Source organism: Hyperoodon ampullatus (assembly GCF_949752795.1).
Source record: "Hyperoodon ampullatus genome assembly, chromosome: 5".
Classification (NCBI taxonomy): domain Eukaryota; kingdom Metazoa; phylum Chordata; class Mammalia; order Artiodactyla; family Ziphiidae; genus Hyperoodon; species Hyperoodon ampullatus.
Genome location: NC_136918.1, coordinates 58,095,927 through 58,240,105, shown reverse-complemented (window position 1 = coordinate 58,240,105; position 144,179 = coordinate 58,095,927). Strand labels below are relative to the sequence as shown.

Below are 144,179 nucleotides of genomic sequence, written 5' to 3'. Positions count from 1 at the left end.
TATTTAACAAGGATCTAGAAGAACTAAAGAGCAAAGAAACAGTGATGAACAACACAATTACTGAAATTAAAAATACTCTAGAAGGAATCAATAACAGAATAACTGAGGCAGAGGAACAGATAAGTGAGCTGGAAGATAAAATGGTGGAAATAACTGCCAGGGAGCAGAATAAAGAAAAAAGAATGAAAAGAATTGAGACAGACTCAGGGACCTCTGGAACAACGTTAAATGCACCAACATTCGAATTATATGGGTCCCAGAGGAAGAAGAGAAAAAGAAAGGATCTGAGAAAGTATCTGAAGAGATTACAGTCAAAAACTTCCCTAACATGAGAAAGGAAGTAATCAAGCCCAGGAAGCACAGAGAGTACCATACTGGATAAACCCAAAGAGAAACATGCTGAGATACATACTAATCAAATTATCAAAAATTAAATACAAAGAAAAACAATTGAAAGCAACAAGGGAAGAGCAACAAATAACATACAAGGGAAAACCCATAAGGTTAACAACTGATCTTTCAGCAGAAACTCTGCAAGCCAGAAGGGAGTGGCAGGACATATTTAAAGTGATGAAGGGAAAAACCTACAAACAAGATTACTCTACCCAGCAAGGATCTCATTCAGATGACAGAGAAATTAAAACCTTTACAGACAAGCAAAAGCTGAGAGAGTTCAGCACCACCAAACCAGCTTTACAACAAATGCTAAAGGAACTTCTCTAGGCAGGAAATAAAAGAGAAGGAAAAGACCTACTAAAACAAACCCAAAACAATTAAGAAAATGGTAATAGAAACATAAATATTGATAATTACCTTAAATGTAAATGGATTAAATGCTCCAACCAAAAGACATAGACTGGCTGAATGGATACAAAAACAAGACCCTTACATATGCTGTCTACAAGAGGCCCACTTCAGACCTAGGGACACATACAGACTGACAGTGAGGGGATGGAAAAAGATATTCCATGCACATGGAAATCAAAAGAAAGCTGGAGTAGTAATTCTCATATCAGACAAAATAGTCTTTATTTTATTTTATTATTATTTTTTTTTGCGGTACGCGGGCCTCTCACTGTTGTGGCCTCTCCCGTTGCGGAGCACAGACTCCGGACGCGCAGGCTCAGCAGCCATGGCTCACGGGCCCAGCCACTCCGTGGCATGTGGTATCCTCCTGGGCCGGGGCAGGAACCAGTGTCCCCTGCATCAGCAGGCAGACTCTCAACCACTGCACCACCAGGGAAGCCCCAAAACAGACTTTAAAATAAAGACTATTACAAGAGACAAAGAAGGACACTACATAATGATCAAGGGATCGATCCAAGAAGAAGATATAACAATTGTAAATATTTATGCACCCAACATAGGAGCACCTCAATACAAAAGGCAAATGCTAAGAGACATAAAAGGGGAAATCAACAGTAACACAATCATAGTAGGGGACTTTAACACCCCACTTTCACCAATGGACAGATCATCCAAAATGAAAATAAATAAGGAAACACAGCTTTAAATAACACATTAAACAAGATGGACTCAATTGATATTTATAGGACATTCCATCCAAAAACAACAGAACACACATTCTTCTCAAGTGCTCATGGAACATTCTCCAGGATAGATCATACCTTGGGTCACAAATCAAGCCTTGGTAAATTTAAGAAAACTGAAATCGTATCAAGTATCTTTTCCGACCACAATGCTATGAGACTAGATATCAATTACAGGAAAAAGTCTGTAAAAAATACAAATACATGGAGGCTAAACAATACACTACTTAATAACCAAAAGATCACTGTAGAAATCAAAGAGGAAATCAAAAAATACCTAGAAACAAATGACAATGAAAACACACTGACCCATACTTTTGTGATGCAGCAAAAGTAGTTCTAAGAGGGAAGTTTATAGCAATACAATCCTATCTCAAGAAACAAGAAAAATCTCAAATAAACAACCTAACCTTACATCTAAAGCAATTAGAGAAAGAAGAACAAAAAACCCCAAAAGTTAGCAGAAGGAAAGAAATCATAAAAATCAGATCAGAAATAAATGAAAAAGAAATGAAGGAAACAATAGCAAAGATCAATAAAACTAAAAGCTGGTTCTTTGAGAAGATAAACAAAATTCATAAACCATTAGCCAGACTCATCAAGAAAAAAAAGGGAGAAGACTCAAATCAATAGAATTAAAAATGAAAAAGGAGAAGTAAAAACTGACACTGCAGAAATACAAAGGATCATGAGAGATTACTACAAGCAACTCTATACCAATAAAGTGGACAACCTGGAAGAAATGGACAAATTCTTAGAAAAGCACAACCTTCTGAGACTGAACCAGGAAGAAATAGAAAATATAAACAGACCAATCACAAGCACTGAAATTGAAACTGTGATTAAAAAATCTTCCAACAAGCAAAAGACTAGGATCAGATGGCTTCACAGGAGAATTCTATCAAACATTTAGAGAAGAGCTAACACCTATGCTTCTCAAACTCTTTCAAAATGTAGCAGAGGGAGGAACAATCCCAAACTCATTCTACGAGGCCACCATCACCCTGATACAAAAACCAGACAAAGACGTCACAAAAAAAGAAAACTACAGGCCAATATCTCTGATGAACATAGATGTAAAAATCCTCAATAAAATACTAGCAAACAGAATCCAACAGCACATTAATAGGATCATACACCATGATCAAGTGGCATTTATTGCAGGAATGCAAGGACTCTTCAATATACACAAATCAATCAATGTGATACACAACATTAACAAACTAAAGGGTAAAAACCATATGATAATCTCAATAGATGCGGAAAAAGCTTTCGACAAAATTCAACACCCATGTATGATAAAAACTCTCCAGAAAGTAGGCATAGAGGGAACTTACCTCAACATAATAAAGGCCATATATGACAAACCCACAGCCAATATCGTTCTCAATGATGAAAAACTGAAAGCATTTCCTCTAAGATCACAAACCACACAAGGTTGCCCACTCTCACCAGTATTATTCAACATAGTTTTGGAAGTTTTAGCCACAGCAATCAGAGAAGAAAAAGAAATAAAAGGAATCCAAAACGGAAAAGAAGTAAAACTGTCACTGTTTGTAGATGACATGATACTATGCATAGAGAATCCTAAAGATGCTACCAGAAAACTACTAGAGCTAATCAATGAATTTCGTAGAGTAGCAGGATGCAAAATTAATGTGCAGAAATCTCTGGCATTCCTATACACTAATGATGAATAATCTGAAAGAGAAATTAAGGAAACACTCCCATTTACCACTGCAACAAAAAGAATAAAATACCTAGGAATAAACCTACCTAAGGAGACAAGAGACCTGTATATAGAAAACTAAAAGACACTGATGAAAGAAATTAAAGATGATACAAACAGATGGAAAGATACACTATGTTCCTGGATTGGAAGAATCAACATTGTGAAAATGACTCTACTACCCAAAGCAATCTACAGATTCAATGCAATCCCTATCAAACTGCCAATGGCATTTTTCACAGAACTAGAACAAAAAATTTCAAAATTTGTATGGAAACACAAAAGACCCCGAATAGCCAAAGCAATCTGGAGAAAGAAAAACGGAGCTGGAGGAATCAGGCTCCCTGACTTCAGACTATACTTCAAAGCTACATTAATCAAGACAGTATGGTACTGACACAAAAACAGAAATATAGATCAATGGAACAGGATAGAAAGCCCAGAGATAAACCCACGCAGATATGGTCACCTTTTCTTTGATAAAGGAGGCAAACGTATACAGTGGAGAAAAGACGGCCTCTTCAATAATTGGCGCTGGGAAAACTGGACAGCTACATGTAAAAGAATGAAATTAGAACACTTCCTAACACCATACACAAAAATAAACTCAAAATGGATTAAAGACCTAAATGTAAGGCCAGACACTATAAAACTCTTAGAGGAAAACATAGGCAGAACAGTCTATGACATAAATCACAGCAAGATCCTTTCTTTACCCACCTCCTAGAGAAATGGAAATAAAACAAAAATAAACAAATGGGACCTAATGAAACTTAAAAGCTTTTGCACAGAAAAGGAAACCATAAACAAGGCGAAAAGACAACCCTCAGAATGGGAGAAAATATTTGCAAACAAAGCAACTGACAAAGGATTAATCTCCAAAATATACAAGCAGCTCATGCAGCTCAATATCAAAAAAACAAATAACCCAATCCAAAAATGGGTAGAAGACCTAAATAGACATTTCTCCAAAGAAGATATACAGATTGCCAACAAACACATGAAAAGATGCTCAACATCACTAATCATTAGAGAAATGCAAATCAGAACTACAATGAGGTATCAACTTACATCAGTCAGAATGGCCATCATCGAAAAATCTACAAACAATAAATGCTGGAGAGGGTGTGAAGAAAAGGGAACCCTCTTGCACTGTTGGTGTGAACGTAAATTGATACAGCCACTATGGAGAACAGCTTGGAGGTTCGTTAAAAAACTAAAAATAGAACTACCATATGTCCCAGCTATCCCAATACTGGGCATATACCCTGAGAAAAGCATAATTCAAAAAGAGTCATGTACCACAATGTTCATTGCAGCACTATTTACAATAGCCAGGACATGGAAGCAACCTAAGTGTCCATCAACAGATGAATGGATAAAGAAGATGTGGCACATATATACAATGGAATATTACTCAGTCATAAAAAGAAACGAAATTGAGTTATTTGTAGTGAGGTGGATGGACCTACAGACTGTCATATACAGTGAAGTAAGTCAGAAAAAGGAATACAAATACCATATGCTAACACATATATATGGAATCTAAAAAAAATGGTTCTGATGAAACTAGGGGCAGGACAGGAGTAAAGACACAGACGTAGAGAATGGACTTGAGGACACAGGGAAGGGGAAGTGTAAGCTGGGATGAAGTGAGAAAGTAGCACTGACATACATACACTTCCAAATGTAAAACAGATAACTAGTGGGAAGCAGCTGCATGGCACAGGGAGATCAGCTTGGTGCTTTGTGACCACCTAGGGAGGTGGGATAAGGAGGGTGAGAGGGAGATGCAAGAGGGAGGGGTTATGGGGATATACGTATACGTATAGCTGATTCACTCTGTTATACAGCAGAAACTAACACAACACTGTAAAGCAATTATACTCCAATAAAGATGTTAAAAAAAAAGAAAGTTCTGTACTACAAAGGACACTATGAAGAAAATGAAAAGACAAACCACAGAATAAGAGAAAATACTTGCAAATGATATATCTGACAAGGAACTTCTATATAGAATATGTAAAGAGTTCTTATAACTTAGTAACAAAATGACAAACCAATAAAAAATGGGCAAAGGATCTGAGTAGACATTTCTCCAAAGTAATGCAAATGGCCAAAGAGCATGTGAAAATATTCTTTACCTCATTAGCCATCAGGACAATGTAAATGAAAACTCCAATGAGATGCTACTTCATACTAACTAGGATGACTATAATAAAAATATCAGATAATAAAAAATGTTGGTGAGGATATTGAACCCTCATACATAGTGATGGGAATGTAAAATGGTGCAGTCACTTTGAAAAACAGTCTGGCAGTTCCCCCAAAAGTGAAAGAGTTACCATATGACCCAGAAATTTCACTTCTAGGTATGAACCTAAGAGAAATGAAAACATGTCCACATCAAAACTTCTAGACAAATGTTTATAGCAGCCTTATTAATAATAACTAAAAGATGTATACAGATTCAATGCAATCCCTATCAAACTACCACTGGCATTTTTCACAGAACTAGAACAAAAAATTTCACAATTTGTATGGAAACACAAAAGACCCCGAATAGCCAAAGCAATCTTGAGAACGAAAAATGGAGCTGGAGGAATCAGGCTCCCTGACTTCAGACTATACTACAAAGCTACATTAATCAAGACAGGATGGTACTGGCACAAAAACAGAAAGATAGATCAATGGAACAGGATAGAAAGCCCAGAGATAAACCCACACACATACGGTCACCTTATCTTTGATAAAGGAGGCAGGAATGTACAGTGGAGAAAGGACAGTCTCTTCAATAAGTGGTGCTGGGAAAACTGGACAGGGACATGTAAAAGTATGAGATTAGATCACTCCCTAACACCATACACAGAAATAAACTCAAAATGGATTAAAGACCTAAATGTAAGGCCAGACACTATAAAACTCTTAGAGGAAAACATAGGCAGAACACTCTATGACATAAATCACAGCAAGATCCTTTTTGACCCACCTCCTAGAGAAATGGAAATAAAGACAAAAATAAACACATGGGACCTAATGAAACTTAAAAGCTTTTGCACAGCAAAGGAAACCATAAACAAGACCAAAAGACAACCCTCAGAATGGGAGAAAATATTTGAAAATGAAGCAACTGACAAAGGATTAATCTCCAAAATTTATAAGCAGCTCATGCAGCTCAATAACAAAAAAACAAACAACCCAATCCAAAAATGGGCAGAAGACCTAAATAGACACTTCTCCACAGAAGATATACAGACTGCCAACAAACACATGAACGGATGCTCAACATCTTTACTCATTAGAGAAATGCAAATCAAAAGTACAATGAGATATCATCTCACACCAGTCAGAATGGCCATCATCAAAAAATCTAGAAACAATAAATGCTGGAGAGGGTGTGGAAAAAAGGGAACACTCTTGCACTGCTGGTGGGAATGTGAATTGGTACAGTCGCTATGGAGAATGGTATGGAGGTTCCTTAAAAAACTACAAATAGAACTACCATAAGACACAGCAATCCCACTACTGGGCATATACCCTGAGAAAACCATAATTCAAAAAGAGTCATGTACCAAAATGTTCATAGCAGCCCTATTTACAATAGCCCGGAGATGGAAACAACCTAAGTGTCCATCATCGGATGAATGGATAAAGAAGATGTGGCACATATATACAATGGAATATTACTCAGCCATAAAAAGAAATGAAATTGAGCTCTTTGTAATGAGGTGGATGGACCTAGAGTTTGTCATACAGAGTGAAGTAAGTCAGAAAGAGAAAGACAAATACTGTATGCTGACACATATATATGGAATTTAAGGAAAAAAAAATGTCATGAAGAACATAGGGGTAAGACAGGAATAAAGACATAGACCTACTAGAGAATGGACTTGAGGATATGGGGAGGGGGAAGGGTAAGCTGTGACAAAGCGAAAGAGCGGCATGGACATATATACACTACCAAACGTAAGGTAGATAGCTAGTGGGAAGCAGCCGCCTAGCACAGGGAGATCAGCTCGGTGCTTTGTGACCGCCTGGAGGGGTGGGATAGGGAGGGTGGGAGGGAGACGCAAAAGGGAGGGGATATGGGAACATATGTATATGTATAACTGATTAAATTTGTTATAAAGCAGAAATATATATATATATACATATATATACAACTTGTTAATCAACTATACTTCAATAAAAAATAAATTTGAAAAAAAAAGATGTAAACAACCCAAATGTCCATCAACTGATGAATGGATGAACAAAATTTGGTATTTCTATCCAACGGAATATTATTCAGCCATAAAAATGAATTAAGTTCTGATACATGCTACAACATAATGAACCTTGAAAACACTATGCTAAAAAGAGTCAGTTATAAAAATCGCATATTATATGATTCCCTTTATATGAAATATCCAGAAAAGGCACATCTATCGATATAGAAAATAGACTAGTGGTGCCTACGAGTGAGGTGGGGGGGGCATGTTTGAGAGGTGATAGCTGAAAGATACAGGTTTTTGTTTGAGGTGATGGATGTATTCTAAAACTGACCACGGTGATATGCCCTAATTTATTTTTTAACATCTTTATTGGAGTATAATTGCTTTACAACGGTGTGTTAGTTTCTGCTTTATAACAAAGTGAATCAGTTATACATATACATATGTTCCCATATCTCCTCCCTCTTGTGTCTCCCTCCCACCCTCCCTATCCCATCTCTCTAGGTGGTCACAAAGCACCGAGCTGATCTCCCTGTGCTATGCGGCTGCTTCCCACTAGCTATATTTCATCACTCTCTACCTGTCATCAATCAATCCTTTAGTCATTCCCACTCAAACAACCTAGATGAGATTTTTCATGTGTTTTTTTACTGTTAACTAAGGTGATCTCATTGTCCGGCTGGGTAGCTCTTCTAACACCCTGACCTCTCAGTATCTTGACCTCTATTCCAATGCTTGTGAAATTCATGTTCACTCCACCTTAGTCACCCCTACTATGACTCATAGATATGGTATGAGTGATTTTCAGTTTTTTAAACTAAAAAGAAAAAAAGGGTCAAGAATCAAACCGATCATTAAGATTTTTGGAAATGGAATGGAGAAGGTCAGGAAGGTCAATGAAGCATTTTACCCTGGGCTGTAGTTAATGTTAATAGTAGCCTGATAGCGTGGGAGGGTGAGAGGAAGCACAGAACAGGTATGGGCTGCTTCAGCTGGCTCATTCCCTGAAACTTGTGGGGATGTGGGGTTTAACTCAGTCAGCTCTAAACACCTTGGGTGGGGGAGAGAGTCTGTTCCTTTCTCTCTACCCATTATTTAGACCTTATCCAGGTCACTTAATCTCTCAGTTCTCTGCTCCATAAAATGTGAACAAATAACAGCTACTCTGATCTGCCATGAGCAACTATTCTAAGATCCTACTTTGAAATGTTTGAAGCTCTTTGGAGAAGGGTGGACCTTTTAGTGGTCTTATATGGCCCTCTTGAAGGCTTACCTGGTCAGTAACTGGCATGCTCTGATGAAAAAAGGCCCTGAAGTGGTGAATGAAACAGCAACATAGTCAATGGAGACAATACACCCCATATCATCTGAGGGTCAAATTTTTTCCTGGCCCTGACTCCTTGCTATCAAGTACAAGAGATATATTTATTGAAAAAATTTAGGTTACTTGAGTCTGGTGCATGCTCTCTGGAATTTCCAAGCCCAAAGCTCTCATCCTGAAGTAATCCTGAATCTATTTCTGGTCCTAGGTACATGTTTTATATTTATACAGCCCTTTACAATTTTCAGGGCACTTTCACTGATTGACTTATGTATTCTTTACTACAAGTCCTACCTTCAACAGTAAAATTGGAAACTTGGCCTACGATGGATGTTCAATTGTTATTATGTCTTTTATTCCTCTAAATTTCTATCCCTAACTGTACAAATCTCCAGAGAGATGAAGCAAGGCAAAAAAATATTGATTGGTCTTGCTTGATGTTTACTGGTTTGGGTGCCATTGGGGAAGGGGATAAATTGGTGGTCCCTTGGCTTGTGTCTGTCTCAGGTTAGACACAGGTTGAGCACCCACCTGGGATGTTTGCAAGCACAGGAAGCTAATGTACATCTTCTAAGTAGCAGAGTTATCACACAAATAATCTCCACCAGAGACAGGTGTCCCATAGGAGGCTGTTAATGGTCCATAACATGCTTATCATAGCATAGAAATGAAGGGCCAAAAATTACAATAAATTGAAGTAGTTTGCTTCTGTGCTGAGGCTCTCAATCATGGTAACCAAATAAACTCAGATACAGTTCAATAATTTATTTCTCTGGTCTATGTTGGTGGGAAAACTCTCAAGGCTGAGGGACTTTGTTTTCCCCTCAGACTCTCAATGCTCATCTGTATTGCACTTTGGATGGTAATAGTTGCATTTGTGCTGAACAGTATTTTTTCTTCAATAAATAAAATATGGCGGGATAAATTTCTCTCTTTCTTTCTATTTTTGCTAATGAAACATGAACATTTGGTTCCCTGTTGTATTGCTATTATCCATGATCCATAATCTTTTATTTCATGTGTATCCATGTCTTCATGTGTGAAAAACTCGAGGGTCACAGACTAGCAGAAACAGAAAGAATATTTAACATTTAAACATTTCATGCAGTATAATGTCAGAGTTGTTATAATGGCCATTTTCTGTTTTCAACAAACATTGCATTTGTTGTAGCTTTCTCTGACCTATAAAAGCATCAGAGAGGATGCTTCTCCCTCCTATACCTCTTTTGACTTCTAAAAAGGGTTAGATATGTTACTAATATACATGTTATTTGCAAATACATTAAAAAAATTATATCAGGTGAAACAGATCCTACTACTTACAGCAATAGAAAGAAGAGTTGAGGTTGGCTTAAGTGAACAAAATAAAACCATGGCTTATTTGAGATTCAGGATCCTGAATACGATGGGCTTCTTTTTCGGGTGTTGTAAGTCTATTATGATTTTCCTTTTTTTAAAAAAATTATTTAATTATTTAATTATTTGTGGCTGTATTGGGTCTTCGTTTCTGTGCGAGGGCTTTCTCTAGTTGCGGCAAGTGGGGGCCACTCTTCATCGCGGTGCGCGGGCCTCTCACTATCACTGCCTCTCTTGTTGCGGAGCACAGGCTCCAGATGCGCAGGCTCAGTAATTGTGGCTCACGGGCCTAGTTACTCTGTGGCATGTGGGACCTTCCCAGACCAGGGCTCGAACCCGTGTCTCCTGCATTGGCAGGCAGATTCTCAACCACTGCGCCACCAGGGAAGCCCCCTATGATTTTCCTTTTTATGAATGGCATTTGACAACCATTTGACAATTCTTATAATAGAACCCAGTGTGAATATGAACACAAAAGTCTTTGGGATTCTTGCAAGTGCAGGAAAGTAATGTACATCTTCTAGGTAGCAGAGTTATCACACAAATAATCAGCTCATGAAAAAGACCAGAGCAAAACCAAATATCTACTTGGGAGAACAAGAAGTCTGAAAAAAAAGTATAACGGCCAATGTCTGTGGTAGGGAGCTTCCATGATGACCCCAATGATCCTGCCTCCCAGTATTTGTGCTGTGTATATAGATGGTCCCTGACTTATTTATGATGGTTTGACTTGAAATATTTTGACTTTACGATGGTGTGAAGGGATAAGCATTCGGTAGAAACCGTACTTCGAATTTCAAATTCTGATCTTTTCCCAGGCTAGGAATATGCAGTATGATACTCTCTGGTGATGCTGGGTAGTGGTGGCATGCCCATAGTTCCCAGTCCGTCCTGTGAGCACGAGGGTAAACAACTGGTACAATTATAACCATTGTGTACCCATACAACCATACAAAAGTTTTTCACTTTTGGTACAGTATTCAATAAATTACGTGAGATATTCAACACTTTATTATAAAATGCTCTGTGTTAGTTGATTTTGCCCAACTACAGGCTAATGTAAGTGTTCTGAGCACATTTAAGGAAAGCTAGGCTAAGCTATGATGTTTGGTAGGTTAGATGTATTAAATACATTTTCAATTTAACAATATTTTCATCTTACAATGGGTTTATTGGGGCATAACCCCATCGTAAGTCGAAAAGATCTGTAGTCTTCATCCACACTGAATAGGGCTGACTGGTGTAATCAATAGGATAGTGGTGTAATGATAGTTTGTGACTTCCAAGGCGAGGTCATAAAAGACGTTTTCGGGACTTCCCTGGTGGCGCAATGGTTAAGAGTCCACCTGCCAATGCAAGACACATGGGTTCGAGCCCTGGTCCAGGAAGATCCCACATGCCGCAGAGCTACTAAGCCCATACACCACAACTACTGAGCCTGTGCTCTAGAGCCCGGGAGCCACAACTACTGAAGCCCGTGTGCCACAACTACTGAAGCTCACACACCTAGAGCCCGTGCTCCACAACAAGAGAAGCCACCACAATAAGAAGCCCACGTACCACAACAAAGAGTGGCCCCCGCTCACTGCAACTAGAGAAAGCCCGCGCACAGCAACGAAGACACAACGCAGCCAAAAATAAATAAGTAAATTTATATATATATAAAAAAGGACATATGTTTTCTGCTTTGCTTTCTCTTGGATCACTCACTCTGGGAGAAGCCAGCTGCCATATTGTGAGACCACTGAAGCAGCCCTATGTTATGAGAATTTTCACCACAGCATGTTTCTGGTAGTGGGTAGCTGGAGGTAGCCTGGGTGTCAGTTTGTGGGAAAGTGATGGGTGAAATGTGATGATTGCATAACAGTAAGCTCCATGATTAAATGCAAGAGGTTGGACCTGCATACATCAACATACGTAGGTATTAAAAATACTGCTTCCCCAGAAATAATATTATTTATGCAAATAAAAATCTCTCAAACAACAATACACATTTTGCAAGAACACATTCAAGTAAAAAGATATACAAAAATACATTAAAATGCAGATCATGGCAAGGAGGAGAAAATGAATGGAATGTGTAGATAAAAATAAATAACAAATGAATTAAACAAGAGAGGGAGTCTTAATGGGCCTTGGGCTGAGGAATGTGATTTACTCAATCTTCTGTACTAGAAGTTGACAACTAGAATTAAAGAAAAAAAACTACTGGAAAAAAATCCAGACTTTCAAAAGGAAGGGCATGTGAAAAAGAGGAGTAGCATCCAGTGACACCTCAGAACAGTTTCAAAACAAAAAGACATCTGTGCTCCAGGGCTGGGTTGTTCTGGGCATAAAAGCAGGTAATTAACAGGGTGAGGGGAGGATGATTTAAGCTGCCAATCAAGGCCAGTTTTGCCTTCTACCTTAGGGTCCTTGTGTCTTTATCCAGGGAATGGACTGTAAAGTAAAGTTTCTTATGAATGAAGAACGGTTATGAAAAAGAGCCTCAGAAAATAATGCCTTTATTTTAAAAGACTTTAAAAAAATACTGCTCCTGTTTTTGTTGTTTCTCATAAATCACCAAGTGTTTGTGTACTGAGTTATCTGGTGCAATTCTAAACCTACCTGTTGACCTACTGTCTAGAAAGTGAATAGCCAAATATCATGAGAAAAGCTATTTAATTTTGTATTAACCCTTAAATGAGATTTTGACCTGATGTTTAAAGGTTCCATTATCACAGCTTGAATTATATTTTATATTTTAAAAAAGTGGTTGAGACTTTATTAATACTAAAGAAAAGTTTAAAAATCCACTTCTTACCCCACCACTCTAACACAAAAACAGCTCTTAATTCTTTGGGTTCTCATCCATGCTTTATAGATTGGCCTAATGAATCTCACATGTCATGAGCAAAGGAAGATTTTCAAGTCACTTTTCACATAACCTGAACAATACGCTATGCACTGTGACAAGCCCAATATGAAGTATGAAGAAAGAAGATCCTCATCTTTAAATTATATGCTTCTAAAGGGAACCCACCTGCACTGTTGGTGGGAATGTAAATTGATACAGCCACTGTGGAGAACTGTATGGAGGTTCCTTAAAAAACTAAAAATAGAACTACCATATGACCCAGCAATCCCACTACTGGGCATATACCCTGAGAAAACCACAATTCAAAAAGATACATGGAGGACTTCCGGGGAAAATGGCGGAAGAGTAAGACGCGGAGATCACCTTCCTCCCCACAGATACACCAGAAATACATCTACACGTGGAACAACTCCTACAGAACACCTGCTGAACGCTGGCAGAAGACCTCAGACCTCCCAAAAGGCAAGAAACTCCTCACGTACCTGGGTAGGGCAAAGCGGAGAGATTCCCGCACAGATGATCGGTGCCGACCGGCACTCACCAGCCCGAGAGGCTTGTCTGCTCAAACGCCGGGACGGGCGGGGGCTGGGAGCTGAGGCTCGGGCTTCGGTCGGAACGCAGGGTGAGGACTGGGGTTGGCGACGTGAACACAGCCTGAAGGGGGTTAGTGCACCACAGCTAGCCGGGAGGGAGTCCGAGGAAACGTCTGGACCTGCCGAAGAGGCAAGAGACTTTTTCTTCCCTCTTTGTTTCCTGGTGCGCGAGGAGAGGGGATTAAGAGCGCTGCTTAAAGGAGCTCTAGAGACGGGCCCGAGCCGCGGCTAAAAGCGCGCACCCCAGAGACGGGCGTGGGACGCTGGGGCTGCTGCTGCCGCCGCCAAGAGGCCAGTGTGCGAGCGCAGGTCACTGTCCACGCCCCCCTTCCGGGGAGCCTGTGCAGCCCGCCACTGCCGGGGTCCGGGAATCCAGGGATGGCTTCCCCGGTAGAACGCACGGCGCGCCTCAGGCTGGTGCAACGTCAGGCTGGCCTCTGCCGCCGCAGGCTCGCCCCGCCTCCGTACCCCTCCCTCCCCCGCGCCTGAGTGAGCCGGAGTCCCTTAAGCGGCTGCTCCTTTAACGCCGTCCTGTCTGAGAGAAGAACAGACGCCCTCCGGCGACCTACACGCAGAGGTGGGGCCAAATTCAAAGCTGAGACCCGGGAACTGTGAAAACAAAGAAGAGAAAGGGAAATCTCTCCCAGCAGCCTCAGAAGCAGCGGATTAAAGCTCCACAATCAACTTGATGTACCCTGCATCTGTGGAATACATGAATAGACAACGAATCATCCCAAATTGAGGAGGTGGACTTTGAGAGCAAGATTTATGATTTTTTCCCCTTTTTCTCTTTTTGTGAGTGTGTATGTGTATGGTTCTGTGTGAGATTTTGTCTGTATAGCTTTGCTTCCACCATTTGTCCCAGGGTTCTATCCGTCCGTTTTTTGTTTGTTTGTTTTTTCTTAATAATTATTTTTTAATTTAATAACTTTATTATATTTTATCATACTTTATTTTATTTTATCTTTTCTTTCTTTTTGTCCTTCCTTCCCTCTTTCCTTCCCTCCTTCCTCCCTCCCTCCCTCTTTTCTTTCTTTCTTTCTCTCTACTTCTACTAATTCTTTCTTTCTACTTTTTCTCCCTTTTATTCTGAGCCGTGTGGATGAAAGGCTCTTGGTGCTGCACCCAGGAGTCAGTGCTGTTCCTCTGGGGTGGGAGAGCCAACTTCAGGACACTGGTCCACAAGAGATCTCCCAGCTCCACATAATATCAAACGGCGAAAATCTCCCAGAGATCTCCATCTCAACACCAGCACCCAGCTTCACTCAACAACCAGCAAGCTACAGTGTTGGACACCCTATGACAAACAACTAGCAAGACAGGAACACAACCCCACCCATTAGCAGAGAGGCTGCCTAAAATCATAATAAGTCCACAGACACCCCAAAACCCACCACCAGATGTGGACCTGCCCACCAGAAAGACAATACCCAGCCTCATCCACCAGAACACAGGCACTAGTCGCCTCCACCAGGAAGCCTACACAACCCACTGAACCAAACTTAGCCACTGGGGACAGACACTAAAAACAATGGGAACTATGAACCTGCAGCGTGCAAAAAGGAGACCCCAAACACAGTAAGATAAGCAAAATGAGAAGACAGAAAAACACACAGCAGGTGAAGGAGCAAGATAAAAACCCACCAGACCTAACAAATGAAGAGGAAATAGGCAGTCTACCTGAAAAAGAATTCAGAATAATGATAGTAAAGATGATCCAAAATCTTGGAAATAGAATAGAGAAAATGCAAGAAACATTTAACAAGGACCTAGAAGAACTAAAGAGGAAACAAGCAACGATGAACAACACAATAAATGAAATCAAAAATACTCTAGATGGGATCAATAGCAGAATAACTGAGTCAGAAGAAAGGATAAGTAACGTGGAAGATAAAATAGTGGAAATAACTACTGCAGAGCAGAATAAAGAAAAAAGAATGAAAAGAACTGAGGACAGTCTCAGAGACCTCTGGGACAACATTAAACGCACCAACATTCGAATTATAGGGGTTCCAGAAGAAGAAGAGAAAAAGAAAGGGACTGAGAAAATATTTGAAGAGATTATAGTTGAAAACTTCCCTAATATGGGAAAGGAAATAGTTAATCAAGTCCAGGAGGCACAGAGAGTCCCATACAGAATAAATCCAAGGAGAAGTACGCCAAGACACATGTTAATCAAACCATCAAAAATTAAATACAAAGAAAACATATTAAAAGCAGCAAGGGAAAAACAACAAAAACACACAAGGGAATCCCCATAAGGTTAACAGCTGATCTTTCAGCAGAAACTCTGCAAGCCAGAAGGGAGTGGCAGGACATATTTAAAGTGATGAAGGAGAAAAACTGCAACCAAGATTACTCTACCCAGCAAGGATCTCATTCATATTTGATGGAGAAATTAAAACCTTTACAGACAAGCAAAAGCTGAGAGAGTTCAGCACCACCAAACCAGCTTTATAACAAATGCTAAAGGAACTTTTCTAGGCAAGAAACACAAGAGAAGGAAAAGACCTACAATAATGAACCCAAAACAATTAAGAAAATGGGAATAGGAACATACGTATCGATAATTACCTTAAATGTAAATGGACTAAATGCTCCCACCAAAAGACACAGACTGGCTGAATGGATACAAAAACAAGACCCATATATATGCTGTCTACAAGAGACCCACTTCAGACCTAGAGACACATACAGACTGAAAGTAAGGGGATGGAAAAAGATATTCCATGCAAATGGAGACCAAAAGAAAGCTGGAATAGCAATTCTCATATCACACAAAATAGACTTTAAAATAAAGACTATTACAAGAGACAAAGAAGGACACTACATAATGATTAAGGGATCGATCCAAGAAGAAGATATAAAAATTGTAAATATTTATGCACCCAACATAGGAGCACCTCAATACATAAGGCAAACACTAACAGCCATAAAAGGGGAAATCGACAGTAACACATTCATAGTAGGGGACTTTAACACCCCACTTTCACCAATGGACAGATCATCCAAAATGAAAATAAATAAGGAAACACAAGCTTTAAATGATACATTAAACAAGATGGACTTAATTGATATTTATAGGACATTCCATCCAGAAACAACAGAACACACATTTTTCTCAAGTGCTTATGGAACATTCTCCAGGATAGATCATATCTTGGGTCACAAATCAAGCCTTGGTAAATTTAAGAAAATTGAAATTGTATCAAGCATCTTTTCCGAGCACAACACTATGAGACTACATATCAATTACAGAAAAAGATCTGTAAAAAATACAAACACATGGAGGCTAAACAATACACTACTTAATAACAAAGTGATCACTGAAGAAATCAAAGAGGAAATCAAAAAATACCTAGAAACAAATGACAATGGAGACATGACGACCCAAAACCTATGGGATTCAGCAAAAGCACTTCTAAGAGGGAAGTTTATAGCAATACAATCCCACCTTAAGAAACAGGAAACATCTCGAATAAACAACCTGACCTTGCACCTAAAGCAATTAGAGAAAGAAGAACAAAAAAACCCCAAAAGTTAGCAGAAGGAAAGAAATCATAAAAATCAGATCAGAAATAAATGAAAAAGAAATGAAGGAAATGATAGCAAAGATCAATAAAACTAAAAGCTGGTTCTTTGAGAAGATAAACAAATTCATAAACCATTAGCCAGACTCATCAAGAAAAAAAGAGAGAAGACTCAAATCAATAGAATTAGAAATGAAAAAGGAGAAGTAACAACTGACACTGCAGAAATACAAAAGGTCATGAGAGATTACTACAAGCAACTCTATGCCAATAAAATGGACAACCCGGAAGAAATGGACAAATTCTTAGAAATGCACAACCTGCCAAGACTGAATCAGGAAGAAATAGAAAATAGGAACAGACCAATCACAAGCACTGAAATTGAAACTGTGATTAAAAATCTTCCACAAACAAAAGCCCAGGACCAGATGGCTTCACAGGAGAATTCTATCAAACATTTAGAGAAGAGCTAACACCTATCCTTCTCAAACTCTTCCAAAATATAGCAGAGGGAGGAACACTCCCAAACTCATTCTATGAGGCCACCATCACCTTGATACCAAAGCAAGACAAGGATGTCATAAAGAAAGAAAACTACAGGCCAATATCACTGATGAACATAGATGCAAAAATCCTCAACAAAATACTAGCAAACAGAATCCAACAGCACATGAAAAGGATCATACACCATGATCAAGTGGGGTTTATTCCAGGAATGCAAGGATTCTTCAATATACGCAAATCAATCAATGTGATACACCATATTAACAAGTTGAAGGAGAAAAACCATATGATCATCTCAATAGATGCAGAGAAAGCTTTCGACAAAATTCAACACCCATTTATGATAAAAACCCTGCGGAAAGTAGGCACAGAGGGAACTTTCCTCAACATAATAAAGGCCATATATGACAAACCCACAGCCAACATCGTCCTCAATGGTGAAAAACTGAAAGCATTTCCACTAAGATCAGGAACAGGACAAAGTTGCCCACTCTCACCACTCTTATTCCACACAGTTTTGGAAGTTTTAGCCACAGCAATCAGAGAAGAAAAGGAAATAAAAGGAATCCAAATCAGAAAAGAAGAAGTAAAGCTGTCACTGTTTGCAGATGACATGATACTATACATAGAGAATCCTAAAGATGCTACCGAAAAACTACTAGAGCTAATCAATGAATTTGGTAAAGTAGCAGGATACAAAATTAATGCACAGAAATCTCTGGCATTCCTGTACACTAATGATGAAAAATCTGAAAGTGAAATCAAGAAAACACTCCCATTTACCATTGCAACAAAGAGAAGAAAATATCTAGGAATAAACCTACCTAAGGAGACAAAAGACCTGTATGCAGAAAATTATAAGACACTGACGAAAGAAATTAAAGATGATACAAATAGATGGAGAGATATACCATGTTCCTGGATTGGAAGAATCAACATTGTGAAAATGACTCTACTACCCAAAGCAATCTACAGATTCAATGCAATCCCTATCAAACTACCACTGGCATTTTTCACAGAACTAGAACAAAAAATTTCACAATTTGTATGGAAACACAAAAGACCCCAAATAGCCAAAGCAATCTTGAGAACAAAAAACGGAGCTGGAGGAATCAGGCTCCCTGACTTCAGACTATACTACAAAGCTACATTAATCAAGACAGTATGGTACTGGCACAGAAACAGGAAGATATATCAATGAAACAGGATAGAAAGCCCAGAGATAAACCCACTCACATATGGTCACCTTATCTTTGATAAAGGAGGCGAGAATGTACAGTGGAGAAAGGACCGCCTCTTCAATAAGTGGTGCTGGGAAAACTGGACAGGGACATGTAAAAGTATGAGATTAGATCACTCCCTAACACCATACACAGAAATAAGCTCAAAATGGATTAAAGACCTAAATGTAAGGCCAGACACTATAAAACTCTTAGAGGAAAACATAGGCAGAACACTCTATGACATAAATCACAGCAAGATCCTTTTTGACCCACCTCCTAGAGAAATGGAAATAAAGACAAAAATAAACACATGGGACCTAATGAAACTTAAAAGCTTTTGCACAGCAAAGGAAACCATAAACAAGACCAAAAGACAACCCTCAGAATGGGAGAAAATATTTGCAAATGAAGCAACTGACAAAGGATTAATCTCCAAAATTTATAAGCAGCTCATGCAGCTCAATAACAAAAAAACAAACAACCCAATCCAAAAATGGGCAGAAGACCTAAATAGACATTTCTCCACAGAAGATATACAGACTGCCAACAAACACATGAAAGGATGCTCAACATCTTTACTAATTAGAGAAATGCAAATCAAAACTACAATGAGATATCATCTCACACCAGTCAGAATGGCCATCATCAAAAAATCTAGAAACAATAAATGCTGGAGAGGGTGTGGAAAAAAGGGAACACTCTTGCACTGCTGGTGGGAATGTGAATTGGTACAGCCACTATGGAGAACGGTATGGAGGTTCCTTAAAAAACTACAAATAGAACTACCATATGACCCTGCAATCCCACTACTGGGCATATACCCTGAGAAAACCATAATTCAAAAAGAGACATGTACCAAAATGTTCATAGCAGCCCTATTTACAATAGCCCGGAGATGGAAACAACCTAAGTGTCCATCATCGGATGAATGGGTAAAGAAGATGTGGCACATACATACAATGGAATATTACTCAGCCATAAAAAGAAATGAAATTGAACTATTTGTAATGAGGTGGATGGACCTAGAGTCTGTCATACAGAGTGAAGTAAGTCAGAAAGAGAAAGACAAATACTGTATGCTGACACATATATATGGAATTTAAGAAAAAAAAAGGTCATGAAGAACATAGGGGTAAGACAGGAATAAAGACACAGACCTACTAGAGAATGGACTTGAGGATATGGGGAGGGGGAAGGGTAAGCTGTGACAAAGTGAAAGAGCGGCATGGACATATATACACTACCAAACGTAAGGTAGATAGCTAGTGGGAAGCAGCCGCATAGCACAGGGAGATCAGCTCGGTGCTTTGTGACCGCCTGGAGGGGTGGGATAGGGAGGGTGGGAGGGAGACGCAAAAGGGAGGGGATATGGGAACATATGTATACATATAACTGATTAAATTTGTGATAAAGCAAAAAATAAAAAAAAAATAAAAAAAAAAAAAAAAAAAAAAAAGACACAGACCTACTTGAGAATGGACTTGAGGATATGGGGAGGGGGAAGGGTAAGCTGTGACAAAGTGAAAGAGAGGCATGGACATATATGCACTACTAAACATAAGGTAGATAGCTAGTTGGAAGCAGCCACATAGCACAGGGAGATCAGATTGGTGCTTTGTGACTGCCTGGAGGGGTGGGATAGGGAGGGTGGGAGGAAGGAAGACGCAGGAGGGAAGGGATATGGGAACATATGTATATGTATAACTGATTCACTTTGTTATAAAACAGAAACTAATACACCATTGTGAAGCAATTATACTCCAATAAAGTTGTAAAAAAAAAAAAAGATACATGTACCACAATGTTCACTGCAGCACTATTTACAATAGCCAGGAGATGGAAGCAACCTAAGTGTCCATTGACAGATGAATGGATAAAGAAGATGTGGCACATATGTACAGTGGAATATTACTCAGTCATAAAAAGGAACGAAACTGAGTTATTTGTAGTGAGGTGGATGGACCTAGAATCTGTCATAGAGTGAAGTAAGTCAAAAAGAGAAAAACAAATACCATATGCTAATGCATATATATGGAATTTTAAAAAGCGGTACTGATGAACCTAGTGGCAGGACAGGAATAAAGATACAGACGTAGAGAACAGACTTGAGGGCATGGGGGAAGGGGAAGCTGGGATGAAGTGAGAGAGTGGCATGGACATATATAAACCAGCATATGTAAAATAGATAGCTAGTGGGAAGCAGCTGCATAGCATAGGGAGATCAGCTCAGAGCTTTGTGACCACCTAGAGGGGTGGGAAAGGGAGGGTGGGAGGGAGACGCAAGAGGGAGGGGATATGGGGATATATGTGTATGTATAGCTGATTCACTTTGTTGTACAGCAGAAACTAACACAACATTGTAAAGCATTTATACTCCAATAAAAATGTAAAAAAAAAAAAAGAAAAAGCAAATTATATGCTTCTAGAATAAGAATTACTACATCATGAAAAAGAAAAATCACAGGCCCATTCTAGGGGGTGTTGTTGACGCCCCATTACACAGGCTGTCCACCCACCTCTGAGCTCAACTGTAGCTGCAGAGGGCAGTTCCCCAAGCTGCAGCTTTGCCCCTGATGGGCTTCTGTCTCTCCACTGGCTCTCTTGGACCCACAGCAGCTTGCTGAGTCCTTGGGTAAGGAAGTTCCAGAAGTGCCGGGGATTTGACTCCCCCAGGGCCAATATTTAACCGACGAGAAATGGAAATTTGTGGATAAAGATACCTTATTGCTGAAAAGAAGAGTGGCAAATTGGGAGTGATTCAGCTCGATAGTTAAGGAGGGGTGGGTCCATAAAGAGCCTTATAAAACCTTATGAGGACTTCACCCTGAAAACAAAAGCTCTTAAAGGGATTTAAGCTAGAAGAGAAATGATCAGATCTGCGGTTTAAAATTATCTCTAATTGTAGTGAATGGATTTGGGAGGGACCAGACCTGACTGTGAGACTAGTTAATCCACATGAGGTGATGGTGAACAAGGTCAAGTAGGAAGTAGCATTAGGAGGAGAAATAAGTGACAGGACCTGGGAGATGTTTAGTTGTGGAACTAGCAGACTTGGTGGCTGATTGGAAGTGGGGGAGGTGAGAGAAAGGGAGGAATCGAGGATGATGATTATTTCTCCAATTTGGATAATATTTGGTGGATAGTGGGGCTGTTCTCTAATATGGGGAACAACAGAAGGAGCATTGGGGGAGCATTTGAGAGTGCTGGTGATGGCTGCCATTTTGGACAGGATGTATTGTTGACTTTGAGGTGCATGTGGGAAAAGCAAGTAGAGATATCTATTGCTCAGACATCTAATGTGTCTGGAGCTTAGGAGAGAGACCTGGGCTGCAGGTGAGCACAGAGATGGCAGTGAAGCCATGGGAGTCGATGGGATCACCTGAGCATTGAGTAGAATGAGAAGAACAAGCCAGATCTTGAAGAAGTGAAATGGAGAGCTCACCAACGATTCTATAAACGTAAGCAGCCACCTGGAAGACAAAGAAAGCTTTAGAGATGCCTAGTTGAGATAAAGGCTGAGGATGCCCTTGTTAAAAAAGCCAGTGGGGGGCTTCCCTGGTGGCGCAGTGGTTGAGAGTCCGCCTGCCAATGCAGGGGACACGGGTTCGTGCCCCGGTTCCGGGAAGATCCCACATGACGCGGAGCGGCTAGGCCCGTGAGCCATGGCCGCTGAGCCTGCGCGTCCGGAGCCTGTGCTCTGCAACGGGAGAGGCCACAACAGTGAGAGGCCCGCGTACCGCAAAAAAAAAAAAAAAGCCAGTGGGGTACAAAAATAGGCAAAACTAATCTCTGTTTCAAGAACTGGGGAAAGTGATTGCCTTTCAGGGAATAGGTAGTGACTGGTGGAGGAGGGGGCAAAAGGGGACTTCTGTCTCTTTCTCTTTCTGGGTGCTGCTGAGATGTGTGCATGAAGTTTGTGAGAAGACTGGGGGCAGCAGGGGACGTTGGGGCTCTGACATCTGCTCCAAAGGCACAGGTTACTGTCTCGAGCTCAAACCTACAGTGCGCTGGCTGTAAAAACCCCATGCGCAGAATGAGGAATCTTTTCAAGTAGAGGGACACGGCCAATTGCACACTTATAATTGTTTAATTAATGAATATTTACATTAAAAAAAGCAGTTAAGGGACTTGGCATCAAAAGCATTGACTGTGAGGCAGAGAATGGATACACGTATCATTTCCAAGGCTTCACAGAAGGAAAATCCAGGGAGACTGTTTCTTGAGTTCACAATTGTCATTCTGAATACAAATCGTTAGGCCTATCTGTCCTACTTTAACACTTTAGTTACAAACATTATCAACCACGCTTCCATATGAGTGCTCAGCTGGGAGAAGATTGCTTTAGTTGACAAAAACTCTTTCAGAACAAAAACACATGTGATTTTTCATTCTTGAAAGGACTTGACCTTGTTAGAATAAATCTATTGTAGAATGCTGGGCTCTGGGATATGGAGAGTTGAAAACCTTGCTTATGGAAGAGATTAGAACTCACCCAAATCTGTTTGGTTGAGGTACCCTAATTGGACATTCTTTGCTCTCTCTAGAGGAAGGATCAGTAAACATTTCTTAAGGACGGCAAGTATTCTCAGATGTGCAGCATTTGGTCATGAGGCATGTAAACAAATGGACATGGCTACATTCAAATAAAACTTTACTTACAAAAACAGGAGGCCCAGCCTTAGTTTGCCAAAGCCTGCCATAAGGGTGAGGCTAGAGCCTGAGCTCTGTCCAGAATATCTGAATATTCTGAATGGATGGATGTTCACCAGCAAGTATCTGGTTTTTGCATCAGAGACACGTGCTCCAACTGCAATACTGTGATATGAATTTTTAGAATGGTTGAGGAGAATATCAGTACCTTTGACTCAGACAATTTTATGTGAAGAATCCAAGTGGAATATACATTAGGAGAGCATGATGCTGCATTTCCTAGTGCTGAGCAGAACTAGGACAACATTCACTTAAGTGCATTTATCTAGAATAAAGCAAACAATCATAGCTGCTAGAGAATAGGAAAGAGTAATTAAGTCTGCAGTTTGGTTGGATTGAAATCCCAGTCTCTGATTTTAAAACTTAAAAGTTTAAAATGATTAGTGTGATAAATTTCCATTTATCTTACTTTGATTACTTTTTGTTTTTAAGTTAAAATTTAATACTGGTATAAAGGAAAAAAGAAAATAACCTATAATAAATTAAGCCAAAGAATTTTTGTTTCCTTTAATGAATCCTTCCAATCTGCAGTGAAAGCCAATAATATATCACATGTGAATTAAATGCCACTAGGAATCCTATTATGGCATCTGCCTCCCCCTAAACATAATGCGAATCCATTGATTCTTCACCTGCAACTTTTTGATAGATGGCGATGAATTCCTTTTCCAGTGAATTTCTAGATTCAAGAATTTCTCAAGGCCTATGCCTGGTAAAACCCATTTTAAACCTCCAAGTTGCCAGTAGTGATTGACTTCAGAGGATCTTCCAAGGAAATAAAATTGTATTCCTAAGCACGCTGAAAATCCTTTAGTGTTTGCTCACTTTTCATACATGGGAGAATTGAGAGGGATGAGAAGACATGAAGGGCCCTCTTTAGCCCCTCTCCAGAGGGTGACAGGCATCTGAAAATGCTCAAGTGCCACATCAGATCAGAGATGTTAAAAAGAACCATTACCTCTGTTAAAAAGTGATAATATTTTGTCAATCACTTAAAAGTGTGAGTTAAACTGAAGATTTATTTTAGATGCCTAATGTTGTTTTTTCCCAGAAAGCTTTTTCTTGTCCTCTAAAATGGTTTCCATAATACGGAAGGGCTCTGGTTGGGGAAAGAGGTTGAAGGAATAAGGAATGAGGACGGGCAGAAAGACGTGCAGGATCTCCACGATGTATATAAAATCTGTTCTGCCCGTCATCTTGTATCTGCAAAAAGACTTCCTGGCTTACTGCCTTCGTCTGGAAGACTGTTAATTCACGACATGTTACAATTTCCCAAGTTATTACATAAGAGATTAACTGCTTCTGGTTTTGACTACCTAGAGACAAAACTTTCTTCCAAACATGCTATTAAAATAAAACCAATGTTTTGCTTTACAATATGTCACTCAATTATCTAATGACCAGCTCTCTGTGATGCATTACAGCTGAGAATGAAGCCCATCCCACTGGAGGGTGAGTCCCTGAGTGGACACTTGCTCCAGAGCAAATGCCTGAACCCGACCTGCTGTGTTTAGTAGCCTCCAACCACTAAGCTTGGTCAATCTGAATAGCTTTAATAGGCCGTGACCACTTTCTACCCTTCACTTCTTATAATCATAGAATTTTTCCTTCTAGAAAGCAAAAAATTATTACAGAGATTATCAGAGTGTCAGGTACAGCACTTATAGGCATTTCAAAAGATTATAGTCAATTTAAAATGTTGAACAGATTCGTAATAGCTTTTCAAGACTGAATCACTTGCATTTTGATGTTTATATCAGACATTGTGATGCTAAAGATAAATTATCTGAACTTCTATTAGGTAGTAATGGTGTCAGAGCATGATGGGTAATTAGGCCATATGGTATATCCTGTGTCCACGGCCCATGCAATTTTTGCAGAATGCTGCATTACGTAAACTGCTACTGCAAAGCAGGCAATTATGGCACTGAATTTTCCATAAAATCCACCCAAATAAATCTTGCAGTCCCTCTCTTTGCAGATGAGCATCTTGCCTTTAAGAGGATGCAGTAGAAAAGAAACTTGCTAACAGTTTCTTTAGCAACAGCAGGAAGATTTCTTGTCTGAGAGTCCATAAGTTTTTCATTTCATTAGCTCTCTCCTCCACCTCCTTTATTCATCCGACAGATACTGAGCACCTCCTATGAGCCAGGCACTGTTTCAGGCTTAGGGGATACACTATGAACAAAACACAGGAAAGTCCCTGCCCCATGGAGCTTACATTCTAGTAGGGGGAGACAGACAAGCACATAAATACATAATAACATGGGGTTCAAAATAGCTTAGAGACATCCTGTCTGAAATCTATTTACTGCATCTCCTCTTTTTGGGGCTGTGATGAGTGAAAGGAGAGGCCAGTAATGGACCAACAATGTCACTGGTCCTAATGGGTAAACTTCAGTGAGTCCTTCAACTAACCTGGTTCTCAGTTTCCTCAGCTATAAAATGGGCAGAGGTTGGATTAAGTGACTTTTTTTTTGAGAAAGGGCCCTTTCAAGAGCCAGTTTGTTGACTGTTCTACATTTTTTTAAAGTTTAAAAAGAAAACATGAAAAATCCTTAGGTATTCCACATACACTCAACACTTTAAATGCCAATCTAAACTTCATAAATAGCAAATGTCTTATTTACAACTGCTATAGAATGAAGTCATTTTACTATCTTCAGCCACCATAAAAGCATATTCATTCCCATTGTTGGTTACATAGTCCCACCTCATTTGTAAAACCCTCCTGGGTGTGACACTGTCTCTCTCCTACTAACCTAGTTCACAGACTTTGTGCTCCTGTTTAATCTTTTCCACTGGACTATCAGTTCTAGGAAAATAGGGATTGGGTCCTTACTCTTTTGGATGAGATTCTGTCCAGGTAATCCATAGAGGTGTAATCATTGCACCTACACCATGTTTTATGGCCTCAGGCCTGTTGGGAACCCACATTAGTTCTTTAGGTTGTAAGAACAGTTCTGCTTAATAAAATTAGAGCTATGGGGGGGCTTCCCTGGTGGCGCAGTGGTTGAGAGTCCGCCTGCCGATGCAGGGGACACGGGTTCGTGCCCCGGTCCGGGAAGATCCCACATGCCGCGGAGCGGCTGGGCCCGTGAGCCATGGCCGCTGGGCCTGTGCGTCCGGAGCCTGTGCTCCGCAACAGGAGAGGCCACAACAGTGAGAGGCCCGTGTACCACAAAAAAAAAAAAAAAAAAAAAAATTGGAGCTATGGGGTACCAAAGGGTATGTACACTAACATCCAAAAAGGAGAAATGGGTTTCCAGAACAATTCACAGACTAGGATAATGTGAATTAAAAAATAATCCTAACCTCTTTGGAACCCTGGTGGAATGTTAATGTATATTTAATAACGCAAGTGAAGTTGTATGCATCTTGCAAACAATTTTTCTTAAAGAAGGTAACATAGCTGGCGGGCTGAAAGTCAAATAAGGTTAGGCTCATACACATTAACTTGGCATGAGTTATGAAGCCCCTGAGTCTCCTGAAAGACAAGTTGTATTCACTGGTTTGACTTTGAAATGTAGAAACTCAAATTTCAATCAATCCAGCAGCTAAGGATGACAGGAAATTTTACAGGACTATAAGAAATCTTCTTTTCTTATCTGGATCAGATTCCCACCAAAAGGTTGAAGATTGCTGAAGGCTGCATGCTGTGTCTTTGAGTTTTATCGGTTGCTGTGTAATCAAATATCCTACATGTTTTCAAATCTGATAGGGTGGGCCCTATCAAAAGGACACATCTTGTCAATGCCTTTGGAGGCAAAGTGAAATCTCTGCCTTAATAACCGAATTTAATTCCTTTCTGTTGATCTGTGGTGTCAACATACATGCTGTCAATGTTGTCAGAAGTGCCTAACATGGGCTGCTGTGTAGACTAAGGTCTGTCCTGTCCTTTCAGTCACTGGAAAGGAATAAGGACCACATCCTTGGTTGGGTGCACACAACTACTCCGGGGCCAGAAGGGCAGGGGCAGGAGCAACCCAGGTAACCTTAAATAACCTTGAAGCAGCATCACAACATCTTCTAGCAATAGACAATACCTCAAACAGAGCCTGTATGGACTATGAGATGAAGGCAGGTTCAGCAGACATCAATTGCATAAGTGAGGGTCAGAGAAAAATAAGGAGGTTCAGACAACTTTTGGCAAAGTAGATCACAGTGACAGGTAAATTCTTGATAGCAAAGAAAATGCAGTTTGGTATCCATCATGGAATTTTAGTATGTGTTTAAGCTGTTGGGTATATGCTACCTAAGAATACAGTCCTTTTTTCACAGGGATAGGCAGGAGGAATTATAAAACCCTGCTGATTTTCACTGTCCTTATATCCATATGACTACAGCCCTTCCCAACCAACCCAAAGGGTCCAAGCGTTGGATACAAGAGTGCACTGGGTCCGGCTATGGCTGTTCGGTCTCCAGAAAGTCACTGTGTGACATGTACTCTTCAGGGTGGAAGTCTGAGTTGCAAACAAGTATGACTCTTAAGTCCAAACCTCGGTGGGCACCATGGCTTCTTTGGTTCCAACAGAAGGCAGTAGGTTTTCTTCAGACAGGAAATAAAAGGGGAATTGTACCAAGAACCCACGGATCTTTTTCAGTTCTTCCTCAGCTCTAATGGGATCTTCCTTTGCTAAGATGGGCTTGCTTATAAAGTCTCTCAGCTGAATTAAATTGTGTACTTCATCATTGGGAAGGCACCGGAACACCTGATTAAATAGGAAACTGAGTGATAGGTTTAAAAGCAAGCATATCCCCTTTACTGAAAATACTCATTCCAACGGACAAAACCTGTGTTTTATGAAACACATATTAATTGGTTTTATGTAACAGCGCAGACCTGATTGAAGGGTTGCTTCTTTTATTTGCTACAAAGAGAGTGCTAGATTTGCTTCCATCAAAAAAAAACAACAACAACACAGATCCTATATCTGATCTACATAAGTGATTGACCTCAGGATAAAGTCAAGCTAGTGGTAAGGAGTTTCATGGGTGATACCTTACTTTCTGGATAATAATCACCCTTGAATTTCACTGGAGGCTCTGGTCTAAAAGGAAAATTGTGATTATATTTTCTCTAACTTTTTAATTTTGAAAAATGTTTATATCTGTACCTGTACTTAAAGTTATCAATTGTGCATGTATTTTGCTAACTGAAAATAAGTTTCACACAACATAACACTTCACACGTCAATATTTCAGCATGTATTTCTTAAGAATAAGGACATGTGCCTATATAACCACAATATAATTCTCACACCTCAGAAAATCAATTCTGTGTTATTTAAGATATGGTCCATATTCAGATTTATCTGATTATTCCCAAAATGTCTTCTATAGCTGTTATTCCTCCCAATCCAGGATCCAAACTAGGCCGTGCCCTGCATTTTAAAAATTACATTTGAAAAGGCTCCATGCACACAACCTATTTGATCATGGTCTTGAGGCCTCAGTATGAAATAAGGCTATGTAGATAGTTGTCATGTTTCGTTAGAAATGATGAATTTTCTGTGCTGAGGGGACTCTGGAAGTCAGAAGAAGAATGCACTCTCACCCAGTTTATAATAGATGGTCAGTGGAACTCAGCTTGAATATTTTCTATGATGGAATGCTGGCTACTTCATGATGTAACCTGTTTCAGTGTCGGGTGACTCAACTCTTGTACACTCTTTATCATCATCAATGGACGGAACTTACCAGAAGATGCATTTAGCCTCCCTAACAAACGAAGTTGGTTTTAAAACACCTTTCCAAAATTAGAGCTGTCCAAATGAGGAAGTTTCTCATTATTAATAAGCTTCACCATTAGAATGGACACCATTTACTACATGTACTATGTGCTAAATACATTTAATAGACTGTTCTTTATCCTCACAACCACCTAGTGAATGTTCCTCCCAATTTATAGGAGAGGAAAGAAAGGAAGGCTCAGAACATCAAATTACTACACACATAGTTATATCACCAGCAACTGTGTGAGCTGGGCTGAACCCAAGTCTGACTCATTTTTTGATCCCATCTGCCTCTTTTCTCTTTGTCACTAGACATGTATAAAGGCTGGGTAACCACCTGCTAAGGATGCTTATGATGGGATTCTGGAATCTGAGACCAGAATGCCACTAAAGTCTCTTCTAAACAATAATCTATGGCTCTTTTTGACCCTGTTTTTTTAATGTCTACCAAGAATTATTTTATTACAACTTGGAGGTGTATTGGTTTTTTACACTCATTAAGAATACTCTGTACAATAATATGCAGAAATAATTATGTGCTTTTGTGACATGATTCAATTAAAAAAGGAGCAGGATTTGTGAACCTCACCTTATCATAAATTGTAGCATTTCGAGCTGCCGTTGAAACCCACACCTCCTTGAAGAATTTGTCACTCACTGGATCCTGAATGTCTTCACTAGGGCCAGAAAGATAGCCGAGGACAACCCTGAAATACAAGTGTCCTCCAAAATGAGTAACTGAGACAAAGCAGTTTGCTGCAGGCACTGTTTCTAATGGTACAGCAATTCAGACACTCAACCACAGAAGTACTCGTTTTTTAAGGAAGTCAAAGGAAGCCATTAAGACTAAGTGTGTGTCTGTGTGTCTATATATAAAAAAGGCAAGTTGCAAAACAAAACAAAACAGAAAAATCTAAGTTGTTATGATGTTTGAAAGTTTTAACTGTTGGACAGAGAAACACCTTCATTTTGCTCTAAGAGAGTTCTTGTAATTTGGCCTAAGAGGGTGAGAACCTTGGAAGATAGGATTAGTATTCAAAGCATGTGCCTTTCAACATGCTGAGCCTTTCCAAAAACGATCTCAGTAAATCCTCAACAGCCTTATGAAGAAGCAGCTATTTAAAAAAAAAAAGAAGAAAGTAAAAAAATAGTAAAAACAAAAGAAGCAAGTATTATTATTTTCCTTTTACTGAAAAGGGAACTAAGGGGACTTCCCTGGTGGCACAGTGGTTAAGACTCTGAGCTTCCAATGCAGGGGGCCTAGGTTCGATCCCTGGTCCGGGAACTAGATCCCATATGCATGCTGCAACTAAGAGTCCACATGCCACAACTAAGGAGCCCACGAGCCGCAACTAAGGAGCCCACCTGCTGCAACAAGACCCAGTGCAACCAAATAAATAAATAAATAAATAAATAGATCAACAGGTTAAAAAAAAAGAAAAGGGAACTAAGGCACAGAGAGGTCAAGTAACTCTTTCAAGGTCACACAGCTAGCAAATTGTATATCTGGGACTCCAACCAGGACCACCTGACTCCCAAAGCTGTCCTCTTAATGAAGACTTGACTTTTCTTCCTCCCTCCCCACCCCTTCCTCCCTCCCTTCCTTCCTTCCTTCCTTCCTTCCTTCCTTCTTCTTCCCTCCCTTGGGCCAAGAACTATGCTGAACTCTAGGGTACAGAAATGAACATGAAAGACACAGAGCCTCTCTGGGTGCAGTTATACTTGGTGGGTGAGATCAACAATGAATAAAGAATCACCCTCAAAAGGAATTAATTAAAATGTGCTAAATACCAGGTGTGCTTTAAGAGTGTGAGATGGGAGTAGTCGGGGAGGCTTTTCCTTCCCCTGTTTGCCTAACCTTACCTACCATCTTTCAGGATTCAGTACAAGGTCACCTCTATAAAAGTTTTTATGTCTCCCTTTCTCCTTTCTCCCATTTCTCCCCGTCAATCCTGAGAGATTTGAACTTTCTTCCTTTGTCGCCCTCACTGTGCTTCATCTGTGCTTTGTTTTTATCAGAGCACCTGCAATACTTCATGCCCTTTTTGCTTTAAATAGGCCCATCTCCCACTTCTAGCATGTAAATTCTTTAAGAGAACATGACCTGGCTATTCTCATATCCCCAGAGTACCTGGCATAAAAGAAGCCATTCAGTAGATTGTTTGAATTGATCAAATATAAACAGAGAACTAGAAATAATAAGAAATTCTCAAGCAAAGCAAGACAAGTTTTAGAGGTCATATGTGAAAATTATAAAAGCGCTGGTACTTACATAAAGCCTGAGTGTTAAAAAGAACTTCCATCTTAATCCTGGGAGGTAGATGGTACAGGATTCCCATTTTGCAAATGGGAAACAAAAGGTTGGAGGCATTCTATTAATAGAGCTACAATTGAAACTGAGTCCAAAGCTCTTTTCTCATATGCCTGGTAGGTTCAAGGAATACCAAAAAGGCTTGTGCTACATTGGAAATAAAAGTGGGGAGACTTCCCTGGTGGCGCAGTGGTTAAGAATCTGCCTGCCAATGCAGGGGACACGGGTTTGATCCCAGGTCTGGAAAGATCCTACATGTCGTGGAACAACTAAGGCCTTGCGCCACAAATACTGAGCCTGCGCTCTAGAGCCCGTGAGCCACAACTACTGAGCCCGCATGCCGCAACTACTGAAGCCCGCACGCCTAGAGCCCGCGCTCCACAACAAGAGAAGCCACTGCAATGAGAAGCCTGTGCACTGCAACGGAGAGTAGCCCCCGCTCGTTGCAACTAGAGAAAGCCCGTGCGCAGCAGCCAAGACCCAACGCAGGCAAAAATAACTAAATAACTAAATTTATTTAAAGAAAGAAAGAAAGAAAAGTGGGAAATGGGTCTCAGAAGGACTTTGGCTTTTACATTGCATGAAATTGGGACATACTGCTGACACTGGAGCAAGGAGTGACAGGATGTGACTTAAATACTAACAAACGGCTGCTGGATTGAGAATAGACCGTGCAGAGCAAGGATTGAAACAGGGAGGTCACTTAGGAGTCACTGCAGTGATCTCGGTGGGAGATGATGGTGGCTTGGGTGGTGGAGAGGAAGGTGGAGAGATCAGATTTCACTGATCCAGTGGACACAGGGTGTGAGAAAAAGTGAGGCATCAGGATGACTAAAAGGGCTTTGCCTTGAGCAAACAGAAGACTGTAGTTGCCATTAGCTGAGATGGGGAATTCTGTGGGTAGAGCCAGTTAGTGGGAGAAGACCAGGAATTCAGTTTTGAAACTGTTGGGACATCTATTAAATATACAAGTGGTGATGCTAAGTAGGCAGCTGGATAAAAGAATCTGGAGTTTGGGAGAGAAGGTTTGGCTGGAGATACACACGAGAATTGTCCACATATGTATACTCATAAAGCCATGTGACTTTAACTGACTTTACCAAAGTAGTGAGTATATAGAGAGAAGAGGACCAGTGCACCTCAACAGTAGGGAGAGAAGAAGCAGCCAGTGAGGCTGCAGAGAAGCCAGAGGATGGGTATCCTGGAACCACACGGAGTCAAATTCAGATGAGAGTTGACCATTGGATTTAACAGGGTGGAGGTCATAATATTGTTACCCTCTTTGTATTTAAATGTTTAGATTTACATCATCATTTTTAATGGCTGCAGAATTTCCCATTATGTGAAATTTTATTTAACCAGCTACTTTATTATGACCTTTTGGGTTGTTTCCAGTTTTCCATTATTATAAACAATGCTATAATGAACAAAATTTATTCATCATATATAATACATTGTGAATTTCTATGATTATTTCACTAGGAGAAATTTAAGAATTAAAATCCTGGGTCAAACAATTTGCAAAATGTACTTCAAGAAAGGCTGTTCTAACACACATGCTATTAACCATGTGTGTTCTCCCCAGTCAACTCCAATATTATCAACTCCTGAAAAGGCTCAGCCAGCTTATAGGGATAAAATGGCATCACATTTTAGTTTTAGTCTTCACTTTTTCTACTATATAAAAATTTTCTAAAATAAATGGATCTGGCACCTGGGCTCACTAGAATTCCTAGAGTTTTATAACCTCAAAATTCTATTTCCACTTCAAATAATGTCTCCCTCAGACTATATAGGAATAACTTTCAAAAAGGTTCTAAAGGATGATGTTTGCACCTAGATGCTGCCGCTCCTTAAGAACCAAAGCAAAATTTAACTGTGCCAAATTTGAAGGACAGTGCAAGTTTTAACAATAAGTCAATTATAGTAATGCCTTTGATTTGGGTGGCATCTAACCAACTGAAAACAGAGCTGAAAGAATATTTCTATGACTTTGCTTTTAAATGAGAACAGGAGGTGAGGTAATGTGTCTATCAAGTTATCAGTTAAGAGTTGTGTATAGAAAAGGTATTTAAGTAAGTCTATAACAGACAATTTTCAGTAATAAATTATTTTCCCTGTCAGTTTTTTAATTATAATAATTTATACAGTAAAAATAATACGAAGTACTCTGGATGTTCTTTAGAGGAGTAAGGTTTCAGAGAAAACAAATTTGATTTTATGTTGACGTGAACAATGTCAATTATTTAATGTTTAATTGTTTATGCATCAGTGGGACAGTAGGAAAACTGCAGAAAATTGTTTCTGTTCTTTCCATTCCTCATGTCTATCACTGTAAATGCTTCTGAGCTCCACATGTGTGGATAATGATTTCTGTTGAGTGATGGTTACATCTGTAAAGTTTGGATAATTTTCTAAGACTTAATGAACTGTTTGGCACGCAGTTGTGACATTTAGTGCAGTACCCTGATGGTTGATTCTATTTAGAATTGATTTCACATCGAAATGTGCCTCTCTATTTCTATTCAAAAATAGTCCAGATGGAAAATGGATTGAAGTTGCATTTTTTTAAGGGAGAAAATGGCTCTGCTCTAGGTCACATTTATCTTTGAGAATATTTCCTAATAAAAAGAGTTAAAATCAACACAAGGTTTTCATGGTGATTTTTAATGTATTATTTGTGTCTGCCATTGTGGCAAAGTGAAAATGCTTGTTCAAGAACAACTGCCTCTTCAAGACAGTTTGAAAGTTGCCAGGAAAAATAAAGCATCTAGGAATAAACTTAGCCTGAAATGCATAGGATCAGCATAAAACCAAAAGAACAGCAATAAAAAACTTCAATGATCACTGAAGAACAACTTCTGCTTCCAATAATGAAAACCCTAGAGCTTTATTGAAGAACAAAAAAATGTGAATAAATTGAAGTCCATACCTTGCTCTTCAATAGGATGGCTCGATATTATAAAGACATCAACTCTTTTTTATATTAATCTATAAATATACTGTAGTCCTGATCAAAAAACTAGTGAGAGAACTTGAATAAACAATTTTAAAGTTCGTGTGGAAGAATGAATAAGAGTAGCCAAGATTATTCTGGAAAAGAAAACTAATTTGGGGAAGTGGTATGGTAGGAAGTAGTGTTAAAGTGCACAGCTACGATAAGTAAACTGGTATCATAATGGCATGCAAGTCAACAGACTTTCAATAGGAAGTAGCAGAGAGTACAGATAGGTCAGGATGTGTGGCAATTCGGTGCACCATAAAGAGGCACTGCAGGTTAGAGAGGCAATGAGTACTGCAGTCATGCAGTTCTGGATCACTTGGTTTGCCTGGGAAAAAGAGTTAGAGTCCCTACCTCATTTCTTACATTAAAATAAGTTGCAGATGTTGGCTTCCCTGGTGGCGCAGTGGTTAAGAATCAGCCTGCCAATGCAGGGCACATGGGTTTGAGCCCTGGTCTGAGAAGACCCCACATACCGTGGAGCCTGTGCGCCACAACTACTGAGCCTGTGCTCTAGAGCCCACGAGCCACAACTACTGAAGCCCACGTGCCTAGAGCCCGTGCTCTGCAACAAGGGAAGCCACTGCAATGAGAAGCCCATGCACTGCAACGAAGAGTGGCCCCGCTTGCACACAGCAACGAAGACCCAGCACAGCCTAAATAAATAAATAGATAGATAGATAAATTTATTAAAAAATTAAAAAAAATAAATTGCAGATGTTAAAATGTAAAAGTAATATCAAGTGAGCACTAGAAGAAAATATAAGTAAATATTTTATCTTGGGGAAGCTATTCTAAGCATATTTTTAAAAAGGGGGGAAAAGAAAAAAACTGATAGATTTGATTAATAAGAATTGATGGTTCCCCCAAATACTCTAAATATGATTAAAAGGCAATTGGCAAATCAGCTTTGCAACAAATGGAAGAAAGAAATTAGGCTCTTATGTACTTAAATGACTGATAAATCATTAAAAGTGAAACATTCCAACAAAATGGGCAAAGGACATGAATAGTCTAGACAATTTGCAAAAGAACAATTACAAATGGCTAATGGATACATTTTTAAACCCTCAAATTGCAAACTAAAATAATGAAATTCCATTTGAAACCCAACAAATCGGCAAAGATAATAACAGAACTCAGAGGGCAAAGGAAATTCCACACTTCTTTTGGCTAGAAATCCTATAGTTAGGATTTAGTTAAGGAAACAACTAAGAAGGTAAGCAAGGTACTATCTACAACCATACCCACTTTTTTATATCAGCAAAAAATCTGCCCATCAATGAGGTTTTGGTTAAAGGAATTATGGCAGGCTCAAACAATGTAATACAATGCAGCCATTAAATGTTATAGAAGAACGCAATGACATGGAAAAGTATGTGTAACATTATTTAAATAATAAAGGACTTTGTAGAACTGCAAGATCCTAATTATGTTTAAAAAAAGAAATACAGTAGTGTATATTTATATATAGAAAAACAGTGGAATGATACACATCAAATGTTAAAATTGTTAGCACTGGGTGGTGGGATTACAGATAAATTTAATTTCCTTATTGCTTTTCTGTTTGCCAAATTTTCTACAATGAAAAATATGTTGCAATCAGAACCCTCTCCCTCTATAATTATTATACATTTGGAAAGTTATAAAGGAGGCTACACCTTTAAAGAGAATACTTAAGTTCTCATGGAACTGAAAAGGTGTGACATTTATTTCTAGCTTACAGGAGGAAATATTTGTTTCCTTATATGAGCTGCAGTAGGCAATCAATGGGTTGATTAACAGTGGGTTGCTAATCTTAAACTCTCCCCTGCTAAACAAAACAAATTAACATTAGAAGCCAATTAAAATCTCAATGGTCTAAAAAAAACCAAAAACCAAAACCTTACTGACAAAACAATTAGTAACAAAGGCGATAAATACAGCAATAAAAACTGTGAGAAGGTCTGACAGTCAAATTTTGAGGGATGGATTTGCTGAGCTCCTGGGGCAGAGGGAGCAGAAAGAACGTCTCCAGAACTGAAGCTTGGTCCTCAAAAGCCAGAGTCTGTATGACAGACTCTAGGTCCATCCACCTCATTACAAATAGCTCAATTTCATTTCTTTTTATGGCTGAGTAATATTCCATTGTATATATGTGCCACAAACATAGCCAAAAAAAAAAAAAAAAAAAAAAAGCCAGAGTCTGGAATGAGGTAGGAGGTAGGGCCGCCAGCATTTGCAGGAGGGAAGTGCTGGTTTTGTGCCCATTTGCAAGTGAGCCAGTTTTCAGAAGCGGCCATTAACACTGGAAGGGTTAAAACAACAGCACCACAACAGTATCTGTGCAGTGCCTTTCATCAAATAGCTTAAAATACCACCCTTAATCGGGGACACTTGGCTCTATCTCACCATAGCGGCCACACTGAAATCCCATCCTGGCCAATATAGTTCTAGAATCTTATAATTGTGGACTTCCTGCAAAAGCCTACAGGTGGGAGAGTGGTCAGGGTGTGTTCCACAGACAGTGGGGAGCTCAGTGTGTCTTCAGTGGGCTGGGGGAGAGGGACAGGAGATAGATAATAAGAAGCCATTTGAAAAAAAAAAAGAGATAAGAAGGCATTGAGGATTGGTTGAACAGAGGAGTGATAGGACCTGAGTTAGGTTCTCGAAGGATCACTCTGACTACTGAGACTGGACTACAGGGGCTGGGATGGGGCCAGTTAGAGCCCCGCCCAGGAAGTTCTCAGTAACACTTAACTGAATGAAGGACTTACTTAGGGATACACAATCCCTGCTACTTAGCACAGTGCTCTCTCTGTTGGACCACAGGTTTGTTTAAAATTCACATCTTCTTGCAGAAGATCAGGAATCTTCCATGTCTGGAGTCATCTTAAATCTGAGAAATGAAGTTTCCACACTTAATTTAACACCAGTAGTCGCTAGCCTTCCCCTTTAGTAATTTTTTTTATCATATCCTTGTATCACTGGAACTATTTCAATTTCTAAAACTGGACTCACTATAAAAAACTTAAATAGACACTAGATGGTTTGACCTGGTCCTAAATCAATTAATAGATTTAAAATGCTAGTTTTCTCCATTACACATAAAAATAATAAAAGCTGTTCAAACAGGAAATTTTTATGCCCCACACAGAGCCATTTTGTATACGACTGGTGTGGTTCACGCTGTTTTGGACAAAGAAGAACCTGGAGATGGCATGTGTGCTAAGGGCCAGAGGCTGGGCTGGGTTCCATTGCCTACTACAGCAGGATTACGGGAGGGAGACCCAGGTTCCGAGACCCACCGAAAGCACTGCAGCCGAAGTCCTAGGGCGAAGTGGCCAGCTTGGTACTCTTTTCCATCCATTACTGAAGGGACCGTCTCCGTGTCCTGCACAATGACAGCCATTTCACTGTCCCGTTTTCCCAGCATGCTTCGGTCGTTTATGTTGGCAGAGCCTATAAGGAGAAACAGTGAAACTGAACAATTTTCTTGTCCTGGAAGACACTCATTTGCCCTCCAGACTCAATTCTTCCTTGCTAAAAAACCCCTAATTTTGTTCACGTATCAAGAGATGCTGTGCTCTAGGAAGGCAGGGCACTCCCTAACCCAGGGGTAAATCTTGATCAGTCTAAGGCCAGTCATGGTCATTTCATTGTTTTTGCCAGTGATTGGCTTAGAAATGAGCACTTGTCATGATTCTAGTCAATGCAACATAAGGCAAATCTGCCAGGGGCTTCTGAGAAAGTTTTTCTCTTTCTTATAAATAGACAGAAGAACAAGATGGTGTCACTTCCAGTCTTTGGATACTCTGGCTTGAAGGGTTGCATGAGGACATGATTGTGGGAGCTGCTGCAGCCACTTTGTAACCAAGGGACAAACAGAAAAGTTGAACATGGCAGAGCAGAAAGAAGAAAGACTCTGGGTCTTTAAGTCACTGAGCTAGCCAACCCTTTCTTATTTTCTGTTATGTGAAGTAATACATTTCCCTTGTTGTTTCACATACTTCTAGCTGAATTTTCTATCTTGTGGCTCAAAGGATTCTAAATGATATAGTCATTAGGCACACAAAGAGACAACACTTACCAGCTCAGTGCAGTAAGGTTTCATACTTAAGAATCAAACTCTGTAGAGTTTAACTCATGGTCACATAATTATAAATGTCAAAACACAAGAGGACCTTCACAAGCAATATAGTCCACTCCCAAATACAGATTATCATTAGTGGCTTTGGGTTTTCATTCTCTTGCCTCACTTGTGTGGCATGCCAACAGCTTCTGTATCAACTTCCCTCCATTCTATTTTTAAATCCAAATGAACTGAGAATGCTGACTTTCACATGTGAAGGGCAAGTATTTGAAGCACTTCCTGTGCTCCTCTGCTGTGTATTCAAAAACCTTGCTACATTTTCTGCATTAATTATCGTGGATCCACACTTTTGAATCCTTCAGGTGTCCTACAAACTACAAAAGGGGCCTGACTCTTTTTTCTTCTTGCTCCTCTTGCCCTAGTCCCACACTCCACTGCTTCTGCAGACAGGGGGCAGAAGAGTTAGGTTGAACACAAGCTCGGGCTACCGTCTGTGATGGGGACCATCAGAGTGTAAGGTGTTAGCAGCCCTACCCAGAGCCCAGACGGTGGGATGTTGGACATGAGAGGAAGCTGGCTCTTCCTGAAGAGTCTTTACTGCTATTTGCTACAATATGGTCACATAGTTAATACACAACTCTACGATAACTGTGGATGGGAACAGTGTCTCATAGGGACTCTGGGTGACAGAAAGGATGGAGCACCTCACAGAAAGTTGGGAGCACTATTAGAGCGCTGTAAGGTGGGCCCCACCTTTGAAATACTTTGTTTTGTTAGCAACAAATCAACCTTTATACATACACTTACATTTTAATTACACTATAAAATTTGTAGCCATGTCTTTGGGCTTAACATGGGGCAAAGCATTAATTTGGGCAAAGTCATTTAATCTTTCTCAGCTTTAATTTGATCTTTTATAAATCGAGATCATAATACAGACCTTGTAGGGTTGTTGTAAAAATTAAGTAAGACCATGTGAAAGCACTTACTGATCTATAAACTGCCCCACAAATGCTAATTATTACTGGCATTATTATCAGATACTTGTTACCTCGAGAATATCTGCACTAGAGAACATTGCCATAGGAAGGGAAGACTTGCTGGCATGTAGCGTTTGTATCAAAGAAGCCTCCTCTCTGGGTGAATCAACTGTCAGGGGCAAGGAATAAGGACTCCACAGTGCTGCTTTGGGACATCACTACCACAGGGCCCCAGCAGAGGCCACTCTAGGGCCGGGGCTGCCAAATTGGGAGGACATAGCTGCTCTTCACCGTCAGGGAGACTGGGGATGTGAGCCCCCTGGAAAGCCACACACACACACACACACACACACACACACTTTCACACCAGTCCTCTCAGACTCCCTCCCATCGCCAGGGGAGGAATGCATTCCTGGCATTCTGAGCTGGAATTCTTAGAGGGTGTGGTTCTTGTACTTCCAGGGCCCATCTGGAGTTTCCCAGAGCACTGACTCTCAACCACACTGGATAAGTGAGTTGGCTACTACTTAATAGGAATGTGAAGAAAGGGAAGAGAAAATTTCAGGTGAATTTAATAAATGAGATATCGAAAATGAGATATTGATGGATGTAACTGTTAACCTCCCTTCTTGTTGTTAAACATTCCCATATTCTGAAAATCAAATTCAGAACAGCAGGTATAGTATTAACCCATTTCTATAGAACATACTAGGAAGAAGAGAGGGCAAGTGACCTCTAGAAAGATGCACACTGAAGGGTAAGAGTGGTGAGTGCCTTCTGGCAAAGAGAGGGAGACAATAAGGGGAATTTTGACCTTTTACTCTCTATGAGTCCTTAGAGTTTTAATTGTTTACAAGAAATATGTTCTGTTTTCATGTACTACTTTTTATGGCAACTGCAATCCCTTGGTTTATTAGTACATTGCCTTGATAATTTTTGGAAAATGACCTTTTCTAAGTTTGCTCTTAGGAACTTTTTAAACAGTATGTAATATAGCAAAATAGAAAACAGTATATGAAAACTTATAAGTCCAACTTAGGTAATAATTTTAGAAAATCACTGAATTTATCACCCAAGCTGAAAAACAGAACATTACCACATCCCAGAAGCCCTCAGCTGTCTTCCCATGAAAGACCTTCCCTTCCTAAGAGAGAATTTGTATAGAATTTTGTGTTCATCATGCTCTGATGATGTTTTCCTAAACAAAAAAAGTTTACTTTTGCCTTATTTTTAATTTGTATAAGTGGAATCATATAGAAGATAATCTTTAGAGATTTGCTTCTTTCATTCAAAATCATGTCTTTGGGATTTATCTGTGCATAATTGTAATGCATTATTTTCCTTGAATGAGCACCCCCAAACTTATTTTTTAATTCTACTGTTGATGGATGTTTGGGTCGTTTCCAGAGTTTTGCTATAATACACAATTATGTTCTGCATAGTTGTGTATGTTTCCTGGTGTACACATGTGGGAGTTTACCTGGGCTCTGTATGCAAGAGTGGAGTCCCTGGTGTTCCTCAGTGTTGTCAATACTTGGATTGTCCAATTTTTTTTTTTTTTTTTTTTGCAGTACGCAGGCCTCTCACTGCTGTGGCCTCTCCCGTTGCGGAGCATAGGCTCTGGACGCGCAGGCTCAGCGGCCATGGCTCACGGGCCCAGCCGCTCCGCGGCATGTGGGATCTTCCCGGACCAGGGCACGAACCCGCATCCCCTGGATCAGCAGGCGGACTCTCAACCACTGCGCCACCAGGGAAGCTCATGGATTGTCCAATTTTTAATTTTTGCCAAGTGGTATTTTGAAAACCTGTTCTTTGTCTCATTACTATATTAATGAGGATGAACATGTTTCATATACTTATGGGCCTCAGGTATGTCCTCTTTGGGGATGTTCCTATACAATTCCTTTGCCCATCTTTCTTCGGATACTGTCTTTCCTTATTGACTTAAGGAGTTCTTTATATGTTTTGAATATTAACTGTATTGCAAATACCTTTTTTCAGTTTGTTCATTTATCTTTTTATTCTATTTGTAGCATCTTTTAATGAATAAAGTTCTGAATTTTAATGCAGTTGGATTTATCTGTCATTTCCTTTGTGGTTTTGTTTTTTAAAAATGTCCTGTTTCAGAAATTGTGAATTCTTCTGTGGTAGGCTGAATAATGGCTCCCAAAGATGACTATGTCCTAATTCCCAAAGCCTGTGAATATGTTATATTACATGGCAAAGGGGTATTAAGGCTGCAGGTGGAGGTGGAATTAAGGGTGCTAATCAGCTGACCTTAAAAATAAGGAGATTATCCTGGATTATTCAGGTGGGCCCAGTATAATCACAAGAGTCTTTAAAAGTAAAGGGGATTCAGAGAGAGATGTGGTTACAGAAGAATGGGTTGACACTTTGAGAACTTTCAGAGAGATCTAACATTGCTGCCTTCAAAGATGGAAGAAAGGAGCCATGAACCAAGGAAGGTGGGCAGCCTGGAGAAGCTGGAAAAGGCAAGGAAATGGATTCATCTTTAGAGCCTCCAGAAGGGAACACAGCCCTGCTGATACCTTGATTTTAGCCCAGTGAGACCCATTTTGAACTTCTAACCTATAGAATGGTTAGATAATAAATTTGTGCTGATTTAAGCCAGTAAGTTTGTGGTCATTTGTTACAGCAGTAATAGACAACTAACACACAAACTCTACCCTGTTTTAGTTTATTTGTTTTAAAGGAAAACTGATTCTTCAATTGAGTGTCAGTGGGCTACTCAGTACTTTCTACCCACTTGTGTTCCCTGTGCCTCCAGTTTGGGAGTTCTCAGCTTGACTACACAGCAGCATCACCTAGGAAGCTTTCAAAAGATATTGGTGCCAAAACAAAAACAAAAAGCAAAAAAACCTTGATGCCTGGGTCTCAAACCAGACCAATGAGTCAGAATTTCTGGAAGTAGGAACCAGGCATTAATATTTTCCCCTAATACCACTCCATCCCTTTATCTATCAATTAATCCATCTTCAGGGGCAGGGAATCTATTTGAAAGTAAATTGCAGACATGAATAATCTTCCCCCTAAATGATAGTTTCATTTATCTGAACTGAAACTCATCTGTGTTCAAAATTGTTCTGTGGTGACAGTGAAAACATTTTAGGGGCTGACTGACTGAGTGGAGACAGAAAGACACCTGTCAGAGTGATGGAAATATTCTGTATCTTGTTCTGGGTGGTGGTTACATGAATGTAAACATATGTGAATATTCATGAAGCTGTACACTTAAGGTCTGTGCAATTTACTATATATAATAGCTTAATTAAAAAAGGATAGTCCACCAAAAAAAAAAAGCCACCAGGCAAACCTAAGGCAGCCAGGGTTGAGACCCACGGGACTCGCTCTTTACTGGGGTGGCCTTTCAACTACAGACTCTCAACAGCTGCTCTCGAGCCTGCCCCTTAAGCACTGATATCCATTCTCTCTCCATAGTTTCCCACATACCCACCTTCGCTGACGGTCTCTGGACCTTCTCGCGCCAGTTCATCAATATCCATCCCGATGTTTCTGGTGTTTAGTGGAAAGAATACCTGCCTCCCCTGTAGCCCATGAGCTGTGTAGGGCAGTGGCACTGTGTGATCATGTTTTGTATCTCCCTATTGTGTTGTGCAATGGATTAGTGAATACTAAAAAAAATCGTTTCACTTAGTCAACAGGATAGACTTAAATTCTATTTAAGGATAGCCTTGTTTTGTTTAGGAAAGCAAGTAAATGTTAGTTCTGTTAAGTGCCAGTAAGATGAATTAGAAAACTGGACTTGGTCACAGATTTCGGGACCAACAGGGCCACCGGGGGTAAGAGACAATTAAAGGTACACACAAAAGAGATCTCAATGTGAGAAACCAAGTATTTCCTTGTGAGGAAAAAAAAATGAAGATAAACCATTAGTCATTTTTCTTACGTCAATTATTCAATAATTCTGGCATAAGTCTGCCATGTTAGAAAATTTAATCACAAGTTACTTTAATTCCTTTTAAGCTCTCAACTACTTGCTTATTAACACCTGTAAAATATTGTCAACCTAACTTCTCAAGTTCCTCTTTGAGAATTTTAAACATTGTTCTCTGTCTGTGTTATGAAAACAGGCCAGATATCTGAGAGCAGCAATAACAAGCCTGCTTCTCCTAGAGTTTCCACTGAGATAAAAAGAACAAAAGTACCTGTGGATTTTCCACGGGGGAAATGTGTTCTGCCCTTGGGGAAGGAGAAAAAGAAGTGCAGCCTCTAAAGACGAGCAAGTGAGACCTCGTCATACTCCCAAGGCCACATCTTCAGTTTCAAGAAAGTCGGTAAGAACGACGTGCAAAATGGATCAGTTATTGCTAGTCTAAATAAACTGCAGCCTTTGAGGGGTCAGAGACCTTTCAAGAAAATAAGTCAACTAAAAAACTCTACAGGGCTTCCCTGGTGGCGCAGTGGTTGGGAGTCCGCCTGCCGATGCAGGGGACGCGGGTTCGTGCCCCGGTTCGGGAGGATCCCATATGCCGCGGAGAGGCTGGGCCCGTGAGCCATGGCCGCTGAGCCTGCGCGTCTGGAGCCTGTGCTCCACAACGGGAGAGGCCACAACAGTGAGAGGCCCACGTAAAGCAAAAAAAAAAAAAAAAAAAAAACACCTCTACAAATCTGTTTCACTGTTAGCTCAGATACTGAAAACTACTTTGCATTTATACTTGATGTAAAGTAAAGCAGGCTGAAGGTCAAAATGACCTTTAAAAGGAAAATATTTACATCTGTCAATTTTTACTTCAGGAGTTCTGAAATCTTGCTGAAGAGATCAACTGAATTTTATCTGGCTTTGTTTGTTTTTTCATTTCAGCAAAATCAATATTTTTCCTTTCCTTACTGTCATTGCCAAATTTAATATAAAAATATTCTGAGATTGGCTTCTGAAGAGCAAGACCAGAATAGCTTGCGGGAAATAAGAGAAAACTTGTATATTGGGGGAAGTAAGTGAGGAAATAAATCCTTAAAGAGCTTTGATCCCTATTGAGCAAGAACTTGAAGACACAAGGTATTTTTCTTAAATGCCCGATAAGTATTAAAAGAATGTGTGTGTGTGTGTGTACACATTTATATATATGTATCACCACACTGTGGTCTATACATTTTCTGGCTTCTGAACTACTTTTTCTTTTCAAATCATCTGCCAGACAAGACAGTCTCATTATTCCTAGGTATGAGATTTTTTTTCTTTTCTCAGTGGAGGATAGACATGGAAAAGGCATATTTACTGCCAAAATTTTTCAAAACACCCCATGACACTTAATTTCTTAAAGAATAGTTAAGTATCTTATTATAGCTGAGAAACTACATTTTATTTAAAATGGATGAGTGGAATTCCCAATAGTGGGATGCAGCATATCTCTAAGTAACATCTCCCCACCCTCGTCAATTCATTTATCTGGCTGATTATTAATACTCTATTTCTCCTCCTGGCCTTTCAGTGTTTGTGTAACATGATATTAGAAGGCAAACCAATTCAATGATGGGAAAATGAAGCTTTTCAGATGTATACAAGAATGAAGCTGCAAACCCACCCCTCTGGTTCAAGATCTAATCTGGGTAGAATGTACAACCAGTAACTTTCCTGAATCTGTCAGTGGGGCGAGGACTGCAGGAACAGACTGCAGACCTTAGTCTAGGACTACATCATATCATTACTACACAATTTCCACCTCACTCCCGCCCCCAACAAAGCTGGTCTGCTCTGCACTCTGATTAATAACATCCAAAACATTGACTCCGGGGAAAAAATGGTAAGCACAGAGGCAGCAATATTTTAATATCCTTCCGATACTAACTCTTGCAAAACTTCAGATCTGTGGTAATGCTTAGGTGGGTGTGATGCGCGCACGTATAAATTACCACGAGGTACTCATTTGTGACACATTTCCCTCCCCACATCTCCTCTTTCCAAGCCCAGAAATCTAGGTACTTGGATTCAAAATAAAAATAAGGGAATAATAAAGTATTAATGAGAGCAGGCTGATTATTGCACTGCTGGGTTAAACTGCTGTCTCTGGACACTGTAATTTACACGATGGCCATTTGATTGTTCTGTGCCTCTGTTACTTCATAGATAAAAGCAGGGATTAGACAGGACATAAGCAAAAAAGATTGCTTCGGAAATGTTTTAGATAACTGTGTGACTGTCCCTTTCAACCGCAAAGGAAGCTTTAGAGGAATAAAAAGAGAGATTGTTGCATGAGGTAAGTCAACTAACAAGGAATACAATTAGAGACCAAGTACTTACCAATAATAACAGTGTCGTCATCAGCAATTAGCAACTTGCTGTGGACATAGACAAGCTCAGTGACTAGGTTTCCTTCAAGCTCTGCGTGTGTTCTAAGACCACAGAAGGATATGTAATTTATCCACTGATTGCCGACTGTAAATTAAATAAGAAATCACTAAAATTAATATGACCAAGCTCAATAATGGCACCTTAAATTTTACTGTCTTTCAAAACAAATATACCACATAAACAGGTTAAGAATAGATTGTAAAATATATGTGTGTATTTGTGTGTGTGTGTGTATGTGTGTGTGTATAATTTCAGAATACACCTAGGATCTATTTTTGCTTTCTGAAGAGTTTTATATTGTTAATATGAATGGAGATACAATTTTAAAATATCATACTGAACTGATTTCTAAGAATTCCTTATGCCGAGGTAATCCAAAGATAAATTCAAATATGAACATTTTATTTTAATGATTTGGTGAGCAACTACTGAAGAGTGATAAAGTATAGCTGCAGTAGATAACCCAAGATTTCAGTGTGACATTTGCATCTGTCTTGGTTGACACCTGCCGCTGTTTAAATCAGATGCAAGATGTAAGCCCAAACTACCTGATGTACACATACTTTGCAGCATATCCAGCGCAAAGCAGCAGATAAATTTTGCGGACTTTGGGTAAGTAAGAGTGTTGGCAATTAAATAACACTCCTCCTTCTAAATCACTAAAATTAGGAAAGAATCCTAAGTACATTTAACTTCGGAGAATTTTCTTCAGAGCAAGCAGTACTAGGTTTGTACTTTAAAATGTTGTCCTCTCATCATGTGAGGGTCATTTATGTGATAAGAAGAAATGCATTCCGTATCAAACCAACCCATATTCATTACCCTGGCATGAGTGTTAGTCATGAGATTTTATGGTCCCTCTCCCACATAGCAATTGCCCTGGATAAGCAAAGTCTGATACTAAGAATAAATGGAGTGGAACCAAACCATCTTAGATTCTTATAGAAAGAGAACACAAATTTTTAAAAGAATCTGAAGCATACTAATAGAACCAATGGTAGTTCATGTTTCATTTACTGAAGTTTCCATGTATTACTGATGTTTTCTATTTTATTGCTGATGTTAGTGTATCTATTAAATTTAGGTATACTGGAAAGAAGTTTGTTCATAGGTAATATACAGAGGTTCCTCCATTTACAAATAAACCTTTCCATATTTTTTTTTTTTTTTTTTTTTTTTGTGGTACGCGGGCCTCTCACTGCTGTGGCCTCTCCCGTTGTGGAGCACAGGCTCCGGACGCACAGGCTCAGCGGCCGTGGCTCACGGGCCCAGCCGCTCCGCGGCATATGGGATCTTCCCGGACCGGGGCACGAACCCGTGTCCCCTGCATCAGCGGGCGGACTCTCATCCACTGTGCCACCAGGGAAGCCCAACCTTCCCATATTTTATATTAACACATTCTATAAAGTCTGTATAATTAAAACAGTGTAGAACTGGTACATAAATAGACAGCCAAACCACTGAATGGAATAGGAAGTCCAGAAACAGACCCAGGTAGGTATGGAAATTTTGCATATGATAAAGGCTGCATCTCTAGGAAAAGGGTTTTTTACATAAAGGACTAGAATTTTTAAATGAAAGGTGCTAGTACAATTGCATGGCTATTTGAAAAAGATAAAAATTATATACATTTCTCCCAGCAATCATAAGAAATCCAAATAAATCAGAGATGAAAATGTAAGCATATGAAACCATACAAGTGTTAGAAGAAAACAGGGTGAATTCCTGGTAACCTGAGTGCAGGGAAGGCTTGTAAGTATCTAGAGCCAATAAAAGAAAAGATCAATAATGTTGGCTAAATTAAAAAAAAACATATTTGCATGACACAAAACACAATAAGCAAAAACAAATGACAAAGAGGAAGAACGTATTTGCAGTATACATTACAGACAAAGAACTGAGTCTGAACATATAAAGAACTCAATAACTGAAGGGAGAAAAAGATCAAAGTCTTGACAGAAAAATAGGCAAAAGACATGAACAGACAATTCACACACACGAAAAGATACATTTGAAAAGACATACATTCTCACTCATAATAACAGAAATGCAAATTAAAACCACAGTGAGAAACCATTTTTTAACCTATGAGATTGGGCAAAAAAAAAAGTAAGATAACACATTCTATTGGTGAGACTGGGTTGAAGCAAGCTCTCTCTTACATTGGTGGTGAGAATGCAAATTGGTACAAACTTGGAGGGGAATTTGGCAATATCTAACAAAACCACCTATGTGTTTACCTACTGACCTAGCATTCCCACACTAGAAACTTATCCTAAATATACACTTCCAACAAATAAGAACATATATGCACAAAGTTATCAATTGCATAATTGTAATTGAAAAATATTGAAAACAACCTAAATGTTCATACAGAGAATGACTGAATCAACTATGGCAAATCTATACATGGGAGACTATGCAGAGCTAAAAAGGAATGAAAAGCTCTATGAACTGATACAGAGTGATTTCCAGGATGTAGTGTTAAATGAAAAAACAAATGCACAAGAAAATATGTGGTATGCTATTCTTATGAAAGAGATTGGGAGAAATAAGAAAATATACACGTATCTGCTCATTTGTACGAAAAGAAACACAGCAAGAATAACTTAGAAACTGACAAAATTGGTTACCGATAGGGGATGAGTAGAATAGGGTGGAAAAGATGGGTGGGGAAGAAACTGAAAGGAACTATAGTGGAGTGGCACTTGTCTAAGCATGACTTTTATATAGTTCTGACTATTGGAAGTCTGTTACACACACTTAATCAAGAAAGAGAAAAAAAGAAAAGCTTAAAATGAAATACAAATTAAAGCAATGAACCTAACTGTATTTCAAATAATAACATAATCCAAGCAAATTTTCAACACTGGTTTTTGAGCATATACTCTTAAGCTAAAGACAAAAAGAACTGTAAACAAATATTGAATTCTAGTGAGATTTATTTTTCATAGTAGTATGGGCTACAGATTTTCGTGTATTCTAAGATTGAGGAAGTATATATATTAGAGATAATAGAAGGAATCCTGTGGCATGGGACTGGAATTATAAGTATCAGTATGGAGATAGATAATAGATAGGTAGATAGATAGATAGGTAGATAGATAGATAAATAGATAGATAATAGATAATGTGTATACAAAAGGTCTAAAGCAGTAATATCCCAGTAGTAATGATCATATCTAGCACCCAGAATTTGGTTTCTAAATGCCAATTTCCACTAAAATAACCTAGGTTTCTTGGAGAAATGGTTGATTGCAGGGCTAGTTCTGGGAATATACAAGATGGGTCTGGAACTCTTGTGCCAGTAAGAAAAAAAGGCTGATGGGAACATGTCCAAAGCACATAGGAGCAAGCTTAAAAAGGCCCTCACTGGCCAAATCTGTGCAAGCTGATCATCGAAATTATTACCCACTGAATAACATAAGAATCCATAGATCCACACGTGAATAAATGCATAAGTGGGGAAGAAGGGAAAACTTCCTTGTAGAATTGCAACTAAGAAATTTAGAAGAAAGTAATAAATATAGAAGCAATGGAACTAAAAAATCAACATTTAGAAATATAGTAATAATAACTGAATCATAGTGTAATAATTGACCCAGGAAGAATCATTAATATATGCTAAAACCAGTGGGTGAATGTTTGATAAGAAGCAGAATATTTACTATATAGACTCAAAAGTGTTTTCCCATGAAATATTTAATTACAAAGGGAAAAATGGTAATTTTATAGTGGAGAAACCTGGCAGATCCCACCTTCCCTAAGTGATCAAAGTTAATATAACCAGTAATGGGGCAAATCAACACCATGTTACTCCTGACATGGTATATGAAGGGCACATCACTTCAGTGATATTCCTGCTGAAAACGCATAACCTGAATCTAATCACAAGGAAACAATGGATATACTGAAACTGAGGGCTATTCTACAAAATATATCTGTACTCTTCAAACATACCAAGATCATGAAAGTCCTCCCATCCTCCAAAAAAAAAAAGATTGAGGGATTATTTCAGATTAAAGGAAAATAAAGATAAATACAACACACGTTGTTGATTGAAGCCTGGGCCACACACACAAAAAAACCATTTCCCCCCTTTTTGCTATAAAGAACCTTAATTAGTAAGACAATTGGCAAAATTTCAATAAGGTCTGCAAACAAGATAATAGTATTATATCAATGTTAATTTCATTAATTTCTATATTGAACTATAGCTGCTTTAAAAATGTCCTGCTTTTTCAGAAACACACATATATTTAGGAGTAAATGAGCATCATGGCTGCAACTTATTGTCAAATGGTTCAGAGGGAAAAAAACCCATCCATCTGTCTGTCTGTCTATCTATCTGGAGAGAATGATAAAGCAAAGAAGGCAAATTATTAACAGTTGCGAAATCAGGATGAAGGGTATATGGCAGTTCTGGAAATTCTTCCGTAAGTTTGAAATTATTTAAAAATATTTTTTAAAGATTAACAATACTGACTGGCTGTTAGCAGCCTGAAAAGCTTAAGACATAATAACTTGTAATTTCCTAAGGCACAGATTTGTGCCATTCCACAGCAGGTCTGGAGAGTCTCAGCAACACTCCAACTAGTGGGCGAGCCTCACAGCCCACAGTCCATACCTACTCCTTCATCCTTGCTACAAAATAACTTTTTTTTTTTTTTAAGGATTTTTTGTTTTGTTTTGTTTTAGATTTAATTTTATTTATTTTTGACTGCATTGGGTCTTCATTGCGGTGCGTGGGCTTCTCATTGGGGCGACTTCTCTTGTTGTGGAGCACGGGCTCTAGGTATGTGGGCGTCAGCAGTTGTGGCACCCAGGCTCAGTAGTTGTGACTTGTGGGCTCTAGAGCTCAGGCTCAGTAGTTGTGGCACACGGGTTTAGTTGCTCCGCAGCATGTGGGATCTTCCCGGACCAGGGATCAAACCCGCATCCCCTGCATTGGCAGGCGGATTTCTGTCCACTGCACCGCCAGGGAAGTCTCCAAAATAGCTCTTGTGAAGTAAAAAAATCTTTATTTCTTTATGAAAAATGCCTTTAAGAAGAAAGCTAAGGGTGAGTGCCAGTCACAGGGACCAGAAGAAAAACAAAGTTTCCAAGCCAGAAAGCAGACATTTTGATGAATTAAAGTGTGGCCTGTCAAATGAGGTGAATGGATCCACCACACACTCTAGTAAGAAGAAGACAAATCAAATTGAGAAATTACTTTGGCCAGTACAGTTGTCCCTCAGTACCCGCAGGGTACCGTTTCCAGGACCCCCAAGGATAACAAAATCTGCCCTACTCAAGTCCCTTATATAAAATGGTGTATCATTTGCATATGATCTACACACATCCTCCCGTACACTTTAAATCATCTCTCGATTACTTATAATACCTAATACCATGTAAATGCTATGCAAATAGTTGCCTGCACATGGCAAATTCAAGTTTTGCCTTTTGGAACTTTCTGGGTTTTTTTTTTTTTTCCTTTTCAAATACTTTCGATCTGCAGTTGGTTGAATGTGTGGATGGGAAACCTGCAGATACAGAGGTCTGACTGTACTTTATTCTGTGAAGGAAACTGGCTCAAGGAGTAACAGGTACAAAGTTGGTGATGTTAACTTGTGGTGTGAAAATATACTGAAACAGTGCCTTCTGAAGAAAATATAAGAAAGCCAGGAGCATGACAGGTATTAATAAGAAGCAACAGATAGAAAAGAATCATGAGGGGTTCCAACTTACATGTTATGGAGGTATGTGAGAATCTGGAGATTTATATAGGCCCCTAAGACATATCTGTTGTGAACGTTGGTGCATATATATCGATAGCTCAAAAGATGAGAAGTTTGATACAATAGACTCTATGTTTATAAGGACACTTTGTGAAAGGACTTGAAGAGTTGTTACAGGCTTTTGCTGCTTAAACAAGCACTTCCTATATGTACGTTTCTAATCCTGATTGAATACCTCTAGGCCTTGTGTTAAATTAAACGAAATTGGCTGCTAAAATGCCATAATTCACAACAATTATAAAAATAATAAAGAATTGCTTTAAATTAAACACTAAATCCCTGAAGATTAGTGTAGCAGAAAATCATACACTAATCGCAGCTGGTTTTCTTTTCAGGAATTTTAACATATTCGTAGCAGCAGTTTTGTTATTTCTAAAAACTACAGCTCTCTATCCAATTAGAGATTAGTTAGTTCATGTATTTAAAACCCACTATACATTTACAAAAACAAAACCAACAATACAACATTGCACCTCAAAAAGGGGCATTATGTAATTAATCTGTTCTTCCATGTTCAGTGAACATTTTCCCCACTGAGATGCGTGATTTTGACTTGTTCCCAGGGTACTTGGAACTCTTTTCATAAGAGTGCTTAACAATGAAATTACTTCTTATGTTAAAATCCAATTTTTCCCCAGAATAGGCAGAGGCAGGAAAAGGGTCCAGAGCCAAAGAAAATGCTTTATACTAAGTTCAGGACACTTTTATGGTTGAGAAACTAAATAATAGGCTTGTTCTGACTTTTTATTCTCCTATAACCTCACCTTTGCATTTTTACTAGCCACTGTTATTACCGAATGGCTTTCCTGATTTTGTTTTTAATCAACATATCTTTTAGAACCTTACTCATTCACTATCAGTTTAATTTTCAACTGTTAGAAAATAGAGATAGGGTAATACTCTGGTAAATCTATGTCCTGGATAAAATTAGATACACCTTTGAAAGTATTTATTTATTTATTTATTTAATTTATTTTTTTTTGCGGTACACAGGCCTCTCACTGTTGTGGCCTCTCCCGTTGCGGAACACAGGCTCTGGACGCGCAGGCTCAGCGGCCATGACTCACGGGTCCAACCGCTCCGTGGCATGTGGGATCTTCCCGGACCGGGGCACGAACCTACGTCCCCTGCATCGGCAGGCGGACTCTCAACCACTGCGCCACCAGGGAAGCCCTATTTATTTATTTTTAAAATTTATTTCTTTTCCTTAATTTTTTGGCTGCGTTGGCTCTTAGTTGCGGCACATGGAATCTTCGTTGAGGCATGCAGGATCTTTTCGTTAAGGCGCGGTCTCTTCGTTGCAGCGCTTGGGCTTCTCTCTAGTTGCGGCGTGTGGGTTTTCTCTCTCTCGTTGTGGTGCGCGAGTTCCAGAAGGCGTTGGGCTCTGTAGTTTGCGGCACGCGGGTTCTCTCTTTGAGGCGCGTGAGCTCAATAGTTGTAGCGTGCAGGCTTAGTTGCCCTGCAGCATGTGAGATCTTAGTTCCCAGACTAGGGATCGAACCAGTGTCCCCTGCATTGGAAGGTGGATTCTTTACCACTGGACCACAAGGTAAGTCCCTGAAATTATTTATTATTGGTGATGTACATGTCGTATGTCCAAAGTTCTTTCTAAGATTTTTTAGATTGAGGAGACCATTAGTGAAAAATTATTGAATACCACACACCAATAGATAAATTTAAAATTATGTAGTCCTAAAAGCTTAATTATTTTTAAACTTCCAAGTCATTTAAAAATCCATATGCCATAAAATTCACCTCTTTAAAGTATTCAATTCAGTTTTTTTTAAAGTATATTCACAAAGCTGTACAATCATCACCACTATCCAATTTTAAGACATTTTAATTACTCCGAAAAGAAATGTCATACCCATTAGAAGTCACTCCCCATTCCACTCTCTCCCCAGACCCTGGCAATGACTAATCTACTGTCCTGCCTCCAGGGATTTGCCTATTAAAAACATTGAATAAAAATGGAATTATACAATATCTGGCCTTTTGTGTCTTGCTTCTTTTCACATAGCATAATATTTTCAAGGTTCATCCATGTTGTAACATGGATCAGTACATTCCTTTTTAGATTTAAATAATATTCCACTGTATGGATATATACATTTTGTTTCTTCATTCACCCATTAATGGATACTTGAGTTGTTTACACCTTTTGGCTATAGTGAATAATGCTGCTAGAAATATTCATGTGCAAGTTTTTGTGTGAACATGTTTTCAGTTCTCTTGGGTATATTCTATGGAGAATTGCTGAGTCATATGGTAACTCTATGTTTAACTTTTAGGGAATTACCAAACTGCTTTCCAAAGAGCCCACATGATTTTGAATGACCAGCAGCAACATATGAGGGTTCCAATATCTTCATATTCTCATCATTATCTTTTTTATGTTTTAAATTATAGCCATCTTAGTGGACACGAAGTTGTATCTTGTGACTTTTATTTGAATTTCCCTTATGATTAATTATGTTGAGCATCTTTTTATATGCTTATTGGCCATTTGTGTATCTTCTTTGGAGAAATGTCTATTTAGATCCTTGGCCCATTTTTAAATTGGATTATTTTTTTATTGTTGACTTGTAAATGTTCTTTTGTATATTCAGGATATGAATCCCTTATCAGAGATGATTTGCAAACATTTTCTCCCATTCTGTCATTTTTTTCTAGTTCCTTGATAGTGTCCATTGGAGCACAAAAGCTTTTATGTTTGATGAAATCCAATTTATCCATTTTTATATTTTTGTTATAAACCCAAGAAATGTGTGCTTAATCCAAGGTCATAATGTTTTTTGCCCATGTTTTCTTCTAAGAGTTTTATAGTTTCAGTTTTTACACTTTAGGTCTTGATCCATTTTGACTTATTTTTTGTATGTGGTGTGAGGTAGAGGTCCATCTTCATTGTTTTGCATGTGAATATACAGTTGTTCCAACACCATTTGCTGAAAAGATTATTCTTTCTCCATTGAATTGTCCTGGAACCCTTGCTGAAATTCAAGTGGCCATAATCATAAGAGTTTATTTCTGGATTCTCGGTTCTATTCCTGTGATCTATATGTCTATCCTTACATCAGCACCACACTGGTTTTAGTCCTGTAGGTTTATAGTAAGTTCTGAAATTGGGAGCATGAGTTCTCTAATTTGTTCTTTTTCAAGATTGTTTTGGCTGTTCTAAATGCCCTATTCATTTTTCTGCATTCTTTTTTCTTTCTGGTCCTCTGACTGAATAATATCAATTGACCTATCTTCAAGTTTGTTGATTCATCTGCCTACTCCAATCTGCTACTGAGTCTTCCAATGTACATTTCATTTCAGTTATTATACTTTTCAACTCCAGAATTTGTATTTGGTTCTTTTTATGTAAAAAAATTAATAAAATTTTTAAATTAAAAAATTCTATTTTTTTATACTCTCTATTTGGGGAGAGATTGTTTTTAGACTTCTCTTTAGTCTCTAGATTTGTTGCCTTTAGTTTTTTGAACATAGTTAAACTAGCCATTTTAAAGTCTTTTAAACTGTCAGGTGAAATTAGGACAATTCTCTGAGAATTGTTGGGGGATGGGAGCTTCAAACCCATTTGGCTTCTTCCAGTGGCTGCTAGGCTGTTGGTTTTCTTTCACAGTGATGGGGAGTTGGTTTTCAAGGCCACTGTGGAATGAGGAGAAGGGGATGGGCATATGGCAAATTAAAAAGCTTGCTGCTTTTACCAAGACTCTGCTGTCTTTCTTGAATAAACAGATTGTTACATGCCCTTGGTTAATTTCCAGAGTGCTAAAAAAGTTGATTTTTGACAATTTTTGCTAGTGTTTTTGTTGCTTTTATGTAGGAATGGATTTGGGGGGATCCTTACTATACCATTCCTGCTAATGTCCTAATTCTTTATGTTTAAGGAAAAATATACATACATGGAAGGCCTAATTTTTTCTCTCCACATTCTGATATATCACCCAGTGCACCACGTTTAGGAGGCTCCCAGTGTAAAATAAAAATTTCAAAAACCTCAATTGAGGTGTATAGCATATGTGAACGCCACACCACATGGCATCATATGATTGAGGTGGCTCCTCCTGACTTTTCAGACCTTCCTGTGGCAGCTCCATCCTTCTGATGAGTTGGGTTGAAACTCTTAGGATTATCTGACCCTTCCCTTACTCTTCTGCTCCCACATCCCCTCAAATGCTCCTTCACAGTTTTATCCATACATAACCTTTCTATCCATTCCCAAGGCACCATTTTCTCTCGCCTGCCAGCAGTCAGTGAGCTTTGATATAAACACCACTTTGATGAGTTCAATCAGTGATCAGAGGCAACCAACACCATACCTTGTCTTTTTCTAGATAAAAATCTAGTCTTTTTAATGTGACCTACAAATTTTCACAATCTTAACCCGATATGAACTGGAGGTCAGACAAATTGGGTTCTTCCTTCAGCTTAGTTCTTGTGGAATTTTCTGTACCTACTGTTCAGGGTATAAAAGATGACTGAGTACCTACTATGTGCTAAACTTAGAGTCAGTTCACAGACATATAGGTAAGTAAACCCACAATTACAATGTACTGTAGCTTAGAACTATGTGGAAGGATCAATTAAGATATCTGAGAAAGTGCCTTTGAAAATGTGCAGAATTTCAGGAGTAACAGGTATTACTGTGGTTTTTTTTCTTATTTACTTACCTCCAGTATAATACCCTCGAAGATTTAGTCAAGTGGTATGGTGTTAAAATGGTTATATAGTTAGTTTTCCTCCCTAAATATGACAGTGTGTGAGAACCCTGGGACTTCTGCATCTGTAGGAGGCCACATATATACATGCTGACTGTGTCCTCATCTTTAAAGCAGGGATGACACCTTCCTGCTTACTTCCCAGGACTGTGGTGAAGGATCACAGGAGAAGATACACGTGGGGTCATTTTGAAGTGCCTTACAAATCCCACTTCTTATCAAAACAATTATTATAAATAAATAAAAATAAATTATAAAAAATTGTAAACATACTCCCATTTTTATCACCTATGCAGCTCATGCTGTGATGTCTTCATTTGAACATCTGTTTGGACAATTTAATGAGAATAAGTAATTTATTTCTGTTAAGCATTTTGTGGGCTACCTTTTGTGAAGAGTCCTATAACCACACTGTGAAAACATTAATAATCACTGATATGTCACCAAAAACAACCATGGAGGAAAAGAAAAGCAGTTACTTACTCTCTGCTTTTAATTGTCCAAGGATGGAATTTTCTCCTCTGCACATGGTTCTGAACATATGTAAAGGAAAGAAATAATTATAGAGGTTTCAAAGGTTTCAATTGCAATATCTGTGGGGTAGAGTCCTAATCCAAGTAAAAATAGAGCAAGTGCTTTTATGAGAAGATGCTACATAGATTTTTTAAAAGCCAGAAAAAACATATGAATGTCACTTCTGTAATGTTATTGATGGGACAAGTTATTTTGAAGTGCGTAAATGGAAAAGTTATAAAATTGATCTTAGATTTCAGAAAGAGATGCTATTTTAAAAGATGGGTTATGAATGAGCTTCCCACTTAGAAAATGTGGCGACTGCAAAGATAAACTTAGAATGCCACAATAGATAAGAATATTTACAGAATCATATTATTTTCAGAGGTGAAAAGGGCAAACTTAGCAGAGTAATTCTGGAATTAAGGAAACTATTATACCTGAGCTGTCTCTGTAAAGTCAGAAAACCCCTTAAAAGTGAAAAATATAGTCTCAAATAGCTGCCTCTACTAATGATTTTGCTTCTCAAGACTCTGATAATAGTCGATGAATTATAAAGACCGACAAGACAAAAAATTCTATGTTCCATCTGCTTGCTCTGTGAAAGTAATTAAAAGTACAGTTATGCCTGGGAAATGCTGATATTATTAAAGATGATGCCAGAAAGTAGAGATGTTTTTGCATAATAAAAGGTTATAGTTTTGGTTGCTGAACAAAAGCGAAGCATGATATTTCATTCAGTTGGTTCAAACCCAAGAAAATACTTACAGAAAATAATTACAATCGACAATATTCCAAAAATAGTGTTAGCATGGCAAATGAAGTGGATAAAATCCAATTAAACATTATGTCAGTGCCTTAAATATTTGAAAAGCTTTGTCTGCCATGTTATAAATCAGATAATATTAGAAATGGGCAAATCTTCAATCCAAATGTATAGACCAAAGCACAGTTAAAGTTTTCTCATACTGTAATGAGGCAAAATTACCCCAGATGAAACAAAATGCCTTACTTGAAACCCTGGCAGACAGAAAGATACAAGCTTAAAAAGTCAGAAAGAAGCAAGAGGATTAAAAAAAAAAAAGATTTCCACCACAGTGGTGCACTCAAACTGTGCCTGGAGGACCTTAGATCTTGAGGAGGTGCCTCTAGGGAGGGGGACTCAAGCAAGAGGGCATCTAAGCCCCCAGCCCCAATTTGACCAAGGCCCTGAACCCTTATCTGCTTTACACACTGGGGGTTTGGGGCAAGACTTCATTTGTCCCTCCCCCACAAAGGAATTTGATTAGAAAGGTGGGAAACTACAGGTGGTCCTGAAGAACAGGGGATATTAAAAGAAAATATCCAGGCGCTAGTCCTTGCTTTGACTTATTAAGTGTGATCCTGAGTAGGGCTCTTTTGTGCTTCAGGTCACAGAGCTTATAATTGGGAGCTGGATTCATGCCAGGCCTGTCCATTTACCTCTTCTCAGCTAAGCGACCCAAAAAGAACATCAGGGGGCCTTTCCATCACTTTCTATAGCACCTCTCTACACCCGCCCACCAGCTAGCACCTCTCAACCCCCCTCATAATCTTCCACTGGCCAAGTCTGAAGTCTCATGTGCCTTTTTGAGTGAATATGGAAACTCTGCTTTTTAGAATATTGAGAACAGGACTTACCACGTTCCCTAAAATTTTAACAAAGTGATGGTAGGGAAAAACAATTAAAATTCCAGGAGACAGGAAAGAACTTTCACGCTTCACTTACTGGCAGAGACTATTATTACCAACCTTGTTGAAGGATTGCTGCCTAGAAAAATCATAAACCAATATGTGCAAATCATACCATTTTAAGTATTTAATTTTTTTCTTTCATCTACTTACTGCAAAGAATATGGAAAGCTCAGTAACTATTTGGTGGCTTAAAGATAATTTTAAAATTATCTTTAAAAACTAATTATGTATAAAGGACTTCATATCTGTATCTATATAAAGTCCTTATCTCCATTTGTAATATATTAATATATATTAAAGAACAAAAATATTAGTCTTTTTTATATTCATATATACACCTCATAAATGGAGACACGCACTCTATATATGTGATAGGCAATGAGTATAAAAGAGACACTAATATTTTAGTTCTTTTATACGTGCCATGTGTCCTAGGCCTACCATTTATGATTTTAGGCTCTATTTGAATTTTATCAACTAGTAAACAGGCCAAGATTCAAAAGTAAAATAAAGCGAAGTGTCCATCTGTTCAATGCTCCACTGAATAGATGTGGAGAAACATTTCCATTGCTTTCGCCAGCTTACATGCATAACTGATTGAAAGCTGTAAACAGAGGATTTTAGAACTTTGTTACCTGTAGTTGAAGTGCATTATTGCCTGTAGAGCATTTCCTCCACCAGTTGAAATGTCTCCTTCAAAACCTGGCAGAAGTGGTATCACAACATAAACCCGGTATCTCTGGCTTTCCCTGCAAAAGTCAGATGGAAAGAGTTGCACACACACAGAAAAAGACACAGTAACAGTTAAAAATGACAGTCAAGCAGTTCACATGGTTTTGGAGATTGAGTGAATGGCTTCCTACAATACATTCTATCACGTTCCAGGCTTTGGCAGGGAAGGGGATGCTGTTGGATTAAGGCCAGAAACTTATCCAGGCTAACCATTCATAACAACCTGAAAAATAAGCTGAACTTGGCAGTAAAGTGGGAATTGTACCCACTATCTCTCTATAGCACAATCCTTCCTAGGACAAAATTCACTGTAAAAAAGCCTTGCTTGGATCCCATGGGAGGTGGAGGGGTTATAATAAAGTTGTGAAAAAGACGTTATCCTAACCGTTTCATGTATAACAAGTTATAGCCACAGTACCGAGCTCAGAGTCCAGCAAATAGTAGGCATTCAGTTAGTAATTACTGAGTAAATGAGCTCCACAGCCTAAACCTCAGGGGCAAAAAAAGATATGGGACCCAGCATATTTTCCAATGCAGAAATCAGCATTGTTTAGAAACTCTGATTCATCTCTGAAAACTCTGCTTCAGATGCAAAATGTTACCCTGGGCCTGTCAAGAATTTTGAGTGACTGATGTTGAGTTTTAAATCTCCTGTAGACATAACACAATATTTCTTGGTCTGCTGTCCCAACTGATTAACAACAGCTTTTGAAAGAAAAGAAACAGAAGCAGAAAGTGTGGCTCCTAACTTTGATCTGCATTCAGAAAGTCAGAAATTTGGAGAATTATGTTCAAATAGGTATCGCCTCTTTGGAGGCTAGACTGTTAATATCCTTATCTCTAGAAAACACACAGGAAGAAGAGAAAGTCTGGAGATGACTGTGGTATCCCTTATGGTCAGAATCTCGCCAGTTTATGTGAGAAGTCTGCATTCACACGAAGATGCTGCTACAGGTTAATTTTCAAATCGGAACCTAGTTAAACTTTTCATAATAATTTCTAAGGTGCATTGTCTTCTAAACAGCTACATTTTTCTTTCAGGTGAATATTATTACTACTCTCAGAGGGGTCACATTTCATTACTGAGGTCTCTGATGCCAACACACTGTACATATCAGGGCACAGGGAAAGTGCAGTTTGAGACAGAAGCCACGGCCAACAGAACGGAGTCTGGAGGCCTATGAGCTTTAACCGCAGTGCTGAGAAATGAGGAATCTGAACCAGGGTGTTGTAATGGCATGGATTAATCGCTAGATGGCAAACACAGTTTGAGTTGGAAAAAACCCATTTAAAAAAATATATATAAACGGTTAAAGTTCTCTGTCAAATAAGGGTACGAAGCTCACATTCCTAGATAGTAAACAGGATAGTGGGAAGAACAGAAAGAATACCTAAGTTATTTCCTCACAGCCGGTATTTAAAAGTCCAAACGAATTTTATAGTTGAAAATTGACACCATCTGGCTTCAACTGCCTTTACAGAATCACCTTCGGTCTGGTCCTCCCAGGCCCACACTCCAGTGACTGGACACCACTGCCCTGCGCTCAGAGGTGCACCCCTGGTAAGGCAGGTTAGTCAACCTAACTCATCTGCCCCCTGAGCCTGGAGGCCCTTCTCTGCCTCGCAGAGAGGAGCTGATAACCGGCTCCTTCCATCAAGCCATCCCGGATGTGCCAATGAAAATTGGTTTGCTCCTGCCTCCGCACTCCGGCTACACATGGTTGGGATGCCTACTCAGCATCTTTTTTGCTTTACGCAACAGTGACAGGTACCTCTGCTAGGCTAGGCTATGTGATAAGCCCTTTTGAAACACTGGACGTGTGTCCACATATCTTTCTGTTTTGGGCAGTGCCCAACAGAGGACCTCTGCACTCAGTATGCACTTGGTACTATTTGCTTTGGGAGGATGGGGTCAGGTTGGCAGAATGTTTGTTTCTGGGAAGCCTCTGGTATAGACAAGAGGTTAAACAGGATGTTTTTCTTTAAATTAGATTACATCTTATTTGAATTTTTTTTTTTACTGTGGTAAAATATATGAAACATAAAATTTACCATTTTCACCATTTTTAAGTGTACTGTTCAGTGTTAACAATTACCTTCACAAGTTGTAAACCATCATGATCTCTATTTCCAAAACTTTTTCATGAGCCCAAACAGAAACTGTGATAATTAAGGGGTAACTCCCCATCTCCCCTCCCTGCAACCTCTGGTAACCTCTATTCTACTTTCTGTCTCTAGGAATTTGCCTGGTCTAGATATTTCAGCTAAGTGGAATCAAACAATATTTGTCCTTTTGTGGCTGACTTATTTCACTTAACATAATATCCTTAAGATTCATCCATGGTGTAGGATGGGTCAGAATTTCCTTCCTTCTTATGGCTGAATAATATTCTGTTATATATATAGACCACATTTGGTTTATCCAGTCATCTGTTGGTGGAGACTTGCAATGTTTCCACTTTTAGCTATTGTGAATAATGCTGCAGTGGGCACAGGCATATAGTATCTGAGTCCCTGTTTTCAGTTATTTTGGGTATATACCCAGGAATGGTGTTGCTGGGTCATACAGTTATTCTATGTTTAGCTTTTTGAGGAATCACCAAAAAAAATTACATTTTCGAATGGATAATATATGTTCTCAGTGCAAACCTTCAGAGGTGGAAGATTATATGATGAAAAAACTTCCTTTTCACTCCTTTGTCCCCAGCCTTTGTTTCCCCTCCCTAAGGGCAATTTCTATTACCTTTCATGTTCTTTCAGAAATAGTCTATGAATTTATAAGCATATATATGTATTCTCTCCTTCTATACAAATGTTAGAATACGGTAAACACTTTTCTGAATGTTATTTTTGTTTGTTCGTTTGTAATTTATCAGCGTATCCTGGAAATTCTTTAATAACTGTACTTAGAGAAATGCCCATTTTTTAATTAACAGTGACAGTATTCCAAATCCATGCCATAATATTTTAACCAGTTCTCTATTGCTGGGCATTCAACTGTTTCTAATTTTTTGCTACCCCAAAATGCCTGTTTTGCTATGTGTGCCAACCCACATAAGTCATCTCTCACATTTATTAGAAGCAGTATTGCTGGTCTTGAACACCAAGTGTTTGTAATTCTGTTTGGAAAAGATGGTTTCCTTTTGCCCATGTGTTTTATAAAAGCAAAAATGACTTCAAAATGTAGACACTGGGAAATGTTCTATAAAAATCTTGTATCTTTAGATAAAGCATATTTGCAAATTTAGTTTGTAGAAATCAGAATATTCACATTTTTTTGTTCTTGGTTAGCTCTATATAAAAATCCTTGCTTATTTATTTATTTATTTTAAATGTTTTGTTTTTTTTATTTTTTGTGGTACGCGGGCCTCTCACTGTTGTGGCCTCTCCCGTTGTGGATGGAGCACAGGCTCCGGACACACAGGCTCAGGGGCCATGGCTCACGGGCCTAGCCGCTCCGCGGCTTGTGGGATCTTCCCGGACCGGGGCACGAACCCGTGTCCCCTGCATCGGCAGGCGGTCTCCCAACCACTGCGCCACCAGGGAAGCCCTGTTTTAATTTTTTTTTAACACAATGCAGTTCTTGAATTTCCTAAATGATGAAATTTTTAAACTGTGTTCAGCAAATTAGCATAAATGACTTAGATTTTCACTGCTATAGAAAAAAAAGGGCTCTGGAATTTCAAACCATAAAGTTGTAGCTAAGTGTAAAGCAATGAAGAGAAAATTCTATGTGCTAACCTGTCCAGTCTCCTTCCTTGATCCGGTCCCCAGAAAATAACAGTTCTTGGCCACCGAGGATTCTAACCTCTTCCGAAACACTGCATCCTCACAATGCTGGGGTGGTGCAAATGATAGCAATCAGCATAGGGCAAGAACCTGAGCCCCTAATGTGCAGAATTATTTATGATCTTAAAAGCAAGAGAAGAGCTAGTGGGCACCAGGCCATCATGCAGGCAACTGCTCCATCCACTTCAGTTCAGAACAATTTTATAAAATTGCATGCTCAGGCTTTTTGTTAAAATAAGTTTTTCTTTCAAAACCCGCTAACTCTTACAGCGGTGTTATGTATAATAGATAAAAATTGGAAATGTCCAATAATGGGGGATGATTAACTAAATTACATTATAGTCACTCAATGGATGTAACTTCTTACAGCCACTAAAATGACCACTATGATGACTTACTAGCAAAGTACTTCTGGTAGTGTGTTAAAGTGGCCCTAATGCAAAGTTACAATTACAAGACAATTATAGATGTGGCAGGCTGATACTATGAAATATTAAATAATTTTTCCCCTTAAATGTGTTAACTTCCCCCTCTCTGTGACTGGAGATATGAAGCAGGCATTGCTCCTAGGACGGCGCTCTCACCGAGGAACCAGGGCACAAAGATGTCAGCTTCTTAGATTTGGGGAACTGGGGAGAGATCCTTTGAGCTGAGATGGGAGTATAAAGAAATAAGAGGAACTTCCCCGGTGGTCCGGTGGTTAAGAATCCGCGCTTCCACTGCAGGGGGCGCGGGTTCGATCCCTGGTCAGGGAACTAAGATCCCACAGGCTGTGCAGTGTGCCCAAAAAAATAAATTAAAAAAAAAGAAGAAGAAGAAGAAATAAGAGTCAGACTCAGTGCAGGGACCCTCTACTGGCAGCAGTAGAGGAGAAGGGACAGAAAGGCAGGTTTTAAAGGAGAAGGCTGAGGACCCCAGGTTACAGTAAGCAGATGCCAGAACAGGCTTGACAGATCGATACTGAGTGCAAGAAGCCCCTTCCCAAAGATCCAGGGCCCCTAAGCGTCTATACCAAGGATGGGGGAGGGGAGGAAAGACCAGGGAGCACCCTGACGGATTGAATACGGAGCAGAAATGAGAAACCACTGAATTTGGCCCCATTTACCAGGAAGTGACTAAACTAAATTTCCTTCTATTGTGTGGAAAAGGGACTTGAGACAGAAATCCAAGTGAGTTACAGGAAAAGGAAATAAATTACAACTCAGAAAATATGTCTGTATATTAATATGGACCAAAAAGAACATAGGAAAACAAAAAGTAAATTGTTTAGGTGATGAGAATGTGGGATCTTTGGTATTTTCAATTTTTGTGATTTGCTGAAATGCTGCTTGTCCCTTTAAAAACAAGTCCTAGGGGCTTCTCTGGTGGCGCAGTGGTTGAGAGTCCGCCTGCCGATGCAGGGGACGCGGGTTCGTGCCCCGGTCCGGGAAGATCCCACATGCTGTGGAGCGGCTGGGCCCGTGAGCCATGGCCACTGAGCCTGCACGTCCGGAGCCTGTGCTCCGCAACGGGAGAGGCCACAGCAGTGAGAGGCCCGCGTACCGCAAAAAAACAAAAAAACCAAGTCCTTGGGGAGGGGGAAGGGTAAGCTGTGACAAAGTGAGAGAGTGGTATGGACACATATACACTACCAAACGTAAAATAGATAGCTAGTGGGAAGCAGCGGCATAGCACAGGGAGAGCAGCGCGGTGTTTTGTGACCACCTAGAGGGGTGGGATAGGGAGGGTGGGAGGGAGAGAGACGCAAGAGGGAAGAGATATGGGAACATATGTATAACTCTTTCACTTTGTTATAAAGCAGAAACTAACACCATTGTAAAGCAATTTTACTCCAATAAAGATGTTAAAAAAAAAAAAAAAACAAGTCCTAGTTCACCAACGTAAATGGGTCTTAGCAGTGGTTTTCCTCTAGCTTCCCACCTTGTTCTCTCCAGAAGAACCCCTCCTCCTTCACCTCCTCCTTCCCCAGCATGGTGGGTAGTCAGGGGTCTTCTGCTCAGAGTGGGGTCTCAGGATCTATAATAAGGCCCCAAAGGAGCTCATTGTATTTCTCCAGTGACAAGATGCTTTATATTTTGAGAATTTGAGATTTATAGATCATGTTTCATTGCCATAAACTTCAGGAGCTGGTATAAATCTTCTCGTTGTAGATTTTGCAGCAGTGAACGCTGCCAGAAGTAAGAAGAATTGTGGTTGGGGATTAGTGGTTTGTTTGTTTGTTTGTTTTTTGTGGAGAGAATTTTATTCTATAGTGGTATCAGTTATGGGAGAAGTGGATCTGTAGCTTCTCAGTGGTTTGGGACATAGCCCATTTTATTTTGTGTTTGGCAAATCTTTTTAAATGCAGTAAACCTTTCTGGGCTTCAGTTTTCTCATCTGTAAATGAAGGAGTTGGTGAAAATCATTGTTAGTCCACTAGAAATGCTGGTTCTATTTAGCACTGACTTTGCGTATCATATGTGAGATTTTTATAGATTATGACATTACATATTTTGTGTGCACACAAAAACACACACACATAATTTTTTTCGTTGGTTATCTTTTGAAAACGGCAAGCTTTTAAATGTAAGAATGTTCAGGGTCAGCCCAGCATGTGTGACTTAGACTTCACTCTGTACTTGATAACCTTTGGCAGGCATGTCCCTCAGTGTCCCTTAAATAAGATTCTACAAAACCTCTTATAAAACTGTTCCCACAATGGCCCAGCCGTTTTCATTCTCATTTTAAAAAAAGAGTCTCTCCCTTCCTTCATCTCTCTGCCAGGGCACATGCTCAGACTCAAAATGATTTCTGGCCTCCGACCAGTACTAATCTTTACTCTCTCTATCTGCTGAGATTATCATTTAAGTAATTTTTGGAATCAAATAAAAGCAATTAAATGATCTAAATCAAAAGTTCTCCTGCCATGATCTGTCACCTCTGCCCTAATGTAACCTCTTCTCCATGAATTTCATAGAGCTTGGAGATTATCCCACAAGATAAAAAATGTGAAACCAGCCATTGGCATACTTAATTTTCTTATTTTTCTTCTTCTATTATAACTGCAGCTTAAATTTCGTTAAGACAGTGATTCTGAAATATACCCAACATGTCCTTTCAACTTAGTACACAAAGCATAGGATGTGGTAATTATAGGATGTAGATTTTTCTTTAAACCTAAGAAATTTTTATCTATCAAGCAATTACTTTAAAAAAAGAAAATGTTCATCTGATTTTTAAAAATTTTTAAATAAAGTACCTCTTCTAGATTTCTTGCAGGCTTAACATTAGAACATTTCTACTTCCCTTGAAATGAGGGAAGCTTTGTAGCTGAGCTACAAAGGTAGCACAAGGTAAAGAGCACAAGTTTAAGTTCTAAAGATGTGGTCTGAGTCCCAGTTCCAATCATCAATAGCTGCATGATGTGGGCAAGTTACCATAATCGCACTTGGCCTCAGCTGCCTCATCTGTAGAATGGAAATCATTATGCATCCACTTCATAAGGCTGATGTGAGAATTAAATGAAGGAATGCATAAAAAGCACCTTGGATGTGGAATGACTAAAAAACGATTTGATAACATTATTAATCAATTAACAACCAGTGATTTCAATTGGAAAGCTTCAAAGAATCATCAACAGTGCCTAAAATTAAAACAAAGCTAAGCAAAACTGAACACACATTATGTTTCAGAATACATTTTATTTTATATTTTGGGGGAAGGTGTAATCCAATCAATAATGGGGAATCCAAAAATTGATTCCCATGAGGAGTCAGCTATAGCTTTCTGGCAGGACACCTCTAGACAGTGTTTTAATCATGTGCCTCTGCTTGTCACAGGATGAAGAAGTGCCAGTGACAGGGAACCAAAGCAAATTGTCCTTATCCAGCAATAGTCACCTAATAATTTAAAATGAGGCACATTAAACACCTCTTTAATTAAAACATTTGTTTCTAACATAAATATTAATTTCTAAATAGTTGATTTGATATTGTGGTTCTTTGTCCCTGCTAGAATTTACCATGAGCTAGCATATTTCCAGATGATGAATTTCCTGGAAATAACATAATTTCTTACATGAACTGGTGCTTTACGGGTTTCAAATTGCTTTCACATCTATTCATATGAGATAGGTAGGGCAGATATTATTATTCTCTTTGTTGGTGAAAAAACAGAGTGCCAGAAAGGCAAAAATGATAGATTCAAAAGGTCACATACCTGTAGACACAGAGTTGGGAAGAACTCAGATCTCCAGACATCTGGTTCCCAATTAATTTCAGATTCCCCAGAGGAGGTCCCTCATACCATCACTCATGCGCAAACTGCAAGCACTATCTGGCACTGTTCTACAGTTATAGGGAGCATGAAGAGCTTGAGTGATTTTCAAAATTGTGTATTTTCCAAGGCAGTTTGTGTATTTTCCAGTGCAGTTCAATATTAAAATACAGAAGCATTAAATCAACTGCCTAATTTCATTGCATGTGTCAAACTTGTGATAACAGTGCAAAATGCACTCTCTCCCTCCAAACTTTTTAGCAGGGCAGTAAAATTATGCATGTCAAGTTTCCATAAGCAAAAATGGTTTCATCCTCAGAGACCGTACATTCATGGCACACAGTGTTTTAAAATCTTTTCTACTTGGACCATCTGGTTACACTCTACGTTTTTGCTTATTCAAACATGGTATAAGCCAGTCAATTCTAGACTGTGGATTATGATTTCTTCTCCCTGATCTCTAGTTCTATTTGAGTTGTCAAAGACAGGCTTCCAGTGGGTTGGGAGCTGGTCTCAACTCGAAGACAGTTTTACTTTTTTAGAGCAGACCTTTTGTTTTCTGCAGAGATTCCCACAGTTATTTTTAGTTCAGCTTGGGGTGAACAGTATTCTGAGGCTCTAGGTCATGAATCAGATCATGGAGGCTTGGCCTGTTTCTGTAAAGAATTATGGATGCTGGAGAGGGTGTGGAGAAAAGGGAAGTCTCCTACACTGCTGGTGAGAATGTAAATTGGTGCAGCCACTATGGAGAACAGTATGGAGGTTCCTTAAAAAACTAAAAATAGAACTACCATATGACCCAGCAATCCCACTCCTGGGCATATACCCTGAGAAAACCATAATTCAAAAAGATACATGTACCCCAATGTTCACTGCAGCACTATTTACAATAGCCAGGAAGCAACCTAAATGTCCATTGATGGAAGAATGGATAAAGAAGATGTGGTACATATATACAATGGAATATTACTCAGCCATAAAAAAGAATGAAATAATGCCATTTGCAGCGACATGGATGGACCTAGAGATTGTCATACTGAGTAAAGTAAGTCAAAGACAATATCTTATGATATCGCTTATATGTGGAATCTAAAAAAATGGTACAAAAGAACCTATTTACAAAATAGAAATAGAGTCACAGATGCAGGAAACAAACTTATGATTACCAAGGGGCAAAGTGGGGGAAAGATAAAGTGGGAAACTGGGATTGACATATACACACTACTGTATACAAAATAGATAACTAATAAGTACCTACTGTATAGCACAGGGAACTCTACTCAGTACTCTGTAATGACCTATATGGGAACAGAATCTAAAAAAGAGTGGATATATGTATATGTATAACTGACTTACTTTGCTGTACAGCAGGAACTAACACAACATTGTAAATCAATTATACTCCAATAAAAATTAATTTAAAAAAATTACAGCTGCTGAGAAAGAATGAGGAGAAAGTGAGGGAAGCAGAGAACTCACTTTAGGGAACTGGTGTGGGACCAGATTCCAGCACTGGCAGAAAAGTAAAGGCTCAGACCAGTTGAGAGAAGTTGGCAATTTAAAGACGCCAACCTCTCTAGGGTGGGAGGGTCCTGGAAGAGAGTCTGTGTTCCTTGGTCAGGCTGGCTGAATGCTGACTGTCATTTCCCTCCATCTGCTTTGTGCTCTATTCTATTCTTTTTCCAACAACCAAAGTTATACTTGTTGCTAGGCACGTGAAGTTCTGAGTTTCAGAAGAGTAGAGAGCAGAAGAGTGAAAGGAAGAGAGAGGGGTAAGCTTGAGGATGGCACACGACGGCCCTCAGTGAGAAGAAGGGGAGCCACTGTAGGCAGCTTTCTAATTCTACCTTTATCTTTTTTCCTAAGAATACAAGCTCACAGATTTGAAATTATTCAATGAAAATATATTTTACAGTTTGGAATTAACACAGGAGATAAACGATAATGTGGACATACAGAGAAGGGGGAAAATGTAAAATAGGTTTCCAGGATATGTGTGTGTATCCACTAAGTTTGAAGGTGTGATATACATACCGCTTTAAAATGTGACTGTCAAAGCAAGTGAGATTATTGAGAGATCAGAGCTAAATGACACACAGTTAATTTGAAATTTGACGAACTCATTTCCCAGTTTCTACAAAGTGAGCTTGAAATTGCCACCCTTTAAGGTGCTCTGTGAACTTCTAAGCATGAGATAAAATCTGCAACAGATGCTACCTTACCATGCTCTCTTACTGTGGATCCCAGGGTCACTGGGAAATGTTCAATCAGAAAATATCTTAACATTCCTTCCAGCCTTAAAGTGCTATGATTTTAGAAGTCCAGATATTAAAAGACAAATTAATATGCTAAAGAAAAATATTCTTTCAGGCTCCTGAACACTTAAAAACATATCTCACAGATACTTATTAAACCATGTACTAATAAGTGAATAACTGGGATGAGTGAAGTTGAGATTCATCCTACTCTCCTAATTAGCTGTCAAAGTTCCAAAATTCATGATTCACTGCTCAGCACAATGAGCTCATTGGTCAATTTAATGTATTTTTGTGACATTTCAATTTCATGAAAAAATTATTTTTCTTTTTTGTCAAATGTGCTTTATAAAGGGGACACTCCTGCATCAATAAAATGCAAGAGTTGTCAGAAATATAATGCAATTTTGTAAATGAGACATAAATTGACCAGAAAATTGGGAGACTGGAGACTGGCAAGGATGCAAGGAATCTCTGTGTGTACATATGTGTTTAACTGGAAACAAGACTGTTTTTAAGTCATCTCAGAAACAGTCCTTGGTGACTTTCTTTTTTTTTTTTTTTTTTTTTTTTTTTTTTTTTTTTTTTTTTTTTTTTTTTTTGGTGGTACGCGGGCCTCTCACTGTTGTGGCCTCTCCCGTTGCGGAGCACAGGCTCCGTATGCGCAGGCTCAGCGGCCATGGCTCACGGGCTCAGCCGCTCCGCGGCATGTGGGATCTTCCCAGACCAGGGCACGAACCCACGTCCCCTGCATCGGCAGGCGGACTCTCAACCACTGCGCCACCAGGGAAGCCCCTTGGTGACTTTCTTAATAAAAGCATATGAGAAGGCAAAGAATAAAGGTCACTTGTAAAAACACAGCCCATCATTCATATTTATGGCCATATACACTGTTCTAGATGAGTACTATATAATCCTGGCTGTGCCTGTGGAATATTATAAAACACAGGTACTTGGGTCCTCCTCCAGAAAATTCTGATCCAGCAAGCCTGGAGTTGAGTCCAGCCCTCTGTGTTTTTGTAAAGTGGTGATTTTGATGCATGGGAAGGGGTGAGAAGCACTGTATGCCCCACAGAATGGGTGAGTATTGTGCCTTGCTGACCAAAGGCCCTCACTGTGGGATCAAGACAGCCATTCCCCCAGCTGCTGAGAGAGCTGGCCGCTGGCTACTCACTCACAGTGAAGCCTTTCTCCAGGAACTGCCCTCCAGAGGCGAAAGGCGCCTGTCTCACCCAAGGCCATGCCCATTTCCTGAAGTCAGCCTACATTCAAAGACCAGTCAATGGGAGGAGGAGATTATAAAGACCCAACCTACGTGCTTCAATTTGGGGCAATCCCAAAGTGGTCTCTAATCCTAACTGTCAGTGCATTGGAGTTACATGGTGTGGGAGGCATTGGGTCTGAAGTCCAAAGACTTGGCTTCAAAGCTGTTTTTGCCTTTTGCTGTTAGTGGCCCAGACAAGTCACACCAACTCTTTCATCTCAGTTTAACTTTAAAAATGGGGACAAAAAAAAAAAAAAAAGATGCATATTGTAATCCCCAGACCAACCACTAAAAAATGCAGAGGTATCTAGCTTAAATGCTAATAAAGGAATTAAGCAGAAAAAAATAAAATAAAAATGTACAGCAACAACAATAATAATAACAACAAAACTATATGATCTACTTTCAAGAGTAGTTGTGAAAATTCAGTAAGAGTCTGTAGATATAAACTGTGAATCATATAAAATGCTGGTAGTTGTTGTTATAAAATGTTCTTAGTCTAAAAATCCCCACAGGGGCTTCCCTGGTGGCGCAGTGGTTGAGAGTCCGCCTGCCAATGCAGGGGAAACGGGTTCGTGCCCCGGTCTGGGAAGATCCCACATGCCGCGGAGCGGCTGGGCCCGTGAGCCATGGCCGCTGGGCCTGTGCGTCCGGAGCCTGTGCTCCGCAACGGGAGAGGCCACAGCAGTGAGAGGCCCGCGTACCGCAAAACAAAACAAAACAAAAAAAAAAAAAACAAAAAATAAATAAATAAAAATCCCCACATATTTTGTGAAAAAAAGATATTAAAGTACCACAGGACACTGGAAGTCAAAAAATGTTTTAAGCCCCAAATGCATATGTACTTAACATTCTCCACTGCATATGTTCAATGAATTAAGATAATAAAATGTAATGATTTTGTTTGTTTGTTTATTTTGCTGTTTTTACACAGAGCTAAAATCAGCCATAAAAAGAAATAGTCCCAGGTGTCAAGAAAATTCAGTAGGGAAAGAATAGACTTTTCAACAAATGGTGCTGGAACAACTGCATATCCACATGCAAAAGAATGAAGTTGGTCCTTTACCTCACATCATATACAAAAAGTAACTCAAAATGAATCAAGACCTAAATGTAAGAGCTAAAACTATAACATTCTTAGAAGAGAAGAGGCATAAATCTTCATGATTTTGGATTAGGCAGTGGTTTCTCAGCTATGAAACCAAAGCACAGCAATAAAGGGAAAAAAAAAGATAAATGGAATTTTATCAGAATTTAAAACGTCTGTGTTTCAAAGGACACTACCAAGAAAGTAAAAAAGAAAACAGACTGAATGGGAGCAAATATTTGCAAATTATAAATCTGATATAAGACTTGTATCCAGAATACCTAAAGAACTCTTACAACTCAGTAATAAAAAGACAACCTAATTAAACAATGGATAATGATAATACATGAATGGCCAATAAACAAAAAAATACTCAACATTATTAGTCATTAGGGAAATTCAAATCAAAACCACATGAGATACCATTTCACACCTACTAGGATCGCTATAATAAAAAAGAGATAATAATAAGTATTAGTGATGATACAGAGAAATTGGAAACCTCGTACACTATGGGAATGTAAAATGGTGTTGCCGCTTTTGAAAACATTCTGACAGTTTCTCAAAATGTTAAACACAGAGTTACAATATGATCCAGTAATTCCACCCCTAGAGTAATGAAAACATGTCTCACATAAAAACTAGTACAGAATGTTTATAGCATCTTTATGCATAATAGCCAAAAAGTAGAAACAACCCAAATATATACCAACTGATGAATGGATAAATTCATTTATATGAAGTATATCCAGATAATGAAATATTACCTGACAATAAAAATAAATGAAATACTGGTACATTCTATAACATTAAGCTAAGTGAAAGAAGCAAGTCACAAAAGATCACATATTGTATGATTTCATTTATATGAAACAACCAGATCAGGCAAATCTACAGAGAAAGAAAGTAGATTAGTGGTTGCCAGGGGCTAAGAAAAGGGGGAATGGGTAGTGACTGCTAATAAGTATGCGGTTCCTTTCTGGGGTGATGAAAACGTTCTAAAATTGATTCAGCGATGGTTGCACACAACTCTGTGAATATACTACAAATGACTAAATTGTCCACTTTGGGTGGATTGTATGGTATGTGAATTATATCTTAATAAAAGTGTTATTAAAGAAAATAATCCCATGAGCTGAAAAAATAAGACAGAGGGTAACAAGAATTTAAATATAACCCATGGAAAAACGTTATGACTATTTTGCTTTGATTTTAAGTGAACACAGCTCACTGTCTGCCTTTAAATAAATCAAATCACAAATCTAATGCGTGGGAAAGAGACTGGCCAGGAAAAAATGACTATGCTCTGGGAGCATTCAGAGCCCCTCAAAAATGGACTTAAAAATTTTCAGCAACTGACTCAGATTTAAGGAATCAATAACCTACTAGTAGTTGAACTAAAGTCATGCCTGTTAGAAAAAGATAGTATTTTAAAAATGGTCTTTCAAAAGTCATTTTAGCAGTAAATGCAAGAACATCTGCAGTAACAACTCCTACCAAAATGCCAAAAACTTTACCTGTGAGCTTTCAGTATCCTCTGAGCAATGGCATCGCCAACCTTGTTGAACACAACTTTGTCATCAGCGCAGCTTATGAAAAACTGGTTCTACACAAAATAAATGAGATTTATAATAAGTTTTTCTTATCTTAGTAGCATGCATATAAGGAAAATGTGGTATATAATAAAAAACTATATATATGTATATATATATATATATTTACATTGATATTTTTTTAAAAAATGTTTCACCTAGCAGACATGTTCTGATTCCTAAAATCACCTCAGGAAAGTAAATGACACTGGGAATAAAAGAAGTCTCATGTCACTCTGGGCCTCATGCATTTCTAAGCAATATCACCTATATCATCTTAGTAAAGTGGAAAGCTAAATTATTTTTTAATCATGCAAATTCCTTGTAGGTTACATTCTTAGAATGGTAGGAACATTCTGAACTTAATAGAGAAATCAGGTTTTTCAGATTCACACATTGTATAAATGCTTCTGATTAAAAATTCCATATTGGTAAACATTCTATCTCATGCTGTTTATTTTTGAACAGGGTAGATGGCAGAATCCTGGTCTAATTTTCTCCACTATTTCCTAGTATCTGCCTTGATCTTATCTCATTTGTTTAGGTCTCTCATTATTCCTGAACTTCTATTTTAAGTAGTTACAAATCTCTTTTCTAAGTATGTTGCATTATATAAATAAACCAATAAGATGGAAAGAGAAATATTTTTTTAAGTACTTCTGCTTATAGATTCATGCAACATTCTTTAAAACTGTTACTAAAAAACCAGGGTACAACATTATTATTATAATGGTATGAAAGATTTAGCTGCTACATTACGGATTGTTGAAAATTAGGTACAAATATTATGAATATCACACGCTCTGTTTACTATACAAATAGTTATAACACAGCTGTAATTTATAAGTATAATCATCACAGAGTCATCTTTGCTAATCATCTTAGGTAAAGTGATATATAGGCAATGACTCGAAATAGGATTATCATCCTTTTGCCACATTATCATTTTTACTATTGTACACGCTTTTAAACTTAAGTGCACAAAGCTGTAAACAGCTTCCAGAAGACAAACTTTGAGGAAGACAAAAACTCACTTGAGAATATGTTTCCCTTTAGGGCATCAAACAATCAAAATCTCAGTGGCAACCAAACCATGTTTGTTCTGAATTCATATCACAGAGAAGCTTAGCATTCCTCAGCAGCTGTAACACAGACTCACATCCTTCACTTCTCCTTTTTTGGAGGGAGCAGGGTGAATGCCAACTGCTTAACCTCGGCTTCAGGCGTTTCAACTAAGTTTATGTCCACAGCCATGTGTGTCAATATGGCATTCCTGACCTCATTTAGTACTGTGGTAGCGTTACAAAGAAAGGCTGATTTAATACTACTAAAAAGAGACAAAGCAAGAGGATGCTGGGTAACAGATGAACCAGCCATTAACGTCTTACATTATTATGGTATAATTGTTGAAATTAATAACACTAAGAGTATTAGTTTTATTAACTCTAGACTTCATTCAGAATTCACTAATTTTTCCACTAATGTCCTTTTTCTGTTGCATGATCCCATCCAGGATACCACATTGCATTTAGCCTGCTAATAGTTTTAATCAGCCTTCTCTTTCTCCAGGCCTGTAAAATAAATTAAGCTCCAATTCTTTCCCACTTGCCTTTAATTAATTGTCACTTCATGGAAGGGGATAGGGCCAGGACTCAAGGGGAAGGAAAGTAGGGCTAGAATGGTTTTCCCCAGTGACCCCATCTCTCTCCACATATATTTTTTAATTCAGTGGGAAAGAAAATACTAAAATAAAGAAGAGAGATGTGCTCTGAGTTATCTTTCCATTGTCACGGCTTTTTATTTTTTTAAGGATTTTCCAAGTGCTCTGAACTAGCTTCAGATCTACTTTGAAGCACAGTTAAGGTTCCCAAACTAAATCCAGTATCCGCGGGTTTTCTTCTCGTCTCTACACGCAAACTCTGAGAACTGAAACAGCTTTATAATGAATGGTGGTTGACACAGAATTGAAGGAGTTGGTACGTGCCCTCGCTATTCTTACATCTCCCTTTTCCATGTTCTTTTTCCTGCCCTCTCCCCACTCCAACATCCCCAAACCAGAGGCATCCAGTGGTCTCTATGTTAACAGCTTACCCGTGTGTGCTCTCCCGAAGCAGCACATGCCTCACATTTACACCCTCCAACTCAAGCCAAATCAAAACTTATCTCCATGTTGGGATATATCTGGCTAATAATATTATGAATTGATGCATTTTAATAATAAGGATTTGGGGGGTTCCTGTTAGAGTCCCGAGTTAATGAAAATGCAAAGTGAATGTCAGGTATGCTGGGGGAATCAAAATTCAGGTGACCTCTTCACATCTCGACATACACTTATTAATGTAGCAGGTCCTGAGTTAGGGGACTCTGCAGTCTCTGTGATATTTACAGGAAGGCAGGTTGTCATACCAATTTACACGAGCAAGACTTACTTCTATATAGATATAGTGCTTGCTGTTCTCTATCACATAGACGTAAGCAGCATGGATGGACTCTTCATGGTACTTTATACCAGCAGACCAATCAGCAGCAGAACGGAGCAACTATAAGGCAACAATCAGAAATGAGCAAACATGAGACAATGGAGACGACACCAGAGGTATTAATAAATGAAGCCCATCTTTTTCTTCCAAACAACTGATTGATTACAGTGGCTTGTGTGTCATGTGTGGGCCAAGGCAGAGTAGGTAGGTAGGGAACTGGTCCTTAAACATCATCCATAATGAAGGGGCCCAGCTGGAAATTAAATCCTGAATATATATTCTTCCACCCAGGATTATTTTCATTCAAGATTGGAAACCAGGAGATGTGGTTTCTACAAAGAGCGTTTCAGAAGGACCTCTTTTGGTGGCTATGAGTAGGGTGACCATTTGTACTCTTTTTCTGTTATAGCCCCACAATCACACCAGAATGCCTCATGTATTAATAGCACCACTTTTACTCTCAGAAGTGTCCTGGTTTGAATCATATGATACAGTCACCCTAGCTCTGACTTGATAAAGTGATTACTCTTTTTCCCTCAAATAGATACTGTTCAGAATAATACATTCTAAAAGACAAATAGATTCATTTAGACATTTAGTCTTGATTCTGGCTTTAATTAGCTGTCCGATCTTTGGTGTGTCACTTCAACTCTCAACTTTCTCATTCATACCACGTCCCTCTATTCAGACACTCACCTGCTTCTTCCTGGATTACAACAAGAGCATCCAGCTCAGACACCTGAATATACGTTAAATACACAGATGCACAGTGGGACTGCCTAGGTTCAAAGCTTAGCTCAACCACCTAGTGGCTTTGATCTTGGTCAAGTCTCTCAACCTCTTTGTGCCTCAGATTTCTGTTCTATAAAACTGAGTATCCACTTTATAGGGTTGGAGAGAGGATTAAATGAATGACTGTGCAGTGAGCTGAAGGAAACCAAACACCTAGTAAGTGGCACACAAGTGTTTGCTGCTATTAATGAGAACTTAGAGGATGTATTTGAGCTGTGGTGGATCATGCCCAAGACGCTTCAGAGTAGACTGTAGTCCAGCCAGGCTATAGTCTGGCCCACGTGGAAGGCTTTTTCAACACTAAGAATCCATTGGTTGTAATTTTTTTTCAGCACTCTAACTAGGGTTCCAGTATAATGTTAGTCATATAGTAGGTGGTCAATAAATGCTTATTACTTGACTTTCCTTAAGCAATAGAGTTTCATCACAGAAGAATCACTATAAAAATATATTCACTAATCCTGATTTGAAATAAATATTGAAACTGTTCCTCATGAGGTCAACTGAAATTGAAAATAAAAGAATAGCCCAGGGGCCTCCCTGGTGGCGCAGTGGTTGAGAGTCTGCCTGCCGATGCAGGGGACACGGGTTCGTGCCCCGGTCTGGGAAGATCCCACATGCCGCGGAGCAATTGGGCCCGTGAGCCAAAATTACTGAGCCTGCGCGTCTGAAGCCTGTGCTCCGCAACAAGAGAGGTCGCGATAGTGAGAGGCCCGCGCACCGCGATGAAGAGTGGCCCCCGCTCTCCACAACTAGAGAAAGCCCTCGCACAGAAACGAAGACCCAACACAGCCAAAAATAAATAAATAAATAAAGCAAACTGTCAACAAGTAAAAATAAACACTATAAAAAAAAAAAAAAAGAATAGCCCATACTTAGAAGTTCATAAAGTGATCCAATACATAATCAGTTTTATATCTGTTATATATAAAAGGTCTGGTAAAATTCTTGCTTTAATCAATAATTTTAAAAATTGCACATATAGGGGCTTCCCTGGTGGTGCAGTGGTTGAGAGTCCACCTGCCGATGCAGGGGACACGGGTTCGTGCCCTGGTCTGGGAAGATCCCATGTGCCACAGAGCGGCTGGGCCCGTGAGCCATGGCCACTGGGCCTGTGCGTCCAGAGCCTGTGCTCCGCAACGGGAGAGGCCACAGCAGTGGGAGGACCGCGTACCGCCAAAAAAAAAAAAATTGCACATATAAGGCTACGGAAATTCAAACCTAATACTTGCTAAAACTGATTGTGCCATCCTCAAAATGTTATTTCTTTATTCATTATGAGGTATTTATCACAATATAGTTCCCTCAAAGCATTTTATTTAATTGTATCAGATGAATTTGTATAATGAAATTGGAAAATTTAACTGTGAACAAGAATAGTCAAATATCTCAGAAGAAAAATTTAGGTAAATATAATGCACCCTTGGAAAATAGCTTGATTCACATAATCTTCAAGGAACTGCATTATTGTTCATCAGCAGAAATAACAAAGGTTGAACAAATAGAGGTTTCCATTCTTTGTCCACTCAAATTTATGTTGAATTTTGCGGCTAAGGAGCATAGCCCTAAAATGCAGGCAACCTTGAGGAGATTCTTTCGCCACCCATCCTGATCCAATTCTATATTACTCTGGAAACAATGTATAAAACTGCAGAGTATACTGGAATGGTAGGAACTCTTGAGATATGCACTATTGCTCTGCACTTACTAGCTCTTTCACCTTGAACAAGTCATTTTAACATCACTGAGGCTCAGTTTCCTCCTCTGAACACTTGAGATTGCTCTCTCTGTCTCTGTCTCTCTCTCACACACACATCTGCCCACCCACACACTCCCACAAAGAGCTGTTGTAAAGAAAAAAAACAGGCATAACAAACACAAAGCACTATGTTATGCAGCACATAGTAGATATTTGATATATGGTTGATCTACCTCGCTAAAAAGCTATGAGCAAAGTTTATATACCACCTTGGTGGTAATGTCCTAGTCTTGCCCTCAAATCCCAAAACCTTATACTTTCTTTCCTTTCACACTCTCAAAATTTGCTGCTTCAAAGGCTAAATAAACTCATTTGCATAATACATAAATCAGGAGTGTCAAGCAAGTTTCAACTCAAAGGTCAAGACTAACTGATTCCAAGTCTTCCTGAAGAGCTATGTTGAAGAATGGATTCTTGGAACTAGACACACTGGGGAAGAAATCTAAGGTTGAAGGCCAATGGCGGCCATGAAGGGAAAGCATGAAGGTCACATATCTGCCGTCTTTCTTGTGAAGGATAATGTTAAAAGTTTTCCTTTCTAAAGGCAGTTGAATGTTTATAATAAGTACACTTGTAAGCCAAAAGAAGACCGTTTTGGCATCAGCCTGTGGGAAAGCATAAGCAAAGTAGAGGGGAGCCCCCCTGATGCCTATAAAACCATAGAAGGTGGGGGGTTGCCTACATCCTAAGGGGGTTCAGCATTACCTGTCTTATTGTCTGGATCCAAATCTACATCATTTTCTCAAAATGAAAACTCATTTAACTTTAAAAAGTCATCATTTTTGGTTAAACTTGAACATACCTTTCAAGTAATACAGAAAAAAATTACTTGGAATTATTATTCATTTACTATGATTCTGATTAGTTAAAATCTGTTTATCACCACAAGATAAATTGAAAATATGAATTTCTCTTTTACCCCTGAACCAGGGACCAACTCCACTGCTTTAAATGCTTGATGTTCTAGGAAATTTGTAAACAAATCTAGTAAGTCAAAGACATTTTGATTGACTTACTTTTGTTTCAAATTTAAGATTTACTCACTTTTTCTTAACTGACCTAACTTGTCTTGCATTTGTTTCAAACCAATGTAACTGAGACAAGCCTCAAACTCCTCCTTACACACACAGAAATGTGGCTTATCTTACTGCCCCAAGTAGACTGAGAATCAAATCTAACCCATGCTTTTCAAACCTCAAGTTTGAATACACAATTTTAAAGTATATTTATGCTCTTTATAAAGGGCATATTTCTGATTTTATGTTTTTGCCGCAAGATTGTAACTAAAACCAGTCATTTTCCTTTGTACTGTGTCCTACTTTTTGACTTCTTAAAAGATAACCTTCTCTTTATCCACAAGCTCTAATCCCCTTACATACAGTGGGCCCAAGCTGAATATGTGGTTTAAAATACAGAAATCTCTTCTTGAAGGAAAACTTTCAAAACTTTCTTAGTATTTGTCCCAAGTTCCTGTTCTCTTACTGCAATGCTTTTATTCCCTATAAATTCAGTACATATCTTAATTCCTTTTTGTTTCTCTGAGCTCCCAAGTCAATCATGAAACAAAAGCACTATTTTTTTTTTTTTTTTTTTTGTCTCTCATGTAGAAGTTGGCCTCCATGTTGCAGCTCACAAGTGGCATGGGTTGGGGAGAGAAAAGAAGTGCTCAAATGATTGGGCCTCATTCTTCCAGTCTGTATTGAGAAGCACTGCTGGCAAGGAGCAGCAGAAATGGACTTTGTTCAAGAATCTGCCTCAGACTACCAAGCTCTTCCTTCTATTTTTTTTTTGGCTGTGCCACATGGCTTGTGGGATCTTAGTTCCCCTGACCAGGGATCAAACACAGGCCCCCTGCTGTGGAAGTGCAGACTCTTAACCACTGGACCACCAGGGAATTCCAAGCTCTTCCTTCTAAGAACCATTTTTCTACAGTTGAGCGTCATCCATTCACATCACAGTGTGTCATTGTTCGAATAGGATGATCCTTTGACCTGAGTAATAGTGAAAAGTTAAACTTGAGGCTGAAGGAAAGGAAGAGAATATGCTTTTTGAAGAATAAGACTTAAGGGGAGAGAAGTCCTAGCAAAAAATGCAGACTTGAGGGCTCTTTGGAGCCAGAAAGCAAAAGGAGAGTTGGGGCTGGATTGGGCTGGATTTGGGTCTGCAACAACAGAGGATAATATCAAAAGGCAAGCATGACATGCAGCTTTGCCTTGCTGGGGCCCTTGGTGATTACAACCATCCTGGGACTTACTGGAAACAGTCTCTCTGCTGAGCAGTTATGACCTCAGCCTCTGGAAGCAGACTGCTTAGAATCCAGTCTCATCCCGTCCAATACTCACTGTGTAATAACCTCTCAAAGTCTTAGTTTCCTCATCTGTAAAATATGGGGTCAAAGAGGACCATAATTTATAGACTGGTGAATATTAAATGAGATACTCCATAAAAAACTTACTGCAAAAAAAAAAAAAAAAACTTAGTGCAATGCTGGGTACTGAGTGAACACTCCCTGTTCACGTGGCTTCAGCCAGTCAAGACCCACAGCAAGATGCACAGAAGTCTTACTGTATGAAGACCTGGTCCGTAAACAGAAAGCAGCTTCTATGTTAAGGAACTTCCTTAGAAATAAATCAAGTGGCTTTCTTTCACCCTTCCCTACCTATTTTGTTCTGTCACTATACAAAACACTTTGCTGTCTTTTGAAATCTACATTGATTCCTACATTGACACCCTTTGGAGTGTCTTTTGGGCATTTTCCCCAAGTGTAGGAACAAATTTTTCCAATAGTATAATTTGAATGTCATTTACATTTGCCTTTATATTTTTCTCTTTTCTTTTAATAGACAAAGAGATTGAAGACATGACTCCAGTGGAATTATTTCCTTCAGTTTGGTAGGACTTCTTGGCAATGACTGTCTAAGAAATGACTTTTCTACTATAAGCTGCCCAATTTAATAAAAAGGATTGTTCCACGTATCGATTCCATGTTAACGCTAATTTGGCATCAAGCACTTTCTTTTACCATGATAGAAATGTCAGATGTCCTCTGTCTTGGTCATTTATCATAAGTGGCAACGATAGCATTCAGGAAAAGAGTTTGTTCTTTTTAGGGAGAAAACAAGTTCTTTTATAAACTCTGTGCCTAAGCAGTTTCAGAATCATCTTTCTTCCAACCCCCTCCCCACGCCTGTCTCCTGCTATGCCTTCTCTGAGTGTTCTTGGCAGGCTTCTGAGAATACCCAGCACTGAGGGGAAACACCCGAGATTATTTTAAAGTGTCAGTGGAAGTTGCTGAAGTCAGCTCTCAGGTCTGGATGACATTTATAGAAGCAGAAATTCATGTTGGTGAGGGCAGGTCTCCATTCTGGCTGCTGTAGCTCTAGTCTCCTTGGCCGGCCCTGTCGGCCATAGCTTCTGCAACAGCTATGCACGTAGCTGGTGTGGAATCACCAGTAGTACATGCCTAAGGGTGATCGGGCCCAGTGCTTTTGTATTAAAAAATTAAATAACTGGGTTCCCTTCTGCAGATGAAAGAACATGAATTTTTTTTCTTTAAATCTTTTTTTTTTTGGCTGCATTGGGTCTTCGTTGCTGCCCACAGGCTTTCTCTAGTTGCCACGAGCGGGGGCTGCTCTTTGTTGTGGTGCGCAGGCTTCTCATTGCGGTGGCTTCTCTTGTTGTGGAGCACGGGCCCTAGGCACACGGGTTTCAGTAGTTGTGGCTCATAGGCTCAGTAGTTGTGGCTCGCGGGCTCTAGAGCGCAGGCTCAGTAGTTGTGGCGCACGGGCTTAGTTGCTTCACGGCATGTGGGATCTTCCCCGATTGGGGCTCGAACCTGTGTCCCCTGCATTGGCAGGCAGATTCTTAACCACTGTGCCACCAGGGAAGCCCAAGAACAACATGAATTTTATCTATTATTTACTTTATTGTGTCCAATGCTCTTTCTCTCTCCATTTCAATATATATGGTATAAATAGTATAAAGATTTTTGTATCCAGAACTAGCCTGTGACACATCCAGAGAAATGTCAGCTTCTTTGTTGCAAACTTTTGAAAACACTAGGGAATGCCTGAAGGTTGTAGCTAATATTGATAGAATTCAAACTAGTATACTCTTCTAGGTGATTTGCATGGATTAATTTATTTAACTATCACCACAATCCTATGAGACAGGTACTACTGTGTTTCCTGTTTTAAAGATGAAGGAAACACATTCACAGAGGTGAAATAATTTTCCCAAGGTTATGCAGCTCGTATGTAGTGAGACAGGAATTTGAATATAGTCTGTCCCTTTCCCTGGCTACATGACATCGCTCCTTTCCAGTTAATTAAACTTGTGATCTCTAAGTTATGTTATGAACAATAAACTATGTTAAAAACTATGTTAAAATCAATGTTAAAAAGAAAAAGAAGACTTTTATTAAGTTTTATTAAATTTCTCAACCAAGAGTATTTAACAGTCATTTGGCTATTGCCACACTGTAACTGAGAGAGTGAAAGACTTGAAAATACGACAATAAACTTTTTAAAACTTAAGTAGCCTCCTACACAGCCAGGTCCCTATCTCCCTTATGTCTTCTGGATTCTCTGGAAAACCAGGGATTGGACTAGATTATTGCTTTTACCCGCTAAGCACTATACATTCATAACTTGACAACAACAATGCCTAGAACAAGGTGAATGTTTAGAGCCAGTAAGTAATGTGAAGTGAAACAATACTGTAGTCAGAATTTTACAGAAAAGGAGAAATGGAGCAGAGTAATTTCTTTTCTTTTCTTCAGTGTCTGGTCATCTCAGATTTTCCTGTCTTCAAAAAGATGCACTGCCTGGTGGTGCCCACTGTTTTCACAATTGGAGTTATTTTGGCAGTTCTGCAAAACATCTACTGGCAACCAGTAGATGTTTTGTGAGGTCTAAAACTTTTTAAACTATGGGGGAGTCTTCTTTAAGAAAAAGAATACTAATTTATAAACACAAAATTAGTGTATTCTAGAATTACTATAGCAGTCTTTTTTTTTTTTTTTTTTTTTTTGGTATGCAGGCCTCTCACTGTTGTGGCCTCTCCCGTTGCAGAGCACAGGCTCCGGACACGCAGGCTCAGCAGCCATGGCTCACAGGCCCAGCCACTCCACGGCATGTGGGATCCTCCCAGACCGGGGCAGGAACCCGTGTCCCCTGCATCAGCAGGCGGACTCACAACCACTGCGCCACCAGCAGTCTCTTTACCTGTCTCCTTGTGTTCATTCTCTTTCTAGTCTTATAAGTTTTTCACATGTATAAACTTTAGGTCCCAAAGTGTGTTTGTTTGGAAAAATGGAAATAGGTGACAAATTGAGAGATCCTACATCAATTAAGCTTGGGAAATGCTCATAGAATATTCAGTCTTAGTAATTTCATTATGCACATCGACATAACAAAGGCACTAAGAAGTCCTATATTTTAAAAATCTGCAAAAACTTATCTGTCCATGGAAACCTTTTTTTTTGTGGAATAGCTATTAGCATTTCACAGGCAAAACCCAATTAGAGAAACTCTGATCTAGATTAATCTTCATAAAACATTCATGTATCATGCTTCCTCTCAGATGACAAAAAAACATTCCAAAGTTCACTAATGCCTCCAGGATCAGGTCAAAATGAACCAGGCCAGCACTTCAGGGCATCCCCAATCTGGCCTTATGCTGTCTGAACCTCATCTACTACCTCTTCAAGAGCAAATGGTGTGCTGCAGTTGGTCCTACCATCTTCTGAGCAGCAGACTTATTCCTTAAAGGGGGTACCCAGTTCTGTGCCTCTCATTTGCCAACCTCTCATGGCATGCTGGTCCATACCCTCAAGACTGGCATTTGGTCCTAGACCACACCTTGCGTTGTTAACTGAATTCTTTAACATCACAGCTTCCTCTCCCCCATCTAACTCCTTTTCCAGAGGCAGAGAACTCCTTTTGTCTGTCTCCTCAGTATCCAGGTGTGCACTGATGATTTGACTGTGCAAACAGATGGCACTTAGTAGACATAAATTGACTGAATAAATGAATTAATGAGTCTTGGTAAACTTCCTTTCAAATCAGTTGGCTTCGTAGAGTGCAGGCAGCCTGGGCATGTCAGGGATGAACATGTGAGCATGTTAAGAAGTCACTGATCTAGCACCATTTCTACCATCCACTGATAGGGAGAAGGTGAACCAAGGGAGGCGTTTTGTAGGGTGGATATGCAGAGCATCTATCTGCCTCATCAGGGTGGCAGGAGGAGATTACATAAACCAGGGCTTTACCAAAAAACATTAGAAGATGTATGTATATGCAACACTGGGATAAACCATCTTTTGCTAATCATAAAAATACACAATTCTCAGAAATAACTTTTCAACAGATGCTTAATTAGCATCGGCTAACTTGGATAAGTTGATCACTGAGTCAATTTTAATGCCATCTCAAATATTAAATTAAATTCTCTTATTTTCTTAATATCAAGGCTCCTATTTTATCTTACAGCACAGGTTATTTTTCTCTCTAAGTAGAATAAAATTAAACAGGTTCATAAAATATTCATTAACTTACATATGAATGCATATCTATCTGTGCCTCTAAGTTTAAATTAGTTATCTCCTTTAGCCTGGGATGACGAAGCATTTGCTGTAGGTAATTCTCTTAAGTGATTTATCTTTTTGATTGTTGTATTATTTGATCTACGGTCTGAAATGTCTTTTTATTTCTTAGATACACACACCTCTCCTTGCACGTAGTACAAAGTAACTGATTTGGCGTTTCATTTATAAAATCATATTCACCAGAATCCATATCCAAATTAAATAAATCCATAACAGTGATGTCAGCAGCAGACTACTGGATCTTCACTTAAAAAGTACTTTAAAAAAATTGATATATGTCTATATTGTGAAAGGATGAGCACAATAAGTTTAGTTAACATCCATCACTTCACATACTTACAAATTCTTTTTCTTGTGATGAGAACTTTTAAGATCTACTCCCTTAGCAACATTCAAATATACAACACAGTACTGTTAACTACAGTCACGATGCTCTACATTACATCCCAGGACTTATTAAGAGTAAAACGGGAAGCTGTACCTTTTGACCCGTGTCACCCATTTCTGCACCCCTTCCATCCCACCCTTTGCCTCTGGCAAACACCAATCTGTTCTGTACTTAAACAATACATTTGACGCCGATAGTGATGACTTTGAACAAAAGGCAATGCAATCCTAGTTCTGTCCCTGCATGATCTCAAGCACTTGAGCTGGAGTTGGTACAGGGAGCAGATTGGGTAACAATGGACTAGACTAGGATTTCAAGCTCCACCTCTGTTGATAACCAGCTCGATGACCCTGGGCAAGTCTCAAAGTTTCACTGGGTCTTAATTTTCTTATTTGTAATTTGAGAATGTTGTACTGGATGTGGTCAAATTTTGTTACTTTAATAAGCAAATTTCTCATTCTTTTAAAAGTGTCTCTAAAAGGCATTTGGTTAATTAGGAACTAAAATTAGATTGAACTATAACTAGCTTCCTAGATGCTAAGTTTCAGCCGTATTCCTGGTGCTTCACTGGTATCAGCTCCAGGTTTACTGGGTATCATGTTGCTAGAGTCACTTCAGAAGGAATTACAGGACAAGCCTCTCCTTGAGTGGCCTTTTCTAAAGATATGCACTTATTGTATTTATACGAGAGTTTTAACAAGAGGATAAATTGAGTACATTTAAAATAGAAAATATAATACTAAGTTTTAAAAGGTCTATTTAGATTTGCTTTGGAGTTGTCCTTATTGCAAAACTTGAAGCCAATAGGCATTTAGTCCAGTAAGAGTGATTGTACCCAGTAGTACTTCATGAAAAAGAAAAGCCAGACTTACCTGTACATTAGCATGGACAGACCCAGGCACTTGGTGTTTCAACTCATGGGCTGTTGTTTGAGATTTTGGAAGCAGAAAAGGATAAGAAAGGGACCGATATTTTGGTTTCATAATCTAAAATAAAGAAAAATCAGGTAAAAAAGATTCAAATGAAAAAACAGTTCCAGTCTTCCTTACTTTGTGATTATAAAAAAAATTCAGGTTCATTTGAAAAAGAAAAAGGGAAAGAAATATTAACAATGGGGTTTCTAGGTGAAGAGGCAATAGATTATTTATTTTTGTTTTCTGTCTATTTCCCAGGGACAGAAAACTCCCTTTTTCCTTCTTTTACCTTTTGGAGTGAGCATTATTGCTTTGTATTTTTAAAGAAAACTTAAATACAACCTGGAGTTATAGAAGTATACAATTGCAAAAATGGGATTATTTTATAAACTGACTTTTTACTACATTGTAGATATCTTGTAACAGCAGTAAAGCACTATATATCATTTAAAAAGAATTTCATAGTAAAATGGCATGGAACAATCATAATTTGTTTAACGATTTCTATTAATAAGGATGTCAGCTGTTTCTCATTTTATATGAATTATTAGATGCAATGTCAAGATAAATGACTTATTGAGTAGCTTCTTTAGCTTAAATACCTGAAATAGATTTTCTGAGTCAAAGGTTACATACCTTTAAAAAGTTTTCTGCAATTGTACCAATTTAACCTCCCAGGAGCAAGGTATAAGACCATCATAGATCCCAAACCCAATTGTAGGTATCTGCAGCGTTTTTATCTTTGTCAGTCCAATAAGTTAAAAATATTATCCTTTTATTTATTTATTCATTTGCCTCTAAATTCTTGTTAAAAATATTTCCACTATTTCTAAGAGCTCCCACTAACTGTTTATAATGTTATTTAAATGAAAATAAGGGGACACTTTAAGTTGTTAATAAAACTAAATCTTTTTCCAAATTATAGGGAGAAAATGCCTATAAAACCATTTTATTTATTAAGATTCTATAAATAAAATGGAATCTTAATAACACCTAGACGATAGGTACTTAACTTAGGAATGTTAGGTCAAATTCTTACAAGTAATGAAGGCATCATACTAAAGAAGACACAGACTGGAGAAAAGAAAAATGGCTCCATTTTCTCATACTGCTCACTTTGCTCAGAACCGCCTCTCAGAAGCCTGTACCAATATGGGCCCAGGGCAGTGCCAGGATTGGAAGGCCTTGCAAGCTCCAGCTCTCTCACCTGAACGAGGCTCCCATCCCCCTACAGTAGCCCGACAGCCCTCCACGTGACTATCAGCCCCGGCCAGATGCTTAAACGACACTGAGTTTCCCAAGTGTTCAAAGGGTTAAACCATAGGCTGTGATAGTAGCATCATCCTTCCGACCTCTGAATTGTCTGTGGTGTGAAAGTTCAGGAACATTTTCTTTTTCTTTTGCTCAGAGACCCAAGCACTCTGACAACCGGGCACCCAAGAGTGGATGGGTAGCACAGCTGCGGCTACCGCAGCCCCTTCTCGCCTCCTTTTCCTGGCCTGTCTCTCTTCATGTGGACTGAATCATGATAAGACCACCTATGTACCTTCGTGAAGTTCCAGCGCTGGATGAAGTGACGGGCCACGTCGCGAGCCGCCTTCCCGTGGACTGCAGAGGAGATGTCGTGCCATGGCATCCGGGGGGTGGAGTGCCTGTCAATGAAATCTGCCCGGGTGCACCAGGCAAGGTCCTCACTAACTTCTGTGCCCAGAGGCACATAAGCCATCTGACCCCAGCTCTGACCCTGACTACGATACATATAAGAAAATGTGGTAATGCCCACCGTGTGTATATTACTTGGCTTGGATAGAACAATACCTTTATAGACAAGAGAAACATAGATCTCACACTGAGGAACACAGTCTCCCATGCACCTCTCCCAAATATGTTTCCACTTCACTTATTAGATAATCACTAGGCAAGGCAGATGTGAGTTGGTACAAATTATTTAAAGCTGTGTACTTGACATTACATTTTTCTTTTTTATCCTGTTGAAATAATGTTAAGCTACATTCCTATTTCCTGTTAGATATATAAGCACAGTGATAATCTGAAATGTGTTGTTTTAATGCTGGAAGATGAAGATGATATGCAGAAAAAAGGAGATGATCAAAGAAAGGGAACCATCTCCTGGAGAATTACAGATTATTACCCCCCTAAAATATGCCTATATGGAAGCTGGAGATTTCCAACAAGTAAGCTCTATTCCATTTTCTTTTCTTACTATAAGGAAAAGCCCTTAAGTACATGACTGAATCATAGTTTCCAGTGTTTTACCAAATATTCAAAACAAAACAAAACAAAACATATTAGATCATGCACATGCATACTTGTTGAGATGCTGACAGGAAAAAGACAAAATATAAGCAGCCGCCCACTACCATGGTACTTACCAGCAAAAGGTTTATCAAGTTGAACCCAATCTTTGAAGACAAAATTGCAGTAGTCCTTTCCGTGCCAGAATCTGGTTTCCCCATGTAGCTCTCCCACACCTGTCTGTAAACTTCGGATGGAGCCCATGCCTGTAAATGCAGCAAGACCCACTCAGAGACTGGTTCAGGCGGACCCCAGAGAGGGAGGCTCATCTCTTATTTATTAAACACCTAAAGACTTCTTAACTTTTCTTCTTAAGCCTCATAACTAGGACATCATGTGTTCATGAGGCTGTGGACTGACAAGGTTTTAAAACCCTCATGAATTTACTATTAGTGGGTAGTTGGGGCTATAATCAGGTTCATCATTTGGCAGTGAAATTTAATATTCTTATTCTCACCATCTACCAGATCACTGGAGGAATGGATCACAGGGTTAACTGTGAATAAAGAACTTGCTAGGAGAGCCTATGAGAGAGCAGTAAAGTCAGGTCAGGTGGAAGAACATGAGATGCAGAGGCCATAAAGAAGTCATGTCCTTCTTTTTCCTCAACCAATATGGTGCACGTCTATGTATAACTCTTGTCTTTTGCATCTCAAAATGCAAGAACCTCAAATTTGCAGACAGCCTGTGTTCCAGCCCTGGAACTGACTAGCTAAATGACACTGAGCTTCATCTTTTTGGGTCAGAAATCCTTTATGTGTGAAGGGAAACATTGGGTCCAGATGACATCTAAGATCTTTTGGGCTTTAACATTCTATTTTTCTAAAATTATAAATGACATCCATAAACAGTGTAACAATAGACAGAAGCTCATGACCACACAGGCACAAAAGCAGCAATCCACTGCAATATTTCACAAAGAACTTTGTCGGGAATGTTTTACTTAAGGGTAAATATGTTGACTTAAATAGTTTGTATGTTTATGGAATATGCTGATCACAAAGACAACTAAGCAGGAGAACTAGCAGAACGACAAATCACAAAATGCAGCGCTTGGCACAAAAGAGACACTTAACAGATAGACATTGGATGCAAAAATGTTTGTTGAATGAATAAATGGTACCACGTGCAGGAGCCAGTGAGAGTACTGGACTGGTCTCCCTACCAACACGCTGCCCCAGAGCTGTCCTTCTAAAAATGGAGACTCCTTGCTTAAAAGCCTTCTAGGATGACCTACTGCCTAGAGGGGGTCAAATCCTAAGGGTTTAGGATGCACAGAGAGCTCTTCTCAAACTGCTGACAATCTCTCTTTCTGGTCCTTGTTTTCCTCACACAACGCAGACCCCAGGCACACCATACTTCTCACTGATTTTGACAGGCCTGGTTCATCATGCAGCTGGCACATTATTCCTTCTGCCCAGAATGTTCTTCCCTCCCTCTTGGTCTGAACTCCTCATCCTCCTTCAAGAGCCACATTAGCTGTCATCTGTCCTAGAGACACCTCCCAGATCCCAGCAGGGAGAGGCAGTCCCTAGCACTGCTGTAGAACCATTAACAGTTGCACACCTCAGGGCCTCTGACTCTGTGACCCAATTGTGTAAGGATGCTCCCTCCTTGCTCCCCACTCACTCATCTATAAACTTTGGGGTGGGGAGTATGTCCCCTCAGTGCCTGGTATAGCTACTGGCATTCAGTAGGCAATCAATAAGTATTTGCAGAGCAAAAGTTTTTAAACAATCACCACACATACTGCTAGTATTCTATCTCAGACTGAATAATTAACCTCCAAAGGGTATTGGAATTTTCTGTAAAAGGAAAATGTCTTAAAATGCTAACCATGAACAAAACTTAATAATGTTAAAAATATAATTCTGTTGATTTCTCCCAGTGATTTATTTTCCTGCTCTCTAAGACTGAAAGGCCAAAGTACTGGTAGGTCTATTTGCTCACCTGTAGGCTCTTTATAGTAAGCATGGCACTTTGTTTATTAAAAAAATAGGAAAAGAAAAAAAGGGGACAAAGAACGAGATAGTGGGTCAATTCCGAAGTAAAATTAAAATATATATATATATATATATTATATATAAAATTTGTTTTCATCAATTGAGAAACTCCAGGCTAAATCTCTTTATATGCATACACATATACTTGTTTAAAAATCTCACCTAATAATCAGTTTTGATAAGAAAAACAAAGCAAATTCTTAGTCTAGATAATGATCTTGGTGCTAATTGAATTCAACCTGCTCACAGTTCAAATTTGGTTTTGGTCAGCATTCTCTGACCCTCTCCCCATGTAAAATAGTAGCTCCTCCCCTCTGCCCTTCCCCCCTTCCCCTGCTGTACTGTTTTCCATGATAATTCTTACCACCTGACACGTTGTGTTTGATGATCTATTTGTATATACAATTCCCATCCTTCCTCTCCTACTAGTTAATAGAATTTTGTCTGTGTTGTTCATTCCATCCCTAGTATCTAGAACAGTGATTGACATAGGAGCTCAGTAAGTACTTATTTAAAGAACATGAGTCATATACATTATTTTTGTATCCCCACTTACAGTGTTTAATGATTGTGCAATTCCATCAAGGGAATGAACTGTTCATTATGTTCTCAACCATCCTCCATCCTCTACTCTTGGATTTTAGGTTGTTTACTTTCTCTCTTCTCTCTCTCTCTCAATAAAAAACACTGCACTGGACGTGTATCCAGTTTATTAGGGAGAGGATTTCCATCAACACCTGAAAACCACCCACACTGCTGTCCCTAGTTCACCACTATGGGGATCACCCCTCTCAGCTTGCCATCAGCCTGAATTACTTAACATATTCTGCACCCAGCTTGCATCTTCTTTTCCACTTGCCCCCAATCCTGTTGTCAGCAACACTAGCATTCAGTCCCCCTGACTTCATGTTTCACAACTTCATTCCTCCATCTCATCGTCAGTCCTAACGCAGCAAAGCCACACTCTGGAATTACAAAGCAATACCTGGACCTGTTTGCAACCTTTTATCTTTAATGTCTGCCCCGGCATGCACCCCTGACCTGGCTCTCTGGACTTCCCAGTGCCCTGTCTCAGGGCTATGACGCTCTACGGAGTGCAGGAATTACTGTGAGCTATCGCTGAATCCACATAGGCATCAAGGACTAGCTGTATGCTAAATAAAGAAAATGTCTCCCCATATATGCTCTTCTCCATATTTTAACGTACATCAATGTTGTTTACGTATTTTATATCAATGTGATTTAAGACAAATTTACTTAACAGTTACATTGGAGCTTTAGTTCACTATATACGGTTAATCAGTTTAAAAGTTGCAGGGTCTTGGGCTTCCCTGGTGGCACAGTGGTTGAGAGTCTGCCTGCCGATGCAGGGGACACGGGTTCGTGCCCCGGTTCGGGAGGATCCCACATGCCGCGGAGCGGCTGGGCCCATGAGCCATGGCCGCTGAGCCTGCGCGTCCGGAGCCTGTGCTCCGCAACGGGAGAGGCCACAACAGTGAGAGGCCCGCGTACCGCAAAAAAAAAAAAAAGTTGCAGGGTCTCCAGACTACAGAATGCTGGAACCACTGTTCAAGGTCCAGCTTAATGTTCAGGGTCATTAGCTCCTGACAGCCACAAGTGACTCACAGCCAGCCATGCTAGCTGGGCTCTATCTCAGCCATCTCCTAAATAGTACATAGAACTGTGGCTGTAAGAATTTAGCCAAAAGGTCCTGATGCAGTCATCTGCATATCTGCTAAATCACAAGTCTGAAGCATGACTTCTGGGAGACTGATAAACTAGAACTTCTCTGGGCACATCACTTATCATCTCTAACCCTGCATTGGTTCATCTGTAAAAAGGAGATAACACTGTTATTACCAAGCCCCACAAGTGCTCAGGGCAGTGCGCGGCAGAGTCCACACACAATAAATGCTAGCTTACAATTTTACTGTGGTTGCTATTTATTATGATGATCACTTGTCACTAAATCTGATCCATTGCCAAATTCCTCTTCATTCCCCCATATTTTAGGCCCTGATTAATTTATTCGAGAACCTAGTTCTTACAGAAACTTATCAGATTATCAATTGTAAAAATATACGTGGGGTGAAAACTGTGAGAATGGAAAGCCAATCCAGAGACACAGTCACTCTGCTCATGCAGCAACAGCTGAAGCCTACAGAGATTGTGGCGCTTCACACATCACTTACCAACGTTAGGTCTAGTGAGCCCCTGCTCAGACTCACTGGAAGAGCGAAAGAATTTCAAGTGGGGCTTTAAACCATGGATTAAATTCTGACGACTCCTACAGTGATTACAATCACCTGGAGAAAGTTGAGAGTTCTTTCTTTACAAAGAGATATAAATATATAAATATATATAAATATATCAAGTTTTCTAAACTCAGAAGCAGTTTCAATCATTTTAAAAACAAGGTGAGGCTATAAAATCAGTCACAAATTCTGTGCAACAGAAAACTGTAGAGCTTTAAGACAAATCTTAAAGAATGGTAAATTTATAAGATGTAGAAAATCTGATGTTTGAGGATAAAAGCTGGGTGTATTTCTGGACAGAAAGAGACATGAAATCTCTTATATGAAAAGTTTATAAAGTACACCTAATACTTTTCTTTTTCCTTTACAACTTGGCATTATTTTAGAAATGCTTAGTCATTCTGCAACCATTAGAAGCATGAATTGTGGTTGTTATGACTAGTGATGTGAATAAAACAATAAATCTGTTCTAATAAAATGAGTCAAACAGAGCCATGAAATGGCATGAGACTGAATAGGATGATATAATGACTTCTCAGCATTGTTCACTTTACTCCATTATAGAAGGACAAGTTCTGCAAACAGGTATACAGTGTCTGGCTATGGAGGAACACAGCACAGTTGAGATAAATTCCAGTGCAGACGATGACTTACTGGAGGCGCTGTCAATGCTGCTGATGCTATCTGCGTTGCGTAGGTGGTGTCTGTGCAGCTGCCTGTAGAGGCTGAATTTGGAGAACCTTCTGGGCTTTCCTATTCCTTTCAGTTTTGAATCTGCATCATCAACAGTCTTCAGGACAGGCAGATTTTTGTTAGATTCGTTTTTATCTTTGAGGCTTAAGGATTCCATAGACTCTGTTGTTTCAGCCTGAGAAAATTATTTAAAAAACAAGAAAAAGAAAGAAAGGAAAAGAAACTGCATAAGATAAGCTGCACTGTGGCCTTTTAATTCCAGTTTAAAGTTTACACATGATGGAGGCTCCCTAAGAGACGCACAATAATATGTGTGAGGTCAGCCACAGGGCAGTGGGCGATTCTTGCGAGCTGTTTAAATACTTCCAAAGGGATACCAGGAAGTCCATTATAGTTCCTCTTTCACTGGGCCAGAAATTTCATGCCAATTAACCTTTTGGTTTCAAATACAATTACATGAGTTATACTCACTGTTGAGCTACTGAACTTCTTCCTCTGATAAATATTAAGTAAGCGATGCTTTTTCTGTCAATTATTTTCCCCGTTATCTTTTCACTAAATCTCTGTTTTCCCAGAAAAGTCACCAACATGTACAGAAGTAAAATAAGATGGAGCCCATCAAACTTTTTAATAAGTATATTGATACTGTGGCAACCATTTGAGTTGAAATAATAAGTTACAAATATAGGCATATAGAGATTTTGGCAGCTCTTGATTTGAAAGATACTTTGAGAAGTTATTAACCTCCTGCTTTCAAATAGAATTCTCTAAATGACTCCAGACTGACCTATCCTATTTTTGTATGTCTGTAAGAAGGGAGATTTCAAAAACCTTGGCAGCTAATTGTAATAAGGTTGCTTATTTAACTTAAAGTCCAATTTTGCTGCACATTTTTGTTTATGAACTTTTTTCCCAAATAGGAACTAAATCTTTAATTTAAATGGAAAGCAAAGGAACTATGAGATAGCAAATGCTCTATCAAATCTGTTTTCTCTTCTTACAAGAGAAGAAACTGAGATTAACAGATGCATAGTTACAGACTCACTAAGTGGTATTTGACACCAGGTCTGTGTTGGACTCAATGTTCTTTACCTCTCCAGGGATATGCCACCTCTCATTCAATCCATCAGTCAACCAATCACACTATTAATACACAATTATACAAACCATGTCCCTCATATGCAGTTCCATAAAGGTGAAATTTACTAACTGTGAGGGAACCCAGAGAAGGTCCCCCGACGATGCGCTTCACGCTGCCCACGTCCGTGAGTCTGTGTTCATTGTCATCCCACCTTCCATAGGCCAGGTCAATCCCACCCACAAAGGCAACCGACTGGTCGATGATGATGAGTTTCTCGTGATGAGCCCACAGATATACACTGGATGACACATGATCTGGGTGCCTCATCACCTTGAGAGGAAAAAAACCACACACGTAATATGTTTTCTAAAATGTCTTTCATATTATAATAAAATAGGTCTGTTTACTCCCCTGAACAACATTTCCTACAATTCAAATGCTAAAATGTGCTATCTATACATCAAAGAAGATCTCCAAACTTCTAATTTTATCCTCAGTATTTAGCAGAGTATTTATTTATTTTATCCTCAGTATTTACCCCTGGATACTTTTCAAAACTCCCCTGACCACCCTGGACCCCTCACATATGGGGGAAGCTGACCTTTAGCTTGAAATTTGGCCACATAATTCAATAAAAGTCAGTTCAATGGAATAGCAGATTCCCTTTTCCCCCAAAAGGGTTATGTTATACGTTATATAAAAAACACTAAACCTTTTTAGCCTACACCTATCTCTGACAAAATTTTTAATAAGTATATTGATATTTTGGCAGTCATTAAGTTGAACTAGTAATCATATTGATATAGGGATATAGATGTTTTGGCAGCTCTTGATTTTAAAGGTAATTTAAGAAGTTATTAACCTCCTGATTTCAAATGGAATTCTCCCTAAAAAATCCCAGACTGACCTATTTTTGTATGTCTTTAAGTAGAAACATTCCAAAAACTTTGGAGGCAACTTTATTTTTTAATAACATGTTTTTATTGTGGTAAAATACACATAACACAAAATTTACTGTATTAACCTTTTTAAGTGTACAGTTCAGTGGTATTAAGCATATTCATATAGTGCCAACCATCACCACTATCCAGCACCAAAACTTTTTATTTTGCAAAACTGGAACTCTATACCTATTAAACAAAAACTCTTTGTTCCCTCCCCCTCACAAAATCTAGCAACTACCATCTACTTTCTGTCTCTATGAATTTGACCACTCTAGGTATCTCATGTAAATGGAATCACACAATATCTGTCTTTATGAATGGCTTATTTTACTTAGAATAATGTCTTCAAGGTTCATCCATGTTTTAACACATGTCAGAATTTCCTTCCTTTTTAAGACTGAAAAATACTCCATTGTATGTATATACCAATCCATTATTGAGAGTGTGATATTAAAGTGTCCAACTATTATTATAGAACTGTTTTATTTCACCCTTCAATTCTTTCAATGCTTGCTTTATATATTTTGATGGCCAGTATTAGGTATGTAAATGTTTATAATTATTACATTTTCTTGCTGCATTGAACCTTTTATTAATATATAATGTCCTTCTTTATCTATTGTAAACTTTATTGATTTAAAGTCTATTTTGTCCAAAATTAGCATAGCCACTCCTGCTCTCTTTTGGTTATTATTTACATGGAATATCTTTTTTTAATCAGGTGAAATATATAATCATTATATACTTTAAGCCTGCTGAAGATTAATTCATTGTCTTGATGTAGCTCAGTGACTGGGCGACAATATTTACTGATAGGCTTCAGGTCTTTGGTAAAATATCAAAAGGCTTTTTTCAAATTGCTTATCATGTTTATTCACTTTACTAGTACTTTATACAAAGTGCTTTTAAGGAGAGCACTTTAAATCCTAAAGGAGTTCTCTTTGTTGCCATCAGTGTTCAAGGGATATCCCAGGGAGATCACATTTAAGAGGTTCCAGGATAACCTTAATGAGGCGTATAGAAACTTGACAGCGCTCTTAAAACATCTCTAGGAAGAATGTTCTTGGCTAAATTATCAGGGTAAGAGAAGCAGAAATGAGAACTCTGCTGACTCCATCACGATCAGAAGTATAAGAAAGTATAATTATTTTATTTCTGAGAAGTTCACAATATTATTTATTCAAAATATACATTAGGGAATTCTAAAGATTACCACTGCTCAAATTTGGTAAAATGTATCTGAAAAACTACAGAATAATAAAGAAGAAACATTGTTAAGCAAGGTGACCTGAATACCTTTATGTTGGGGTGTAGATGCATCAAAGTCCTCTTGCTGTATTCACTGTTGATTCCAAGAGCAAGTTCCACCTCTTTGTAGAGCATAATGAAGATCCGCACCCCCTGTTGCTGTCACAAAAGAAAACACAGGGAGGAATAAGAATTTCTGGAGTTAGGTTATGCTTTTCTTTTTCTTCTTCATTTCTGGGGCATTGTACTTTCTAAAAATTTCTTCTATAAACAAGTATAATAAAATATTTAATGAAAAATGCAATACAAGAAGGTGAAACGTAAGTGTATATTAAGACACAAATATAAAAAGTAAAAATTTATCTCCCTTCCATTCTACGACTTGTCATACTGAGACAGTCAATATTTGACTAATTATAGCCAGAAAGGTTGAAATTGCAACTTTAAATACTAAAAGTATCTGATAGTCTTACAACTTTGAACATCTCAGAACACTTGACATTGAGGAAAGTTTTAACCTGGTTCATGTTACAGGATTAGGATCTTCTGCTTGCTTTTATTATACCACAAAGAATTGAAATAACAGTGTTTTTAAAACTCTGATGCAATAAATTATGCTAAACATGCCTTAAATGTTTCTGGGGGTATTTTCATAGAATTCTTCTTTATTAAAAAATTATTTCAGTGGAAAAAACATTTCTCAGTCTTCAGAGGTGAATGTATTGGTTCATACTCCTAAGCCATAATTAAATCATTAATGTCTATTTCACCACTGAAATGACTTCTTCAGAAGTCATCTTCTCTAACATTCAAAAATCCCTGAGTTTTAGCAGCAGCACAGAAATTAACATTGATCCATCCTTAGACCTTGGACCTAAAAGAAAGTAGACAAGCCCGTTGTGAAGGTCAAATTAAATCAAAATTGCCTCATAAACTTTAATATGCTATACAAATAATATTTATTCTTAATATTAACCATCAAAAAATATCCAACTGCTGGTAGTATAGAAAAGTACTAGTATTTTCTCTCCTAGTTCTGGGCGGTGACAAGGTTTTAGCTTATGATAAATTGCCTGACACCTGAATGTCCTCCCCCATCCCTGTCCGCTTACACAGTTCCGCCACCAACATACAGTTCCTCCAGGAAACCCTATCTTATTTACCCCCACTTCTTATATCACTTTTTTACTTTTTAAGTTTGCATCCTCAGTGTTGCTGTGCAGTTTGCAACATTTTAATTTGCATTTACTGTACTCAGCAGCTCTGAAAGTATCCTGAAACATATTACATGCATATTGAGTATTGTAGCTACACCTAGGCATTTAATATCCTACAGATTTAAGGCAAGAAGTTTTCCATAATCCTTTCTAGAGTATTTGAGATGCAGGCATATCTAATAAACTAGAGTGAATAATTTAGTTACAGTTTAAATATAATCCGTGGTAATTAGGTATTGTTCATAATACATTTGAGTCACAAATTTAAGACTTACTGGTTGAACACATCTAATTTATAAGAACTGGATATTTTTGCAATGCTATAAAAATGTGAAATAACATAAAAGTTAATATTTTTAGGCTGCAAGATGTAAAATCTTGGAGTAAACCAAAAATATATACAGTTCCCCAATGTTGCTCTGCCAATAAAAAGCATATTTTGGCCCCTAAATCCTTATAATAACACATCACTTCAAAATACTAACGCTATCTTACTTGGTGTTAGTAATATCTGAAAAGTGTGCATATTTTTGAAGGGATACACTAGATTTACATTCTGGACTGCATTAAAGAAATCTGAGTACTAAGAGAAGACCCATTCTTGCTCTGGAAAAAAAACAGGATTAAAAATACATATGTTGGGGCTTCCCTGGTGGCGCAGTGGTTGAGAGTCCGCCTGCCGATGCAGGGGAAACGGGTTCGTGCCCCGGTCCGCGAGGATCCCACATGCCGGGGAGCGGCTGGGCCCGTGAGTCATGGCCGCTGGGCCTGCGTGCCCGGAGCCTGTGCTCCGCAACGGGAGAGGCCACAACAGTAAGAGGCCCACGTACCGCAAAAAAAAAAAAAAAAAAAAAAAAATACATATGTCATTTTATTTCTCTGGTTAACAGCTGACTTTTGGAACTTGCTTGTTATTTATGATATTATGCAACTATTGTTGTAATCAAGTACATAAGTACAGACTTGAGTAAAGAAATAAGGAAGTGAAAGTGCAGGCAGGAAGTGAACAGATTAATTTCTAATGATCTGGCCAGTAAGCACTCTAAAGGAAAACTAGAACATTATTTTATTTTTCTCCTCTACTATTCAGATTTACTTTGCTATTTGAATATTTTAGGATTCAGCACTGAATAGCAGTTTAAAAAATAGCCTCCCATTGAATGACATAATATAAAGTTTAAGACCCCTAATTTCAACCTAAATTATAGAACGTTACACCTGACATCTTTCATCACAGTTCGTTTGTTTTAAATGGATGAAATTCTGCTTCTTAGGCTTACGAGATTATTACCCATGAAGTACAGTAATTGAAAATTAGGAACTGGCCTGAATCTTACAATTTTCCATTTATCTGCATAACTAATGGATTTTTTAAATAACAGAGATTTTAATGCTAATGGATTATAGCATTATCCTCCATCTACTAATACCTGACATTTTCTTCTATACTGTGTCTTTTCACATTGAAATAAATAACTCAGTAGGAAATAGGATAGAGACTTTTAAGTCATTTTAGCTTAAACAGAAATGACTAATAAGGAAGTAATTAAATATAAAAAGTTCATTTTTACATAGTCTGGTTTACAATTATTTACTTATGCCCATGTCCACAATAAACAGTTAATTAGTGACAAGATTCCTGTGATAATAAAGCAATAAATTCCTCTTCTTTTGGTCGAGGCATTACAACACTGCCATAAACTCTAAACTAAAAGGGCAAAGCGAAATACGTCCCTTGGGAATGAAGGCATTTGTTGGGCCATAATAGTGCAGACTTATACAAAATATGGGAAATATTTGTGCAAAATGAAAGCCCAATTAGAAAAAAAAGGACTGATGTTAATTCTGTAATTTCAAAAATACACTTTGAAGTATCCAGCGTTTTACCAATGCCTTTTAGTGACCCCAGGGGAAATTACTTTTTGCTCAGAAGAAAAGTATTAATAGGGGAAGTAGGAAAACAAATAGCCTCGACTTGACTGTGCTTCTTACATTTCTATGCCACGTTTCTTATCTCTGCTGCAGTCAACTAACCCAAGGATTCCACAGAATAAACTTTATGACACCTGAGTTTAAAAAGATAAAAGTTCTATCCTCTTTTCTAATTAGTTTTTAAGCAAGTAGAGCAGATATAATACTATTAACAGTAGGAATTTTTAGGTGCTTTACACATACAAATGCATGTGAAGAAAGTGAAAAATAAACATCTTTTATAGTTGAAATCAAGAGACTTTGCTTCTGAGCCAGCTTTTTCTCTGATTGTTCAAGCACTGCGGTCAAATATTTTCTAAATGTAGCTAAGTTTGTCCATTGCCTAAAGATAGCTTAGCTAACACATCTCCCGGAGCATCACTTGTCAAGAGCTTCCCTGGTGGAGGTGGGGGATGGGAGGTGGAGGAGGTGTGCGATATTTTAGGAACATGCAAAGTAAAGGATAAAAAAAAATCGTATCCTCACCATTTAAATGTAAGCAGCACTGGGATGTAAGAGCACACATGCTCATGCGCCTTTTTTTAAAACCAGTTTTGTTCAAAGCACAGTCCTTAAGGTTGAAGATCCCTTCTCTCCTTCCCTGCCATGCCCTTCTAGCCCACCATTTTGGTAAGATTCCCTTTGATTTTTCTCTGCAGTGATGTGATTATTCATCTCGTTTGACAAACCTGGACATCTTTCCCTCCTGTTGGTCACTCACTGCAACTCTAGAATGTGCCTTGTGGCCCAGGACAGAAAGAAATTAACCTGATGACAAAATCCTCCCTGAGAACCTAGGTTCTGTTAAGTCTCCAGGTGGCTGCACTTGAAGAATCTTTTGGTGCAAGTCTCATCAGAAATATCACATATTTCTAAGGTTAAAATATACAAATTGGATACAGGGATGCAGTTACGATAACTATGATGCAACTTATCTCACTTCTTAGTGCAATAAATGCAGAACTGTGAATGCTGCTTTGAGTTAAAGCAGTCTGCCTCTCAACATTGGCTTACACTATTTTAAATGATGACACTGCATATTAGAAGGCCAAAGAAACAGGAAAATATCAAATTGGCTATTATCAGAGAAACAAAATATTGTATTTTCCCCCTAAGAAACATCCATTAAAAGAAATGTTTGGGGCTTCCCTGGTGGCGCAGTGGCTGAGAGTCCGCCTGCCAATGCAGGGGGACACGGGCTCGTGCCCCGGTCCGGGAAGATCCCACATGCCGCGGAGCGGCTGGGCCCGTGAGCCATGGCTGCTGAGCCTGCGCGTCCGGAGCCTGTGCTCCGCAATGGGAGAGGCCACAACAGTGAGAGGCCCGCGTACCGCAAAAAAAAAAGAGAAATGTTTGCCTATATGTTGGCTATAAGGCAGAGACACTAAATTTCTCCCCAAAGATCTGCACAATCAGATAGAAGAAAAAAATAATTCATTTCAATCAACGTTGTGGACCTCTGGGACCCATTAATGCAAGAATAAATGCTATTTTAAACCCAGTACTTTGTGAAGCTAGTGGCTTTCAGAAACTAAATTATTTATGTGAAGCAGTGTTTATGAGCATATGAAATGTCAATTTGGAATGATCTGAATGTTGAAAATTTAATAATATTGTGTAACTGGATTAAGGAAGAGCAATTCTCTTAAATGTACCACTGAGAAATTAATATTTAATAGTATTATTATTTCCTTAGGATTTAAAAAATCATTTCAGGCAATTTAAAAATTACAAGTTTCAAAAAGCAGATGAAATTGAAACAAACAAAGCACGGTTATCAGGCAGCACTATTTACCTGGTCATGGTATTCACCTGATACCTCTTAGGATTCATGGGCCATGAAAGCAAAGAGAAGCCATGATAGTGACAGAAAAGGGACCTGGACAGATATGCTGAGGGGAATAAACAAACACATGCCAGCTACCATGAAGTGGAGGGCGAGGTTTTCAGGACCTGCCTCCTGAGCCCTGATCTGGCAACTAGCTTTCTGGAGTACACTTAGATGTCCTGTAGGCACCTCACATGCACGTGATCTAAAATGTAGCTCTCTGACTCTGGGTTCTTCCCACTTCCTCCTACTACCAGATTCACCATCCCAACACACCATTTTTAGCAGATCACCCTTCTTCCATCATACCCCCCACAGTGGCTCCCCACTGTCGTCCGTAAAGTGCAAACCACTGGCTTGACTCACAAAGCCTCGACATCCCAGCTGCCTTTCCAGCTTGATCCCCCATCCTACCTATGCTAACACTCAGGTGTCATCAACTTTGTCACCTTGCTGTGACTGACAAGGCCTTATGAATTCCTGCATCCAGAATGTTTCTTCATCACACTTCCTATACCTAGAAAGCTCTTCTTTTAAAATTTCTGGCCCATACTAAATGCCCTAAATTCCTCATGTTGTGAGGGGCTTCCACATCAGACCTACCCAATGCTCTCCCTCCTGCTTTGAATCTTGGCACTGTCTCTGTACCCAGCTGACTCTTGTGTAGATTTTTAAGCTCCTTTAGGTCAAGAATTGTGTCTTTTATTTTTGTACATTCCCATGTGATTAGCCAAGTGCCCTGCATGTAAGAGGCATTCAACAAAAACAAGTTAATTGAAACCTAAAAGAGTAAAGTATCGGATAAGTTCTATGAGGAGAGGATTTTCTGCTATGATTGATGATCACTAGGCAAGGCTGGAAAAACTTATTAGAATGGTGTTTCTGTAGTTTGCTTTTAGAGGAGAAATGGGAAAGCTGCCATTTCACAGAGAGAAACATGGAGAAAGTTATAGCCCATTCAATATGTAGAAAGATGTTTGGTAAGGCTAAGACTAAGCCCAGGACATGAATTCTTCAGCAAGCCCTCCACGGGCAGGGATGGAATCCTATTCACACACATGGCATCCTTAGTAATTAGTGTAGTACCAGGCTCAGAGAAGACACAGTAACTATATGATGGATTATTTAATGAATATGCAAATAATGCTTTTCAAGACCAGAATTTCCAATTTTGTGAATGGAAGTCTGTTCAGACGACAGATTAGACTAGCCTTGAAAATGATGCTGTTTGGCAGAACATGTGTCTGAAATAAAGACAATCAACTTCTTTTGCCTTTAATATGAACAGTGAGGTCTGCCTATACTATCCCCAGATATCCTAAACTAAAGGCATGGGGAAAAGACATTCAAAGAAGGGGGAAAGGTGAGTGGGAAAGGGGTAGTGGAATGTAGAGGATGGAAAAAAAGAAATAAGCGATGGCTGTGAGAAATAGAAAATATTGATACTAACCCCCATTACTTAGTACCTACAAATATGCTAGAACGTTTAATGACAGAATTCTAAAAATTAAGACAGTTTCAAATAATGGTAAAAAGGCTACTAGCACTCCCTAATTTGGACATGATTAATAATAAATTGAACTTAATTCAACTATTCTAATTCAACTTAATTTAACTCGGTTGAGGGCCAACCACATAAAAAATTTCATTAGAAATATGAATGCAAAGTAGTCATTGGTGAGCCTATACTGCTTCAGTTGTTTACTTTTTATAACAAAAAAAGCACACTCAATGCTCACCCAGGATCTACAGGGTCACACTATTTCACACTATTACCATGAACTGTCTCCAAACTGGAACCACCAATTCTTTATGTCCTTCCATTGGACATGCTTCAACATCAGCTTGACCCCAACTGACTGAAATCATTCTCAGATGACTTTGAATTTTTTCTCAAGTGACAAAATAATGAAAAATAAATAAATAAAATTCTATGTTTCATTTCATCATTTATTACTCAATGATGAAATTTTATTACAATTTTTTGCCTAACAAATCAGCTGCCTACAACTGATTAAAAAACAAAAAATTAGAGTTGGTAATATAATCCATGCTGTGTATTAGGTGAAAATATTTATGATTCGAAAGTAATGGGAAAAAAATCAGAACCAAATGAACTTGAAAACAGTTAAGTATTCTACTTTTTGTCAAGCTCTAAAGAAAAAAGTTATAAGTGTATATGAAGGGCTTTGGGGAAAAAAGCATTTCAGAGGCAATAAACTTTTGAAAAATTATATCAGCATTTGTTAGGAAAGTACATACTGCTTTTCGCTTAAGAATGCAGTCCAACCTCCAACGATTTCCTTCAACCACCGGCCGTTTCAGGAAGATTTCTGGACTCAACCTGAAATCATGAAATCAAGATTTCAAGAAACTAAAACAAAATATAAAGTTCTGATTGTGTCATAGGAAGCAGAGGCAATTTTAGCTCAAATGCCATCACCATCCTCCACTGTGGCAGGTCATTCAAAGTTCCATTATGAGTCCACGTACAACTTCATATGGGAACAGCAGCCTTTACCCCAAAAAAGTCAATTTCAATTTCTCTATCTTACTCACACATCATACATAGGCACACTTACAGATACTATTGACTGTCCACCTTCTCCTTCCTTGCTGTCAGAGCCCACCTGCTATGACTGAATGTGAATATTCTAAATAATTGCTTTCCCAGACTCCTGTGCAGCTCCAGCACAAAATAACACAATCCTGTACAATGAGATATATGAGGAGGTACACGAGGGGTTAATGGAAAAGCTGTTTCTCTGATGAAAGGAAGAGACACACGCATACACAAAAAAACCCCCATGAAAAGCAGCTCTAGGATGGATGTTGTATGGGGGTGTGATGCTTAGAGAGGTGCCGCCAAATGGAAATTTAAGGGCAAAGCCAGAACCCTGAAATCACTGGATTACTCCACCAACTTTAGTACTGCCTAACTTTAGATTTCTCATTCAATGAGACAAATCCTCATTGTTTAAGTCACCTTTAGTTGAGCATTCTAGCAACCTAGACCAAAAGTGTTCTAATAGATAAACATGAACACTAACTTCCTATACCAAGCGGTGTCCATGGGAACCTGGGGCTTTCTGAGCAGGGAAGAAGGCAGGCTTGCTGATAGATGAACTTTTCCCAGTGTGAGAATGGACCCCTGGGGTCTTCTCCTTAGTAGTGCCACAAGCAGCACAGTACAGACGTCACTTTTTCCCTTGGGGGTGTGTTCAAAATTATTGCCTGAGTTAAACTGGTAAGTAGTGTACCTCCTCTATAATGGGAAAGACAAACAAACAAACAAAAACAATAAAGAAAATTTCATCCACTGAAATGCTAGACCTGGAGGAGTGGGGTAGACTGTGTAAGGATCAAAGCCTTACAGAATACTAGGGTGGAATACTGTCTTAGCCAGGGAGTCTTCTAAGCATGTGAAAACAATAGGGCTTTAAGGAGCTAAAGAGATTAAAAGAAATAATTTTACACTCTGTTTCATTCAGTTAAAGAAAATAAAAACCCAGAGGAAAAAGGTATCTAAAGAAACTCATATTGGGTAAGATAAATAAGAAAACAGACAAATAGAAAGGTGTGTACAGTATAAATATTAACATATTTAGTTTAGAATAGGAAACAACTCAAACAAAAAAAATGCAGCAACTGATAGGAAAAGACCTAAGATGAATTAAAAACAGATCTGTTTTAAATAGAAAAGTGTGTCATTTGGCACTGCTAGTTCACTGAAAGTAGGACATACCCAACAACATATATACACTTGCAATTTCTGATGTACACATTAATTATGGGCTCGGAGGGCTTCAGTTTTGGGGCCATTTTCAGGTCTATACTCTGCAATTAAGTCTTTATCATCTTTTTTTTTTAAATCTGAAAGCATTGTGTACCCTGTATGCAGAGTATTCTATTAGATGCTTTGGAGGATCTTAAGCAGGCTCTCAAGGAGACCTGGATTTTGAGGATACTACATGAAAAGATAAAAATAGTCATGCTTTAAAAACTGAAAGTATAAACAAAGGCAAGGAGAGAATAGCTATGACCCACAAGCATCATTATGTCAAGATCTTTAACTAAGTAATTATTAGCTAAGCAAAATTCAAAAGAACTGTGTAATACTACATTTCATTGAGTTTAGGACACCATTGACTGTAAGATGCATCATTACTGTGTGTATCACTAAGATAGAAAAAATAATGACAGCTATAACTATAAGATGTTATTAAGTGTATGATGTATTACGACTTCAGAGATGTTGAAATGTGCTTCTAAGTAAATGCTCCTTTTAGAAGATTTTATAGCTGTAAATGTTTGTATGAGAAAAAAAGCTTAAAATCAATGATCAGAGCTTCCATCTTAAGAAGATAGAAAAAAAGAATAAATTAAGAAAAAGTAAGAAGAAGGATGGGAATAATAGATAAGAATGGAACTCAGTGCAATATAAAACAGAACAACAGTAGACAAAACTCAATGAAACCAAAATATAGCTCTTTGATTGTTTGTTTGTTTTTCGGTACGCGGGCCTCTCACTGCTGTGGCCTCTCCCATTGCGGAGCACAGGCTCCGGACGCGCAGGCCCAGCAGCCATGGCTCGCGGGCCCAGCCGCTCTGCGGCACGTGGGATCCTCCCGGACCGGGGCACGAACCCGCGCCCCCTGCATCGGCAGGCGGACTCTCAACCACTGTGCCACCAGGAAAGCCCTAGCGCTTTGAAAAGATTAATAAAATTGACAAACTAGCTAGATTAAAACAGAAAAAAGGAGTTTGACTTTTAGATTTCTTATTTAAGTGGGAAGAAATAATATCAATCCTACCCAAACTCTTTCAGGAAACAAAGGCAGGGGAAATACCACATCATACAATGAGGCTAGCATTATCCTAACACCAAAACCAAACAAAGACAATCCAAGAAAAGGAAAAAATTAAGTACAATATTCCTTACGATCATAGAGGTAAAAATCTTTACCAAAACATCACAACTTATAAAAAGGATAACAGATCATGACAAAGTGGGGTTATTTCTAAGAATGCAAGGTTGGTTTAAAAGTTGAAAATCAATCAATGCAATTCAGCACATTAACAGAAAAAAAGAAAAAAATGGTCATTTCAATACATGCAGAAAAAAGGCTTGACAAAATTCAATACCCATTCAGAATAAAAACTCTCAATATGTTATAAATAGGAAGGAATTTCCTCCAAGTAATAAAAGGCACCTATTAAAAAAAATTTACCTAAAGCATATAATAAAAGACTTCTAAGACTGAGAACAAGAAAGATGTCCATTTTCATCACTTCTATTCAACATTTTACTCATGATGCTAGCCAATGCAACAAGGAAAAAAAAGAAAGAAAAAGAAAAAGAAAAAAAGAAATACAAGGCATGCAGATTAGGAAGGCAGAAGGAAAACCATCATTATTCACACATCACATGATCATCTATGGGAAAAATCCTAGGGCATCTACAAAAAAGCTATTCACACTAGTAAGTGAACTAAGCAAGATTGCAGTAAATAAGGTCAATATAAAAAATCAATTGCATTTCCATATGCTGGCAGTAAACAATTAGAACATGAATTTTTAAAAATACCATTTACAATAACATAAAAAAACATGAGTTACTTAGTGATAAGTGCAAGACCTGTATATGGAAAGTATAAAACACTGATGAGAAAATTTAAATAAGACCTTAAAAAATGGAGAGATATACAGTGTTTATGAATTGGAAGACTCAATACTGAGAAAGAAGAAAAAGTCTGACATATTGTCTAACCAGTGGTGATTCTACCATTCTTTTCCCTCTGATTTTGCAGTTGGGAGGGAGAATCTGGAAATGGGCATTGGCACTGGTAGAGAGAGCCTCAGAAGTCCTCTAGTTCAGGCTTGAGGAGGAAGAGTGGGATTTCCTGACAGTGATAGTGGTGGCAGGGAGGGGCCCACAGGCATCAAAAATGAGGAAATGGAACTTTCCTCTCCAATGGAAGAGCTGTGGTTCCAAGAGGAAAATACAAATATCCATTGCTTGGCTCTGGACACAAAGTGTCATTGAAGAAATTGTGTGGCAGAGCAGGGTAAATAAAGCCTCTTTCTAGCAAGAGGACTAAAAAGGGAAGCCACAGGAAACCCATAAGGAGTGGGTATACCATGGAGAGAGAGGAGCTCAGAAAAGCAATGCTATAAAGTTGTTTATGAATTTCTAGCTCACTCCTAAGCTGCCCATGCATGGGTTTGGTCCTAATATTATGCCAAAGAATTTGAAAACTGAAATAAGAAATAGACCACTGACCAAATTGGCCACTAGGTGGAGCACATGTGGGGGCAGATCTAAACAGCACTGTAAAGGCTTTGAAAACAAAACTGACATTAAAAACACACAGGTAGAAGACTGGTTGCAACATTCTGCATGAACCCAAATGGGCCAATTTCCTGCTAAAACAAAAATATCAACATTCTCTATAAGATTTAAACAAGACCCAGAGTCATAATATTCAAAACTTCCAGAATACAGTAAAAAATTACTTGGCATACAAAAAAATCAGAAAAATCTCAACTTGCAGGAAAGACATTCAACAAATGCCAATGCCAAAATGACATAAATGTTGGAATTATTTAATGTAATTCTCTGCCAGATATTATAAAAATGTTTCAAAAAGTAAGGGTGAACACTCTTAAAATGAATGGATAGTCAGAAAGTCTCAGCAAAGAAATAAAGATATAAATAAAAACCAAAGAGAAATTTTCAAACTGAAAAATACAATTACAAAAAACCAAACTCTCACTGGATAGGTTCAGTACCAGAACAGAGGTGACAAAGGAAAGAATCAGTGAACTTAAAGACAGATAAAGAGAAATTATCCAATTTGAATAACAAAGAAAAGATTGAAAAAAATGAACAGAGCCTCAGAGACTTGTGGGACAATACTAAAAGACACAATTTGTGTCATCAGAGACTCAGAAAAAGAGGAGAAAGAGGGAAATGCAGGAAAAAAGTTTGAAGAAAAAATGGCTGAAAATGTCTCAAATTTGATGAATGCTATAAACCTACAGATTCAAGAAGCTCAGTGAACTCCCAACAGGATAAATTCAAATACCATAATCAAACTGCTGAAAACGAAAGACAGGAAGAAAATGTTGAAAGCACTCAGAAGAAAAACAATGCATTATTTAAGAGGGGAACAATGATTCAAAATGACTGCAAATTTCTCATCAGAAAACATGGAGGCCAGAATGAAGTGGAGCAAATTGTAGCTAGACTGTATAAAGTTCTTCTACAGTTTAGTAATAAGAAAACAATCCAATAAAAAAAGAAGAAAAGTAAGATTTGAATATGTTTCCAAAAAAGCTAAACAAATGTCCAAAAGTCACAGGAAAATATGCTTAACATGAAAAGACGTTGCTAATGCAAATTAAAACCACAGTGAGAGACTACTTACATACCCTTTGGAATGGCTAACATTAAAAAAGACTAACAGTACCAAGTGCTTGCAATGATGAGGAGGGATGAAACTCTCATACATTGCTAGTACAAGCACTTTGGAAAACAGATTGACAGTTTCTCATGTTAACCATATATTTAACTCCTAGTATTGATATAATACAGTAACTTGAATCTACTTTCTAAGACAAGGTTTAGCAAACTGTGCTCCATAAGCCAAATCTGGTCCATTGCCTGTTTTAGTATGGCCCATGAGCTAAGAATGGCTGTTACATTTTTAAAGGGTTATTACACACACACACACACACACACACACACACCCCACACACACACAAAGAAGAATATACATCAGAGACTGTATGTATGTGACCTGAAAAGTCTAAAATATTTACTATCTGGCCCTTTACAGAAAAAGTTTGCCAACCCTGTTGAAAGTCAGAGGCTTTTGAACATTTTGGGTCATAATCCACAGGAATACATTATGAATCCACCCCAATATTTTCATTTATCTATCTATCTACCTACCTATCAATCAGTCTTCTGCTGACTACTGAAATAAAAATTTCACAAAATAATAACCCTTACTGCCACTTAAGTTGCAACTTTTCTTTCCCTTATTTCCTTCCTTTTCTTATCCTATTTCATTATTTAAATAAAATTCTGAACATAATCCACTAAATTCTTTTTTTTTAATAAATTAATTTTATTTATTTATTATTTTTGGCTGCATTGGATCTTTGTTGTTGAGCACGGGCTTTCTCTAGTTGCAGCAAACGGGGGCTACTCTTTGTTGCGCTGCGTGGGCTTTTCATTGTGGTGGCTTCTCTTGTTGTGGAGCACGGGCTCTAGAGCACAGGCTCAGTAGTTGTGGCGCATGGGCTTAGTTGCTCCGTGGCATGTGGGATCTTCCCAGACCAGGGCTCGAACCCGTGTCCCCTGCACTGGCAGGAGGATTCTTAACCACTGCGCCACCAGGGAAGCCCAATTCTTTTAATAAATAATTACTAAAGAGTTGCAACCCACCATTTGAAAAACATAACATTAAAATCAACTTAAATGTGTCTCCTACTTAGAATAGTCTTAGCTTGTGAGCCAGTCCAAATGAAATGCTGAGTTTGTTTTTTACTTTAGAGCCTTTGTCTCCAGCTCAAAGGAGACCTTGTTTCTGTTCCCCTTCCTCTGATAAACTCCCCCTTTAAATATCTTTGTTTATTGTTTTTCTTCTTTTTCTACAGTTTTACTAATCCAGTCTGTCTCTGGCCTGTTTAATGCACGGACTCAGTACAGACACTGTGGCAGACCCCACCTGCACCCTCACCACTGACATGCCAGGCAGAGAACCAATCTAGGCAGACTCAACACACATGCTCCAAACATCCCTGCTGACCAGTGGGAATGAGAATCACCATCATCCAGAGGAAAGCTGATCTAAGCCACGCTTTATACATCTGTCCTAAGTTAAAGCAATGGACTGGAAGCCACATCTTGGCACCCATCCTCATTCTAGGACTCACTCCAGTGAACACTGGGTAGTTCACAGGTGACGTGAAGTAGCAGCAAGCACAGAAAAGACATATATGTTCTCCTGGTAGATACAGATAAACAAGTGAGGAATGCTCACTAATCTTTACACAGAAACTACCTCTTTTGATACCTTCAACTTATAGCTAGGATTTACTCTTCACCTTAATTTTCAGATAGTCTGGGCTGTTTAACGAATCATTCTCTCTTCTAACCTGACAGCCTACCTTAGAATTTACCTCTTCAGAAAATTTCTTCTGACTAAATCTACCCAAATCTGATTATTACTTTATCCAGCGCCTTAAAAAAATCCAATCTGCACTTAAAAAATGTCATAGCTAAAAGGGATCTTGCACACCATGCGGTGCAGTCGGCTCCTGGGAGAGGCAGCTCCATGACACGTGGGCACTAGAGCAGACACACTGGATCCAAGTCAGCACCAGCACGTACAGACTGTGTTGCTACAGGCAGTTTCCTAATCAGCCCCACTGAGCCTCACTTTTCTCATCTATAACACAGTCCCTGGCGTTTAGTAAGAATTCAACAAATAGTGGCTACTTACTGTTAATGTTATTCAACTATGCCTTAGAAATGACCCCTTATAAAGGTGAATATGACTTGCCCCAAGTTAGTAATAGTAAGGCCCCTAAGGTGGTCTGAGCAGAGACTCTCACCATTCCTCGCCTGGACCGCAACAATAACTCGCTAGATGGTCTCTATAACCACTGTTCAATTCATCTTCTACACTATAACCAAAATGGTCCCTTTTAGAAAACAAATTTGATTAAAATTCCCATGCTTAAAAATGTTGACTGATTCCCAGTGTTCAAGGGACTGCACTGGAGTTCAGAGGACTCCAGTGCTCAAAGGATGCAAACTCTTTAGCAGCTCATGAAGGGCCCTTCACAATTTGGCCCTAACCCGTCTTTTGAATGCTATCTCCACCCACCATCCCAAAGAATGCTATGCTTAAGCTGTTTACGACCTCTACCTTCCTCCAAAATTGCTGTGCTCTCTCACCCCTCTATGCCTTGGTCCTGGTTATCCCTCTGTCAAAAACATTCACTGCCTTCAACTGGACAGCTCCATCACCCAGGACTCAGGCCAGCGTTCTGTCCGTTGAAGCTTCCACAGCTCCTGCAGGCTCAGTCACTGCCCTAATCCATTGTTCTACCCATGACTCCCTGACTCTATTGTTGCAGGGTAGGGGCTGCTTCTCTTTCATCTTTCTGTACACATGGCCTCGTTCAGTACCCATCATAGAGGCTGCTCACTAAATAGCTCTGGAATGAATGAGTGAATAAATTAACAAATGAAAAGATGGATGGTTAAATGCATTAACAAATAAAGAAACTAAGAGCTTCTAGGTCCCAGGTTGCTTCTCATTTCACTAAACCTGCCTTTGCTTGCATACTAATTGTTTTAGAAACAGATGAACACAGTTTTCACTCATGTATATGATGTCTCTTGAATTAGATTGGAAACTTCTAAAGGTCATGTGCACCTTCTCACTATGCTTTTCACTCTCTCAGACCCAGATATATCAGGGTTTGATAAAGTTTCTGAATGCTCTCTTTTGCAACATACTTGCACAACAAGTATTTTCTTCCTTGTTATGAGGGAAGTTCCTGCAAAGGTTTTATTTCAAAGAGAGTGTTGTAGTAAGATGTTATCCTAGTGCAGTCATGAAAAAGCAATAACCTCCTGATTTATTTTCTTGCTGACAGTAGAAGAAAAAACATTCAAGGTTCCATCTCTTTAGATGTTTAAATGAGTCTTTATTTTAGTGTTCAGAACGTTCAAAATGTATATTAGTTGCTTGTGTAAAACATGAAAATATGGGCTCAGTGGAAATGCTATTTTCAGTCTCTTTCATGTCCCTGTCAAACTTTCAGAAATACTTTTTAAAGGACCATACCTAATACATTAAGCTTGAATCTACTCTCCTAAGTGTTTAGAAAGTATTCAACCAAAGAGGGAGCTTCTAAGTACGAAACTTTCTTTTATTCCTGGTAACTGACAGAAGAGACAAAATTTGGCAAGAATATAAAGGCCAAGATTAAGGTCCTCCATAAACATGAGAATAAGCAGGTTCTCAGACACGCTGACTATCACACACCCTATCTATTGAATCTAGATCAATCGTTCTCAACCAAGAGGGACTGTGCCCTGCCAGGGGACATGTGATGACAGCTGAAGACATTTTGGTTATCACAACTGGGAGCTTGCTACTGGCATCTAGTGGATAAAAGCCAGGGATAGGGTTTCCCTGGTGGCGCAGTGGTTGAGAGTCCGCCTGCCGATGCAGGGGACGCGGGTTCGTGCCCCGGTCTGGGAGGATCCCACATGCCGCGGAGCGGCTGGGCCCGTGAGCCATGGCCGCTGGGCCTGTGCGTCCGGAGCCTGTGCTCCGCAACGGGAGAGGCCACAACAGTGAGAGGCCCACATAACGCAAAAAAAAAAAAAAAAAAAAAAAAAAAAAAGCCAGGGATAATGGTTCTAAACATCCCACAACGCACAGAACAACACCCCCATAATAAAGAATTATCTGGCCCCAAAGGTCAATAGTGCCAATTGGGAAAGCATGCCCTAGAATTATAGATTTCCTCATCACTGAGGCAAAACAGTAGAAGAAGATGCGTTCACATTCCTAATTACTCTCCCCTCCCTGCAAAACCTAGAATTAGGAGGAAATGAATTATGACGATATTTTCATAGTTCGGTACAAGAGAGCATTTGGAAGGAAACAGGAGAGGGAAAAACAGGGGGCATTTCAAGCAACTAAGTTCTTAGAAGGAAAACATATTTAAGACATTTTCATTTCCATTGTAGCAAATGTTAGCATCTGCAATGGGTTTTAACTCTCCAGGCAGATGGATAATTGGAACTAAAGTCAGACTACAAAGCCTACACCCACTCCAGGAGGAAAATTTCCCAAGAGCTAAATGAGTTTTAGGTACAAGACTTTCAGTGGCTTTAATAAACATAATAACTCTCATGGATGATTTTAAAGGGGATTAGAAAGCTGAAACCTGATGCATCTCCAAAAAAGCTAACCATTACAATGGATATTTTAATAGCAACAGGCAAATGGGAATATTCTAATTTCAAAGGGACAATTCAGAGGAAGCATATTCATTGGACTTCATGACAGACATAACAAGATGAGGAAAGATACCCAGGGAAGATTATTTTCCATTACCTCTACACCTATATTTGCATTGCATAATAATCTTTACTAAAATGAATACTGGTTATCTGCTTCCAAATGGAAAGATAAAAACAAAACTGTTCAAACTAAATATTTTAAGAATATACATGGGTGCCAGGTTTTTTGAAAAGACCTTTTAGTGGAGGCTACTACAATTAATTAGTTGAGACTTTGGCCAAACCATCTGTGAGTACTGCTGTCTTTCCTAATGTACAATTCTACAACAGCACAACACTGTTCTATATTCCTAAACATAGAGACCTCCAAACAAACTCCCCAGGGACGAATACTAACCACCAATCTGTGATAAAAATCTCTTCTTTTGCCTCTTCCATTGCATTCGCCACATCTTCAAAATATCCTTTGGCATTAACATACCTGAAAGACAAGTTTTCTGTTTCATTTTTTTAACAAAACAAACAAAAAGGAATCTATCGTATGGCAAAAGAGAAGATGGAAGCCACTGCCTAGAGTTTCTACAAAACCACCAGTTTAATTTGTATAACTGGAAACAAGGATTGAAAACAACACCTTCTGTCTGCTATGTAGGAAGTACAGTAAATAGACAGAAGTAGGCAACCTGATTCTTTTCTGCCGAGAGAATAACAAATTGATTGGTCTCATCATCGTATGGGGTCAGATGAATTCTCCCATCCTGTTGAACTCACACACAGTTGTTCTTCTGAGACTGAAAGCAGACCAGTTTCTAATCCATGGGTAGAAAAGCATGCTAAGCAGGATTTCATTTAAAAGAAATACCTGGCAAGTAAATTCTCTTTCTTAAATTATGGCTAATGACTTAAATAAACTTTCCATTTGCATCATTAAGAAAATGTATGAAGTTAACTTTTAAAATCAAACTTCAAAATCTAAAGCTAGCTATCTAAAGCTCTCTGTAAAAAATCATAAAAACAAAAAGTGGAAAACTAAGTGCTGCTCAGGTAGTCCTATAAAGAAAGACCCTTGTTAAGTATAATGCATAATATCTTTTCACAGCTTCAAAAATTGATTCTAGGTGAATTTAGGCCACTACAATATTAAATGCTATGACTACTGTGATAGTCTTAGAGCAAAAAGATCTTACCATTTAGCTAAAGTGTTCTCTTGGATAGCAGCATAAGACCCAAATCGATGATCTTTCAGAAAGTTGGGGCCATGTTTATGGATGAATTCTTCTATAGCCCCTCCCCACCACCGAGCATGTCTATAGCTGTTGCATTTTAAAATCAGTGTCCTTCAAAGAAAAGCAAAATGTGGAAAAGAATGGTCACTCTGTGTTCTTTCTCTTTAAACAATTTAAGAATTAAACATGTCCCATTTTGTTTTGTTACTGCAGCAAACATAAGTGGAAAATTTTAGGCAAAGAGCACCTTACCTATATCAGAAAAGTAGATTTTTCAAACGTTTTTGGCAGGATTTAAAACTATATTCAACATAGCGAAAACAAACCTTCAGGTTACTTATTCCTTCATTCACTTATGCAAACTTGTGTAAAGGCACTTATTACAGGCCTCGAGCTCTCTGTGCTAGACTGTGAGGTGGACAATGGAAGAGACATAAGGTGAGGTCCTACATCGAAGTGTTAGAGAGTTGTTGGCTCCTGTGGAGGACATTTCCCTTGGGACTGCCTGGTGTCCATTCCCTCAGCCTCCCTTCCCTACTCTGCATCCACCAAAGCCAACAAAATGGCATCTTCCAGCCCCTGATCTCAAAGATTGGTTCAGGGATGAGGACATTAGCCAATTCCACCCAACAAGTGAGAATAAATGCAAGGACTTGCTCAGAAATACCAGGAAGAGACTCTTTCCCTTCCACTGAACTTGGTTTGAGTGTAAGAGGCAGCCATCTTGCTACCACCAGGGGACCAGCCTGAGGATGGAGCAGATCTCAGGAGACAGAGCTGAGAAAGACCAGGAAAATACATCTCAATGACATAGCTAGAAGCTTGGAATCAGCCATGGTTAACGTGGCTTATTAGTTACTTCTGATGTAACCCAGATTGCACTGGATTTTTCTACTGCCAATGACTAAACTATCCTAAATGGTTACAGATTTATAAGTGCTGAAAAAAAATTCAGAGTAGGAGATCATAAAAAGTTATTACATGACAAATGTCAGAATTGGTGACTACCACCAAGAGGTGGAAGTAAGTTATCCAAATTTGAAATTCAGAGAAAACAAGGTGTTGGAGCCAGCGGTCTCCCTGCCATTTAGGGAGAAACCCACCTCAGTATAAAAGCCCTGTGAGTGAGGAGGGAGAGTTTGCCTTTGGGGGGAAATGCAATGATCCTGATGAGAAGCAGGGGAGGGGCTATATTCACAGACCACAGAATGATTATTTATAAAGATTAGGGATGTCCAAACATCCTAACATTGATGCTTGGCTTTTGTCTGGGGGGTGGCGAGGGGCGAGGTGAGACGTGGTGGCGCTGGGAGCAGTGAGGCATTCTCCATCTGCCGCCGCAGGGCTGACACAGGACTCTGCGGGCAGGTCAGGAGGGCATGGAAAGGGCCTGGGCTTGAGCCAACATGCTAGTACTACTCCAACTGAGTTGAAATGCCTCTGAAAACCAGTTATGAGCAACAGATATTGTAGAAGAGATAGTGACAAACAGCGGTCTTATCACAGGATGTGAGCCAGAGTGAAGAAGAAAAAAAATAACCATTCCAAACATGGAGATAGGAAGAAGAAAGGTGAAGAGGAATTTAAAAATGTGTGAGAAGGGATGGTGAAGAGAACCGTCTCCATAGAACTGAAAGGCTGTATTAGGGAGGGGTTGCTAATAAAGGCAGAGAGATAAAAGGCCTCAGGTTGTAAATGGAGGAACTTAGGCTTGTTTGATACAATGAGGAGGACCACTTACACCAGGGAGGAAGCAGATGAAACCTGGATCTGTATGGATTCATTTGGCAAGGGTGTGCAAGTGAGTGAGGATAGGAGATGGAGATAAGACGGCCAGTAAGTAACTGTTATAGCGACCAATGAGAATTGTGGCCTGATTTCCACGGTCCCCCAGAAAACAGGAAAGTACAGTACCAGGAGAGAGGTGGGGTGTTTTTTCTTTGATTGATTGTTTGTTTGTTGGCCGTGCCACGCGGCTTGTGGGATTTTTGTTCCCTGACCAGGTATTGAAGCTGGGCCCTGGGCAGTGAGAGCTGAGAGCACAGAGTCCTAACCCCTGGACCACCAGGGATTCCCAGGAGGGAGGTTATTGGCAGCACCACTACATTTCCAATAACCAATCCTGAACCTTCTATTGTCAGAGATCAGGAAGTTCAACACTTATTTTCACACACACAAACACACATGCAAACATATTACTAAGAGTAGCATATTTATATTATATATATATATATATATTTAATGTCAGTGTGTATAGAGAAATGTATATCTATAAGTATTTATATACATGAGGCTGAACTTTATAGAGACAGATGTATATATAAAGACACACATATATTGGATAACTACAGTCTTCCAGAAACAAACATTTATCAACACACACACACACTCGCTAATAAAATCTATAGTAAATGTACAGTTGAGTATCCTTCAAGGTATCTTTCTTAAAATCTGTATGTAAACAGAATTTTTCTAATCAAATCACTTTTTACATGTTTTGTTAATAAAAGGATATCAATTTATAAAGTAAAATTTTACTTTTTAAAAATATGAATTATTACTCATCTGTTTGGTAAATTGGTATTATTGTGTAGTCAATTTTGTTAAAATAGGCATATATTTTATTAAATCAGGGACGTAGCAACACATGGGATCATTTATTCTGACTGTGTACATATGTAATTTACATCTTAAAAATATACAAAAAGAAAAGTAGTTTCATCACTTCTGATTGAGAATGAGTTCTAAATAACAATTTTCTAACATCTAAATTATTTTACCATCTTCTTCACTTAAGGTTGGGAGAAAAACTCTGTTTTTAGAGAAATCTTTTAAAAATATTTCCAATTTGTACCTTGAAAGGTTATCAATTCGGAGTCCATATTTTGTCTCCGTCTCCTTCTTTCCCACCGTAACTCTGAATTCTTTATCTACCAGCAGGACGAAGGCAATAGCACCACTGTCTGGTTTCATATATAGTAAAAAGGAATCTTTTACTATCAACCACCTGTAAGAAGGAAATAAGTATTTTTAAAGTTGTACTGAATTACTGAAACAAAAAGAACAAATTATTATGACACATCTGAAGTAAACACTCTAGCAGACAGTAAACATAATTTTATTTTTTACACAAGGGATCTATTTTAAAAAAAATATGAAAACACTATAAAACAAAAAACAATAAAAAATCTTCCTATTATGTTTTTTTGAGAAGTACTGGCACCAAGCAATTCCAAACAATTCATTAGCTCTTTAAACACTAATAGCAAATCCTGGAAGAATGCCCCTGATATGGGCAGGCAGCGCTAATAGGATGCAAAGCAGGCGCCATAGTTGTTCGAAAAGTGGAATGGGTTGGTGTTTGCTAAAACAAACCACCATAAAAGAGGCCAATGAGCGGCTTCCGTGGTGGCGCAGTGTGGTTGAGAGTCCGCCTGCCGATGCAGGGGACACGGGTTCGTGCCCCGGTCCGGGAAGATCCCACATGCCGCGGAGCGGCTGGGCCCGTGAGCCATGGCCGCTGAGCCTGCGCGTCCGGAGTCTGTGCTCCGCAACGGGAGAGGCCACAACAGTGAGGGGCCCGTGTACCGCAAAAAAAAAAAAAAAAAAAAAAAGAGGCCAGTGAGTCTCTGGATAAGTAAAATCCCCCTTTCAAAAAAATCCAGTAAGCATCCAATAATCTACATATTGTTCATTTCAAATTATTGGTGGCTTTAAGGACCATTAATAAATGATGCTCAGTGGAACACGGTCTCTCAAAAGTATATCTGCATTCAATCAATATCTATTTAAGAGCCTCATGATGCAAAAGTACAGTGATAAACTGGGAGTTTGGGCAGAGGTAGAAACAACACAAAGATAAATCAGACATGTTCTCAAAGGAGCTTATTAGGCTAGTGGGGCATGATGACAATTCTAGGCTGAATGGATAGGTACTAGAGGAAAAAAGCGAAAAGTGATGTGTGTAAGGAGGAGGGAGTCCTTAGTTCTCACTAGGAGAATGAGCTAGTGGCATTCTCCCAAAGAGCTAGTGTCTGAGGGAGGCCAGGAAGAAGCCCATCACATAGAGCCCAAAGGGTTCAAGGTGTACATCCCGTATGGAGGGAAGTTAGCAAAGGCTCTAACGTGTGGGAATGCTGCCTGTATTGGAAGAAAGTTTGGGGAGGCTGGGGTTTCAGGAGGTGTAATATGAGAAAATGGACAGTGAAGGTAGGTGGGGTGGGCGTGGGGAACAGGCAAAGGCCACTTTGAGGAGGGTCTGAAGGCCATGCGAAGGAGGATGACTTTACATCATGGAACCAGTTTTTTCTAAACTTGCCTGATCATCAGAATCTCTTGAGATGCTCGTTAAAAAAACGGTAGATTCCTAGGCCCTACCACAGATCCATTAAAAAGGCCGGACAATCTGTGTTTCTAAAAAAACACCCAGATGGGGCTTCCCTGGTGGCGCAGTGGTTGAGAGTCTGCCTGCCGATGCAGGGGACACGGGTTCGTGCCCCGGTCCAGGAAGACCCCACATGCCGTGGAGCAGCTGGGCCCATGAGCCATGGCCGCCGAGCTTGCCCGTCCAGAGCCTGTGCTCTGCGACGGGAGAGGCCACAACAGTGAGAGGCCCGCGTACCACAAAAAAACCAAACCAAAACAAAACAAAACAAAACACCCAGATGCCTTTTAAATAAGGGAATCCTCCTGCCCTGGCAAGGCATTGGGACAATAAATCATGGGAACTATATTTTAGAAAGAAAGGTCTTAAGGATAAAGAAGGATGTCCTGTAGCAGGTTAGCAAGCTGCTGTAGTAACAGAGAACAGTGCTTCTCACCACTTCACTGTGAATATGCATCACCAGGGGATCCTGTTAAAATGCAGATTCTGATTCGGTAGGCCTGGGGCGGGGCCTGAGATTCTGCATTCTAACAAGACTCGAAGGGGATGCTGTGGTTAGGACCTCACCTTACGTAGTCAGGACGCAGATGATAGGCGTGACACTGACAGTGGCAAGAGCGAGAGAAAGGGTGGGACTGATTTGAAGTGAAAACAAATGGCAACTTTGTCAAGCTGCACCTAACAACATCATATCCACCTGAGACTGTATAGTGATCAAATGAATCGGTCTATAACTAAATAAAGTAACAATGGGAGTATTATATCACACACTAGGCAACGTAAAGCACATTATGAAGTAGGTAAGGCCAGATACCTGAACATAAATTAACTAATACTGTAAACGTAACATGTGAACTCAGCATTTAAAAGAAATGTATAACAAATCATTACTGAAATTGCTAACCACATTACATTTTAGTGGCTCTCTAATTTGCGATTTAATGTAGACAGATCTACATTGATTTCCACATGGTTTCATTTAATTCATTTGTTTTTTAATATATAGGCTGTCTCCTTTCCAATAAAAGGGCGTGGGATGGATTCAGGATAACACAGTAAAGGACATACATGTGCTATGGTTAATAAAAGGAAAAATATCAACGTCACAGAAAGCAAATACCTAACCACAACACTAATATAATTATGATGATGGCATGCCAATGTGGGTTTGAGCTTCCTGGTTTTTCCTTCTTTTTTTAATAAATTTATTTATTTATTTTTGGCTGCGTTGGGTCTTTGTTGCTGCACGCAGGCTTTCTCTAGTCACGGCGAACAGGGGCCATTCTTTGTTGCGGTGCATGGGCATCTCATTGCGGTGGCTTCTCTTGTTGCAGAGCATGGGCTCCAGGTGCGCAGGCTTCAGTAGTTGTGGCTCGCGGGCTATAGAGTGCAGGCTCAGTAGTTGTGCTACACGGGCTTAGTTGTTCTACGGCATGTGGGATCTTCCCGGACCAGGGCTCGAACCCATGTCCCTGCCCTGGCAGGCGGATTCTTAACCACTGTGCCACCAGGGAAGTCCCTTCCTGGTTTTTCTTATCAAATGAATAAATTAAGGAAATAAAGAGGTCGCCCACCAAAAAACTAAATTCCAAAGGAAGTTTCTCACTTGGAACCTAATAAGGCAATTGAACAATATTAATGGGTAACATTCTCAATAATTTTCAGCAAATGCAGAAATTTATGTTTTATAAGAATTCTCATAACTCTGCTCAATATAAATGCCAAGGCCATGATATCACATGGTAACTCAGGCATTCTGATGGGGCTGAGTTATGAGTCCAGACATGTAGCTGCCTGTTGATAAAGAGTTGGTCAAGGGTAAAAGAGAGTAGCTGGATCACATATCTGATAAAGGTCCTTCTTTAGCTACAGTCCCTTTTCCCAGCTTGACTTTCAATGCAAGATAGAGAGCAGACAGCAGGGCACAGGCCAGAGCACCGGTGTGCTATATTGCTGATGGGGAAGGAGCCACAGGCTTTGAAAACCACAGCTGGCAGGTTTGTCACACTGAGAAAGAAAGTCCAAGATGTGGCAGCCTGGAAATACAGAACAGTTTAGTAGCGACTGCTGGATTTTGAAAGTTGAAGGCCAAAGATAATGGTTTCCCTTTTGACAATGATGAGTTGCTCTCTACAACAGTCATTAGATATAAGGTGAATTGATGCCTGGCCTTTATTTAAAGCTCTTCTTAATTATGCCATTCATTAAACCTTTTCTGGTTTCTGCCCTTTCTCTCTTTGTCAACAGATGTTTTTCTTTAACAGGAGACTATGCATCAAGAAAGGAATCCATCAAGCAGCCTTCAGGGGGTCAGTCCCTGCTGCTCAGGGACTAAGCATCTGCCTTGAAGTCAGCCTCCCTGGGCTCCAATTCTGGTTTTGCCACTTGTGCACTTGTGTGAACTTGGGTAACTGAGCCTGAGGTCTAAATCCATAAAATGAGGACAACAATAATGCCCAGCTCATAAGTGTCTGTGAGGAATCACTGAGATGATTCATGGACATTGCTTAACACAATGCCTGGCACCAATATACATGAGCTTTTATGAGTACTCTTGTTCTAAACATAACGTGAGATTATGGTCTGTTCTAACAAGATGTGACCACCTGTGCTACTACTTGCCGTGTCATTAAGATACAGAGAGACCCACATGAGCCAGACATCACCTTCTCAGCCTCGTCTCCTCCCCTTCACTCCCACCACGGTGGTCGCACTGGTCCCGAGACTTGCTAAACTTGTTCTTTGGGCTTCCACGTTTGCTATTCCTCACCCAGAAATTATTTCTTCCAGATCCTCCCATGGGCAGTCCCTTCCTATCCACCAACCTTTGGTTTAAACATTCCTCCACAGGGAGGCTTTCCCGGGCTCCCATCCCACCCACTACTCCATCCTGTTTAGCTTCTTCATAGCCCTTATCACTATCTGGAACTATTTATGTCTGCTTGTTTATTGTCTCTCCTCCACTAGAAAATGAGAGCCTTGAGAGCAGGGAATGTGTGTCACGTCCACTGGTATCTTCCCAGGGCCGAGAGCAAGTCTTCAGGCAAAGCATTCCTTTTGCCTAAATAATGGCTGTACAAATGGGCCCCAGAGAGTAAATGAAATCATTTAGACACTGTCACTGTCTAAAAATTGTAATTCTTGGTATAGCACACAGTTCAGTAAAGTAAATGCTAAATGTGTTAAAAACTATTTATCTCTTTCTTTTAAGACATTATTTGAGATAAGAAACATCATCTAGTCCATCAATAGGATGTGCTGTTTAAGTAGATGTTTTAAATTGTGGGAAGAAATGTTTGCTGTGTTTGCCATTTTTTTTTCTTTCTACTTGTGCCTGAGACAAGGTCACTAAGAGACTTGACTGAAAGTTTGATTGCCTTGTTTGCCTTATGGCAATTTGTCAATATAGAATATATAAAGCAATCAGAATGGTTTCTTATGGATACAAAAATAACAAAGAGAGTTATGACCGAGTGTTGCCCTTAAAAGTAAACTCCCATTTAGACACCAATAGCCTTCTAGTGTGGGAAATTTTTGAAACAAATTTTGTCAGCTATACCTTATCATCTTTATTTGGTACTGACAGTTTATACCCCACGAATGTGACTCAGGAAATACTTATTCATATGGAACCAAGGCTTCAAGCTTCATGGAAAGATTTACACAACTTAAAATGATGACACATTTCATTCCTGGGAGGATCGTATCTTTTTAGATTGTCCTGGTTGAAGTCTGATATAATCCAGACTTTAAAAGTCGGGGAGGTGTATTTCCTTCATATAACAAAGTCTTCCCCCCCATCTTTTTGGGCTGCCCCTTCTCATAGAGGTTAAACTCAAACATCAGTTCCTTGGCTCCCAGAGCTAAAGTTGCCATCTGCGGTCCTCAAGTCCCTCATTATCCCATTGCCTTCTTTTTCCTTCAAAGCTCTGATCACCACTTGCGTTGATGTCGTTCACATTGCTTGTCAGCTTCTCCTGCCTGCGTTCCCCTCCAATAGAGCTCTGTGAGGGCAGGGGCCTTGTCTTGTTCACCACTGTTCTCACAGTGGCTAGAATACAGCCTGGCAAACATTAGGCACTCAATAAATGACAAAAGGGACCAGATCAAGGCTTCCATTTCTTTTTCTTTTTTTTTTTTTTTTTTTTTGCGGTACACGGGCCTCTCACTGTTGTGGCCTCTCCCGTTGTGGAGCACAGGCTCCGGACGCGCAGGCTCCGCGGCCATGGCTCACGGGCCCAGCCGCTCCGCGGCATGTGGGATCTTCCCGGACCGGGGCACGAACCCGTGTCCCCTGCATCGGCAGGCAGACTCTCAACCACTGCGCCACCAGGGAAGCCCAAGGCTTCCATTTCTTGGGTAGATGTCTTAGGTTGGGTTGCTCCATAAGTCAGCTCTGAGACAAGGATGTAAGTGAAAGAAGTTTGTAAAGGGACTTATTAGGGAGCTTAATAGGAAGCACAGGAAGGGAAGGACGGGAAGGAAGAGCAGGAAGGGAGCCATCAAGGATGTGTTTTCACGCACTTTCTGTGGGCAATTGGGCTGCATATCTGCTGGGGAACTCCAGGAGACGGTACAGAGCTTGCCGCAGAATCACCCCACCCGAGGGGTGAAAGGGCTGGACTCCCTCCAGCTCTTGGCTGAGGGCTGTTCCTGGGGGCTGCGAATGCTTCCAGCCTGCTCTGTTCAGAGCAAGACTTCAGTCAAAGTCTTGCAGTCTGAAATCCGTACTTGGCACTCAGCAGCAACCTTAGGCAAAGTTGGTGACTGAGGAGGAGTAGGCAGGAGGAATCTGTACCAGGGCCCCAGTGGGCTGGGAAGTTCTGCCTCCCAGAGAGGCATGATGTGGGGCAGAAAGCAAGGGCAGAAGCAGGCTGGCTTATACTCTGTTCCTCTCCTGGCTTGGCATTTGGTGTTCCCCTGGGTTTTGTACAATTGGGGGTGGGAAGATACTTCAAGTGGGAGTCTCTGAATACCCTGTGATGTTACTTATACCCCAAGTGTCCCTATATAAGTTACAGAAGTTTATTTGAGAGCAAATATTTTCTAGTCTATTGTTTCCCTGTTTATTTTAGTAAAAACATTTTTTGTAACACAGAAATTTTCCGTTTTCTCTAGCCAAATCTCTTGATCTTTTCCTTCTATCCTTTCAAAACTCAGAAAATAAGAGCTCAACTTAATGGTATTTTTTGCTGGCAGTGTATCTGAAATAAAGGTAGATTTAAAGGTGGATTCTAGTTATAAGTTCGTGTATTTTTAACCCACACATAGCTCAATTTCATTTTTACACATGAGTTCATATATCTTTTTCAAGGTTAGAGAAATAACATATAGTTCTTAATATTTTTCACAATTCCAGTAAATTATTATTGGAAAAAGTAGCTATCATCTATTATGTTCAAAACATTGTGATAAATGCTTTGAGGAACAGATAAGAATCAGATAAGAATACTGCTCCACAAGGAGTCTTTAGTCAGACAGGACATAGGTCTATATCACACTTACTATAATATACATTCTCACAGATATAACTAAAATTATCCCTGAACTCTGACCAGTTTTTATCTTTTTAGCTTATATTTTAATGTACAGCTACTCTGAATAATGCTGCTATGAACATTCACGTATAAGTTTTAATATAGACATATTTTTTCCATTCTCTTTGGAAATAGCTAGGAGTGGATTTGCTGGGGCATATGGTAACTGTATGTTTAACATTTTGAGGAACTACCGCACTGTTTTCCAAAGTGGGTGCATCATTTCACATGATGCACCAGCAATGTATGAGGGTTCCAATTTCTCTACATCCTTGTGAACACTTGCTATCGTCCATCTTTTTTTATCATAGCCATCCTAGTGGGTATGAAGTTGTATATCACTGTGGTTTTGATTTACATTACCCTAATGACTAGTGATGTTGAGCATATTTACTTGTGCTTATTGGCCACTATGTTCTTTGGCTGAGCAATTTTTTTTTTTTTTTTTTTTTTTTGCGGTACGCGGGCCTCTCACTGTTGTGGCCTCTCCCGTTGCGGAGCACAGGCTCCGGACGCGCAGGCTCAGCGGCCATGGCTCACGGGCCCAGCCGCTCCACGGCACGTGGGATCTTCCTGGACCGGGGCACGAACCTGTGTCCACTGCATCGGCAGGCAGACTCTCAACCACTGCGCCATCAGGGAAGACCAGGCTGAGCAATTTTTGAATTCTATGGCCCACTAGGTCTTTATGTATGTAATTGGCACACTCTGCTTACAAGTCCAAGTTTGAGTAGAATGTTTAAATAGAGCTGAAACCTGGAACTTAATTTAAAATTTGCTCTGCCATGACTTTCAAAGATTTATCACTGAAAACTAGTATATAAAAACTCCCTAAGTACTCAGTTTATTAAAACAAACACAGAAAACTCTCAGGTCCTACCTTCTGGACCACCGGTAGCAGGCCCTTCCCTGACCACAGCAGTTCAAGCCTGGTATTCTGTGTCCACCGGATCTTTTCATTATCATACCTTCTCTGAAAGAGACATCAAGTTAACCCATCATCTTCAAGCTTCCAGCTCACACTTCGCTGATACAGCCTCACAACTTAGGACTAAATATACCGTTTCATTCTCCCGTGTCTTTCCTCCCCAGTTTTCCCTCTTTCACTGTCAACTAGCTCAATGCTATGTTTACTAGGCTGAGTACTCCAGCAGCTAATCTTTTAAAGTACTCTGGTCAGATGCAGGCCTGTTGGCACTGGGGGCAGCATAATTCTGTTACACACACTGCAGGACCTTAAGCATTCCAGCTTCTGGCTCTAAATGCTGAGCGTCCCCTCCAGTCACTGTGACAGCCTGAAAAAGACCCCACACGTTGCTAAATGCCTGCATGGGGAAGGTTCAGCTGCTGTTGAGACCACTGGAGATGCTCACCCACAGATTCCACATCCCTTCACCTACAGTTCTGGTACAAAGCCAGGCCAAAGAAGCAGAGCAAAGCTATTATCGATACTTTGGAAGAAAAAATATCCTGGTTTTGAAAGATGTGAAAAGAAAGAAGAATAATAATGGCTAAACAAACAAAAATTAAAACAGCTGCTAACAATGCTCTTTACTACAAAAGTTAAGCTCTTCGTAATATCAGGCTCTCATATTATGAAGGAAAATAATCATTAAGTAAATTTCAATCCTGTTACTTGGCATACATTTTATACAGTATTATTTTTAGTATAAGTGATTAAAAGAAGGGATCTTGTAATTTGATTTTTAAGGCATTCTCCCATACATCATATTTGCTACCTCTGTTAAACACCCCTACTGTGGGGTTAGAGGAGGAGAGTGGAGCAGTTGACACCCTTGTTTAAAGTAGCAAGATACTCTGTTTTGTATGAATAGGTCCCTCAGTTGCTCTAACTCTGTTGGGAAGAAAAGCAGCTATCAGTGAAGCCAGGTGAGCTCTATCACCTTGGCAAATGTTAAAAAATCAACTGTTAATGCTCATCAACTTTTCACACTTCTCCTTAGAGATCCGACACTGGAACTTACATGCCCTTTGGTCCCAAATCATGGATGAAGGACAGCTGGCTTATATCAAGGAATTCTGTCTGAAAAGAGGCCAAAAATCCAAACTTTAGAAAGCAAAAAAAAGAGGGGGGGAAATTTATGCATTCAGAAAGATATTATTAGGTACCTTCATGTATAAACACGTCTGGGGTACTCAACAGATGACACAGATCAATAACAATGGTATTGCCCTGAAAGAGTATATTTTAGAAGCATATACACAATTAATACAATCAAGAAAGTGATGTGTGCTCTAAGATGAAGAGACAAATGCTCAAAAAGTTCATGGAGAGATCTACCAATGGCAGTAGACCATGGCAATAACAGCCTTAACAGAAAATCAAAGACGAAAAAGATACGCTCCTGGCATTAGGAGGCAAAGGGGAGACCAGACATGGAAAACACTCCACATCAACCAAGTTCTATGGGAAGAACCATAACAGTTACATGGAAAAGTAGTTATAAAGTTACAGAGTTATAGGGAGAGGGTGACCACTTCCCAGATAATGTGACATCACAGAGGAAACGACACTTGATCTGGGCTTGTAAATGGGATTAATAAAATGAAACATAACAGGGCTTCCCTGGTGGCGCGGTGGTTGGGGGTCCGCCTGCCAGTGCGGGGGGCGCAGGTTCGTGTCCCAGTCCGGGGGGGGGTGTCCCGCGTGCCGCGGAGCGGCTGGGCCCGTGGGCCGTGGCCGCTGGGCCTGCGCGTTCAGAGCCTGTGCTCCGTGGCGGGAGGGGCCGCGGCGGTGGGGGGCCCGCGTGCCGCAAAAAAAAAAAATAATAAAATAAAATAAAAAAAGAAAATGAAACATAATTTTCCTTTGAAGTTTTGTATACGTGATTGGGACTCTCTAGTATTAACCTTGTAAGAAAAATTACACACCTCTCAAAGCTGTCAGTACTTGTGAAGTCCAATTAAATGCTTAGTTTTCTTTCTTAGGGTTATTTGAAGAAGTCTTTGAAATTCAAAGGGATTTAAATATCTTTAAAAACCCCAAATCAAACATATCCTCACATAGTATTTTTTATAAGGATTTTGAAAGTCAAGGTCTTTACATTTTATTTCTTATATAAAACATGGTAATTTGGTGCCATACATTTTTAAAATCTGATTTGTGGAACTGCTTTCTAATCAGAAAATATAGAAATACATAGGTTATTAGAAGTGATACCACAGACTTTAAGCCACAGAATCCAAAATGTCTCAAGATCCTAAGCCATAAGTTCTCATTTTATCTCTAAGGAGCAGAGAGAAAAATACTAACCCAGTTTACACTGGCAGAAACTACTACAGAGGTGTAACTAAATTATGCAAAGTCAGAGACTAGTTGAATGGAAGAATAGGAAATGAAAAGCAAACATCAGGGAAACCACTTATCTATTACCTGGATATTTTCTTATGCACATAGCTCTTATCAAATAGCTGACAACAGAAATATTCTTTGAACTAATTCAGAAACGATAACTTCAGAATATCATACCAAAATTGCTAAATGTAAAGAATTTCATCTAAATAAAAAGGTACACATTAGCAATGCAGAAAATTTAAAGTTGTGTATTAAGATAAAATTTAAATTTATCCTAATGGTTTACTAAAGAGAAATTTGGAGGAAGAACTAGTCCTATTACATAGAAAAAAAATCTTTGGCAATATATGTTCTAATACAGATTTATGGAATTGAAAAAAAATGTGGCAAAGCCAATTTAGAAGCAATCCTAAATAATACAATTTGAAATATAATATTGTATTGTCCAAACTTCTCCATGCATCTTCAGGGATAAGAATTCCATTCTCCATTTGGGCAGGTGATTCTCAGGAATAAGAATTTAAAGATCAATTTAGCCTGATAATAATCCATAGGGCTTATTGATCTCTGAATACTGTACTAATCAATATCTTTTTTCTTTCCAATGGAACTCATGAAAGGCACATTTAAATGTTAGGGAAACAGGGAAGCAAAGTGTTCCCATGCCAAAGGGACAAGTAACAAACCTGAGGGGTAATAACGGACCCTAGAAATTACTGGGGGCTCGCTTTACACTTATAAAATATAAGTTAATTATATGTGATTATATAAAAATAACTTTTAATATGTTTTTTGCAGACAGAAGTTTTAATATGTCTCACAATTATCAAAGGAGACACACAGATGCCAATCTAATTTCTCAAATATGAGACAGAGGCCTGCAAATCTAGTCTCTGGGACAAATTATAATTAGTGTGAGAGGAAAATAACGTTAGAAAATTAAGACAGATCAAATTGTATCCCATGCTTGAAGCATTTTGGAGAATTCTGCTGTTAGGGAGAATAATCTAAGTAGCCACCAAAAAAGAGGGATTCCTTGGCAGTACAGTGGTTAGGACTCAGTGCTTTCACTGCCGTGGCACTGGGTTCAATCCCTGGTCAGGGAACTAAGATCCTGCAAGCTGCGCAGTGCGGCAAAAAATAAAATAAAATAAAAAATAAGAAGTAACATATATTCAGTCAGTTTAAACCAGGTTTTCTCTTCCAAAGGAAATGTTTAGAAGACACTCTGGAATATCTAAATACAATATGGCTCAACTTTTAAAAGATTTTTATAATTGGAAAAGAAATTAAAATGAACATTTTGAAAAAATGTAAACATTTTAAAATCAACATTAGACTCCGAAATATAGAAAGGCACGCAGAAAAAGAAGACTAAACTCAGCAAGTACCGTTCAAGGGCCAAAAGAAATATTAAAGCCAAGTCACAGGCAGGCAGGAAAGTAAAACAAATGGAAAATTATTGCATGCTGGTACTAGCAAGCATTTAAATAATTCTCTATCAAAGAAAACAGCATGTCTGATTTCAGAGAATATGACAGGAAGCAGCATTTTTAGTAATAATAGAAGTAATATCCTTATTCGTTATGTTCTTTCAAAGATGCACATTCCTGAGTCCTAGAAAGGAAGAAATCCTTCCCATCAGCCTTCTCTTGAGGTTCTCTGGTTGGATCCAAATTGCTGGTTTCCCTGAGAAAAGTCTTCTCCAGGATTATGAAACCACAGAAGGTCCTTTAAGTCAATGGAACATCACAGTGCAAGCTGCTGCAGCAGGTGGGCTGTGGCCCGGCCCCAGGTCATTTGTGTGTAAAGAGGACCAGCTAGGTGCATGCCCAGCATCCATTAACACATAGGCAGGCAGCAATAGGGCAGCGAGGCACCAAAAAACTCCCAAGAGTCAAGGCACTCTTGCTTCCTCTCCTAAATACAGTAGGCTTCCCTCTTTCTGTTCATGTGTGCATGCCATTCTCTAAACTAGAGGCCGAATCATAACTGCAGCTACTCTGAAGTTCTGCACACATACCATACACACATATTCAACCTCCACAGCAATACGGTGTATACATACACAGGCACAGAATATAATAATGCAGTGCCCTCTCAGTTATCTGAACCTTTGGATAATTGAAGGCTAACCCTTTAACACCACCACCACGCCCCTACCCCTGCCCCAGGCCTCAAGGGCCTCTAAGAAGGCAGAGCTCATTGTTTTCTTTCTTTTTTTTTTTTTTTTTATTAGTTTCTGCTTTATAACAAAGTGAATCAGTCATACATATACATCTGTTCCCACATCCCCTCCCTCATGCATCTCCCTCCCTCCCACCCTCCCCATCCCACCCCTCCAGGCGGTCACAAAGCACCGAGCTGATCTCCCTGTGCTCTGATGCCTTCTGTAAAGCCCACTTCCTCCTGCTTGCCAGCCACGTGCCTCCCAAACTTAAGTCCCTGCAGCTGCTTCCAAGCCTCACCACCTCTCTTCTCTTTTCTCTGAATTCTCTAGAGGTTTTTCTCTCCTTAGCTTTTCCCATGCTTCTCACTTACACGTGAAAAGACAAGCCTTTTACAGGCTCACAGGCCAATCAGATGGCAATCACAGTATGCTCTGTATAATCTTTGGGTATTCCACTCTGCTCAACTGTTTTCATCACCTACTACTCAATGTTTTTTCTTCAGCATTAGAAACGCTTTTCGGCATTATTCTGGAAGCCTGAGGAGAGAAGGAGGTTGATTTCTAGATAATCTAGCCTGTAGTAGCATTTCAAGTTCATTTAAATCTGTTGTTATAGACATATTAATTAAGTTATATTTGATATTTAAAAATCAGCATCCTCATATACTGGATCCTTGCTGACAAATCAATTTTGGATTCATTTCATTTAGTTTAACCCAAGGAATAATGCAGAAGTGAATACAAGCACTTGTGTTAATAAAATGATCTAAAATTTAGCTTTACAGTTTTATAAATTATTTCAAAATTTAAATCACTGAATAGTACTTACTGTTGCATGATAGATTCTATACATGGGCATTTTTAGTAATTTTGTCAAGTAATCCTCTAGTTGTTTCTGTAATGCAAATATTTTACATTAGAGATATCATCATACTTAGGGGAAAATGTAAACAGTGACAAATGACATGACTGTTCCATCTTAACTTCTGTAACTTATTTAATTATTTATTAATGTTTTCATTGGACAAGGAACCCTGAATACATCCCTCTCAGAACATAAAAGTTTCAGATTACAAAACAGAACTGACATTTATGTGTTAATTTTCTGGTAAAAAGTGAATTAATCTTCTGCCCTATGCAGTACCGGATCACTGAATCAGTGTGGGCAGAAGTGTCCCCCGTCCTGAGGTTTCTGTTCTACTGTTGTACGTGTCTGTACTTTGTCCTACTCTTCTGAGACTCTAACTGTCCCATCTATAGTTTGGGAATGATACTTACATATATTTAGAACAAGCCACTACAAATTCTTTTTTTATTTTTACTTATTTATTTTAATTGAAGTATAGTCGATTCACAATACTGTGTTAGTTTCAGGTGTACAGCAAAGTGATTCAGTTATACATACATACATACATATCTATTTTTCTCAGATTCTTTTCCCTTATAGGTTATTATAAAATATTGAATATAGTTCCCTGTGCTATACAGTAGGTTTTTGTTGGTTATCTATTTTATATATAGTAGTGTGTATATGTTAATATACAAACTCTTAATTTATCCCTCCCCCCACTTTTCCCCTTGGTAACCATAAATTTGTTTTCTATGTCTGTGAGTCTATTTCTGTTTTGTATATAAGTTCATCTGAATCTTTCTTTTAGATTCCACATATAAGCAATATTATATGATATTTTTCTTTCTCTGGCTTACTTTGCTTATTATGATATCTCTAAGTCCATCCATGTTGTTTCAAATGGCATTATTTCATTCTTTTTTTAAGGCTGAGTAATATTCCATAGTATGTATATAACATATCTTTATCCATTCATCTGTCGATGGACATTTAGGTTGCTTCCATGTCTTAGCTATTGTAAATAATGCTGCAATGAACACTGGGGTGCATGTATCTTTTCTAATTATGGTTTTCTCTTGTTATATGCCCAGGAGTGGGATTGCAGGGTCATATGGTAGCTCTATTTTTAGATTTTTTAAGGAACCTCCATATTGCCCATAGTGCCCATAGAAGCCACTACAAATTCTGAAGCAAATATATGGAAATAGATTATTTTAAAAGAGTAGATCTCAGGGCTTCCCTGGTGGTGCAGTGGTTGAGAGTCCACCTGCCGATGCAGGGGACACGGGTTTGTGCCCCGGTCTGGGAAGATCCCACATGCTGTGGAGCGGCTGGGCTCGTGAGCCATGGCTGCTGAGCCTGCGCATCCGGAGCCTGTGCTCCGCAATGGAAGAGGCCACAGCAGTGAGAGGCCAGCGTACCGCAAAAAAAAAAAAAAAAAAAAAAAGAGTAGATCTCAAAGCCCTCAATGATGAGCTCAATCCTGCCTCACAATGAACCCAAAAAGGTTTCTGAGGGGTAGGCAGCTTCCACATAAAGTCACTCCTGACATAGAACACTCTTCCCCTTCTGGGAAAATGCAACCTCCCCAGGGCCAGAGTGGCTCGGGGAAGACGGGGTTACCTAACTAGTTCCAGAAAAACTAAACCAGCCTGGGTGATGGATCAGCAGGTGAGAGAAGTTGCATCCAGGCCCACCTCACCCCTCAGTAGATGCCATGTTTCTACAGCACTGCAGAAGTATGTTCAGAACAACAGAAGAGCGAAAGGACTCACCCTTCTACCAAAGAACTGTTCTTCTTGGATCATGTTTTCAGATGAACGCGGCAAACTTGGCATCTCTCGAGGCTCTTCTTTGACATTCCGTCTTCTAAATGTGTGTCTAAGACACAGAGACACACAAACACAGACACACACACACACACAATGCAAACATTTATTAGATTATTCTTTAAACCATGACTGTCATAGCATCTTTCAGGAGATAGCTTATTTTTAGAAGAGCCTATTTGATAAAAAAATATCCACCAACAATGGACTAACCAATAACATGAATAAAATATTCTTTCAATCCAACTTGTATACTGGGACAACTTTATAATTAATTCTGGGACAGTTACCTTCTGGTGGGAATGGGGATTCGGATAAAGGCTTTGTACTTGAGCAGCTCTCTGTGAAGTTCTTGGAAGTGCTTGAACTTCCTCTTAACTTGCCATTTAAATTCCCCATGTGTTAATTCAATAGTGTAAAGATTGATGCTTGGTACCTATAGTGATAAATAAAAATGGTTGATAGTTCAGATAACAACAAAAATTCCAAAATCTCTCAATAGCTAAGTAATAAGTAACATGGATGTATCTTTAAATACAGCCTACTTATTCTGTATAAGTACTGAAGCAAATGGTTTTCCAAAACGACTGATGACAGAAGTAACATGCTCTTAAATATTCATCTTACGATATACATAAGACAAACTCTTGAGTCACACCAAAGGCAAACCCCCACCAGTCCTATTGTTTCACATACACATACACAGACACACACACCCTTGAAACAAGAAACCAGGTAGAAGAGACAATGAGTGAAAGCCCTAATCAGCCATCAGGGGATTGTCCAAAAGTACAAGCAGTGAACAGACAACGGAGGGGGTGAGAGGGAAGCTGGAGGAAATGACTTCCACTGTCATTCTTATCCCACTTCAGCTCTTCACAAAAGACACGAATGCCCTCTCCTTCTGAAAAGCCTTGCAAGGTCCATCCTCGTCTATAACGTCTCCCTGTCCTGGAGCAACACCAGTGACTAGGAAGGTACAGGATGATTAGAGGGAAAAAAGCAAAAGATCTTCCTACACACAAAATATTTCCCCAACTACTTAACTAGAATGAATTTCCACTTAAAATTTTTAAAATATTTCTTACTAAAACACAAATATATCTTAGTGACTAGTGAATTATTTCAATCAGAAGAGCTAACAGACCTGGGGGATACAAGCTTTGATTTTGTGGAAACTGTCAGGAGATGGAGGGATATTTATAAAGCACAGGAGATTGTGGAGAAATTCCCATGGTGTGTGGAGGATAGGGGAGGGTAGTGGACACTGGACCACCTAGAGGGCACTGGCCCCTGATGGGAGATTGAGGCGCCACAGGTATTGATAAATGTTGGGGGTGAAAGAAAGTAAATGTCTCCTACTTTACTAGCTTATCCAGGCTTTGGTGTCAGCAACCCCACGGGTGATTCCTGGGCTGCTGCCAATCATTATTATTATTTATTTATTATTATTATTATTTTTTGCGGTACGCGGGCCTCTCACTGTTGTGGCCTCTCCCGTTGGAGAGCACAGGCTCCAGATGCGCAGGCTCAGCGGCCATGGCTCACGGGCCCAGCCACTCCGTGGCATGTGGGATCTTCCCGGACCAGGGCACAAACCCGTGTCCCCTGCATTGGCAGGTGGACTCTCAACCAGTGCACCACCAGGGAAGCCCTGCCAATCATTACTGATGTTTGGTATATTTTGCAAACTTCTAAAGCATGGACCACGCTGTGTAGATGTAGTATATAAAAATGAGCACGAGAATCAATGTAACTTGTGCTCTTAAACCTGGAATCCAAACATATCACTAGTAAATATTCAAATCCAGCTCTTGCTTTGCCTCTATTTGGGATCCATGACAGTTACTATAACCAGAAGTCGAAAAAACCCAGTTCTGGGGTCTAATATTATATGCCGTCTTTCACCTTGGCCAACATTACAGGCATCATCCTGCATCATGTTTCACAGAGAAGGGTGCAGGAGAACTCAGAGTGGCCAGAAACTCTGCATTCAAGTGAAAACTGCTCAGTTTAAGACAAGCCAAATAAATAAGAAAAATTATACAAGTTAAACAAGCTGCCCCATATCCTAGGATTATATTCCCAATCTAAGAAAACTGAATACTTAAAAAACATTGTAAGTGCCAAGTTTTATCCTTCACACATAAACCCAGAATTTTGGACACTAAACTTCTTAGCAATTCTAAGGCAGTGTGGGGCAATGGAAACAGCCTGTCCCATCCTTTTTGAAGATTTTAAAGGCCTGAAACACTGTAGTGCAGCCTACCAGCTATGAAGCCTTAGCCAAGCATCACTTCTTGGTATATATAATATCCCAGCAGAATTACTGGAATTTTTTGGAACTGGAATAGTGTGAGAACTTTTAATAAAGGGACTGCCCATGAAGGTGTGATAAGAGCAAGGAAACCACAATGTGAGGACAGTTACCTGGGACTCAGGAAGTCATCCCCAGTTCCAAAGGGACAAGAGGCAAGACCAGGTGCTGGAGTAGGAAGGAGAAAGCCATGTAAAGAGGCTGCCTTGTGGGGAGGATGCCTTTGGTCAAGGGACACAGCCAGCCCACGGTAGCCCCAGTCTGGGCTCTCCACTACCTGAACCCTGCCAGAAGACAAAGGCAAGGAAGCCTTGCGGGGACAGAGCACAGGGTGGAGAAGGGTGGGAGGAGGAGTGGGAGGGGCAAGTGGGAGATCTGCTGGGGAGGCGGGGGGGCAACATATGTCCCTCAGGGTTGTCATGAGAGTGAAAAGAGAAAGGCCTAACCATGAGCCGGCACATAGAATGCATTCAATCATTAGAAAAGTGTCATTTTTATTTACCTGGAATCACATTCAAACTGCATGAATTTAGTTCATATTTCTTAGTAAACTAAACACTAAGTAGGATAAGGAAGCTGCTTAGCTTTCCTACACAGACTAAGATTTAAAACAGAACTTGAAATTAATATAATATTGTAAATCAACTATACTTTAAAAATTAGGATCCAAAGGAGAAATCTTAATATATATAAAAAAAGAACAGAACTAAACTCACTTGACTAACAGAAGAGTATGAGCAGAGAAGTCCCTGGTTTGGTGGCTTAAATATTTATCTTTATAAATAACATTAGCAGATACCTAGTAATAATAATAATACATAGTATTATACAGTATATACTTGTATAATATAATATATAATATTCTTATATTATACTATGTATTATTATTATTAAATCCTCATAACAAACCTAACAGGTGTGTCCTATGATACCTATTATTCAGATGAGGAAACTGAGAAACAGAGAGTTTAAGTAAATGGCTGAGGGTCACAATGCAAAGACAGGAATTAAACCATGTGGTCTGGCTCTGGAGTCTGTGCATTTAACCTCCACATGTTATCACCTCTCAATCTAAATGCTGGTAGGCGAAATAAGAAGGCAAAGGTCATTTTAGAGACATTTCTTGGTAGGTTATGTTCAGTGGTGTATCAGGGAGATATGGACCCAACTCATAGGAAGAGCCTGAAGGAAAGCTGAATACCGAGATGGCTGTAAACTAGGAGTCGGGATATGCACAGGTAGGTCAGGACAGAGCGCGAGGCAAAATCATCAGGAAGCGGGCAGCACGTGCCACCCTCCAGAGCCTGCCCCCGGCAGAGAGATTATTCTACACTTCCCCCGAGGCAGGAGCCAATGGCTGCCTTACTCTGCCAGGGCCAGAGCTTAACCCGAACGGACAAAGGCCACCAGCCTGCATCAATGTTCTCTACCCTCAGACTTGACAAGTGTGAAATCCAGTCAGTAACAGAGCAAACGCAGCTACCCTAACAGCTTCTCCTAGTCCAATCCCTTTCAAAAGAATGCAGGTTTGCTTGATGAAAACTCTACTCCCGATGCCTTTCCAGAGCTTAAAGAGAAAACGTGAGTGAAGCTTAAGGGATGGTGTTAGAAACAAGTCAGAGGGGCAGAGTATGCCAGCAGAATTCTCTCAGCAGCACTTCTGGGCAATGGCACTGGCCAGTGCAGCCTCCTGGCTTTGTTTCTTTCAAGAGCCAGGTAGTATCATTATTTTCTTGCTGAACAAGCATTAGGCAAGCTAAACTTTTCCTTGGCTTATAACTGGCATTCTAGGTGGAAGAGCAATGCCTCTTGAGTCCACACTGAACAGAAAACTGGGGAGAGAGGAGGACTAGGAGAGGCACTTCACAATTTATTAAACTTATAATCTGCCTTAAGTGACTTTTTAAAAAGGCATTTTCCAGAATGGGGAAACAGATGTATAAGAATAAGGATGCAAATGAGAAGGATGCAAAAACTTGAGAGGTGATGAGCACTCAGAAGTGATAAACGAAAACACAAACCGAAAGTTAAAAGCATAGTCATAGCTAGGAGGAAGGAAAATGCAAGGCAATGTGTTAAATCATATATACTGATGAATACAAGTTGAGTCCATAAATGCTCTGACCCTTTTTGTAGATGTTAAGCGCTCCACTTCCAGAACTTGAACTTTTATTGGACAGCCGGAGAGATACGTCTGTGTATTAGGCTCCTTAAATCCTTGAGTCTTATAAATAGCAGAGAAAGGGATATACACTAAAAAATAAATAAGTAAACAAAGTTATTGCAAGAATACAATGATATTAGCATAACTGGCCTTTTACAGGCATCTTTTTTAAGAATCATAACATGCTACAACAAGAAAACAGCTAATGAAAATGAGCTCAGTGTTGTAACATCAGCAAGGATGATCAATCATCTATCTGCTGGTTATTTCAAATCTGTGCTCTGCCAAGCAACCGTGATAAACTCTCTTCTCCTCGCTCAGACCATCAGTCGTTACCTTCCTGTATCCTGGGATCGCTGGGAGACACATCGTAGTCCACCTCCTCTCCCTCAAAGTGGAGCTCCCGCGTGTCCAGATTTTCTATCAAATTACTCATGTCAGCAGCAATTTTCTGCAGTGCAGAGGTATTTACTCTTGGCTCATCTTTCAGTGACATGTTGGCTTAAGACAGGGTAAAAGCAAAGGAAAGAAGAAAAGGGTTACTAGACTTATTATTTTGGTCAAATAGAAAAAAGAACGAAATAATGCCATTTGCAGCGACATGGATGGACCTAGAGATTGTCATACTGAGTGAAGTAAGTCAGACAGAGAAAGACAAACACATGATATTGCTTATATGTGGAATCTAAAAAAATGGTACAAATGAACTTATTTACAATACAGAAATAGAGTCACAGATGTAGGAAACAAACTTATGGCTACCAAGGGGGAAAAGGGGAGGGAAAGGATAAATTGGGAGATTGGGATTGATGTATACACACTACTATGTATAAAATAGATAACTAATAAGGACCTACTCTATAGCACAGGGAACTCTACTCAATACTCTGTAATGACCTATATGGGAACAGAATCTAAAAAAGAGTGGCTATATGTATATGTATAACTGATTTGCTAAACACCTGAAACTAACACAGCATTGTAAATTAACTATACTCCAATAGAGATTAATTTTTTTAAAACCCAAAAACCCTATTTTACTATTTAAATCCAGGCTTAGGTATAGCCTAAGGAAACAAGTCAACTAGCTCTATGTGAGCCCCAGTTACCTCAAACAACCTTTTAATTTATTTTCCAGTTTAACATTTAAAGGATTCCTAGCTTGTAAATTAAATTGGAATGAGATACTTACTTGTAACTCAAGTAAGAAAACAAGCAAGAAAAAGACACACCACATTGACTAAATGCCAATATTATCTTTCATCCGATTTTATTAACTTGGGTAAGTGAGGAGAGACTCAAGGTAGATGGGTTTGGGAATCGTTATCCAGAGAAAAGGAATTGATTCTTGACTCTTACAAATACATGGAAAGAAAGAATACCAGCTAAAATAAGCAACTGAATATTTTCTACAGAAAATTTAGGGTATTTTACAATAATTTCAAGATGCAGATTTAAAAAGTATTTTTATGTAGCATAACCTTTCTACATTTCCCCTATAGGTGATATCCCCAGCAAAGCGTATACTATCTTTTTGAGATATGAGATTTGGCCATGACTGTACGTGAGTTATAGTGACGTACCTGTCCTGGAAGGTAACCAATTAGTATACCTATTCTGAAAGATACCAGAAGTGCAAGAACTACACTTCTCTCCTTTTTTAGGAAAACTGGTTCTATTTCATTCTGACATTTAATAACACAGGTCATTACACATCAGAACCCAGGAAAGAAGAGTCGACAGAGATTTTATTTTTCATTTAAAATACCAAGATTTAAGCCTTGAATGCTGTCACTGGAGTTGGCTGAAAAATCGGTACAGGCTGAACTAATCTCTCCGTTAAAACCAGACCCAAAAATGCGAGGGCTTCCGTACCAGTAATTCCTCCACATACGTTCATTTATTACTGCAAATCACAAACATTTACAGAGCATCCACCACCTACTCACTGTGAGATGGAATGAGTGAGTATGTAAAGACACTGGTTCCCGTGATTAAGGAGTGCCTGATGTAGGTGATGGAGATAAGCTACATGACCCCAGATTCATCCCTGGCCTCCTCCACGGTCTTGGCCTTCCTGAGAATGGCATGTGTTGAGCAGAAGACACTTAGCTGGGTTCTCTCCTACAGGTGCTATCAAGAAGCAGGGGTGGGCTGGTCTCTGTGAGAAATGCTAGGACAGAGTCTTGGGCAGACTTGGGGAGCCCTATTGTAACTCAACAAGTCTCTTAAACCTATACTAACATGTGTGGTAGAAAGAGAAATTGTATGGAAATACAAAGATCAGAGTAGAGGAGGGAGGTTCTGGTTTGGCCAGGCATGTAAAATCAGTATGTCTAACCTCTCTGTGAACTGTGTAGTCAATCACGTTCCCTCCCCCATGTTGGCTATAAGGAAGCTTGGAGCCAGATTTGTGGCCTCCTATTAGCAAAATATAGGACCAGCCTCGCCTATATCACTTCCCTTCAACTTTCTCTCCCACTTCTAATTCATTTTATAATAACAGTTAATGTGTACTGATTGCTTACTATCACCTGGCTTGGTGATAAACCTTTATATACCTTATCACATTTATTATCAATAATAAATCTATGAAGGTTTGTTATTTCCATTTTGAAGAAGACAGGGTTTGTCATCCCCTCTTTATAGATAAGGAAACTGAAGCATGGAGAGATCAGGTAATTTGATGAATACTTTGGACAATCTGTCCAAGGTCACATAACTAGTAAGTGATGGAGAAGGGATTTGAAACCAGGTCTCTCTGACCCAAAAGCTGATGTTCTTAACCATGGTCTTTATCTTCTGTATATTTTTTGTGGATATGTAAGTGCCCCTAGAATAGATGGAAGTTTTAGTAAAACCAGTGCCCTTGAGCAAGTTCCTTTAGAAGCTGACTCAAATGCAAAGAAAAAGAAATGAATTCTTCTTGCAGCTCAGCCGTTTAAACCCAGGGCTCTGGTTTCCTCCTCTATAAATTAAGGAGGCTGAGCCATTTCATCTCTAGGGTCCCTTTAACACTAAAACACTAAATGTAAATAAAAGATGCTATAAATTGTTCAGCTTCCCCTTATAATGTAATCAAGTTAACCCTTCTCCTAACCCAAGAAATTAACTGAAGTAGTTTTTCATATGAATTCATATTCATGGATTCATTCTCATGGAGCCATTGTCATAATTAAAAGATTTATTTCCTTCCCTCTCAGTTCAACAAATACTTATTAGATGCCAACTATGAGCCAGGGTTTATTTAAAATACAAGGTAATGAAAAACTTAGAGGAAATGAAACAAGGAAAAACAAGTAAGAAATTACATCATATCATTGCTGCTTGTGAATTTGTCAAGACATTAGGTATTTTCCATTGATTAAACAGTCTAATGGCTAACTCAGTCGACTTTCTCAGCATAGCAAAGGAAAACAAGGGTTACTCCAAATGACTTTCCTTTTGGACTGAGTGTTAATGTTAAAAATGCATGTTGAATTTAAGATATACAGAGAACAGAGTAATTTATACGTTGCAAGCTAATTGGAATAAATAGTACAGAGTCATTGGATCAAGCTAAAAAAAATCCTATTTCAGATCAGGAGAACAGAAGGATATAAATTTGTGAAAAGCTTAAGGAAGAGTGAGAAAAGAAAGAGAAAGGAATCCTCTTATCATTTATCCTCAAGTGTTTACTATGTGCTAAGCACCATTTGAGCTCAGTTATGTTATTTAGTACCCACAATGATCCTACTTGGTACTTATGATTATTCTGAATTATCTGCATTCAAAACTTTGATTATTTAGTTAAATAACTTGTCCAAGGTCACTCCAGTTGTGTCAGTGTTGAATTTATAAAGCAGATTTGTCTGGCTCTGAAATCTCATGGCCTTGGTTATAGATGTTCGTAATTATTGATTTTATTTTGTGGGCTTGAATGTCTATAAATTGATCATTTATATGAAGTTGAAGTTCCATAACAATAGTTACTCTTTAATCATCACCCTTTGAAAGGATCCTACTGGCTCCACTGTCATTACAATTAAGGAAACAACATATCCTGACAGCATCCTAAACTTTATCTTAGCCTTTTATTTTTATGGTTCATAATATTTCATAAGGTTACATGGAACTTCAGTTGACTCAAAGGCTTTGCAGATTTGTTTATGCTTTTGTGAAGACCTTAACATTTTTATTAATGGGAAATGAACCAAATTATTTGTCCATCACTGCCTTCACTTGAGTGCATGGTTGCTTTGTGTTGACTTTTCATCCAACAAGTGTATTGCTGGTTTCATTCTTGAATATGAAGCTGTAAGGCCACCAACACTCTTATGTTGTCAAATCATAATTTATTAGTCCATGTTTTCTTTCATCTAAAATAATATATAATGGTCGGTGAGCAGCTGTCACGGTTACAGCCTATCTTAACCAGCAATGGGATAAGGCCTTTCAGTGTTTACACTTGAGATAGTGTAATTGATTTTGTTACCTCCTTATAAAATTATACTGCAGGATCATTATCTCTTTTGGTACCAAGTAGAGACGGTGCCCATGGAGCAATAACAGCAGCTGTGTTTTATTTCCATTTGCATCTGTATCCGGGAAGTAAATACGCTTTGTTTTTTTCTGGGGTTAAATACTAGAATTAAAATTCTCTGCAGGGAATATTTAATTACCTCCAGTTATTTACTGGTGAAGTCAGAGAAATTTAGAATTTTCTTCTGATCTTAATTTTCAACATGATTGGGAAGCAGAACATCAAAGGGAGCAGATATTTTCCTTCCCAGATACATGCATAAACATTGCCTTAGCCAAATACAAGAATAATAATATCAACTATAACTATTAACATTAAAATAAATATTAGCATTAGCTAATATTTGCTGAATATGTACTATCTGCCAGGCACTATACTAAGAGATTAATCTCATGATCTCATTGACTCCTCACAACTACCTTAGGAGCTGGGTCTTATTGTTACCTCCATTTTCAAGATGAGAGGTTTAGAGAGCGTGGGCAACTTGTCCAGGGCCACATGCCTGGAAGTGATAGAGTTGGACCTCACCCTGCTTGATCTGACTCCAAAGTCTGGCTCTTTAACCAGCCGGAGGTGGAACTGGGGGTGGCAGGACGGATGGACACTTTTACTTCTTCACATAGTCTTAGAATAAAACAATTCAAAAAGGAACAATAATAACAAAAAAAAAACCCCTCAACTTTCATTTTGTGAAGATGACTGTGATTCACTTCTTGCTTCCCTTTCTAACATAAGTTAGAAAGTTTCCCCCATATTTTTTTCAATATGTGATGCTTGCTTACCAAGGGAAATAAATGCAATGGATTTCTAAACCAAAAATCATAATGTATGAATATGAAATGAATTATAATTAGATCATTTAAAACCAAACTGAGTCATGGGAATTTCTTGTCTTCCCATTTTTCATTTTGATGAAATTAATTGGCAGATCCATACTACGTAACCTCCCCCAAACATATTATACAGCAGTGATTTGTACAGAACTGATCTGATGCTCCCTGAAATGCAAAAATCATAAATGTGTTTTCAAGTACTAAACTCAATCTCCAGTGACATAGTAAGCCTTGGATAATTATTTTTGGAGTTTAGCTGACTTTGAATAAAGTAAATGATATTATCATATTTTACATTCCAGTTTATATATTTTGAGAAAGTAACATATCAAAAAAAAAAAAAAAACAACCGACTCAATGTTTACTTGGATCTTTGAATTTTTTAAAGAGAACATCGGTTCCACAAATATCGCTGGAGGGCTTATCATGAGCCTTGAATAGATAATTAAATGTCATCGGTGTAGAGGACAGGTCAGATGATCTAAGTTCATTCTTTCCTTATTATCAGCGTAACCTGGGCAACTAACAGCCTCCAGGGTTTCTCCTCTGTAAAATGCAAACAGGACAGACTTGCTCTTCCTTATATGCTTCCAAGAGATAGACGTTTAATTCACAAACACTACCCTCTTTTTTTTTTTTTTTTTTTGCGGTCCACGGGCCTCTCACTGTTGTGGGCTCTCCCGTTGCAGAGCATAGGCTCTGGATGCGCAGGCTCAGCGGCCATGGCTCACGGGCCCAGCCGCTCCGCGGCATG

At 39.1% G+C, this 144,179-nt stretch overlaps 1 protein-coding gene across 2 annotated transcripts; it reads right to left on the bottom strand.

Moving 5' to 3' along the window:
- Positions 1-27,821: 27,821 nt before the first annotated feature.
- Positions 27,822-138,566, bottom strand: PLD1 (phospholipase D1; the record flags this gene model as incomplete). Of its 2 annotated transcripts, XM_079705601.1 has the most annotated exons (26): positions 27,822-28,299; positions 29,912-30,029; positions 37,922-38,075; positions 45,967-46,101; positions 57,005-57,054; positions 59,383-59,496; positions 73,646-73,734; positions 76,150-76,260; positions 86,619-86,732; positions 88,207-88,325; positions 89,054-89,182; positions 93,172-93,285; positions 93,889-94,102; positions 95,138-95,338; positions 97,249-97,359; positions 104,479-104,560; positions 114,675-114,758; positions 115,465-115,614; positions 118,358-118,510; positions 126,305-126,397; positions 127,410-127,468; positions 131,740-131,805; positions 133,536-133,641; positions 133,880-134,025; positions 138,032-138,159; positions 138,407-138,566. In XM_079705601.1, 26 exons carry the CDS (start codon positions 138,564-138,566, stop codon positions 28,075-28,077), a joined length of 3,225 nt encoding a protein of 1,074 aa, XP_079561727.1. In that variant the 3' UTR covers positions 27,822-28,074. The 2 variants fall into 2 exon arrangements, with proteins under 2 accessions (XP_079561727.1, XP_079561728.1); XM_079705602.1 differs by lacking the exon at positions 93,172-93,285.
- Positions 138,567-144,179: the final 5,613 nt, after the last annotated feature.